Source organism: Mesoplodon bidens (genome assembly GCF_964165515.1).
Source record: "Mesoplodon bidens genome assembly, chromosome: 3".
NCBI classification, from domain to species: domain Eukaryota; kingdom Metazoa; phylum Chordata; class Mammalia; order Artiodactyla; family Ziphiidae; genus Mesoplodon; species Mesoplodon bidens.
The window spans coordinates 147,094,521-147,238,699 of NC_138178.1; the positions used below are offsets into that span (position 1 = coordinate 147,094,521).

Below are 144,179 nucleotides of genomic sequence, written 5' to 3' on the forward strand. Positions count from 1 at the left end.
CCAGATTTTCTGAGACTCTTTCAATTAGGTACTCCATTCTGATTAAGATAAACCAAGTGGCTTTCAATTATTTGTAACCAAAGGGGCGTGACTCAGAGAAGTTAAGTAACGTACCAAATTCCACACAGCCCCAGAAGAATGAAGCTGGACCTTCAAAGCCCATGCATTTCCATAACTGCCAAACCACTCGGGCTGTGTCTTCTCCCAGAGGCTGGCAGGGCAGCTGTAGGGCATTCTCTACCAGGTCACATTCTCCTTGTCCCTCCTTTCACACCCAGTACATTGTCCCAAGGAAAACTGAGGTCACAATAACCTCCAGGGCAGCCTCAAATGAGAAAAGAAGTTAGTTCATGATAAGAATGTATAGCAAGTAGAAAAGAGCAGCACCGTATTGTGGGTAGGGAGGAGACATCATGGGGTAATTCATGTTTTTACCAAGTCTCAGGTCTTTGGGGGGAGCAGGTGAACTGTTTCCTTCCCTCCATCAGACCCAACTAGGCAGAGGGCTAGGGTGAGGAGGGGAGAGCCCAGGAAGGAGTATGGGGACAGTCTCTGGAGAGGGGACTTTGTCCATGAGGCCTCCAAGCCCAAATCCCCCATGAAGAGAACTGCATTCAGACTTGTCCCCAAATACGCAATCAAGCCAGGTGAAGCCCAAAGAAAAGTGAGCCAAAGGCTTCTCCGGGCAGATCCATTAGAGGTAGCCGCTCCCTCGGAGCCACTTGAAGTCTGCAGCTCCTGGAGCTCTGTTTATTGACTCTCTTTATTTCTCTAATTTGTCAAGTACTGTCTGCAAGCATGTGCTTGCCTCCTAAGTGCTCAGCTTCTATCCTGCCTCCCAGGCTTCTCCAATTTGATTAGTGCACACTGCACTCCATCTTTTGAGTCATTAATGAAAACACTGATGAATATCAGACATAAGTCAGATCCCTGGGAGGCCTCTCCTTGGCTGCCATGTCTTCTTGACTTGCTAACAACCCGGCAGGGATGACCCCTCTTTTCAGACAGCCTTTGCCTGTTGTTCAAGAGTTTTTGCCCTCTATTTTCATTTATCCATTTTTCCCATCACTCATTCGTTAATTGTGCTAGGGCTAGAGACTTCCCACAATTTCTGGAAAATGCAAATTCATGGAAAATGCTTAACAAATACTAGTTATTACTACTATGAAGTGCTGTGGGGACACAAAGATGCACAGGACAGACCCCAGCCCTCAGTAATGAGAATGAGGATAAGAATAACAGCTGCCACCCTCCAGTGCTAGGCTAAGTATTACACAGATATTATCGAGCCTGTGCTGGACATTATCCACCCTAGGGGGGCAGCTGTTGGTAAGGATTAAGAGTAAGGATTCTAATCTTTTTTTTTTTTTTGCGGTACGTCGTTCTCTCACTGCTGTGGCCTCTCCCGTTGTGGAGCACAGGCTCCGGACGCGCAGGCTCAGCGGCCATGGCTCATGGGCCCAGCCGCTCCACGGCATGTGGGATCTTCCCGGACTGGGGCACGAACCTGCATCGGCAGGCGGACTCTCAACCACTGCACCACCAGGGAAGCCCAAGGATTCTAATCTTATAATAGCCTATAATGGAAAAGAATCTGAAAAAGAATGTGTATATATATATAACACACACACATATATATTTATATATCTTTGAATCACTTTGCTATATATTTGAAACTAACACAATGTTGTAAATCAACTCTACTTCAGTAAAAAATAAAAGTAATAAAGAAAAGAGTAAGGATTCTAAAGTCAAACTTTTTATTCTGGCTCTTCCAGTTACTGGCTTAAACCTTCTTTATCTTAGATTCTTCTTCTGTAAACTTACTAAATCGGGTTGTTATAAAGGATTTAAATTATTAAGTAAGATAATACAGAAAAGGTGCTTAGAGAACAGCGAGCACATAATAAGCATTCAGTAAATGCTAGCTATTATTATTATTTCATGCCATACAACAACCTGATATGAACTACTATTATCTGGGTTTTACCAACAAGAAAACTGAAGGTTAGAGAGAGTAAATTGCCCAAAGTCCTACAGCCAATAACAGAACTAGGATCCAAGTTTGATGCCAAATCCCATTTGCTTAATTATTATAACCTAGAAAGGACAAAGACATGCATAAATAACTATTCAACAAGATAGAAAAGCAGATGAGACTGTAAGGCTCAGAATACTGTCATGACACAAATAGATTCTCAATAAATACTACCAAGTCATGATGATGATGATACAATAATAAGTGCCATACTAAAGTTTTAAAAGAAAGTGTTTTAGGGTGTCAGAGGAAAGAGAGGTCATTTCTGAACAAGGAAATAGTTGGGGACCTTGAGGGAGGAGGTGCCATTTGAGCAGGACTTAGCATATGGATAGGAATTGGACACAGTGAGAAAAGAGAAAATGATCCCCCACGTAGAGGACACTGCATGAGCAGAGGCAAGAAGTGGGGAACATGTTGGGTGTGTTTGAAAAAAAGAATAGCAAGAAGTTCTCTTTAGATAGTATGTGGTGTATGCAAGGAAATAGTTGGGAATGAGCTAGAAAGGAAAACACACACACACACACACACACACACACACACTACCACACCAGTGGCCTCATTAAATAAATGAGGCCTTGAACAAAAAATTAGCCAAAGCAGAGATTCGCACATTCCAAGAGTCTCCTGGAACTCATACTGGGGAAGGAACCATAGTAGGGATTTGGGAAGGAGGAATGGGATTTCTTTGATATTCGGGCACGAGTAATTTCCAGAACTCCTGTACAACAGAGCTTAAGTTTGAGGTGGAGCCTGGGCAGGGCTGACATGCAGCCAACACATGTGCCTAAATATGGGTCCTTAAAACATCAATGTGCTTTGAACCTCGAGGACATCATGCCAAGTGAAATCAGCCAGTCACAAGAGGACAAATACTGTATGATTCCGCACTTATGGAGTATCTAAAGTCATCCAAATCATAGACGTAGAAACTAGAAAGGTGTTACCAGGGGCTGGGGAGAGGCAGGAGGGGGGAATTCGTGTTTAGTGGGTATAGAGTTTCAGGTTCACAAGATGAAACTGTTCCAGAGATCTGTTGTACAACAATGTAAATATACTTAACACTACTGGACTGTACTTTAAAAATGGCTAAGATGGTACATTTAATATTAGGTGTTTTTGACAATAAAGAAAAAAAACGTGAATACCACCTCCCTCAAAATAGTGTTTCCCTTTCAGATGGTAAATGGCACCGCCTTGAGCCTCCTTCCCCTGGATCCCTGGACCTCCCTGACATCCTGCTATAAAAGGATTCCTGTCTGGCACTATTTTGAAATCACCCCTGGGGCTAGGGGACTTGGCTCAAAGATGCTTTTGCACTGTATTTTTCTTAAGACGGAAAAACACAACCATTATATTGATGAATGGGGGAGGTGGGCAAGGCTGCTGCTGAAGAGTGTGGAAAAAGCAAACAGACTCAACCACTATACTCTGGCCCCGGATTTTCCTGAGGCGGGATCCCTGCAAAAGCGAGTAAGCACTGCCTGGAACTCTCTTCCTGCTGAGTCACCAGGGCGGTAACCACACCCAGCCATGCCACTGTGTTCTTTAGGAGTCTGAAGGTACGTTCCTTCCTGAGCCCAGGATGGTCACAAGGACCGTATCAGGACATGAGGCATCGCCACCTCGCTGGGCGCACACCCTGACTGTTCAGCTTGAGGTCACCTGGTTTTCCTGATGCTCCCAGCATCAGATACCTCTGACCCCTCCATGAGCTTGGAAATGCTGTGGAAGGTGTCACAAAGAAACAGTGCGAAAGAGTTTGTTCTTGGCAGCTCTGCCGCCGTCATTTCTCTTCCTAATGAACCAGTGGAAAGCTGGATCTGTCGGCACATCACAGCTCCTTGCCCGGCTCCCGGATCATCCTCTGCCAGGCAGGACAGGAGGGGAGGGGAGGTGAAAGCTTAAGGCCCTGCTCTCACCTCTGCTCTAACTTCCTCCTCCTGTCCCGAGCAACAGCCTCTCTCAGTCCTGCATTTCAATCTGATTCCTCCGACTTCCCACAGGCACCTCCCGCCAACCCCCAGTCCTTCACAAAAAGAGAACCAAGAACAGGGAGGAAGGGATCCTGAGACAGAGTCCCTGACTGGCCAGGGTCCGAGGGGTGATGCCGGAGGTCAGATGTGAGCGGTGCTCCAGGATGGACGGTGCCCCCAAGCCCTGCCTTCCGGGGCCTGTGCGTGCCACATGCTGCTCGTCACTTGGGAAGCAGTAGGAAGAAGCCTAGACCTCCAACATCTGCCCTCCTGCTGGGTGACGATATTCTTTCTTTAATAAAAGTCAAGGCCTTCCAGTCCTCCCATAGAGAAAACTTAGAAGACACATAGAAGACCTTATCATTCACCCTCAGCTATGGCTGCTCTCAGGGCTTTTCCAAGGGGTCTCCCCTGGGAGGGGAAAGGAGAGCCCATGAATGGCATTGAGGACCCGAACAAGGGAGAAAGGGCGCAGGAAATGGAGGGGAGGCAGTTGTGACAATTAAAATGGTCTTTATTACAGTATGGAGGCTCCTCAAAAACCTAAAAATAGAACTACCAGATGACCCTGCAATTTCACTCCTGGGTATAACTTAAAAAACAAAACAAAACATGAGAAACACTAATTTGAAAAGATACATGCACTGCAATTTCATAGCAGCATTATCTACACTTGCCAAGATATAGAAGCAACTTAAGTGTCCATCAACAGATGAATGAATAAACAGATGTGGTGCACATACACAATGGAATATTACTCAGCCATAGAAAAGAATGAAATTTCGCCATTTGCAGCAACATGGATGGACTTAGAGAACATGATGCTAAGTGAAATAATGTAAACAGAGAAAGACAAATACTGTATGATATTACTTATATGTGGAATCTAAAAGATACAACAACTAGTGAATATAACAAAAAAGAAGCAGGCTCACAAGTATAGAGAACAAACTAGTGGTTGGCGGGGGACTGCAATATAGGGGTGGGGCTATGGGAGGTACAAACTATTAGGTGTAGGATAGGCTCAAGGATGTATTGTGCAGCACAGGGAATATAGCCAATATTTTGTAATAACTGTAAATGGAACGTAACCTTTAAAAATTGTATAGAAATTAAAAAAAAATTTTTTTAAGAAATAACAGAAAAAAAAGGTCTTTTTTGGCACATGAGTCCTCCTTACGCAGTGCCTCCTGCCTGCCTGTCTCCAGCAGCTTCCTAGGGAAGCATACGTGTTTTCCATTTTGGCCATCCCTCCCCCTGCAGTGGCACACACTCTCTGTTCCCCAGCCCACTGCTGGCCTGACACTCCAGTGAGTACTGGAATGACGTCATCCCTGCCCGTGCAGAACCCACTTTTCATTCCCTACCTCAGCTCCGCTTCTCTACAGCAGTCTCCACGTCTCAAGCCAACGGTGCTGATTTGGGGATTTGGCTCAGCCTTTCCTGGGCATCACCAATGTTGGCTTGGCCACTCAGATGGCAGCAGACACTGATCTGCCCCCCGCATAGCCTGGTCACCCCATCGTGGCTCGTGATTCAGCTTGTCATGGCTGGAAGGCAGCCTTTTCTACACACAGAAGAACTCTTGTTGAGCTATGGTGCTTCGATTCATATTTATACAGATAACAACACCTAATTTTTCTAGAACTTCTCAAGTGCCAGGCACTATCCAAAGTGTTTACATGTATTATTCATGTAATCCTTACAACTCCGCAAGTTCTATACTATTGTAAGCCCCGGTTTATGGACTAAGGAAACTGGTGCATAAACATTTGCTAATATACCCAGAGCTGCATGTAAGGAATAGAGCCTGGATTCCAACCCAAGCTATTAAACTCCAGAGTGCCCGCATTTTCCAAAACATCATGCCGTGAGGCCACCGAAGGTACGGAGGACTGGTACCCAATTCTTTCCTCCAAACAGGTGGCGATGCGGTGGATGGAGAAGCGTATGAGGAGGTAGATACCTGAAAGAGGGAGGGGAAACAGCGCAGAAAGGGGATTGGAGCCAAAGGCCAAAGATTCGGGATTTGCTTTCCTGTTCCCCAAGACCTGGCTCCCATGGCAGATGGTAAGCTGTGGGATGGGAGTGAGGAGAAGAGGAAATTAAGGACCTGGAAAGAGAGTAAATGAGCAGAGGGGGCCTAGAGGCGAGGAACACAGGCAGACTTACCTGAGAGAAGTGGTGATATGGATACAGCACATCCGGGAAGCATGATGGGAAGAGGGGCTGGGGAACCAGTGCTGACCCCTCTGTCGAGGTCGTTGATCCCGGGCAGAGCCAGGCAGTCGCTGACTTTAGCTGTAAACCATGAAAGCAATCAGTTTATCACTAGAGCCCTCTTATTGACCAAATGTTTCCAAAGGCATGAGACACCAGTGACCTCAAAACGGGTCTCGGGGAAAGGAGGGCCAGGGATGCAGAGATGGAGACCAAACACTAACACTTCTGCCAGCAGGGCTCAGGGCCTGCCTGGCAATCCTGGTTCCCTGGCCCTGAAGCAGGCTGCAGGCTGCCAGGCCAGGCTGGGGCCTAGGAAAGGGAGGAGGCCACTCCCCAATGCCCTTGGGATACCTTGTCAATGGGCTAGCGTCCTTTGGAAAACACTCCAGAAAAAAACAGCAGAAGTGAGAGGATTTCCTTCCTCCTCTGACCTGTCAGAAATTCCCTTAGGGCCATTCCGGGAGCCACGGGTCTGTCTTTATAACAATCCTAGACACTGGTCAAACTTTTCAATCCACCCTGCAAACAGGAAATGGAGAAGGAAGCGAGATGGAAAAGACACATCAGAGTCTGTCACTGTTGCTGGTTCTTGTCACGGGGGATAAAGCTGAGGAAACACAGATTTTTCCGAGTTGTACTTGATGGGGGTGGAAGCTGAGACCCACAGCCTAGAACTGGGGGTCAGGGAGAAACAGAGCAGACCTTTACAGAAAGGGGATAGTAAGAAAGAATGAGAGTACCAGAGGCGGATGGGGGAGGGGCTGCAGGGAAAAGAGGGAAAAGGGATGGATGGGAAAGGAAAGATGGGAAGAGGAGGAGGAAGGGGAGGGAGGGGGGAGGGGACGGGGTGGGGCGTGGAGAGGAGAGGAGAGATGGAATCCTCATGGACTAGCCTGTCTTTACTTCTCGCTGCCTCTCCCAGCTGCTATATGCTCTCAGTCAGCAAGTTCTCGCCACCGACGCTTAAATTCTCTTCACTTTATCGGCCCCGCTGCCCAACCGTCCAGATCCTTCCTGCCCCTCACCTGGACCTTGTCAGTGGTTTCCATTAGTCTCTTAGTCTCAGTTTCTCCCATCTCCAGCTCATCTTTCCACCCCTCTAGGCTTACCTTCCTAAACTAATTTTTTCATGACTTTCTTATCCTACCATCTCATTTTTTTCATAACCCCCTCTTCAACTTTCACCACCGAATTTGGTGTAATGTAAAGAACATGGGATGTTTGTAGAACAGACCTCAGGGGTTGTCAGTCTCAGCGCTATTGACGTTTGGGACCCCATCATTCTTTACTGTGGGGGTCGGTCTTGTGCATTGTTGAACATTTAGTGCATTCCTATTACCCCGTAGCACAGCCCTATCTCCCCACCTCCAACTTGCTACAACCAAAAATTTCTCCAGGGGCTTCCCTGGTGGCGCAGTGGTTGGGAGTCCGCCTGCCGATGCAGGGGACGTGGGTTCGTGCCCCGGTCCGGGAGGACCCCACATGCCGCGGGGTGGCTGGGCCCGTGAGCCATGGCCACTGAGCCTGCGCGTCCAGAGCCTGTGCTACACAACGGGAGAGGACACAACAGTGAGAGGCCCGCGAACCCAAAAAAGAAAAAAAAAAAATTTCTCCAGGCATTGCCAAGCGTCTTCTGGGGGACAGAATTGCCCCCAGTTAAGAAACACTGAGCTAGATCCAAATCCTGACTCTGTTACCTACTAACGAGATTCCCTTGATGATGTGATGGATGGAGAAGCATATGAAGAGACGTAACTTATTTGAACCTTTAGTTTCCCTGACATTAACACAGGGCTGATAATAGCTTCCTTACTGAGCCACCGTGAGAATTAAATACTTCTAACACATAACATATATGTAAACCTAACACAATGCCTAGTACACGATAAGCACTCAGCAAATATTTGTTTCTTTCCCTAAACTCCATTCTCTCATCCAAAAGACTTTAGCAGTATCATTGTATACAGTCCAAACCAGAGGTCACCAACATTTAGCCCCATCCTGCATGTATCAGTTAGCCATTTGTCTGTTATTGTAAGGTACAAACAACAGTAGATTAAACAACATAGGAGCTTCTCTCTCCAATTACAGTCTAAGCGAGATCTGTCCAGGCCTGATACAGCAGCCACGTGTTGTCTGCATCCAGGCTCTGTCTATCTCGTTCCTGCCCTCTTCAACATCTCATGGTTTAAGACAGCTGTTCCAGTGCCCAGCAGCACATGTCCACTTCCAACCAGGGATGAGGAAAGAAGCGTGAAAGGGGAGGGTGCACTTCTTATTTTAGACAAGTTTACAATTGGGAGGTTGGCTGCATCACTTCTTCCGCTCACATTTTATTGACCAGAACCCAGTCACATGACCACACCTAACAGCAAAGGACATGTCTGGCCAGAGAGCCAAGTGCTCAGCTAAAGCTTCTATTAGCATGGATGAAAGAAGAGATCTTGGGAGGACCTGTGGCTGTCAGTGTCTGTGGATAGCCCCATCTTCCACAGTTCTACTGGAGGAGCCACATCTTCGGCCAGCCTGCACTACAGACTATCTCCCTCAACACCTCCCACTTTCTCCTCTCCACCCCTTTGCTAGCCTTGTCCCCCAACGGGGGCTTGCCTTCCCTTTTGCCCTGCCAACCCCAATCCTGTACATGCTTCGAGGCTGAGCTCAATCGCACCTACTCCTTTATTATTTCTTTTTTTTTTGGCCGTGCTGTGTGGCATGTGGGATCTTAGTTTCCCTGACCAGGGATCCATCCCATGCCCCCTGTGTTGGGAGTGTGGAGCCTTAACCACTGGACCACCAGGGAAGTCCCCCACCTCCTCCTTTAAACGTCCCCCAGATGTCCCCCACCCAGAGCAAGGGCTTGCTTCTCTAACCTCCAAAAGGGTTTATTACCAGCCTGATGACCCAAATCTGAGTCATACTGGCTAGAAGGGCCAGTTGCCAATCTCTGTGCTTCTTCCCTTCCTAAAAGACTTCTAAGTTCTCTGAGAGACTTAGCCCATGGTGTTTGCTTTTTCAAATCCCCACGTAAAGCATTGTATTAATTTGCTAGAGCTGCTACAGATTGGGTGGCTTAAACAACAGAAATCTATTTTCTTACAGTTCTGGAGGTTAGATGTTGGAGGTGAAGGCGTAGGAAGGGCTGGTTTCTTCTGGAGGCCTCTCTCTTTGGCTTGTAGATGGCCATCTTCTTGTCTTCACATGGTCTTCTCTCTGTGCCTGTCTGAGTCTTACTCTCCTCTTCTTATAAGGACATCAGTCCTGTTGGTAGAACCCACAGATACGACCTCATTTTACCTTAGTTACCCCCATAAAGTCCCTATCTCCAACTACAGTCATATTCTGGTACTAGGGGTTAGGGGTCTAACATATCGTTTTGGGGGGACACAATTCAGCCCATAACAACCATACTGTATTTGCTCAGGAAATATTTCTTATCTATCTGATTAAAAGACACAGAAGGAGAAAGAATAATCACGCTGTTAACTAACTCCTGTGCCCAGGACCTCTCAGTAATGTTCAACGTGTTTACTTCTCTTGCCTCCTCTTAGAACTCAATATTCTTTGGCTTCTATGACTCCACTCTCTCCTAGGTCTCCTTCTTCTCAAGCCACTCCTTCTTCATCTCCTTTGTGAACTCTTCTACCTCTATCATCCTCTAAAAAGTCAGTGTTTGCTGCTGTTCTTTCTCCTAACCCTAAGCTCTTTCCATGGTGATCTCATGTACTCCATTGCTGCAGGCATCTTCTGCATCCTGATGGTTCTCAGATCCATAGCTTCCACCAAGACCTCTTCTGAACAACTCATTTAAAACACTGTTGCAGAAAAAAAAAATGGGGCACAAGAGGATGGTCAAGTCCCTGGGTCTCGAGTGAGTCCCTGGGATGGGCTGCTAAGTGAGGGTCCTTGGCTTCCAGCAGGAAATAATTCAAGAGCGAGCCATAGTAAAGTGAAAGCAGGTTTATTTAGTGAGATACACACTCCATAGACAGGGTGTGGGCCCTTGCAGAAGGTGGGAGCAGAAGGCTGGAGCTGCAGTCCCAGGGCATGGGGTCATCTGGGAATGTGAGAGCAGTGGAGGTGTGGGGTGGTTAGTTTTTACGGGTTTAGTAATTTCATAGGCTAATGAGTGGGAGGAATATTCTAATTATCTTGGAGAAGGGGCGGGGATTTCCAGGAATTGGGGCACCACTCACCTTTTGGCCTTTTATGGTTGGCCTTGGAACTGTCACGGCGCTGGTGGATATGTCATTTAGCACGCTAATGTATTATAACGTGCGTATAATGAGGCTCAAGCTCTACTAGAAGTAGAGTCTTCTGCCATCTTGGGCCTAGTAGGTGCTAACCTGTTTTTGTCGTATCCTATTCTTTTTTTTTTTTTTTTTTTTGGTACGCGGGCCTCTCACTGCTGTGGCCTCTCCCGTTGCGGAGCACAGGCTCTGGACGCGCAGGCTCAGCGGCCATGGCTCACGGGCCCAGCCGCTCCGTGGCATATGGGATCCTCCCGGACCGGGGCACGAACCCGCATCCCCTGCATTGGCAGGCGGACTCTCAACCACTGCGCCACCAGGGAAGCCCTGTCGTATCCTATTCTTAATGGTTGTGTCATTATTTTAATGGTTGTGCCTTGCCTCCTTCCTTCCAGTCTCAGTACCAAGCTCTGTTTGGCCATCCTGCTGGTGCCATCACCTCAATATGCCCCAAACTGGATTATTTATTAATTCCTTCTATCTTCTCCATCATGACACACTATCTTCCCCAACACACACACACACACACACACACACATTCTTCCTTCTCCAAAGATCCTTATCTCAGTGAACTGTATCACCATCTCCCCAGGACTAAACCCTCCCTCAAGTTTTACCTTCTTAATACTTCTTTTCATTGCCTCTTCTACCAGTTCACTTTAGGCCACTGTCATCGCTCACTTAGATTACTGAAAGCAGCCTTCTTTCCAATCTCCCTGCCTTTAATCCACTCTCTCCTCTTCAACCAGAGCAATTTTTCGGAAACATAAATACAATGATATCACTCCCCTGATTAAGACCTTTTAGGAACTTACCACTGGCCTTAGACAAAATTCCAAATTTGTTAGTCTGGCAAAAGAATTCTTCATGCTGTGAGCGCTTTTCTATTCAGCTTCATCTCTCACCCATCCCCCTTGATACTATTATGTTACTTTACTTTATCACATTACATTATCATATTACATTACTTACAATTTCTCAAAGAGGTCTATACTCTCCTTCAGCCTCCAGCTTTTATACACGTTTTTCACTCTGCCTGGACTCTTTTTCTTTTTTTTTCTTCTCCTGGTCCATTCTTATTGATATTTCAGGTCTCAGTTCAAGATACTACTTCCTCCAAGAAGCCTGATCATCATTTGAGAATCAGTTTGTCTGCAAACCCCTTCCCAGGAACCAACCACCTCCCCCGAACTTCACACACATTAACACCCTCCCCGGCAGATTTCATTTCCTGACCGCTGAGCTCCTCCTGTCCTTGGCTCATGTCTTTGTTAAAGCATTTATCGCACTGTAATTTGCACTCCTGTCTCCCCTTCTGGTATGCAAGCTCCTTGAGGACGGAGGCTGTGCGGGACTTCTGCGCTAGAAATCTGTTTGTCCTTCCAGATCCCCACTCTGCTCTTCTCTGCCCTGCTGTGAACCCCAAGAGGCTGACTCATACCAACTACATCAACAGAGTTCAGCCAGTGGAGAGAAGTGAAGGAGGTCAAGGTTTTCACCCCACCAGCAAGATAAGTCCTTCAACCTAAGGTCACACACAGTTCCTGCCAGGTGGCCCTCTCCACGTGACTCTCTCTTTGGATTCTGGGAATGTTCTCTCCGTTTACCCCTTCAGCCCAGGGCTGATAACATCATCTTGATATTACTAGCTCCAGGGTACTACACTACTGCCTTGTTTTTCTACACTCTATCCACCTTTGAAAAGTCTCTTTAGTAAGTCTCCTCAAATGACTAATTACCCAATTTAAGTTTGCCAGGAATTGACTAGTTTCCTCTTTGAATCCCTTGCAAATAATCTAGGACATAAAAGTTGAATGAATGAATGATGAGTAAGTGAATGACTCAGTGAGGAGAACAACCCAAGCCATTGGCTAGCTCAGCTTAATCAACCTCCATATCACCTCCATTTCACAAGGAGGGGGAAAAATCCCAGTTTAGAACTTAGGACTAAAGTGAGACAGTTTTAGGGTTGGCAAATAAGGGGATCCCGGGGGCTCTTTTGGCAGGACGTGTGGTGGGGACTCGGAAAGGGGCTGTTGGGCAGATGAGCTTTTACAAGCAGTGCCCAAGCCCTTCTGCAGAGCTTCCAGAGGGCTGGGCATATCTCCCCCGTGAGCCCACAAGGGAAGTCCATTTCCTGCAGTGATGTTGTCCCAGGCAGTGACTATGGGTGGGAAGGGCTCTCAAGCCTTCCTTTTATTTCTCTTGGTCTCACCCCTAGAGAAGTGCTTAGAAAATCACTAGATATGTTGCTTCCTCCACCCTCCCCCTCAAATCCAGCAGCCAGAAATTCAAGCTCTAGAGGTGTGGGAGGGGAAAGGCCAGCAATTGTCAAAACAGGATAGACTGTATTATTGAGGAGAGTGGGGTTATGGCCACAGCCTGGGGGCAGGATCTTCCGTCATGATTCATACACCCCACAACCCGGTGGTGTCCTCCCACGGTCCTGAGGGCTGTTTTGAGCTGGGAGAGACCTCAGTGCTCATCAAACCAGTAGAACCTGGGGCCCAGGAAGGGGACGTGATTACCCAAGATCACACAGTAAGAACAAACCTACCATCTCTCTGCTACATTTACCACGATGCCTCCCGAGGACAGGGCATGCTTCCAAGATGTCAGGTTTCAGTGGGAAGGACAGGTTCACAACAGAAGAGGGGGCAGACGGGCCACAAGCTTCTTATGCTCTGTGACTTGGAGAAGGGAATTAGCCCTGGCCAAGCCACGGCTACACAGCAGGCCCCGTGCACGATGCTGTCATGGTTAAGAGTGCTGGCTCTGGGCTCAAACAAATATGGACCTGAATTGTGTGTGACCCTGGATAGATGACAACTTCTCTGAGCCTCAGGTTCCTCTTCTGTAAAATGAAGATAAAAGGAATACCTCATAGGATTTGGGTGAGGATGAAACAAAATAATCCCCATTAAGCACATTTGAAAGCTGACACTGAATAAGCAAGCACGAAATATATGTTGGCTGTTATTTTTATCTCCAGCAGTTGTCTTATTTAATTCTCATACCATCCTTTAAGAGAGGGAGGACAGGGCTTCCCTGGTGGCGCAGTGGTTGAGAGTCCGCCTGCCGATGCAGGGGACACGGGTTCGTGCCCTGGTCCGGGAAGATCCCACATGCCGCGGAGCGGCTGGGCCCATGAGCCATGGCCGCTGAGCCTGCGCGTCCAGAGCCTGTGCTCCGAAGCAGGAGAGGCCACAGCAGTGAGAGGCCCGCTTACCGCAAAAAAAGAGAGGGAGGACATAGGCTCAAAAGGTAAGTGACTTGCTCAAATTTATGTATCCATTTGTATTTGTTAAGTTCCTACCAATAGCCAGGCAGACACTGGGGTTGGAGCAGTGAACAAAGCTGACGAAAATCCCTGCCCTCGTGGAGCTTACGTTGTAGTTGGGGAAGACAGACAATAAATAAGAAATATAGGTGAATTGTACAATATGCCAGAGGTTGATAAGTGCTGTGGAGAAACAAAGCAAGGAAGAAGATGGAGTGAGGGCGTGGCGGACTGCAATTTTAGAGAGCGGCCGTGAAAGGCCTCCACCCGATCACATTGAGCAAAGGCTTGAAGGAGGCAGGGGTGTAGGCATGTGGATCTCTGGAGGAAGAGCATTCCAGAGAAAGGAAAGCACACATGCAAAGGGCCTGAGTCAGGCACCAAGGATTAGAGGCATAACCTGGAGGCTAATGCCCTGAAACAGCATTAGAAAAGTGTTGTCAGTTATGATGCTGGAAGCTGGGGTTTGAACCCAGAACTGATTCCCAAACCCAGGCCACAAACACACTCTGCCTTGCTCGGCCCCCCGTCACAGCCTCCCTAGATAATTAGCTGGTGTGATTGTGAGGGCGGGGTGTTAATTCTGTTCTTTGTGTGGTTCAAAGTCAGATACCAGGAATGGGGTGAAGAATTCCACTTCCAAGTAAGTGTAATGTCTCTATCTTTAGAACCAAAAACGGGAATATAAATTTCGGTAAGTACATGAACTTATAAAGACAGAATATTTGAAATCAGGGCATCCAAGACATCCAGGACATGGTCACCGTAAACAAACAAAAATGCTTTTCAATCCCAAAGATCCTCAGCTATTTCTCCTTTATCCACCCCTAATAAAGAGCATATGAGAAACTCCTCCTTCACTGGCCCGGGGAAGGGGAAACTGGGTCTCGTTCAAATTCTCTATCTGCTGTGGTAGCAACAAGGTCCAAAGAGGCAGCATGAAGGAGGGGTGGCTGGGAGGCTCAGAGACCCCGTCCTGACTTCTGGTCACTCTCAGGACCTTCTGTGTGCCTTCCTTTTCGTCCTCTAGGAAGAGGCCCTCCACCTGCCCCCACCCACCCACATTTCTGAGCGCATTGCTAGGAAGGATCGAAGAGAACCTCTTGAAAGGTTCCCACTCCAGATTATTGCCAGGTAAACACACGGTGTACTTATGATGTAATGGGCCTGTGCAGGCAGAGCTGAACAGAGGAAATTGCTCACTTTGGGGAGGGGCAGGAACTCTTCCAGGCCATTACGGTCCACTAAGTACGTTGCCTTTGCCAAGGTGAAATGGTTCCCTCATGACTTGAAAAGTGAACTATCGTCTACCATTTCATAAAGCATTTAAGTTACCTGGGCCATGACCTTCCTCTTCTCTCTCCATGAAACATCTGCAGCAGGGCTGCCATACTTCTGGTCAAAAGACTGGGAGAACAGCAGTATTTCAAGAGGGTGGGAGTGCATGCGGAAGGAGGTTGGGCAGGGAGCAGGATGGAGAAGAGACAGCCTAGAGCTATGGGAGGAGCCTCAGGGTTATACCAGAGAGGACCCTGGGCCCAGGTTCTGGTCCTGGGCATTTGCTGATACCACCCATCACCTGAGCCACCTTCAGGAAGTCCACAACTCTGGCCTCAGATTTCTCATATATAAAGTGAGAAGGTAATTGCCAAGTTCATATTCAGCTCTAAAATGCTGTGATGATAATCAGAAGAAGAAATTGCATGGGAGCGTTTGTAATGGCTGGGATGTCATGGTTGGGCTGAGATGCTCCATCTTTGTTTCCGATCCACAAACCCCTCAACTGAATGCTACTGCCGCAGAGCAGACTGAGACCGAGATGGGGTTTTCATCCGGGCGCCAAAACGAAACACGTGAAGGGAGCTGGTCATTTTTACGTGGAGCTTGGAGGCCCAGAGGAAAATTGTACAAATAGGAGAGGGACACACACACACTCAGCCCCTGAAATTTTAATATCAGAAGATCATAAGCTGTATCAACAACCTGGTATCCCAGTTGGTGCCAACTAAGCCCGCTCGCTTAATTACATGCCGAGAGTACTACAATTTAAAATTCTGGCAACCGTGTTCTATGCAATTAAAAACAAACAGGCCTTCCTTGCACCCCAGGAATTTGTTAGTTTGCTCCTGCTGTTCTCCCACATCCCTGGTAACACAATGCTTTTCACCAAACATCCTCACTCCCCTGTTCCCCTAATGCCTGTCCATCGTTGTCTGACTTCACACAAGGGGCCCATGGTCAGCTATGATTTATTGCCATGAACAATAGCTTTGCTTACTCCCAGCCCCAGCTGCCAGGTCACTGTGCTTCCATTTTTCCCCATTAAGGAACAAGATTCCTGGACTGAGTTGAGGATGCCGAGTGGATTTTGCATCATCACTGGCTTTGAAAGTGAGAATTGAGCATCCAGCCTCAGTAAGCCTCCATTCATTAATCAGCTCTGCTTTTTCTGCCTTTCCAGGTTTTTGAGCAGAAGTCTTGAGTGCCTAAGAGATGCTCTCCATCGGCCAGAATCACAGGGGACAGAGAGCCCTGAGCCCAGCATGCACACTTCCAGGGATCATCCCAACCAAATGTTAACGCCAACTACATATTCTCGCGAGAGCTAGGAACCAGAAGCTATTGGGCCGGGCGTGAAGTTTAACATCTCCCCAACCTCCCACCCCTTCCTGCCCCAACAAATACTGACACTTCACCAGGGAGCAAAGGAGGCCCCATGGGGTATGCTTAGGGATGGAATCTCCACATCAAATCCATCAGCAAGACCTGGGTGTTCTCCTTTTCTTCACCTCCGGTGCCACAGCCCCAGTCCAGGCCTTCCTGGGTGTTGGGCAGACAACTGTAACAGCCTCCGTTGACAGCTGTGACTTTCTCTGTTACTCTAGTTAATCCACCCTCCACTCCACAGCCTGGAGCTTTTCAAAATTCAAAGTAGATGATGTCACCCATGACTAAAGACAATAATTTCTTTGTACTTAGAGTAAAATCCAAACTCTTTTACTATGGCCTCAAAGACCCCCCAATGCAATCCTCTCTTGAGAGACTCGTCATCTTTCGGGTCTCAGCTTAAATCAGTGGTTCTCAATCAGGAACAATTTTGGTCCCAAGGGACATCTGGCAATGTCTGGAGTCTTTTTTATTTTTTTTTTGGTTCTTACAAATGGGGGTGGAGGGTCCTCCTCCTGGCATCTCGTGGGCAGAGGCCAGGGATGCTGCCAAACATTCTACAATGTGCAGGATAGTCACCAAAACAAAGAAATGCCTGGCCTGAAATGTCAATGGTGCCGAAGTTGAGAAATCTTGGCTTAAATTCATTTTCTCAGAGATGCCTTCCCTGACCGTCTTTATCTCAAGTTGGTTCCCACCCCGTTGTCCTTCACATCACTAACCACAATCTGTCAGTATGTTTTTGTTGTTGTTTAACTACTTGTATTGTTGTTTACATACTTGTATGCTCCACCAGGTTAGAGACCAAGTATGTCTTGTTCAGCTCTTTTGCCTCAGCACCTATCACTTAGTAGATGCTCAATAAATTTTTGTGGGAAGAAGAAGGACAGGAAGGAAGGGAAGAAGGAAAAGAGAAAAGGCAGCCAAGATTGCACAGCATCCCCTCCTATTATTTTTGAGCCTCTTGCAGTGTCACGCCCACCTTCATCTTTACGTGGAAAATCTTCCGCTCAACTTGGCCAATTGCACGGATGGTTTTACTAGAGAATAAGCTTCCTGAACTTTGAACCGTTTAAAAAAGTCTGTGCTGGGGCTTCCCTGGTGGCGCAGTGGTTGAGAGTCCGCCTGCCGATGCAGGGGACACGGGTTCGTGCCCCGGTCCGGGAAGATCCCACATGCCGCGGAGCGGCTGGGCCCGTAGGCCATGGCTGCTGAGCCTGCAACGGGAGAGGCCACAACAGTGAGAGGCCCACGTACAGCAAAAAAAAAAAAAAAAGTCTGTGCTGGGTGGTGTGGCATGAAGATATCTAGATTTCTTCAGTATTGACTTGGTTTCTTCATAAGATGTTACGGAAAACCCGAATGAACATTTTGGCCAACCCAATATGAGTGGAAGGCCCATGTAAACCCCCAGCCTAGAGGGGAGGGGTGGGCGATACCACACTGCATCCATTTCTCTAGCAGCTGGTAAACCCATTTTGAGGGCCAGCCCCCAGTTCAGGCTCTAGTTCCTTTTCTTTGGGACCCTTAAAAGAGCATTGCCAATAAGCACTTCACCTTCGGAAGAGCATTCTGTCCTTTGTCAGCTATTTCAGACTGTCCTTGAAGGAAAAATAAATTTGGCTTCAAGTTTTCCCAACGCCCATTTACAATTCCTCACACAAAGCCCAGCCATTTACACTATTTTGTCCTCTAGAGGCCAGCTAACTCTCTCAAAGATGACCTTCTCTCCACCTCCACCGCAACGACTCCCAACCCGGTCACCTCTCCGCCCACTCAGGGCCACCAAGGACCTGTGGGAAGGAGCTGCCAGCTCGCAGGTTCCTACAATGCGCTCCTTACTGGAATGAATCTGCCTACATTTCACTCTTAAACCCCAGAGATTAATGTTATCTTATTAACAACACAAAATGGAAAAGACGGAGCTCTTTCAGTTTAATCTGCTTAGTTTCCAAGGCTGCACAGAGCTTCTCCAGGGAATGCACTTGGCTTTTGTTAGAGGAAGTAAAAAAAAAAAAAAAGTCCAACATATTATTTGGCATAAATCTGCCTATTTAATTTATATTGTGAAAACCCACTGATTAAATCCTGGGCCTGTTACTTTCTTCCTACGGAGTCTACAAATATCATTGCTATTAGGACGTCTCATACCATAAAATTCCCTACTGCAAATCCCACGTTTATTCACACACGCGCGCACGCACACACACACACACACACAATCTGCTCTTTATTTTCATCAGCGCCATCTGGTGGTCTCTCAAATCCTCTAGGACTTTTAAAAATTATTGAAGCCCCCAAAGAGTGCCTGTGTATATATGTGCTTTCTATCTATCGTATTTGAAAATAAAACCAAGAAAAAAATTTTTTAATTATTGATTCAGGGCTTCCCTGGTGGCACAGTGGTTGAGAGTCCACCTGCCGATGCAGGGCACACGGGTTCGTGCCCCGGTCCAGGAAAATCCCACATGCTGCGGAGCGGCTGGGCCCTTGAGCCGTGGCCGCTGAGCCTGCGCGTCCAGAGCCTGTGCTCCACAACGGGAGAGGCCACAACAGTGAGAGGCCCGTATACCGCAAAATATATATATATATATTGATTCATTTCAAAATAACAATAAGAAACTTGTTAAATTTTAAACATAAGGTAACTTAATGAAAAATAACTATATTTTAAAAAAAATTCTATGAAAAGAGAGTCATTATTTTACGTTTTCGCACATCCCTCTAATGTCTGGCTTAATAAAAGGCAGCCAAACTCTCCTATCTGCTTCAGCATTCAGTCTGTTTCAACATCTTGTTTTGGTTGAAACATAGGAATAAAACCTGGCCTCACACAGATATGTAGTTGGAAAAGAGAGGCATATTTTAATAGTCTTTTCAGATAATTGTGGGTATTCTTCTTTGATACTATACCAAAACTCAACAAGTTGTAGTTTCTTAAAGATTAGTTGGAATGTAGAATCTGAAACCATATCCATGATCTTTTTATACTATGCTGCATTAGAATCCATTTAGTCTATCCTGGGCTTTGAGTGGATTTTTGTTTTGTTTGTTTGTTTTGGCTGCACCCTGCAGCACGTGGGATTTTCCCTGACCAGGGAAAGAACCCACGCCCCCTGCAGTTGAAGCACAGAGTCTTAACCACTGGACTACCAGGGAAGTCCCTGAGTGGATTTTTGAATGCTTGATTTTGTAGCTTCATTCGCTGTATTATGGAAAATATTGGTTCACTGAGTTATGCAGAACTTCTAGATGTTGACACGTTTCATTATATGACATAAAAAAATCACAGTCATTAATATTGCTACCAATCTCATCAGAAAAACCTTTTAAGTATCAGCAGGCTGTCAAGCACATGACAGACTCAAGTTTTCCAAAATCCTAATTTTTACTTGAAAGCTTAAATTTTATCATTGGGGAACAAATACTGTCAGTTGTTTTCCTTGAAGTAACAGTCTCACTTCATTCATTTTCGAGAAAATATCCACCAAATACTCAAGCCCGAATAACCATAGTTGGCTTGACAATCATTCTCTTGAGTAAAAATGGCGACCTATGAACAAAGAAAGCAGCCAGTGCAGCAAGCAACTCAATCATGTGTGCTTTCCCTCGAGAAAACCTCTACAGGCAGCAGAGGTGCTTTATGTGAACTTCACATTTTATCACACAGAACCTTCAAAAGATGACCTCATGAGTCAGGATGTCATTAACTTGGTAATATTTACTGTTTTATCAAGGATGTTCTTAAGGGGAACTGGCACCTCCTCCGTTACTGTAAGCACGTGGTGGGGGAGAATACAGGGAGTTCTGTGCAGTTTGGTGTCACTGCCATGGCAGGTGCTAAGGTGCCAGGAGTTTTACCTATCACTGTTTTTGTACTCCCGGTGCAGATATCAACACAGCAAAAAGACAATTCTTTAATATTGTTGGGAAAATGGTTTTGATCTCGCAGACCCCGGGACGTCTTTGGGCCACACTTTGAAAACCATGGCTCTATGGGCTGTGGGATGAAGGAGGGAGGGGCCGTTATATTCTGTCATTAACATCGTTTGCTCAGAGATGGTGTCAGCAGGAAGATCCCCATGCCCAGAACCCACCTCCTAAACCCCACATCACATGTTATTCCCATTGCCCGCAGCCTTTTCAGATTCCCTATAGAAAGTCTCCTTAGAGATACATTTTTTCCTCACTCCTGGGCAGCCTAAATAGCACAGGTGGGAACCCAGCTGGAAGCATCACCAACCCCCCCCCACCCCCCCACCCCGTTTATCACCTAACCTAACACAGTGATAAAGAAAAGAGGACAAGAACAAAGTACCCTATGAGGCGAGGAATGCAAGATAAGCAGTCTAGCAGAGGCTAAAAATCCCCTTTACATGGGTTGCTTGCAATCTTGGAATCTCAGTTACCTTCACCACCCAGTGCCTATTCCAGCCTTACTCATCTTTCAGGTCTCAATTTAGACATCACTTCCCACCTCTCCTCTCTCCCTCTCCCCACCCCATTTCTCCCTCCCCCCCCTTCTCTCTCTATATATGTATATATACATATATACTTACAGAGAGAGAGAGAGAGAAACAGTATATTCTCATAGCGCCTCATTTGTCTGTAGCTTACCTGATTTTCCCCACTAGATGGTAAACTCCCAAAAGGGAGAAGTCATTCACTCTTGGGGTTTAAAACACAGAGGGGACGTGTTTAACACATTTTTCTTTAGTGGATGCCTTTAGATGGGGCTTGCCTCTCATGTGCCACAGTTCCCCCAGCCCCGCCCCCGACTGCATCTTTTTGTCATAAGAATGCATCATTCGTTGACCTGCCTGAGCCCCCAGCCCCCCACCTCCTGCATCCCAGACCAGAGTAGGCCCTCAATAAGCATTTATCAGAGGGATGATTTTTTTCTTTTCAGGTTGGGTAAAGCACAGAACAAGATGGGCGTCAGTATTTCTTTAGCGACCGCTGCCCCCTCACTAGCCATGACCCTCAAGACTGGACTATCTTTACCTGCAGGAGTCCTGATGCCCAAAGCTCAGCCTCTCTGTACACCTGTGCCAAACTAAATCTAAGAGACAGAGTTTTGGCCAAAGTAGAAAAGGGTAGCTTTCCTGCTTTGCCAGGCAAAGGGGAACACAGCAGAATCCTGCCTTGAAAAACTGTGTCCCAACCCAGGAGGATTTGATGAGAGGTTTTATAGCAACAGTTCAAGGGTGGGGTTGCTGACAAGATTAGGGTGTGTGCAGGGCCTCAGGTGGTCTTCTCCTAATCTTGATGAGCTTCTCTCTCCCATTAATCTTGCCTCAGGTGGTTTCTTGGCTGCTCCTCCCTTGTTTAGCAAATGTTCAAATGTGCTCTTTGGAACTCAGGAAAGATCATGGAGGCTGAAGTCTTGCCTACAAGAAACGGGACAAAAAGGCCTCCATGCCTGGGAGCCCCACAGGGCCCCACTCGGTTTCACTCCCATTGTAAACTTCTTCAGTGCATCCTGGCATATTTGGTCTCACCAGGGAGACTGAACTTCTAGGGGCAGAATCCAGCCTCTCTTTCTCTGGCCCAATTCTCCACTGCCTCTCCCCTCCCCAACCCAAATGTGACCACTTAATTTGTTAACCACTTAAGTTACAGTCAGCTTCGACACCTGGGTAGATAGCAGAGAGTCTTCTTGAAACAGGAGGGAAGGGGGCAGGGTACAACTTTTAAAAGAATGACATAGCCATAGGACATGACAAAAACTGGTCAGAACCAACTAAGTCCAAGATGGCGGAAGATTTGACTTCCAGTAGACCTTGAGCCCTCATTATACACTCATTGTAACACATCAGCATATGCTAAATGACACACCCACAGGCACCCTGACAGCTCTGAGGCTAACAATAAAAGGCCAAAAAGTGGGCAGTGGCCCAATTCCTGGAAATCCCCACCCCTTCTCCAAAATAGTTGGAATAATCCTCCCACTTGTTAGCCTATGAAATTACCCAGCCCATAAAAACTAACCACCCCATATTTCAGGGCCACTCGCCTTCTAAGATAGCCCACTGTCTGTGGAATGTGTTTCTCCCTCGACCGCTCTCACTTTCCGAGATGACCCCATACCTTGAGGCTGCTCTTGCCTTTTGAGACAGACCGCATTCTGTCTATGGAATGTGGCTCTCTCTAACTAAATCCACTTCTTACCTATCACTTTGTCTCTCACTGAATTCTTTCTGCGATGAGACATCAAGAACCTGAGCTTCACTGAGTCCTGAGACCAGGTGTGTGATCTCAGATGACTACGAGTTCAAGTCCCAGTCTGGGTTTCAGCTGGGTTCAAGTCCCATCTGAGTTGTGCAGTTTCATGCTCATGAAGAAGAGAATGCTCTCCAAGCAGGAGGCCTCTGATCCTTTAAGATCAAGTCTTACAGAAAACAGAAAGGGGTACAGTCTTATGTGTGGGGAAGGGCTGGGGGCAGGGAAAGTGTGGTAGGAGTTTGGGAAGGTAGGTTAGGAGCAGATCGTGAAGTGAAGGCCGTGCTAAAGAATGTGGATCTTCTACAGACGTTGGGGTGTAACATGATCAGACCTGTTCGCTAGGGCTGATCTTTTGTCCCAACCCTCCCCCTTTCCCTCTTATCACAAGGAAGTCTCCAGCGCCTGCCACTGAGACTGCACAAGAGGCCCTGCTGGTTGGGTGGTTGCTGTGTGACCAGCGCCTGAGAGGAGGGGCAGGGCAGACGCCCACCCTTCACCACCACCACCCAATGCCCCTATGCCAAAACATGTTCTCCAACTCAAGCTGGTTAGACTCGATCGGTGGGGACCGGAGGGCTCAGAAGATTAGTACATCCCAGCCTTGAATGAAGCACATTCCATAGTCAAGTAAACAGGGTGTGGTGTACCTTGGTCCAGCCCAGCTCCTTTCATGGAGGGGTGTGTCCATGTGTCAAAACCTAAGAGCACATTGCAGGCCCGTCCAGGACCTGACATTCCTAACCAGCTATGCCCTCTAGGAGACCTGCATGTACCTTCTCTCTTAGAACTTTCTCTGTTCATGTATTCTCACCAGGTTCTGCTTGCATTGTGCAGGTGGCTCCCCTCTCTCAGTTGGGAGGAAGAGATGAGGAAGGGAGTGAGGAAGAGATTCCATTAGGACCAGGAAGCTGGTCCTGGCCCTGGCCCCAATTCTACTTTTCAAGAGCAGGGCTTCTGTAGTTACCTTGCTGTATTGCTTGGGGCAGGGGGGCAGCCTCGAAGCAAATGACCTCTGGAACACCTGCAGAGAAACCTGAGATCACGAAGAAGTACCCTCAAACTACTGTATTCACCGCTGTTTTGCTGACTGTAAAAGTAACATATATTCATTGAAGAAAAAAAAAGGCCTTAAAAGTTCTGAAAGTAAAGAACCTTTTTAGATTATCCATGATACCTCTCCATAAAGATATCAGTAACTGACTATGTTTCCATCTTTTTCTTATGCCTATCAAGTGGATATTTTTTTAAAAGATAGAAAGGAAAGGAAATATATTTTCTGTATATAATTGGGATCAAGTTATTTTTGAAGTTTTTGGTATCCTGCCTTTTAACTTTTGAACACTACCTTATTTCCTTAACTATTCTTGAACAATCTAATTTTAATGGCTACGTAACCTCACATATGGTTGAATAATAAAATCAGAGATAGGAATTGAGGGTGAGGTATCGCCTGGGGCCACTTTCACACAAGGAAGAGACAGGCGTGTGCTGCTTGCTATGAGAGGAAGCCATCTCAAGCCTCTGTGCTCCTCCTTCCCTTAAGACTCAACTCAGGTGTCACCGCCTCCATGAGGTCTGTGAAGCCCCAGCTCAGGCTGACGCCAATCCATGGTGTTCCTGTAGCACCATCATAGCACTGACCACATTAAACAGATTTCTGTACATTTCAATCTCTTCCAGCAGACCATAACGTCTTGGAGAACTGGGCTGTATTTGAACAAGCTGTAAATCTGCACCTGGCACATAGAAGATATTCAATAAATGCCTTGCAGAGAGGCAAAGTTTAAGCAATCCCGTTGCTAGGCATTTAGACTGTTTAAAATTTGTAATTAAAAACATGCTCTCATTGGGACTTCCCTGGTGGCGCAGTGGTTAAGAATCCGCCTGCCAATGCAGGGGATATGGGTTCATGCCCCAGTCTGGGAAGATCCCACATGCCGCGGAGCGGCTTGGCCTGTGAGCCATGGTTGCTGAGCCTAAACTGCACATCCGGAGCCTGTGCTCCGCAACGAGAGAGGCCACAACAGTGAGAGGCCCGTGTACCACAAAAACAAACAAATAAACAAACAAAAAACATGCTGTCATTGGGACTTCCCTGGTGGCACAGTGGTTAAGAATCCACCTGCCAATGCAGGGGATACAGGTTCGATCCCTGGTCCGGGAAGATCCCACATGCCATGGAGCAACTAAGCCCGTGCACCTCAACTACTGAGCCTGCGCTCTAGAGCCCGTGAGCCACAACTACTGAGCCTGTGTGCCACAACTACTGAAGCCTGTGTGCCTAGAGCCCGTGCTCCGCAACGAGAGAAGCCACCACAATGAGAAGTCCCCACACTGCAATGAAGAGTAGCCCCCACTCATCGCAACTAGAGAAAGCCCAGCAACAAAGACCCAATGCAGCCAAAAATAAATAAATAAATAAATAAATAAAGTTTTTTAAAAAATGCTCTCATGTTCTCAGATCCCATGTTGACTGAGGAAGAGGGTAGAAGCAGACCCCCCACATCTTGTTTGGGTCATTTGCAGTCACTAGAACCCTCCTGTAAAAAATGTTGAGATGACTCGTAAACAAGTCTTTGTCTGCATCTGACTCATTCTTTGATATGAGTGCAGAGGCTAGAATCAGACAAACCTCAGCTTCACTGTTTGAGAGTTCTGTGGCCTTGGCCCTGTTACTTGACTCCAATCTTCATTTTTCTCAGTATAAAATGGAGAGAATAATGGGATCTACTCTTAGGATGTTGAGATGTTGTATATGAGATAATGCAGGTCAAGTCTTAGCGTAAGGCTTGGCGCGTTGTAGCTAGTTGTTATTACTAAATGAAATTTCTGGGTCCACGTTATAGAGTTAATGCCACATGGTCAAACTGCTTTGCAGAGACATGGAGCAATTTATATACATACTCCTCTCATGGCATCTTCTCAAGCAAGGAGTTAGGTCAATTTTTCATCTTTGCCCAATCAGCCTGACAAAGGTTATGTAGCCCTGGTCACTCCTACTTTGAAGTCTAGCACAAGGTCAACTTTCCCCTCACAGTCTTAGCACCCAGCACCCACCACAGTCACTGTCCATGGGTAGCAGAGGAAGGGGCTAAGAGGGATGCAGTGAGTGAAGGCCACAGTATTAAAGCATGAACGGGTCAATATAGAAATTCAGAAGCCACTTTTCCACATGCAGCTGAATAATGAAACAGTGGACTAAAGTGCCAAAGAATGCCCCCAAACAAGATTCTTCTGTTTTCACCCTCATCCCCACCCAAAGCACAATCACGGAAAGTGAGAGCACAAAGGCTGATTTGTGATCAGCCTGCTCCAGAAGAGACCCAGAGAGATTAAGTGGTTTGCCCAAGGTCACAGAGCTGGCAAGTGCCATTAAGAGTTATCAAGACCGCAAGGAACCCATGACTCACAGCTGGCAAACCTTGTCCACAAGTGTAAAAGTCCATTGGTGTTTGTCCTCTTAGCCACATTCACAGCTTCACCAGGAATGTCGGGGTGGACAGTGATAGGAGGTGAGAGACAGCACGTACTTGCTAGAAGCTCTGAAAGCCAAAATTCACGACCTGGGCGAAAGGCAGTTATGGGAAGAAAATGAACTGCCTGGGCAGGCAGTGATCAGTGCTATGCTTCAGAAAGGCCCCTGTGGTCCAGCTGGGGGCTCTAGGACCTTCAGGGAGGTTCCTCAGCCACCTCCTTTTTCCTGCACCATATCTGCCCCTCTCTCCAGTTATTTTACCCCTACATATGGAAATTCTCGAGAAACAGCCAGTTACTTGGACATCTTGTATAATTACAAAGAAAAGAGGGGAAAAGGACAAGTTTACAAAGCACCACAGCAAACCAGAAGTCATTATTGTAATCGTTTTATTCAAGTCTGTGTGTGCTCTAGTGGTGAGACCAGGCTGAGATCAGCATCACACTGGAATACGATAAGAGGTTTAGCCATCGAACCAAGCCTGCTTGGCATCCCTAGTTAACAATTTACAGTACCTTGGAAAAAAAAAAAAAGCCAAAGAAAAGAACCTGATAAGTTTCCTTCAGGACTTTTCTATTTTTAAATATTGTTGACAAATTACAATAACTTAAATCCCAAAGCAAAATGGGAATTCAAGGACACGGGGTCATCACACATGGACAAGACACTGGAGCAGAGAAGGCTTAAGATGAAAACTAGGAGCTACATACTGAGGAACAAAACTAACGTGTATGTGAACTTCCACTTTACTAGACTGAAGGCTCTAAGGGGGAGGAAAATCCCAAAGAAAGGTTTTCTGTGAATTAAATAAAACCCATCTCCAGCTCCTTTCCTTAACCCTCTAGAAGATACAGATACAGTCTCAGACTAAATCTCCGTTTGAGTGTGTGAACATGCGTGTCAGATTGTGTGTGAGCTGAGCGTGTGTGTGTTTATCATGGGTAGTTAGAGGAGAAAGTTGACAGGTTCATCACCTCCCTTCTTTGCTGCAACTGGGTATCAAGAGCATGTGGCTCAATACAATAAAAAGACAAAAGCCTGATTTCAAGTTCCCAAGAGGAGCTACAGTAAGGCTTCCAAACTCCAGAGGCCGGGAGGGATGTGGGTTGAAGCTGTGCTAAAGGGCGGTAATGGGGCAACTGTGGGCTGGAAACAGAGGCGAGAGGCCCATAGGCCTTCAGTGGTCCTGGGAGAAGAGCTACAGGAGGGACACGTTCAACCCTCGCCCCCGTGGAACAGGTCCCTGAACAATCGTGGAGAGGAAATGATGGGCGAGGAAGCATCAGGAGCAGAGAGGAGGTCGGCTGAGCTCCAGGGAGATTGCAGGTCCTGCTGGGTGTCTCCAGTCACCAAGGGAGGTGATGGCTTAGCCACAGGACAACTCCTCCCTGGACAAAGAGCTACCTCAGAGCCTCAGTGGACCTAAGCTAGGCTGATTTTATCCCAGAGCTTCTAAACAGTGTCCTAAAATGTGCTCAGAGGAAAATAAGAGATGGCTTTGGAGCCAAACAGGTCAGCAACACTGCTTCCTAGCCATGTGACCTTGGGCATGTTTCACAACCATCTGAGCCTCAGTTTCCACATCCTTAGATGGAGGTAATATCCCCCACCCCACTCTCCCAGGATTATTTTGAGTCCAAAAAAAAAAAAATAAGAAAGAAAAGAATATAAACCTTTAGGACAGCACCTCTCACCTAGAAGAAATATAATGGTTTCATATAATTTATTGTTAGTCCCCATACCCAGACCAGGATGAACCCATGCCTCATTCTGACAGTGATGAAGAAAAAAGCCATAGCCAGTGTGGCTTCTGGAACTGGAGGGAAAGACAAATGATGAGAGTAAAATAAAGATGACAGAGAATAATAATGGTATCGAAAAGGATCCCAAGGGAGGTGATATGACGGCTGAAGGTCATTGTAGGCCAGGCACAGTGCTAGGCAGGCAAGGGAGTAAAAACACCTCTGTCCTTTCTGGAACTGGGAGAGAGAATGATTTATTCACTTCTCTGCAAGTTCAAAGATGTCCCAAAGAGGTTTCAAAGGAGACTCTGAAGAATCCTCTCCACTGTAATCCCTTCCCTTTCCCTTAAAACACATACACACCTCTAAGTGGCCTCAGGGTTTGAGAGAGGCTGAAAGGAAGCTAGGGGACATCCAGGAAGAGTCATCTCAGTCACAGGTCCAAGGCTGAAAACTGCCCTAGGTATTTCACTGCTGTTAAGTCAACACATTCCTATTCAAACGCAAACACTTCCAGAGAGCTACCAACCGACTCAGGACTGAAGGGAAGGGCAACCAGGAAAGACCTAACCCTACCTCACAGTTCTGCCTGAGCTTGTTCAGAGGAAGAACAGGTAGGCCTGAGACTAGGATAAGGTGAGGCACTCGCCTTGGAGACAGAATTTAAGGGGTCACCAAAAACAGAACAAAACAAAACTCAGTTATCCAGATGAATCATATTTCAATGCAATACTTTTAAAAATTAAAGTTAATGAAAAGTGCATGATGAACACAATATCAAAATTTTAAATAAAGTTAGGATCTGTCAAAGCAAATAACTGGGTGTGAAGGATTTCAGGAATGTAGGCAACACATTACGGTCTTGGACTACAGGGAGTGTAGAGCAAGACCACCATATCCATGGAGCCATCACTGACCAGGACCCCTCTTGATAAATCAGTCTGACCTCTGGGTTCAGATTTCCTGAATGTCTCCCTCACACATCCCAACAGGAAAGGCCTATCTCTGAACCTCTGAAATTGTACTCTGGTGTCTGTCCTGAGATACCTATCTAGCTGCCAGGTTCACGCCTGCCAATCAGGCTAGTAAAATTAGGCTGTAGGTGTTTGCAGGGAGGGTGGGTCAGACCAGTCAGGAAGACTGGGTCAGGGAAAAGGCAAGTCTGTTTCCAAGAGAAACAAAGAGAGGAGTAGAAAAACTCATGCCTCTGCTAACCAGCTGGGCCCCGAGGCTCTTCTCTGTAACTAGCTGTGGTCATGAGCGAAAGACCCAAAGGAGGGCCATGGGCAGGGTATGCAGGGAACCACACAACCAGTAAGAATCAGGAAGAACCAGTCCTACTGGCTCCAGATCAAGGAGCAGCCCAACCTTCGGAAGAACAAATCAGGGCTCCCTGAAACGGACAAGGGACGGGGTGAGGCCTGTCAATACTGTATCAGGGCAAATGGAAAATAATCTAAGTGAATGAGAGGCTCACCTGGCCCGTATAGCCAACCAGAAGCCCAGGGCCGGGTCAGGCTAATTAGACACCTAAGCCCCGTTAATTAGCCTTAATCAGCTAGGACTCCAGTTTCTGCCTCCTGCCCTTCCAAAGCCAGTGCCTGGGGTGGCGGGCACCCAAGAGGCAAGGCCAGGGCAAAGCCAGAGACTGAGGGCTCCCTGGAAGTAGCACTGGGTTTCCCCTTCTGATGTGGATTTTTATTCATCTGAATTCCTGATCTAAGAAAACAATGATCTGTCTGAACAAAGAGAGACATTTGGGAATGTGTTCCTCACAATAGCTGGAGCTTGAAAAGAAGTCATCTCAGGCCTGAAGCCAAGGAGAAGAGGCAGGTGGTCTAGTTGGTCAAACCACACGAAATTGCCAATATTTGACTGTTTTTGACTTCCAACCGCGCGCACGCACACACACACACACACACTGTTCTCCACAAAAGGAAGCAACCCAGCAAGGGGAGGCTTACCAGTGCTACACCAGGAGCCCCAGGACCACAGATTTTCAAGCTAGAAAGGCTTCGTGCTTCATCATCCTCAGTTCACAGCTGGGCTCAGAGGTCCAGAGTGGGGAGAGACATTTGCGACATCACACAACTCGCAGGCGGGTAGCTCCGATCACCAGATTCCTGCCGCTCGTGCTGCCACGTTCACTTACAAGGCACTGTGAGCTGCTCTCTTCCTGACCCCGGTCTACAGTCTCTGGCAGAGTCCTCAGGAAAAGCCTGCCGCTACAGAAGCGGCAGCACCTGCTCCTTCCCCGAAATTCTTCAGGAGACAATAAATAGCGTTTCTGGCCTGCCCGACCCACACCTGAGTCAAAGGCACAGGCTAAAAGAAACACATGCAGAAAAGGTCAAGGTTCTGCATTCACAAAGGGGCCTGCCGCAGGGACATTTCAACCGTGCGGTGTACCACTCAGAGCCACCCAGCCCTCAGTACCCGCTGCTCTGTGCTTTGTGAAAATCGAGCTGGATTAGGAATGCTCAGGGGGGGCTCTTTCCCTGTGGGGGAGGGAAGGAGCCTCCAAAGGGAGGCTGTGGAGCAAGACTGTTGATACCACTTCAGGCCTAGATGCCCTTGGGGTGTCTTATGGCGTCCCTGAGCAACTGTGGTCTGAGGGAAAAGGGGCCTTGTGAGGAAGCCCACACCATGACCCATGTCCCAAGGGCCAGCAGACCCTTTCCCAAGGATTCCTTCCGGAACCGGCCTGATTCCAGCCTCTAAACACATCAGACTTTGGGAATGACTCCAAGAAACAAGAGACCCCGAATCATCATTTGGATGTTGCCTCCAGCTCCCCGTCTCCCATCGCCCCCTCTGTAAGACTCTAATGGTAGGACCATCAGCCTGACAAATTAGGTGGGGGAATTAGGAGGGATGCTTGTAAACACCAGGGGCCACGTGATGCAGTAGAAGAGCATGTGCCTGACCACGGTCTCCATTAGTCATGCTAAGCCAACCCCAACTCATTCCTCTTCCAGAAGCCAGAGGAAGTAGGCAAGTCCCCTAGAGGCAAAGGCGGTAAGAATTGCACTGTCAACTTCAGCAGTTTGTCCCATCTGCTGGCAGGGAGCCACGGGCTTCACGGACCTGCTCTGATGCACACTCTCTTGCCCTTGTGAGGGAAGCAGGTGATGGCTGCTTTCACAGGAAGGAAATTTGAGAGGGACTAAGAGACAAGCCCAAGGTCAGACAGCAAAAGCAGAACGGAGAACAGAGCCAATCTGTTCAGGTCTCAGAGTCTGGTGCCTGACTCAGCAATCAGTCCAAGCTGCTTTTTAACTTCTCTTCACTTGAATCTTCATCTTTAAGCATTTTCCCTTCTCTACCAGTAAGTATAACAAATGTAGACGGCAAATAATGTAATTTTGTAAAGGTCAGGAGGAAAGGTTAGCACAATTCTGAGTCATCCAAATGCAAGGTACCACCACCACCACCATCATCATCATCATCTTCACTACCAGACCTCCAGATACTAAGATGAGAAGAGCATCTGTCAAAGCCTCTTAGACATAACATATGAAAATAACTGGGACATCTACTCAGCCCCTGGCAGTGGCCTGGATCCCCAAGGACAGAGGACAGTCCTGTGCAAAATCAGTGGAGGGAACTGAAGGAGTCAAGGGGCAGAGAGCGGTATTTGTTTCCCATCACCATCTTCCATGTAGCAGCACCTGCCAAGAGGGGTGGGAAAGTGTCTGAGGAAAGGGAAGGGGGGTCAGCTACTGCTGCTGCAGGGGTTTGATCCCCCGCTCCCAGGCCTGCCCCTGCCCATGACCATGGAGACAAGGGAAGCTGAGTGGACAGAAAGCAACCCAAACCTATTACTATACAGGATCCTTATCCCACCTGAGCCTTGCCCCACAGAGAGAGAGAGTGTGGCAGGCAGGGGCCCCTCGGAGACCTGGTTTGGAGGAGCTGAGAGCCAGTAAGTCCTCCATCTTCATGGAAGTCCACAGAAGCAACTTCAGAATAACCCCACTTCTGCCTCTTGCGGGTATAATCGCTCCCTTAGCAGACACCCAGGCTTCCCTGTCTTCCCCTGGATGGATGAGGAAGAACTGGGTTCAACCTCTTACTCAGCGGCAGTGAGCCATCAGTCTACTCCACACCAGTTACACTACACTTCCAAGACAGACAGCTGCAATCCAACAAAATGACAAAAAGCAGAAAATGAGCAAAGGAAGACTCCCTGTCTCCTTCCACAGAGCACTGTCCAGAGCGCCAGCATGGTCTGGACTACACTGTAGGCTGCACCCACCAGGGGACCATTTAGTGGGGCTAAGGGTTTAGAGATGTGTTAGTGGCTTAGGGCCTGGGGCCCTGGAGAGTCCTGGGAAAGGGCACAGAACAGGCCATCTGTGTCCCTCTCCCCATCAGCAATGAAGGGGAGTCACGTGGTTGGCTGGAACTGCTGACGGGATTCACACTTCCCCCCTCCTAGCCGAGGAGTGGGGCATGGGGGCAAAAATAATCTCTTACGTACTGTCTTCGCTGAACAAAGAGACGGAGAGAGATGAGATGCCATACCAGAACCCTGGACAACAAAACCAACAGTGCCTCCCCGCCCAAGACTACACGGGGCCCTTGAACCAAAGTGTCTGCCAGTGGGCTCGTAAAACAACAACTTGAAAGCCAAGGTCTCCCCTTTTGTCATCCCCAGGGCAGGACATCTATCGTAGTTACAGAGCAAGCAATGGCCAAATCCACCACTCGTGCCCGGATGGCTGCTCTCCTGTCCTGGCATCCAGGCAGCAAACGCAAGGAACCTGCAGGTGGCCCTCCAACACCTGCAGAGAAATAGTGCAGGATAGAAGACAGTGGAGTGATGTGTAGAGTCTTGAGGCGGGAGGAGCATGACCTAAGGACTCTACATCCTGTTCAAGCTGTTATTCCCACGCAAAGACAACTGTTCACACTTGCTGCAGGAGCCTGAGGGTGAGGAACGGTGGAGATACACGTGAGAAGGCTCCAGAAAGAAGCTCAACATTCAAGTTAAGGAAACAAATACCAGAAAAGTCGGGGTTGGCCTCTGTTGTCCTTCCTACCCAGCTCATGGTCCAGAGCCCAGCAGGAGGGGCTACCTGTGCACAGAGACAAGAGGACTTGGTTGGTCTCCAGTGTTCGGGACTTGAAGGTTACTGTACATCAGGGGCTCACTGAGCACCTTACAGACATCATCACTCACCACATCCATTCACACAAGGAACTAAAAAGCGCTCCGTTTTAGTTCAAGGGCATCAGAGAGCAATGATGGATGAGAAGGAATCCCCACAGTTCCAACTCCCAAGGGTCCAGGACCCACCCCCATATGCTATTCTGGTGCAGTGCAGAGATATCTCCCCACCAAACACATAACCTGAAGTCCACTAATTCCAGGGATTGGAAGAAAGATCAAGGGAAGGGAAGAACACATACAGATCAGATGACCAAACGGACAAACACAAGAACTTTGTCTCTGGTTTCAGAACTGTCACCAGTGAGTCTCCCTGGAAACTATTCCTGGGATGAGAGTGTGTTTGTATCAGAACCTGGTCTGACCACATTTGGACCCCAGGTAGGAGATGGGTGCCGTCAACAGGTGCTTCTTTCTGCCCTTGAGTGTTTACAAAAGGAATGAGGACAGACTCCGTTACCCTCTTTACTGCAACTCAACTGTATTTCCTAACTCCCTCCCCTCCCCACCCCACCCCGGTCTCACAGAGGCAGGTCCCTACCACTGGGAGGCTCAAATGAATAAGTGGGGCGCCTGGAAGTGCAGTAGGTGGTGCTAGCTCCATCAATTCCTGTGCCCGACTTTGCCTTCAGTCCTCCGGCCGGCACCGAAGGGCTCAGGGCACAGAAAAGCTCACATCTCACACCAAGCGAGATTCTGATTCATGAGTGTCAGGGAAGAATGTGGAAGAGGTGCAAAATCAATCACAGAACATCCAATACTGGTGTTTGGAAAGGCTGAACTCAGGGCTAACACAGGGAGCCCAGGAGGGCACACCCAGGGGGCTGAGGAGAGGGGGGGGCAGCAGACAGATTCGGCTGAGGGACTCTGCAGGGTCACCTTGAAGGCAAGGAAGACTGTGGAGGGTGGAGGACATGCGCGCACCCCTCCCTGCCCTACACAGCCACGGCCCCTCCAGTGGACCTGGGGAGAAGGGCCCTGCAGGGCACGAAGCCCTCTCAAGGGGCCCTGCTTCCATCCCTTCCATCTTCAAAGTGCATTATCAGTGCAAGAAGTAGGGTGGGAGCTCAGGGGGTCCAATTCTGAGACAGGGCTGTGCCAGCCGGCTCCCCCCGTCTCCTGCTTCCCCCTTGCCCGCCCCCAACCCTTTTCGTGCTAAGACCAGAACTCTTGCTGGATCTCGTAAGGGGCAGGCCTGTGTGTGTTCAGGGCGGCTCTGCACAGCGGCACGGTGCCGTCCTGACTCTGGCCCTCCGCGTCCAGGTCCAGAAGCGTCCGCTCGGCGGGTGGCAGCGGCCCCGCCTGGAAGGGGAGCAGGGCCGGCAGCCCAGGACGCTCCTCCACGGTGCTGCTGCTGCTTGCCAAGCAGGAGTCCAGGTTGCTGGGCGTCTCCGTGCTGGAACTGTTGGCTGGGGAGGCGCTACGGGCGTGGCTGGGAGACACGAACCACCAAGGGTCCAGTCGCTGCCGGTTGGCAGAAGGGCGCGGCCGAGGCAGAAACTCCAGGGTCTTGGGTCTCTCCAAGGCAGAGTCCTGCTGTGTGTTCCAGCGCCTTGGGGTCGGGGGAAAGACCACATTGGGGTCAGGGAGACGGGGGAATTCACCTGGGTCTCGGCTGGGGCTGGGGGTTTTCAACATTCCTGGTCAAAGAGACAAAGGGAGAGGCGTTCGATAATGGCACCACACTTCTGGGCCACACACGCTGCTTCCTCCCCACCTCGCCATGTTCCTGTCCACTCGGAATAACGTGAATTACGAGCGCCTACTATTTTTCATGCGGTGTGCTGGCAGGCACTGGGGATGTAACAGTGAACTACAAGGCCACGGTCCGTGTACCTGATAATGATGGGACACACGGGACTCGGATCTGCCATGAAACAACTTGAGGAAATGTCTGTACACTTGCAGTTCATCCATTTAATAAACGTGTGACAAGAACAAAGCTAGGTGTCAGAAATCTAAAGACGAGTCATCTAGGGGTCTCTTTCCCCAGAGAGGCCACCTATCTGATTGTAACCAAAAAATCTAAGCAGGGGAAGGGCAAGCTGAATGGTCAAGTACTATTGTCGCTCACACTCAAATCTGAGAGGGTATTGCCATGTTCTCTTCTCCTACGGGATCCGACGTGGTTTCTAGGTCAGACTGAGGTCTTCTAGGGCACAAGGGACAGGGTGGGGAAGGCCCAGGGTGACCGTTAACGTCAGGGTGTGTCGGACGTCAGACGGAGAAGGTGAGCGCGTGCGCCGGCACAGCAATTCACCTGGACACATCTCCGCATCTGAGAGATGGGATGAGTGACTAAGGGATGAGTGATGGAGGGCGTGATGCCCGGGCGGAAGCTCGCCTTCTGAGAGTGTCTGGACTCACGCTGTAACCAGAGGCAAGAGCCCAGCTGCGCGGCCGAAAATACCCTCCTGCGTGCAGGGCAGGATTGCTCTCAGTAACTGAAGCCTCCTCTTCAGGGAACAAACAGAGCTGGACTCCTGCCCTTGTCCTGAAAGCACCGCGCCGCACACTCCCAGACCCAGGGCCTGAGCATCCCACCGGGAGTCCTGACGGGATTCTTCCCAGAACCTGCCTGTCTGCTCTCCCTCCTCAGGGAAGACCCCGAGGCACAGGACGGAGAGAAGTCGGCCACCTCCCGCGGCCCAGAGTGGCCTGTCTTGACTGGCTGAGCCAGAGGAGAAACGGCGCTGACCCCGATATCTCCACTCCTGGGGGAAGCCCGAAGGCGGGCAAGAGGAAGGACGGGGAGGACAGGCCTCACCTGCTCCAGGGCTGGGGCTCAGCCCGTTGCTGGAGGGGCTCCTGCTGGCTCGAGGGGCCGCCGGCTTGAGGGCCCCATCGGAAGGAGTCCGCCGGTGAGCGCTGGGCTCAGCGCGGGGGGCCGTGAGGGTGACGTGGGTGGGGGTCAGGGACTGCCGCGGGTCTCGCTTGAAGCGCTCCACTCGGACGTTGACCAGGGGATTGCGGGTGCAGGGGCTCAGGGGCGGGGCCTCCCCGGGGCTGACGGGCATCTCGTACACCACGATCTCATCACTGTCAGAACGCAGCAGGGAGCGCGTGGAGTTGCACTCGGAGATGGAGGAGAGCGAGAGCAGCGTGAGGGAGGCAGAGGGGTCTCCTAGCAACAGCACGGGCTCCTCCTTCTTGAAGAGCTTCCGGGATGGGGGGCTGGTGCTCCGACGGGGACGGCTGGCTCTCTGGAAAAGGCCCTCGCGCCTCTTCTTCTCCTCCCGGGCTGGCGGCTCGGGCTCCTCCGGGGGGAGCAGCTGGCACTTGCCAGCTTCCAGCAAGTCACAGCCGAGGCCCGTGGCCGCCAAGACGGCCCCACAGCCGAGCAGAGCCACCTCACAGCGGCGGTGGTGGGGGCCGCCCCGCTTGAGGCTGTTGGTTGGCGTCAGCTGAGGGGTACTGGTGGCCGAGTTGACTGGGGTGGGCTCCTCGTGGACGCCGTCGCTAGGGGGGCCGTCCCCATCCTCTCCACGAGGGAATGGGATACAGAGGTAGGACTGGTTGGGTGACGGCTGTGGACGACTCTCCCCACTCCGTGGACCTTCGCTGTCCTCGTCCTCTGCGGAGATGAGAGGAGTGGAGGGGGAACAGAAAATGGGAACGGAGCGGCAAGAGTAAGAACCTGGTCCTCCTCCCCAGGCCCAGGCCCCCGGGCTAGTGCCAGGGATGCAGACGTTGAACAGTCTGAGGTGCAGGACAAAGAACCAACAGGACTTCATGCCTCCACACTCAACTGTGACCAACGTGGGGAAATCACTCTCCACTCCACAGCCTGTTTTCCTATATGCAGAAAAGACAATCTGCTAATTTGCTCCTTCTGTCGTAGGGACCCTCAACACAAGAAGTGCGGTATGAGTTTCCTAGAACAGACAGATCCCTAATTATTTTACAACTTGAAACTGGAAGGGACCTTGGATTTCTAGAATAATGGCCTACAGACTTGTCTTAAGACTAGCGTCCTGCAGGACATCCCTGGTGGCCCAGTGGTTACGACTCTGTGCTCCCAAGGCAGGGGACCCAGGTTCGATCCCTGTTCAGGGAACTAGATCCCACACGCATGCTGCAACTAAGAGTTTGCATGCCCCAACTAAGGAGCCCACGAGCCACAACTAAGGAGCCCACCGGCCACAACTAAGGAGCCGGCAAGCCGCAACTAAGGAGCACGCCTGCTGCAACTAAGAGCTGGTGCAACCAAAATTTAAAAAAAGAAAAAGACTGGGCTTCCCTGGTGGCACAGTGGTTGAGAGTCCACCTGCCGATGCAGGGGACATGGGTTCGTGCCCCGGTCCAGGAAGATCCCACATACCGCAGAGCGGCTGGGCCCGTGAGCCACGGCTGCTGAGCCTGCGTGTCCAGAGCCTGTGCTCCGCAACGGGAGAGGCCATAACAGTGAGAGGCCCACGTACTGCAAAAAAAAGAAAAAAAAAAAGAAAAAAAAAGAAAAAGACTAGTCTCCTGCAAAGGATTAGAACCCCCTGCATGGGTAAAGGCCCATCTGCTCTATGGACTGACTTATTATGATCTTGGGATTCTAGAGAGAAGAGTACTTTCTGAGAGAGCCTGGAGAAGGCCCTACCCATTCAGCAATCACAGGGCAACACTGGAAAAGCTTCCTTGGAGGAACACTGTGGTGTCTTCTATCACCATCTCCCATTCTGTGGACTCCCCACATTAAAATACACAGAAATAGACCCAGGAGAGGAAACTGCCTGATTCCAGGCCTCCCCCTTCTTCACTGCCCGAAGGAGACTACAACTGGCCCCTTGGGATAGGAAGCCAACGGCAGGTTCCATGGCAGCAGTCGTGATTCGCGAAGACTCAATGGAATGGGAGTGGAGCAAACTGAGAAGGAACAAGCGGGGCGTGGCGGGGGGGGGGGCCAGGAGTTGAGGAAAAGAGGAAACACCCCCATGAAGCAGTACTAGGGGTCCTTAAAGAGTCCGAGAAGCTTGGCCAAGAATTCCCTGAGGCAACAGGAGGAGAGTCGAGACAAAGGCAGTACTTACCCATCTCCATAAGGCTGGTGAACCCTGGCAGGGCTGGACTATTCCTCGGCCCCTTCCCCAGGTTGGGGGCACTGGACGACCACTGTTTGTATCCATCTACCAGGGACTTGAGGCTGAATGAGAGGAAGTGAGGAAACTGTGAGAACTGGTTACTTCCTTTACCCTCAGCTCCCTGTCTGCTTGATTACAGCAAAGCCCAAGAGCCTCGGGGTATAGGCAACAAGACTTACTGAGCCCACCCGCTTCATTAGCAAAAGTGCACATGCTCTAGGGGATGAAAAGCAGAGACATAACCCACCCCTCACATGCTGCTATGGAGCTGTGGGAAGACCTGCTGGGCAGGCTGGCAAGAGGACAGCAAGAATAAGGACTGCCCGGCACTGGCCAGAGTCTTGCCGAAGCCCGACTTAAGGGAGAGGCAATCACTCCGCAGGCGCTGACTACAACACACTGGTGACATTAGAAAAACTGCAGTGCTGAGATCTGCAATGCAAGGCAAGCACCGGGCAATTGAGCTAGCAGAGATGGGCCAGGCCAGGCCACTCCACTCACACCCTTTCTCAATTTCTCCTTCCAAGCTTATGGCATGCTTAGGCAACTTTCAAAGCCATCCATGTTTCAAAAACAAAAATCAACCAACAAGGCTGCACCAACCCAGTGCACTTTGGGACAGACCTATGTGGGCAGTACATAATGCTGGACTCGAACCCTCGGTTTGTCTGGGAATGGAGAGGAAAATGACAGGAGCTTGCTTTCAAAACCCTGTCATCAGCTCACAGTGGCAAGCCAGTAACTCCAAGGTCACTGACTGGGTACCCCGCCAACTCTCTTATAGGATAGGGGCATCAAAGGCCCAGAAGCACTGGTCTTTCCCCTAAAGAACAGTAAAGAAGGAGGACTGAGGAATCTGTGGGCTATGACTGCCTTGGAGATACCAGTATATAACCAGGGATGGCTCTCATTTTAGGGCTACAGAGAGCCATTCAACTAAAGCCCACTCTTCCCAGCCCATCCTGAGGGAGGGAGAAGGACCAACTTTTTCCCTGACTGCAGACCTCTGCTTCAAGTGCTACCACAAATACCACTGAATTAAAGTACCTCCCAGCCACCAGTGGTTTCAACCAAAAGACACAGCCAGAGAGAAGCGTGCTGCCCAACCCACAGCCTGAGACTTCTCACTGGAAGTCTTATAACATCACCTCCAGCTCTGGGTCCAAGGAATCCAGATCAGCAGAGTCAAAGCCAGTGCTGACGACCAAAGGATAAACAGCCATGGACTGTCTCCCTAAAACTAAGGATGCTGGGAGAATCCCAACAACAGGAGTGGTCAGGGGAGCAAGGAAACGTCAAGTCAGACCAACACAGGAACTTTCCCAAGGTGCACGATGGTACCGCTTCCAAAAAAAAAAGGAAGTCAGCATGGCCCTGGCAATAATGAGGCTTGATTCTGCAGGGTGCACTGTGAGGACAAGGAAACGGAGGGAGGGTTATTACCAGTACATGTGATGAGAGGGTGAAGATTAGACTCACCCCAAGTGGAAATGTGGAGATTCTGATGGGGTACTTAAACCATTAGCTTTCTCACGTCTCTGAGGGGATCTTCAATGAATAAAGAGAATCAGTAGCAGGCAACAGTGGGTACATGCAGCTCAGCCTCTCCCACATGAGAACCCTCAAGGCTGGGCTCCAGCCATGTAGCCAGCTGCCCTCCCCTTGTCTGGTCAGCAAAGTCCCACACCATGAAGGAATCTTAACAAGATGACCATGCCGGAACTACCACAGGCCCAGGACCTCCCAATCTGTGGGACAAACATCTCTGGGTGGCCACAGCTTAATTACAGGGGGCTTGTGAATCCAGAGATCCCCGCTGTCTACAGACAGTGCATATGTATCCTACAGATATGTACTATTTTTTTAAAGGATGGAGATGCAAATTCACTTAACATTACTGAATTCAATACAGCTTTTTGTCATTACATATTTTCTTCAGTCAACAGGGACTAACATTCGAAATAGTATCATATAGAGGCTCTCAAAATTTTCTGACATGGAAGAGGTCTTTTCTTGAGACTGGGTGGATTTTCCTTATTTCTTCAATAGGAACTGAGAATCATGAAAAATTAAGTCACATATTTTGAACTGCTTCAAAAGTGTTGAGGGCACATCTATGTAAGTTAATGTAAGAAAATTCCAAAGTTAATGTTTTGTGTAATGTGAAATGCAGTTAATTTACTAGCAAGACAAAAAATACCTTTATATGAAGCAGAACCAGAGAAACTATTGGGATCCATACCCAACCTGGTAAAGCCTATCTGGAAACACACTAATGTCAGAAATACCAAGGGACTCAGGGTGACGGAGTTCCTCAGGCCCAGCTCAACCCTACTTCTAGCCAAGGCTCAAAGGACAAACTGAGGAGTGCTTGTACCTACAGAACTTAGTATAGCAGAGCAACCTGCAATCCCCAGAGGACTCAATCACTGACTTCTTATACAGCTTAGGCAGTCTGCCCTACATATCTAAATATTCTGTTCTAAGGTAGCTAGTGATTTCCAAAGCCTGGCTTCAAAGAGTCCATCCTTCATGAACCAACCTGTTATTTTCACCTTCAGCACAGATCTGACACGGGAAAGTAGATTCTGGACATGAAATCGTAGTATTCAGAGAAATACCAAGGCTTGTTACAGGTCCAGGGCCCCTCTAAGTCTAATAGTCAACCTTAGAAGCTCTTTGAAAAGCCACTAAAAAGGATGAAGGGGGCTACTGCTTATCCTCCCACTTGGAAAAGTCAAGAAATATGGCTCTAGATTCTAACACAAGAATAAGAAGTATATCCCATGACATGCATTCTTCGAGTATGAAGGAGAATTGCGTGAGAAGCACGGACGAATCATGAGAGCAAGTATTTACATATGCTTACTACGAGCCAGCCCATCTTCTAGGGACTTCCCAAATAGGAGCTTATTCATGATCAACTCCATGAGATGGGTATGGAGAGAATCCCCATTTGATAGATGAGAAAACATAAGGTCCCACAGCTGGGCATGGAGGAGCCGGGATTCACACCCCGGCAGCCTGGGCTCAGCATTCATTCTCTTCAGTACTACACTACAAGCAACTGGTCTGTGAAGGACCAGGACCCCAGGGTCACAAGCCCACAGCGAGAACACAAGCACATCCAAGGCACCAGGGTGTGCCATGTGCTTTGCCTAGAGGGGGCACTCGTACACCGTAGGCGTGGCTAGTGGGTGGGGTCATAAGGACGTGCTAGTGGCCCTGGAGTCACCTCCAACTGCACCTCCAGGGCTGGGTTATTCTGCCTGCCCCTGCTGCAGGCTGAGCCTCCATTCAAGGGCCGTGTCACCTCTGTCCTTCCTTCTCTCTCCTCTGGGCAGACGTTTTAAGGGGAAGAGCCAGGTGTAAATAGAATACTCAGGCTGAACTCCCACACGTCGTGAATGCTTGGGCTACTTGCTCCTCTGAACAGGAGGCCTCCAGGGCTGGGCAAACTATAACTCATGGGCTAAATCCTGCCCATCCCTTGTTTTTGTACAGTTTTGCTGGAGCACAGCCATGCTCGTTCATTGACATAGTGTCCATGGTCTGTGGCTGCTTCCGTACTACCACAGTGGGGCTGAGTAGTTACTACAGAGACCACGTGGCCCACAAAGCCTAAAATACTTACTATCCAGCCCTTTATGGAAAAAGTATGCCAACTCCTGTCCTAGGAGCTTCCAGGGAACAAGGAGATTGGAAAACCCTACTGTAAAGATCAAGAAGCTTGTCATTTCTCTGAACGCGGCGAAACACGCAACAGAGAAAAAGGTATGCCACATCATATTTTTAAAGGATTTCCCATCCTCTGGCCCTTACCCTTCGTCTCCTGAGGCGAACTCCTTCTGACCAAGTGTACCTGGCCCCCACGTCCGTCCCTTCTTCTTGGGGGCCCTCTTCTCCTCCTCTTCCCCCTCCTCCTTGGGGACGACACAGCTCCGGCCCCAGGTTTTGCTGCTTTCGCCTGGTGTCACTGTGAATAACAAAGGTCGAATGGGAGCTGGAAAGCAGAGAGGTCCCCCCAAACTAGCCTCTCCCCCACCAGACACGCACACTCACATAATTGGAGCTGCGGGGGATAGTCAGACCTTGTCAAAAACTCTGTGCCCGAGTGGAGCCTGCCAGGCAAGTAAAGGAGTTCCCAGCCACCACTCACTCAGTGCTTTCAAAGTACCAAACGTGAGAAAACCTCCCAGATTCTCCAAGCCCAGCATAAAGTGGGCAGAGCTCCAAGCAGACCTGACTTCGGGAACATGTTTTGTTGCCGGGGGCTGGCTTGGGGGGCGAGGTGGCGGGTGAGGAAGTAGGTGAGAGATAAGGGGTAAGGAAGATGTAGAAGTGAAGACATTTTGGTAAGAAAGTGCTGGAAAGGAAGAAAGTGAGGAATTCAACACTGTGGAGAAGGAAGTCAGGGGTAGGAGAGGGGGAAGGAACAGGCCTGGAGAAATGTAACAGATAGGAAAGGAGGCGCCTTCTTCTGACCCTGATACCTTAGAGCAAGGGTTGAAAGCCAAATGCTTCAGAGACTGGCCTTATATCATAAATGAATGGAGTGACCCAGTTACCAGAAAACAGGGAGTTGAGGGGACTGAGGCGAAATACAGAGCATACGCAAAAAAGAATCCATTGATTTGATTTGATTTTTCAAGGAAAGCCAGAAATCCAGGTCTTGGGGGGTTTTTTGATGAAATCTCTCTATCTTTAAATTAGGGCATACACACACTTTACATATATGCATATATGTGTGTTTGTGCAAGTTCTTTTTAATAAACACCATCATAAAAGAAAATTGGTTCAGATTCGGCCTATCACAAAGTAGCTGGCAAGTTTACCTTGGAACCTACACTTTGACAAAGCCCTTTCCTGGGAAGCATGGAAAAGAAAAACCATGATGCCCCAAACATGGCAGCGAGTGCACAAGGTCCCCAGGCCGGGGTACCTTCATCGCATCCCAGATTGCTCTGTAATTCACTAAAGAGCCTGCTGATACCCACAAACCCCTTTGCTGGTATCTGACTAAGAGTGAAAGGGTCAAGGTCATGGAGAGACGAGGTGGGGGGTAAGGGTCTGCGTACACATGTGCATGTATATACATATTGTGGAGGAGAGGTGGCAGAGTTATGGACGGAGCCAGCCTGGACCAGTTGGTGGCTGGACAGAGCAGGGGACAGGTGCCCCTGGTGTGTTCTGGCCCCAACTAAATTTGGGAAACAGCCTCACACTGGATGGCTCGCAGGCGAGGAATGATGGTGGGGCTTGCAGGAGGACTAGAGCGGCTGTTGATGAGACTCTTCCTTTTATCCATGGTGGGCGAGGCCTGTACCGTGAACTTGTGCTGGAAATCTGCTTGGGGAAAGACAAACAGATGCGTGTGCATTAGAATTTTCCCATTATCAAATTCCTATGAGCTACAAGGATATATACTGCAACACAGGGAATACAGCCAATATCTTATAGTAACTATAAATGGAGTATAACCTTTAAAAACTGTGAGTCACTATGTTGTACACCTGAAACTTGTGTAATATTGTACATCAACTATACCTCAGTTAAAAAAAAATTCCTATGAGAGAACTGACACTTCCTGGCAGGCTTGAGGGACAGGCCCTATTTCCTGAGAAGCTCCTTTTCACCTGGAAAATGTTCTCTTTCAGAACCATTTCTTTTTCCCATAGGGACGTGGCAAGATGGACGTATGAAGGAAACTTCATTACCCAAGTGAACTTCATTATATGGTTTTCATAAAGCCATCTATATAATGTACATATGTCTATATAATGTATATAGGTGTAGCAAGTACATGCTTAGAATAGTTTTTAAAAATACCATGAGACCTTGTCGATTATTCTAGGAAATCTAACTTAAAATTCTCCATCTCATACAGTCTATCCGTACATGCCTCCTTTTCTCAGGGACCAAAGCAGGGAGACTGATGCTCCTTGCTAAGTGCGGGGTAACAGGACTAACCCACAGAACCTGGGGAAGTGAGAGAGATGCGGTTAATGGTCCAAATTCTGACGTATTCCAAAGGCATTTACAGCGTACATGAGGAATGTAAAATGTACATTCTCTGAGTTTCTGAGCTTCTCCCCATCTATCAAAAGGCTATGAAAAAGATCTGCATGTTTGCACCTAGGTCTCCCCTCTAGACTGTGACCTCCCTGTAGGTGAGCTCCATGCCTTTTCTATCTGCTTCCTTAGCACACAGCAAGATGCTGGCACATGCCAGATGCTCCAGAGGTGCTTAAAGACTCTGTGTTGCCTGAAAAGAAAAAAATGTGCAACGACACATTCACTGAATTTCACTAGATGGATTCTCTTGTCTGTACCTAAGCCACCATCCCTGTGCTTAAAATCAACCACTACTACTCCTATTATGCCATTTCCCCTTGGTTCCTTATACGTCTAATAAGCTTGCTTCCTGGGGCCTTACAGACTCAGAATACAATGAACTTTATTTACATAACACACACTTGAGTACTTACCTCCCTCCGTGGGTACGTTACGCCCCCGCAGAGATTCTAATTCATAGTTTCATATTTCTTTGCATTTTCCCAAGGCTGTACCTACTGCAAATGTACCTTTGTTCAGCTAATGTGTTTCTGAAAGGTTATGTGTAAATCAAATTCTTAAACGTTCATCCTAATCTCAACTGCACACAGAGAGCTAATTATTTACAGAAACCCTGAGATGAGTTATTTTGTAGACTCCCAGGCACATACACACATACCCTGGGATTTTTTTCCCCCAGTGACATATTCCTTCTCCAGGTTTGCCTAAAGTGAGATGTGCCTGTGTGCACGGCCATGCTTCTAGCAGCCTGGACTGAGCCTGCCTGCCAGGCCTGTCACACTCACGGCCTTCCCCTCATATTCTGTGTGTAGTCTCACTACAAAATCCCCCTGGAAGGCAGAAGCTTTCCAGCAGGCCAGGCTTTCCACGGAATAGAATGGACCTTCCTAAACCGGCTCCGTGATGAGCCCTGGGGTCTCACGTTTCTGAGCTCAGTCCCTGGTTCCCACAGAACCCCTGCCACACCAGCCCCTCGGTCCACTCCCACGTCCCCCAGGTCCCCGGCCACCAACCGGAAGGGAGGCTGATGCGGTTTCCGTCCTTGAGCTTCAGTCGGTTCCTCCTGAACTTGCCCTTGCGTTTCTTGACCCGGGGCTTCTCCTGGCACAGCTGGTGGATGATGATGTGGAGCTCCCGCTGCAGGATGTCGATCTCCCGCTCAGCCAGTTCCCGCTCCCGGCGCCGCAGCAGCTCCTCCTGGTTTTTCTGCTGGAGTGCGGCCCGCGTCAGCTCCTCCTCCCAGGTGTGCAGCTCCTGCCAGGCAGGTAGAACCATGGCGGGGGGGTGGGGGTGGGGGTGGCAAGTGGTCCGTGCAGAGGGGGGGCTCGCCCCTGGGGGGCCAATGCTCACAACAGCCTGGACAGCTCTCCTCTGACGCCCACGCTTCAGTCCCCGGCGGAGGTAGGGGCTCAAGAGCTGGCTGGAAAATGAACACCTGACCACCGCAAATGGAGGCAAGGCAGGCTCCGAAGGGCCGTCCTGAGGATACGGCTAGAGGAGCCACAGGCCAAGCCCTGGAGACGGGGCCTGATAGTTCCCTGTGCCCCTTGATTGACTGATTAAAGTTACCCGTGACCAGGAAAAACGACGGAGTTTGGGTAGAAAATATAATCGTATACTCAAATTGTACAGATTTGGTTCTATTTTGATTTTTTTTTCTGTTACATAAAGGAAAGTTTTTTTAAAACCAGAGCCAACTTAATGTGATCTAGCTTAAAATGTGTGTGCTGTAAATGAATCACCCTCCAGGCGTCGCCTAACATTCAAATGAAAATAAATATATTTCCAGGGTGGCTGTTCAAAAGGTTCGTGAGGCGCGTCATCTAAATCTTTGTTCACTTGGTGAGTGAATCCACTGAGCGTGTGGTTTAAACTTGCACCTTATCTTAAAGGACAACCATTTGCTTTGGAAGGATGGGGACAGCACAGCAAAGAGAAGAGGGAACATTTCCTGAAGTCTTTACCAGGCACTTTCTCTAGAAGGTGGGCAGAACCTCTTCCCTCCCTCCCCTTTTTCCTCCTGCATGAATTTACAAAGGAACTCACCGTGGAATTCCTGGAAAGACGTGGGGGCTTATGGTATCAGGAAATAGGAGAGAGCCCAGGAAGGAGAACAAAGCATGCGTATAAAATTTTTTTTTTTTTTTTGCTGTACGCGGGCCTCTCACTGTTGTGGCCTCTCCCACTGCGTGGCACAGTCTCCGGACGTGCATGCTCAGCGGCCATGGCTCACGGGCCCAGCCACTCTGCGGCATGTGGGATCCTCCCAGACCGGGGCACAAACCCGTGTCCCCTGCATCGGCAGGCGGACTCTCAACCACCGCGCCACCAGGGAAGCCCGCGTATAAAATTTAAACACGTGGACTCTAAACTGTTAACACTGGTTACCACAGGCCTAGGATTGAAGTGGAGTGTGGAGGCAGAGGACTAAAACTTAAGAAGCTTCATGTCAACAACCTGAGAGAACCATGTCTAAAAAGGGAGAAATTTTCTTCAATAAAGCAGCCAGAGCAACACTTCTGTGGTTGAAATTCAAAATTCTCAATGAAATGCTCCCCTATAAGAAGTCATTCTGGACTAGAACAAAATATAGAAATGGAACCCAGGGCTAGAAAAAAGTATGTGAACACATATCGGGGAAGCAGAGCAGCAGGCAGAGGGCAGAAGAGAAAACAGAAACAAAATGGGAATAAAATATTCTGATGAAAGGAGTCTTCCATTCAACTTGCCTTCTATTCTCAAGAGTGTATGAAAATGACCATAAAAATGATGGAAAGGAGAAAAATGAGAAGAGGATGAGCACCTTGAAAGCTGTCTGGTACGTGGTAGGTCCTCAGTAGTTGCTGATTAACTGTTGAGTTGATGAGTGAATGAGAGAAAGAAGGAGAGAGAAGACAATTTTATAAATGCAGGTCCTTCTTTATGGGAACATGGATTCATCACAGTGCCTGAGAAATGAGCTTGAACATTTGAACTTCTCCTTCTTTGATGAAATAAGCCCCAAATAAGCCCCAAAGATTAACTGTTGTGTGCCCTCCACATCCTTGGCTTCCCGGTCCCACTGCTTTGTTTTCACAATCAGAACAAAAACACATAGAAGATTCAGAAAAATTATTCCTGGTTGGTTATTTTGCTGCTAAATGGGAAAGCTGAAAATTAGTTCGAGCTAATCTCAGCCTTCCTAAGTCCTCTCTCCTGCATGCTCTTGTCTAAGGGATGACTTGGGTTTAAGCTCCTTCCTTTAAGGGAACTTGAACCCCAGCCCAGAGACCAATCCATCCTCACATAAACAGAAGCAGTAGTAGGTTGAGCCAACCTGAAGAGTGAATCATATGGGAAAACAGGGCATTTATGGAGTACTCAACTATGGCACCATATACCTGGAAACCCTCCAGCATGGTAAATCCCCTTCTTGCGAAACACCTATTTGGGTATCAACTCCATAGTATGCAAATCACATCTTCCACATACAATGATTTAAGAGGAATCTCTCCAGAGAGAAAGCTCATGATCCATTTCACCCTCACTTGCCCAACTCCAAGCCTTATAAATGGAGAGGTATCACAGCATGGGTGTTAAAAGCAAGGATTCTGGAACAAAGTGGCTGATTTGTGGCCTTGAGCAAGTTAAAATGGGCATCACATGTTACATGGAGTTAATAGCACCAATATCGCAGGACTGTATTACATAAGGCAATTATTACCTTATTATGCAAGATTATGTAAGAATTCATATAAATTACTCATAACAGAGCATGGCGAATAGCACATACTCTACAAATGTTAGCTATTACGAGAATTGGTTTGACTTTTTCTAGTAACTACTTCCTGACAAAATCCAACTTTCATTTTTCTTATTGGCTGGTACCCTTATAATTTCATCAATCAAAAGAAATAACCACGGAACTATATTCAATATACTGTGATAAACCATAATGGAAAAGAATATGAAAAAGAATACATATATATATATATATATATATATATATAATATATAACTGAGTCACTTTGCTGTATAGCAGTAATTAACACAACATTGTAATTCAACTATACTTCAATAAAAAATAAATTTATAAAAAGAAAAAGAAGGGCTTCCCTGGGGCGCAGTGGTTGAGAGTCCGCCTGCCGATGCAGGGGACACGGGTTCTTGCCCCGGTCCGGGAAGATTCCACATGCCGCAGAGTGGCTGGGCCCGTGAGCCATGGCCGCTGAGCCTGCGCGTCCGGAGCCTGTGCTCCGCAACGGGAGAGGTCACAGCAGTGAGAAGCCCGCGTACCGCAAAAAAAAAAAAAAAAAAAAAAAAGAAGAAGAAATAACCAGGAGTCAGTGATTCAGCAATCTCAAAAAAGGCCAGGAACTCTGGGGTTCTTCTAGTTGGAACAGAACTAGTAATTGGAACAGTCTCTTTTAATCATTCTGCTCAATGGTCAGTACAGATCCACCCCTCTCTCCCCCTGGGTCCCTAAAGAATTGTCATAAGCTCACTGCATCCCCCTGCAGAATGCTCCTTGACTTGCCAAACAGTACAAGGATTGCTATGTTGCATCAAAAGAGTTATATCTTCAAATCAGCTCCAGAAATGATTTTTAAGTCCTTTGTTTAGGGAAACGATGATATTGGAAAGAAAATGGTTTTGGAATCAGAAGACCCCAGTTCAAGATTCTGCCTCCTCACTTACTAGCTGTGTGACTTTAGACAGACACTGACCCTCAGCTCTGAGATGAAAAAGTTAATAACACCTGCCCTACATGCTGGCAGCAGGGGCCATAAGACTCCTGGATAGAATGGGTGAAGAGGTCTCATCAGACCTTTCAAGTGAAAGAACTGGGAAGCCATAAAGATCATTTTAGATTCTACTATTATTATACTGCTTCCCAAATTTCCACAGAGGGGAGTGAGAAGGGAAAGAAGAAATTAACCAAGGCTATCCATGGACATCCCTCGTGCCCCTAGCCACTGGCCCCACAGGATAAACAACATAACTACTTTGATTAGCTTCCTCTGTGTGACGCTGACTGATAGCTAGAGACTACGGGCATAGAGAGGGCCATTTAAGGAATGGTTTCCAAAACAAAAAGGCAGATCTCTAATGGGCTATGGGTCTCTGAACGCCTCAGTTGGTTCAGCCTTTGAGGCCTTTTCATAAAAACATGGAAAATGCCAAACAATTTCAGACTCATGGTATTTTTAGCCCATATGCTGTTTCTGATTCTGATCCCCAAAGACACTGGCAGGATGTTCTGATAATTGCTCTCAGTATTGAAGTATCCCTACACCCAGTTAAACCCCTTCTACAAGTCCACTGCAGAACAAAGAAAGCTTTCTAGAACGCTCTCGTATTTCCAGCCGGCGGGGTGAGACACCCTGCTGGTACTTGCCCAGTGGTGCTCCTCCTCCAGTTTGGACAATGAAGTAGATACTCTGCAAGGAGAGCTTTGGATTCATGACTCCCCCCACTTATTCCTGCCACATCCCAAAAAGAAAGAAAAATTCTCGATCGTTTCAGGTCACATCTGAGGCCTGGAGAACTCTCCATGTAAAGCCAGGAAGGAAAAAGCTGCTCTGTTGCCACAAACCAAGCAGGAACGTGGTCGTGTCAGAATCGGTCCAGAGGCCCCAGTGGAGAAGATCCACTAATTCAATGCATGCCTTTTGCTTCTCTTTCTTACCTTTTCTTTGGCCCTGAGTTGGTCAAACATCTCCTGAATCTCATGTTTCCAGTCATCCTGCAGGCAGTGGAAGGAGTCCTTGGGCATTTCAAAGAAACCAGACTCCTCTATGGTAGTTAGCTGGTCCAGGATATTCGTGAAAGATGGTCGTGAATGGGGGTCAGGATTCCAGCAATCTGCATGGGGCACATGAGTCAGCAGGAAGCATTAGCGGACAGAGGCAAATGTAAGATTTAGGATATTACGTGACGTCATTTGACAGAAAACCACCTCTCATTTCTCCTTCCAGAAATAGAGACTGGGACTTAGGGAACCCCAAACAGGGCTCAGGAAGTAAAGCAATCTGCCCAGCATCACAATCATCAGCAGTGAAGCTGGAAACACAATGCAGCAGCTCTGCACCCATTCCATTCTGACTATTGATTTCACATAAGTAAGGCAAGTCCAAAGCGTTTTCTTGCATGAACTACAGCTACCACAGTTTATCAAGTTACTACACGATTCCAGTCCTGACAATGGGTAACTACACCTTGGGCCCCAATTTCCCATAAATAAATGAGCTACCCTTCCCCAACTCAACGTGCTGATGAGAAGGCAAGGATGAAAACCACGGGAGTCAGGAAGAGTGAATTCTATCTACTCTCAGCTGAGCCACTAACCAATGGAGTGACCGCCTATCCATTTAACCTCTCTCAGCTTAGGATTTCTCACCGACAAAATCACAGGGTTTGCCTAGATGAATTTTAGAATTCCTTTCTTCATAGATCTTCATTTCTACATGTAAGACACTCAGAGGTCTTGAGATAAAAGCTGCTATACCTTCTTACTTTGGATTAAATAATAATATTCTGAAGCACTGGATAGCAGCCCTCAGTTTCTAGGCTACGTTCTACAGTCACTAGATGGACAGAAGGGACATCGGTGACACCAGTGTAGCAGGGTGCTGACATCATCTTGAAGTAGCTCTTCCAACCATCCTCAGGATTCCTCCTTGACTGACTCATACTTCACCTCCTCTTTCAGTTACTGATCCTGCAGAACTGGCCACAGTCTATCAAGTGCCGATAGAAAAATAAACGGTCTCCAGTTTTGTTCCAGCCAGGGGTCACTCACCTTCCATGAGTTTGGCAAAAGGTTCCGGGCACGTAGAAGGAATGGGAAGGGCAAGCTTGTTCATGGCCACTCCATAAGCGACTGCTAAGCCATCGATTCCTCGGAAGGGCACCTCACCGGTCAGGAGCTCCCAAAGCAGCACCCCATAGCTAAGGAGAGGAAGAAGACAGAAGCCGCACCATGAACCATAGGTGCAACTTCATGCAAATATCTCGCGAGGCTTTGATAAGCATCCCACATCCTCTCTGAAATGTAGGGAGACTAACAAAACAGAAGTACTGCTATAATATAAAAGGGAGACCATAAAGCCTACTGGCTATAAGCGAAAACTCTGGAGTCAAGCACACTTGGTCTTGTTTCTCAAATTCCTCATGTGTGAAGTGCAAATAACACAAGCAGTCTGACAAGGCTGTCATGAAATGAAATGCACTGCTCTAGTGTTTTAATCAGTGCTCAAGGGCCACATCTATTTTGTGGTTGCTATTGTGAATGTAATAAACTGGGAGAAGAGGCATGCTTCTGGGAATACATTTTTTCCTGCTTTAAGAAAACTTCAGCTTAAGTCACAGATACATTATTTTTTATTGTTTTTTATTTTATTGAAGTATAGTTGACTTACAATGCTGTGTTTAATTTCTGCTGTATAGCAAAATGATTCACTTATACATATATATATATATTCTTTTTCATATTCTTTTCCATTATGGTTTATCACAGGATATTGAATATAGTTCCCTGTGCTATACAGTAGGACCTTGTTGTTTATCCATCCTATATACTACAATAGTTTGCATCTGCTAATCCCAAACTCCCAATCCTTCCCTCCCTCACCCCCTCCCCCTTGGCAACCACAAGTCTGTTCTCTATGTCTATGAGTCTGTTTTTGTTTCGTTGATATGTTCATTTGTGTTGTATTTTAGTTTCCACATATAAGTGATATCATATGGTATTTGTCTTTCTGACTTACTTCACTTAGTATGATAATCTCTAGGTCCATCCAAGTTGCTGCAAATGGCATTATTTCATTCTCTTTAATGGCTGAGTAACATTCCATTGTGTGTATATATATATATATATATCTTCTTAAACCAATCGTCTGTTGATGGTCACATGGGTTGTTTCCATGTCTTGGCTATTGTAAACAGTGCTGCTATGAACATAGGGGTGCATGTATCTTTTCGAATTATAATTTTGTATGGATATATGCCCAGAAGTGGGATCGCTGGATCATATAGCAACAGATACATTTTTTTTAGCTTTATAAAAGCAGAGAGATGACCACCCGAAACAAACATATTTTGCTCCTGTGAAAGATTTCTTTCAGTGCCCACTAGGTTGAACAGATTCCTGCCCCCGTCAGCGTGAGTGCATCCTTAACAGTCACCTCTGTCTAACTCAAAGGGGAAAGTTTCACAAGGGTGGACTGCATCGGTAGAGCAGCGCAGCGCATCAGCTGTGTGGGCTTCGAGTTCTTTCCCTACCTTTCAAGTCCACATGAAGAATTTCTTTTCACACGTTCTGTGAGTTAGGGAATGGGGAGCACAAAGCTTATGGAATAATTTTTCTATGAATTCACAATCAGAACCAGGCAAACTCATGTAGTGTTTAATCCTTCCAGGAATAAGTCAGGACCAGAAACCATAAGGCCATGAACAGTTGGAAGAGGGCCTCTCCTTATATTTTCAACACAAAGCTCAATTTTTTGGTAATACTCATCAGTAGTTTACAACCAACAAGAAGACATATTTATTTAAAAAAAATAATAATAAACCCAGCAACTATTCGATCATGGTACCTTGTATGTGCAGCATGCTAAGACGTTTACAAATATGATCTTGAAATCCCTACAAAAAACCTGCAAGATAAGTATTATCATCATTTTGCAGATGAGGAAAGCAAGTTTTAGACAGGGTTAGCAGCATATATTAAGGGCATATGTGGAGTAAGTCACAGTGGACCTGGACCAATTCTCAATTCTTTCTCCCTAGAATGCCCTTCCACCACTTCTCTGCTTGGTAAACTCTACTAATCATCTTTCAAGATATGATTCAAATGCACCACCCTTTATTCATTCATTTTAAACATCTACTAAATATTTACTATGCATCAAACTCAATGCCAAGAACTGGGACACAGGATAAAAAAACACAGATCTTATCCACAAAGAGACTAGCAAGAGGAATAGAAAAAGCATCAATGAGAATATGGAAAGAGGAGTCACAACAGAGATACTATGACAGCACAAAGGAGGGTCACCTACACCAGACCAGGACGGAGGCAGGAGGAAGCTGAATCCTGAGTGAAACTTGGCTAATTGAGGGAGGAGCCAGGGCTCCAGAGACAGGGATCAGAGAGCACAACAGCATGGGCTTGCCCTCCAAGGATCCCATGGCCTGGCCTGGCATGGCTCCAAAGGAGAGCAATGGGCCCACCAGTGTGCCCGGGCATCCCGGGGGTCTCTACAGAGGGATCCTCAGAGTAGACTGGCCAGTGTCCTTGGACAATGGCTTTCCCCGAGCAGCGCAAATACTATCATTTTCTTTACGTATTTTGACAGGAAAAAAAAAAAAAAAAGCTTAGTAGACTGGTAGTTGCAGGTCTTGTCTTGTCCTGACAAGAAGGTGGATCTTAGTCTGAGGCTGATGGGAACACCTGGACACTTTAGGAAGCCTCCTGACACCCCAGCATGTTACTCAGCCCTTGTTTGCGCTGTCAGGTATTCTAGTTGTTTGTTTACCAGCCTGTGGGCTCCTAAAGGGCAGGGACAGTAGTTCCTAATCTTTGCATTCTCAGGGTCTTGCCCAGGCTCTGGGATGCCTAGGCCCTCACATAATGAATGAATTGGTGGGTGGGTGTAAGAGTGAGTGTGTAGTCAGATGGTCCTTCAGGCTGCACTGGGTGCCCCGAGTAAGCCCCAAATATCAAGAACTGCACTAGGATACTTCCTGCCAAACCTTTCATGTGACTTATCCAGACAGCAGTCATGCTGGGCAGTGTCCACCAAGTGACCTCTACGAGCTCTCAGCGCTGCTAACTAGATTCCCGCTTAGAGAGACTCCCATCTTCAGTTGCCTGCTCTCGGCATTACTGCCCACTTCCACCCTGAGGAACAAAAACTCAAGGTTCCCGAAACCCCTTTCTTCCATCCAGGCAAAGACAATCGATGTCTCAAGCCTAACTACCTGGAAAGACAGGGTGTTTTCGAAGATCCAAACACGTGTCCTGTTTGTGTCCTGGCGTTTCCTCTGTGGTGGTGTTTACACTGAGCTCTACTCTGTGGAGATGTCTCAGGCCACCTGGAAGGGAAAGGAGCCAGGGACCCTCCCCTCCCAGCTTCCACAAGGGCAACTCTGCTCTCACCTGGCTTGGGCCTTTGTTCATGGGCATTCCATTCCATTTGAAGGGCTCTACAACTAGGAAGAGTGGGAGAAGTGCTGCTCAAGAAAGACTTAGACAGACTTGAGTCGAATGCCTGCTTTACCACTTACAGCCGTGGGACCTTAAGAAAACAAGTTCACCTCTCCAAACCTGTTTCCTCACCTGTGTAACAGAGACAGCAATCCCTACCTCATAGAAGAGCTGCAAGGAAAGAATAACAATAACTACCCAGCATCCTGAAACCGCCATCTATGGCTCGTAAACACCATGTGCTTCCCTCTCGGAAAGGCCTGAAATGAGAAAGTGGCTGGGGAGAGCCGTGCCGAGGGGTGCCAGCATTCAGGGAAGGCGGCTTTCTGGGGATGACTAAACCAGTCAAAGTGTTCCTCTGCCAGTGTTCCTCTGTATTTTTATAACAGAAGGTGGGTGATGTAAATGAAGGCTTGGTGCTCCTCTGGCAGGAACAGAGTCCAAAAAGGGGACTGGAGAAACACACATTAGATGGATCTGAGCCTCATGGAGAGGTGGACAGTAGAAGTCCACATGATTTACCTGTTTAGCCTACTTTCTTGCCCTCCCAGGGTTAAGAGAAGGTCAAGAGGTCTGTTCAAGACTGTTTACAAGCAGCCCCGAAGTACCAACTCAGCTAGAACTCTGCCTCGGAGTCCCTTCCCCCCAGAGAAGTGCCAGATCCCACAGTGCTGCCAATGACTTCCCAAGAGTCATAGCCTAAACCCAAACCCTCAGAAATGCACCGTGTCAATAATTAGCCACCTCCAGAGGTGCAGTAATCTTTTCCACTGTTTGATAATATCGGATGTGGGAGAGGGCTGTTTTATTTTTTTTCAAAATGAAGAAAAGCCCTAGAGTGAATAGCAACCCTTCCCAATCGAAGGTGCAGCAATTCTGTACCTGTGCTGGGCCAGGGCTGTTTTTCTTATTAACCTGGGTGGACTTTAAGAGTGTCAACTCAGGGACCCACCCTCCAAAAGGAGAGGGTGTCCCTTGAATGGGCTCCTGCACTTGGTCATCAGCTGTGAGCCCACATCCCAGGAACCAAGCTGACTGTTTAATAATCTTTGGCAAAGACAACTGAACTACCATACGTGAAAGTACTTTGTAAACTGTAAGGTAACACACAATTTACTATCCTTGCTGTTAACCGGACCCTCATTCAAAATGACAACGTATTTACTAACTTACGTATAAATGTATATGTTAGTATATTTATTGACATAATAAATACTTATTAACATGGCAATATGTTCATGCTCTGTTACATTCAAAAAGCAGCTTACAAAACAGAATGATCCCATTTTAAGGGATGGGTGGGTGATCACAGGAACAGGAATAAACACACCAAAATGTCAACACAGATTATCTTTAGAAGTGCGTTGTGGGTGATTTTTTCTTTTCTTTCCTTTTCTTTTTCTTTTTTTTGTTTATCCATATTTTCTAATTTTTTTCTATAGTGAACATGTTTTCCTTCCATAATTTAAAAAACATAAAATGATTAATTAACAAAATGCCTCCACCTCATCCTACACACGACAGGCAGAGAGTCACCGTGGGATGATGGCCTCTGGCTGTCACCAGTGCCCTCCCTGCACAATACAACCAAAGGGAAAAACTGCTCTTCTTGAGGGGGGTCTGGGCCATTCTTATCCTACGCTCCACCACAGCACAGAGGAGGCCTAGACAACTATACTCGAAGAACAGTGAGACAAACTCAGCTGGCCCTGGGCACCCACCAACTGCAGAGGCCCAAGGCCCCGCATGAGCTCCAGGAGGGGAGTTGGAGGGAAGGGGGTTGGATTCAGGCTCAGCCCCATACCTGACACTATACCCTTACCTTACACACTCAAGGCCCGTAAGGTAGAAACAAGATAGAAGTAAAATGATACATGGAAGACACCAAGCTTGTTTTGCAGAATACCAGGGAAACCACAGATATGCAAACAACCTGCTGACAGCCCCTTCAGGCACACTAAGGGACTAGGACAACCAATAGTGAACTTTGATAGTGAACTTTAGACGTCACAGGCTGAAAGTCCACCCCATGTAACATAGGAAACCCCCGTGAATTTGCACATGCAACCCATGAAGAGGCATGAAGAACAGTTGAGCCTGGGCAGAGAACTCCAGAAATGTACAAATTACTTTCCACCGACCATTTCCCAGCCCAGCCCCCGCCTCTTATTCCCTACTTCCATGATAAACATCCCACTCAACAGCCGATCAACTGGGGAGACATATCTGAGCATTGCCTCCTGCCTCCTTGCTTGGCCACCCTGCAATAAATCCTTTTTCTCTCTGCAAAAGACTGTTGTCTCAGTGTTTGGTCTTTCCACGGTACAGCAGGAAGCAAGTCCACTTGCTTGGTCATAACAGAGTAAGTATGTATTCAACAAACATTTCTTGGAGGAATAAATGCATTACAAGTCAGTCTGGGAACCAGCTTTGTCCCGAGTTCCTAGACATGCTTTGGCCCTCTTGGGACAGGCTGCTGGGTCCCAGGCACGGTGGGCCAATCACCCTGGAAGAGGGTGCCCAAAGCACAGGATTAAGAGTGTATAGATGGTGACATGGCTACAAGCACAGAGTTTCAAAAGACACATATCTAGTTCAAATCACAGCTTTACCTCTACCACCTGGGTGAACCTAGGCAACTGATTTCAATCATCTAAGCCTTGCTTACCTCATCTGTAAAATGGAAATAATAATAGCTACTTTTGGAGTCATCTCCAAATTAAAGACAAGCTTCTTGCCATGGATAAGCTCTCTTTCTCCTTTTCTGTGGGATATAATTATTCTGAAGTCACTTTCACTCAGATGTAACCATTCAGAAAAGAATAACATGCTGAGGGATGCTGAAAGGACCTGAGTTCCTGAATGATCTCAAGGTGCAAAGCTGCCCCACCAGCGTAGACAGGCTGGACTACTCTTGAAAAAGAAGTACATTTCAACCATCAGTAGGTCTCTTTGCAATAGCAGCTTAGCTTAATTAATACATTAACTAATCTCATTAGCCTACAGTCAAGCAATGAAAGTGTAGGTTGAAGCATATGAAATTGCTGCTTTTGTGGGCGAAAAACAGTTGAATATCAGGATACAGCTCAACCTAATGAGATCTAGTCAGATATTCTAAGGAAAGGAAAACTCTTTTCTTCACAATAGGTACTTCACCCATAATTAATGTGTAATGAAATAAGATTCAATATACAGAAGCTATAAAACATTGAAAGAAATTAAAGAAGGTCTAAATAAATAGGAAGATATCCCATGTTCATGGATTGAAAGACAATATTATTTAGATGGCAATACTCCCCAAAGTGATCTACAGACTTAACATAATCCCTATCAAAATTCTAGCTGCCTACTTTTCAGAAACTGAAAAATGACCCTAAAATTCGTAGGGAAATTGAAGAGATTCGGAATAGCCAAAATAATCTTGAAAAAGAAGAAAGTTGGAAGACTCACACTTCCTAATTTGAAAACTTAGTACAAAGCTACAGTTCTTAAAACAGGTGGCACTGGCATAATGGGAGACACATAGATCAATGGAGTAGAATTGAGAGTCCAAAAATAAACTCTTTCATTTGTGGTGAACTGCTTCTTGACAGGGATGCCAAGACAATTCAATGAGGAAAGAAACAGTCTTTTAAACAAATGGTGCTAGGACACCTAGATAGCCACATGTAAAAGAATGAAGTTGGACTCCTACCTCACACCACATACAGGTCAAAATGGAACAAGACGGAACAATATGGACCCATATGTAAGAGGTAAAATTACAAACTCTTAGAAGAAAACATACGCATAAAACTTCATGACTTCATTTCTTAGATATGACACCAAAAGCACAAGCAATCAAAGAAAAAACTGATAAACCGAACATCGTCAAAATTAAAAATGCTTGTGTTTCAAAGGATACCATCAAGAAAGTAAAAAGAAAACCCACAGAGTGGGAGAAATTATTTGCAAATCATGTATCTGGTAAGGGACTTGTATCTGGAATATATAAAGAACCCTTTCAACATAAAAATGGAAGGACATATAACCCAATTTTAAAATTGGCAAAGGATTTGAACAGATATTTATTCATATAAGATATACAAATGGCCAATAAGCACATGGAAAGATGCTCGATGTCATTAGGGAAATACAAATCAAAACCACAGTGAGATACCACTTCACATCCACTAGGATGGTTATAATAAAAAATAACAAGTGTTGAGAGGATGTGGAGAAATTGGAACCCTCATGCGTTGCTAATGGTAATGGCAGTGGTAAAAAAAACTGTCTGGCAGTTCCTGAAAAAGTTAAATATAGAATTACCATATGAATCAGAAAATTTCACTCCTAGGTGTATATCCAAGAGAACTGAAAACATATGTTCACACAAAAGCATGTAAACAAATGTCCATAGCAGCATCATTTACATTAGACAAAAAGTGAAACAACCCAAATGTCCATCAACTAAAGAACAGACAAACAAATTGTGGTATACCCATATGATGGAATATGATTCAGCTATTAAAAGAATGAAGTTCTGAAAAACATATATGAGCCCTGAAAACATTATGCAAATGAAAAAAGCCAGTCACAGAAGATCACATACTGTATGATTCCATTTATATGAAATGTCCAGAAGAGGCAAATCCATAGTGACAGAAAGTAAATTAGTGGTTGCCAGGGTGTAGGGGTAGGGGTAGGGGGTATTAGGGAATGACTACTAATAGGTATTGAGGGTTTTTCTGAGTGATAAAAAATATTCTGGAAATAGTCAGTGGTTGTCATGGGTTGAATGGTGGCCCTGAAAAGATATGTCCATGTCCTAATACCCAGAATCCTTATTTGGAACAGAATCTGCCCCAGAGTCTCTGGAGAGAGTATGGCCCTGCTGATACCGATGTCAGACTTCTGGCCTCTAGACTGTAAATTTGTATTGCTTTAGGCCACCAGGTTTGTGGTAATTTGTTACAGCAGCCTTAGGAAACCAATAACAATGATGATCAGTGTAAAACATTGTAAATTTACTAAAAACCACTGGCTTATACATTTTAAAAAGTGCACTTTACAGTATGTGAGTAATATCTCAATAAAGCTGTTATTTAAAATAAACACACACACAAGCTCACTTTACAACACACTGAGAAGCAACAACTTCATGGATGAAATGAGATGATAATCTACAGCCCTTTCTTTTGCATACCAAGGTGATGCTACTCTCTTCACAGTCATGAGGATGCTTACTCTGTAGATGCTCCTCCTCCCATCAGTGGGAAAAAGATTTTTAGATCCATGTCCTTGTGACCTCTTGGGCTGACATGAACTAAGGGGAGCGGTTGGTCTAATCTTTGACTCTGCAGTTGTGGGTGCACGCTTGAGCCCTATCTTTTCCCATTTCTATATCAATGCTCAACAGGCAAGACAGCCGTGACTAAAAGCTTAACTGGAGAACTGGAAAGGATAATTTCCAGCCCACCCAGAAAAAAGAGAGAGCACAAACACTACTCATCAGCTGAAGGGCTTATAGTGAGAACAAGTGCAACAGTAACAGCCACTGTTGCTAAGGAAGCCAGGGTGACTGTGGGGAAGGTCTCCAGGAGTGTCTGGGTACCCTCACCACCCTGGAGGTCAGTACACACTGCCCCTAGAATCTCCTGGTCCTTCCTAGGGAGCAATCACCAACACAAAGGGGCCTACATGGAGGTGGTACTTGCCCCATAGCACTGGGGGGTATTTCTGGCAGATGAAGGTGTTAGAAACTGTCCTTTGGCAATGTGGGATTTAGTGTAGATTGCTCTGAAGGGGTCACCTAGACCTACCTGGGGTGCCTGGGATTCTATGCAACCTCAATTCTCCAAGTCCTGAAGCATCTGTGCAGCCAAAATAGATCTGGGGAGCGCTGACCCTGCACCTCTGGACCTTACCTCCACACGTCGCTGCCTTTGGAAAACATGGAGGCACGAATGACTTCAGGTGCCATCCAGGCATATGTCCCTGCTGCGCTCATCTTGGTGGTTCGGTGCCATTCCCGAGCCAGGCCAAAATCGGTGATCTTCAGAACCTTTTTGCTCAGGTCTCCATTCTCCACCTTCTGGAGGATCAGTACTGGGCAAGGAAAGGAATACAGAAGAAACCAGAGTCTGCGTTAATCACAGGGAAACCACACAATACAGAGTCCTCCTGCCCTCCTCTTGTCCTCTCCTGCAGGCTTCATCATGTGGCTACCATGGGTGGATGGTGGGAGCCACCATCTCTAAACACCTAGGATGCATCTATTTGAGTGCCAAGTATTTTACAGGCATTATCTTCAACCCTCACGACAACCTTATGAGGTACATACTATTGCCATCGCTGCTCTACATACAGATGAGGAAACTGAGATACAGCACCACTAAATAAATTTTCCAAGGCCACTCAGCTAATAAGCCAGGACTGAAACCCTGGCAGCCTGGCTGGAGAGCCTTCCCTGTTGCCATGACACCATACGGCCCACTCACACCCTACGAAAGGAGAGCTGTGGGGTCACAGCCTACCCTTCTGAGGAGAGGCTACCCGGCCTTCCTGACTTCCAGGCCACCGCTGGGCTTTAAGCACTCTCACAGCACCAGGAGTGGAGGTGCACACTGGGCTTTTAAGGTTTCCGACAGTGTCTCAACAGTTTCCATGAACCTCTCCACGTTACTTTATTTAAAGTCTTAAGAAAGCATGTCTTAGTTTCAGGTGTACAACACTGTTAACCAACTATACTCCAATATAAAATAAAAATTAAAGAAAAAACAGCATGTCATTTGGGCAGAGATTTTCCCTTAATCCAGGAACTCACCAGCACCCACTGGGAAGTGGCTGACAGGTTGGAGGTCAGAGGACACACACGCTGATGCTCACCCACATGACGGCTCCAGCAAGAAGCATGCCCTTGTGGGAGCCAATCTCCCCCAAAAGAGCAAAAACGCCCACTGACTCAAGCGCTGTAAGCAAAGGCCAGGAACTCTGCCTGAGTCGGCAGCTAGCGAGCTCCTGGGATATGAGGAAGCCGAGCCTCCATTTCCACAGGTGGGACGGTTCCAAGGGCCCTGGGTCAGCACCACCTCTGTGGGCCAGACGCTGAGCCACCAGGAGTTCAGAGCTCTGTACACAGGATTTCAGGGAAGGAAGGAAGATTCTCTCTGCCTTTCAAGTCTAAATGGGGAGAGTGGGGTAAGGGGGAGGGATTTTAGGGCAAGAGCTGCAGGGAGTCCCTTAAGTCACACGACCGTACTTTTCTCTTCCTGCCCCCACAAACCCCGCCCCGGCACATGTCCACTGAAGTGTTACATAATGAAAGGACGTGGGCCAAAGATCTCTACGTCCTACATGCTTCCCAGAAAATCAGCAGTAAAGAGGGATTACAAGCAGCTATAGGGCTGGAAGCATAAAAGAAGTCAGTGCCAGCCACTCCCTAGATCTAATGGACTAAGTCTCCCTTCTCCACACCCTCTCCCCTGCTCCCCTGACACACCCCGCCCACTCCAAGCTTCCAGCATCATGATGGGTCCAAGCCTCTAAAAGCTTGGGCAGATGAAAACAAACAAACAAAAAAAACAACTTCCTACATCTCATCTAATCACAAAAATCTTTCCAGATTCTTCTGTGCCTCTCTCCCCTTCTCTGCGAGTAGACAGATAACAGACTGACATGCATTCAGACTGCTGGGGAAGGGGCACCACAGAAACCCACCATGCCCTCTGCAGTGGCGGCAACCAGCTGCTGAGCATTTCCCTGAGTCGCCCTTAAACCGAGGATTCAGAGAGAGCCCTTCCCCTTACAGATCTAATGGGGTTCAGTCCTGTCACCCGAGGCCTCCAGGTGGCTGGGACAGGGTGAGGTAGGAGGAGGGTAACGGTTTCACGATGCTGTATGGGTCCAGCTGAGCTTTCTCAGAGCCTCTGCGGGAAAGGGAAGGCAGAGAGGTTTAGATTCTGCAACAGGAAATTGGTTTTTACAAATGGGATGGCATGCTGAAGATGATTTTTAAAATACATCAGTCTGTCTGATGGCTTAAGAGGGATGGCCGAAAGATGAAGACGGGGCAAAAACCAGCCCAGGGGCAGTCTGTCTAAACTGGAATGCATTTAGACAGTGCACGTCCAGCCCAGTTCCACCTAATCTCCATGACTCTCTGATGCCTTACATCCAGCTGACCACAAACATTTATCCCATCTGAGTTAGAAAGCCCTGGCCTAGGGGTCCTGCCCCCAGCAAAGGAGAGCGGGCTATAATCCTGGCAGCTAGTAATTCTAGCAGATGGTTACAGCCAATGATTCTCAAGAACAGTGTCCTGAAATACTGATATCTACCAAGTACGCATTACTATGAACAATTAAAGCAACAAAGTTTGTGAAAGCTTTACTGTATTTTTTTTTGAGATTTAAAAAATTGAGATGAAATTCACATAACATGAAATTAACCATTTTAAAGTGAACAATTCAGTAGCATTTAGTACATTCACAACGTCGTACAACCATCCCCTCTACCTAGTGCCAAAACATTTTCATCACACCCAAAAAGGAAATTCCATACCCATTAAGCATTATTCCCCATTCTCCCCTCTTCCCAGCCTCTGGCAACCACCAACCTGCTTCCTATCTCTATCGATTTACCTATTCTGTATATCTCATATAAATGGAATCACACAGTATGTGACACATCTGGTTATTTCACTTGGCATCATGTTTCCAAGGTGCATCCACATTGTTGCTCACACCAGCACTTTACTCCTTTTTCTGACTGCATAATATTCACTCATATGTATATACCACTATTTGTTTCTCCTTCTGTCCATTGACAGACATTTGGGTTGTTTCCATCTGTTGATTGCTGTGAATCTGCTATGAACATGTGTACACGTATACTTGTTTGAGTACCTGTTTTCAATTCTTTAGGAGTGGAATTACTAGTTTATATGGTAATTCTATGTTGAACTTTTTGAGGAATCACCAAACTATTTTCCACAGCAGCTGAACCATTTTACATTTCCATTAGCAATGTATGAAGGTTCCGATTTCTCCACATCCTCACCATACTTGTCATTTTCCTTTTTCTTTTTCTTATTATAGCCATTCTAGTGGATGTGAAGTGGTATCTCACTGTGGTTTTGATTTGCATTTCCCTAATGACTAACGACGTTGAGCATCTTTTCATGTGCTTTTTGGCCATTTGTATGTCTTCTTTGAAGAAATGTCTGTTGTTTTGTTGTTGAGTTATGAGTTCTTCATGAGTTCTTTATATACGTTGGATATTAGATCCTTATCAAATATGTGATTTGCAAATATTTTTCCCTCTCTGTAGGCTGTCTTTTTACTTACTTGATAATGTCCTTTGATGTACAGAAGTTTTTAATTTAGATGAAGTCCATTTTATCTATTTCTCCTTTTGTTGCTCATACAGTACTTTTGATGTAAGACCAAAGAGCTGTCAAATTCAAGTTCAAGAAGATTTGCCCCTATGTTTTCTTCTAAGAGTATTATGGTTTCAGTTCTTATATTTAGGTTGTTGATCCATTCTTCGTTAATTTTTGTATATCATATGAGGTAGGGGTCCAACGCCATCTTTTTGCATGTGGATATCCACTTTTCCCAGTACTGTTTGTTAAAGGGGAAAGCTTTACTTTTTAAAACAGAGTGGAGCATAGTTCTCTCCAAACATGTTTTCCTGGGTAGGAGAGAAAGGTTATATTCACAGCAGCTTACTTATCTGTACCACTGCTGTGAGCCTATTCCAAGCTTCTACCGCTGACAAACAGCTGCAGCAGTAACCAACTACTGTGCTTTACTTCTTGGAAAACTTAAGGGTGTTTTATCAAAATCTGGTGAAGTCCATGAAAGTGTATTGTGTAAACCTCCCCTTTCATGCGGGGCAGTGGAACAAACGTTGAAAACTAACAAATCCAAGTCAAGAGGGGCCCAGCCAGGATAAGAGAAAGAGGGAGAAAAAGATGCATTTGAACTAAAATCCTAGTGATTAACCAGATATAGGGGGGGCTTGATGGAGAAGGGAGACATCTCCCGCCTTTCAGACATGGATGACAAGTAGAATGGTAGTGCCCCTGACTGAGAAGTTGAAAGACAAAGCTCATTTGAGGAAACCAAGTTCAGTCTGGGGCATAATGGATTTAGGGTGACAGTAACAACAGTCAGTGCAGAACAGAAGAAAGAAAGAAAGAAAAAAAAAAAGAGCAGACAATCTAAATCCCAGGCTTGACATTTTCTATGCAACCCTGGGTAAGTTTCATAGACTCTACATCTCTATTCCTGCTTCTATAAAATGGGTATAAAGATTAAAGGCAATACAGTAATAAAGCACCTAGCAGAATGCCTGACACATAATTAGGAACTCAGGACATTATAGCTATCATTACTACTATTACAACTAAGTGTCTCATACATAAGTGGAAACCATGGGACTCCAAGTTCAAGGTACTGAGAACCCTGGTAGGAAGCCTGGCAGGTCCTGACACATAATAACCATGTAATAAATTTTTACTGTATAAATAAATGGAATGGTTGATTAAATAATAATGATAGCTACCCATTATTGCTCATTTACTATGTACAGGCATACCTCATTTTATTGTGTTTCACAGATATTGCATTTTTTACAAATTGAAGGTTTGTGAGAACCCTGCACTGAGCAAGTTTATTGGTGCCATTTTTCCAACAGCATTTGCTCACTTCCTGTCTCTGTGTCACATGTGGTAATTCTCACAATATTTCAAACTTTTCCATTATTATTACATCTGTTATGGTGATCAGTGATCTTTGATCTTACTGTTGTAATTGTTTTGGGGAATCACAAACCATGCCCACATAAGATGGCAAACTTAATCGGTAAATGCTGTGTGTGTCCTGACTGCTCCACCAACTGGCTGTTGCCCCATCTCTCTTCCTCTCCTCGGGCCTCCTTATTCCCTGAGACACAACAATACTGCAATTAGGCCATGTAATAACCCTACTATGGTTTCTAAGTGTTCAGGTGAAACTCTCACTTTAAATCAAAAACTAGAAATGATTAAGCTTAGTGAGGAAGGCATGTCAAAAGCCAAAAAAGGCCAAAAGCTAGGCCTCTTGTATCAGTGAGTCAAGTTCTGAATGTAAAGGGAAAGCCCTTGAAGGAAATTAAAAGTGCTACTCCAGTGAACACACAAATGATAAGAAAGCAAAACAGCTTTAGTGCCAACATGGAGAAAGGTTTAGTGCTCTGGATAGAATATCAAACCAGCCACAACATTCCCTTAAGCCAAAGCCTAAATCAGAGCAAGACCCTGACTCTCTATGAAGGCTGAGAGAGGTTAGGAAGCTGCAGAAGAAAAGTCTGGAGCCAGCAGAGGTTGGTTCAAGAGGTTTAAGGAAAGAAGCCGTCTCCATAACATAAAAGTGCAAGGTGAAGCAGCAAGTGCTGCTGTAGAAGCTGCAGCAAGTTATCCAGAGATCTAGCTAAGATCATTAATGAAGGTGGCTCCACTGAACAACAGATTTTCAATGTAGGTGAGACGGCATTCTACTGGAAGAAGATGCTACCTAGTACTTTCATAACTAGAGAGGAGAAGTCAATACCTGACTTCAAAGCTTCAAAGGACAGGCTGATTCTCTTATTAGGGGCTAATGCAGCTGGTGACTTTAAGCTGAAGCCAATGCTCATTTACCATTCCCAAAATCCTAGGGCCCTTAAGAATTATGCTAAATTTACTCTGCCTGTGTTCTCTAAATGGAACAACAAAGCCTGGATGACAGCACATCTGTTTATAACATGGTTTACTGATCACTTTAAGCTCACTGTTGAGACCTACTGCTCAGAAGAAGACTCCTTTCAAAATATTACTGCTCACTGACAATACATGTGGCCACCCAAGAGCTCTGATGGAGGTGGACAATAAGATTCTTGTTGTTTTCATGCCTGCTAACACAACATCCATTCTGCACCCCATGGATCAAGGTGCAACTTCGCCTTTCAAGCCTTAAAACTATTTAAGAAATACATTTCTTAAGGCTAGAGCTGCCATAGTGATTTCTCTGATGGATCTGAGCAAAGTCAACTAAAAACCTTCTGGGAAGGATTCAACATTCTAGATGCCATTAAGAACATTCATGATGTTCAAAATATCAACATTAACAGGAATTTGGAAGAAGTTGGTTCCAACCCTCATGGATGACTTTGAGGGGTTCAAGACTCGAATGGAAGAAGTAACTGCAGATGTGATGGAAACAGCAACTAGAATTAGAAGTGGAGCCTGAAGATGGGACTGAATTGCTGCAATCTCATGATAAAACTTTAACGAATGAGGTGTTGCTTCTTAATGGATGAGCAAAGAAAGTGATTTCTCTAGACGGAATCTACTCCTGGTAAGATCATTGAAATGACAAAGGTAGAATATTACATAAAACTTAGTTGATAAAGCAGCTGCAGGGTTTGAGAGGACTGACTCCAACATCAAAAGAAGTTCTGGGCTTCCCTGGTGGCGCAGTGGTTGAGAGTCCGCCTGCCGATGCAGGGGACACGGGTTCGTGCCCCGGTCCGGGAAGATCCCACATGCTGTGGAGTGGCTAGGCCCGTGAGCCATGGCCACTGAGCCTGCACGTCCAGAGCCTGTGCTCCGCAACGGGAGAGGCCACAACAGTGAGAGGCCCGCGTACCACAAAAAAAAAAAAAAAGAAGTTCTACTGTGGGTAAAAGGCTATCAAAAAGCATTGTATGCTACAGAGAAATCACTTGTCTAGAGATGAGAAATAAGAGTCAATCAATGCAGTAGACTTCACTGCCTTATTTTAAGAAATGGCCACCCTGATCAGCCAGCAGCCTTCAACACTGAGGCAAGACCCTCCACCAGCAAAAAGATATGACTCACTGAAGGCTCAGATGATGGTTAACATTGTTTTAGCAATAAAGTATTTTTAATTAAGATATGCACAGTTTTTTGTGGACATAATAGACTACACTCAATAGACCACAGCATAGTGTAAACATAACTTTTATATGCACTGGGAAACCAAAAAATTCATGTGACTTGCTTTATTGCAATACTCACTTCATTATGGTGGTCTAGAACAGAGCCTGCAATATGTCCAAGGAATATGCCTGTAGTGGCTTGATGCTCTTTACATGATGTATGTAAAGAGCCTGACAACCATCACCTTAGTTAATCCTTAAACCAACCCTATGAAGTAGGCATAATTATTTTCCCTATTTTACTCACGCTGAAACAGACACAGAAAGGTTAAGTCAGTTGTCCACAGTTAGGGAGGGTTGGAGATGGAGTCCAAAGCCAGATCTCTGTTCACATGCTGTGCCATCCGGACGACAGAAAGCAATCCTATGAGTCTTTAAGGCCTGGCTCCATTTCCACCTGATCCCTAACACTATCATTAATCAACTAGTCTTCACTGCTCTCCTTGTTCGTGAAGGACTCCTTCAGCACCCCAAACCAGGACCATACAATTTAACACTATATGCTTCTTTTAATTATTCCCAACTGCTGCGTGTACGTGTCTCATCGTTTCCTCTAGAATGTGATAGAATATGACTCCTAGACGGCAGAAACCCCATTCTCTTTCTTTTTTTTTTTTTTTGCGGTACGCGGGCCTCTCACTATTGTGGCCTCTCCCGTTGTGGAGCACAGGCTCTGGATGCGCAGGCTCAGCGGCCATGGCTCACGGGCCCAGCCGCTCCGCGGCATGTGGGATCTTCCCGGACCGGGGCATGAACCCGCGTCCCCTGCATCGGCAGGCGGACTCTCAACCACTGTGCCACCAGGGAAGCCCCCCATTCTCTTTCTTCTGGAACTCATAACCATCCCCCTCCAGGAACCAAGCAGAGGACCAGGGTCTCTGAAAGAAATGACCCTTCACTGGTTACTCATTTCACTGAAGTCGTCACTGTGCATCTTCTCAGACTATCCACTTCCCCTTCTATTGTTGCCGGGACTGGGGGTGGGGGGGCATCCCTCCAGCGTTATCTAACCCTGAAGCGCTAAGGGGAGCTGGGTGGGTACCAGGCAAGACAAGGAGACTGGAGAAAGAGGGCTACCTCAGCCAGGGTTACTAGTGACTACACATTCTGCTGGTGTCAGGCGGCGTGGGGGGACACAAGGACAGATAAGCTAGAGATTTTTGTCCTTAAGGGCCCTATACATGCTATATGGAAAGATACACGACAAAACTGAGTATCACGTTAAGATAACATGTGCTTCAATGAAGGGCCCACTTTTTTTTACTAGAAGCAGTAAGATAATCACAGTTTTCCAAACCTCAGTAACACAAGGACACTATTTCCAGATCAGGCCACCACCTATATACCATTTACTTAGTATTTTTCTTTAAACTGACTTTTTTTTTTTTTTTTTGCGGTACGCGGGCCTCTCACTGTTGTGGCCTCTCCCGTTGCGGAACACAGGCTCCAGACGCACAGGCCCAGCGGCCATGGCTCACGGGCCCAGCCGCTCCACGGCACGCGGGATCCTCCCAGACCGGGGCACGAACCCGCGTCCCCCGCATCAGCAGGTGGACTCCCACCCACTGCGCCACCAGGGAAGCCCTAAATTGACTTTTAAAAAATTATGAAAAGAAGAAATTTTATATCATTATTATAAATGGAAAAAACAAATATCCTCCTAATGTCAGGTAACCTGTACAAATAAAACGAGAACCAAAATAAACGTTATTAAGTTTCAGTAGATCCTGCTACAAGTCAAAGTTCTGAGCCTAAGGCCAGCTGCCTCTGTTAGAAAGAAAAGATTACAAGGGTTAGAGAGGAATAAAGACAAACCAGCAACGAAATGAATCTTGATGCTCCATGAATATAGAGAGGGTGAATGACTTTCTATGGAATTCGATGTTATCTAACACAGACCACCTAAAAGGACCTCAAGGCCACCCCCTGCTAGGACAACAGAGGGAGAAATGAGTCAGGCAGGGGTGGCCACAAAGGGCTTTGTGAGTCTGACCTAATATCATTTAGCTGGAGGCCAGGCTCTCAAAACCTGGCATAAATGAGGAGACTCCCAGATGTCCTAATGGCAAATTTAGCTTTGGTTGATGATTTATCATTTTGAGATTTATTATTAATTATTCATCTCCATTAGCACAAAGGGCTCTGATTTGCTAAATGCTCACCTTGGCACCAAGGTTCCCACATCCCCAGGCCTTCATTTGGCCCAAATGATTCAACATCATCTCTCCCAGATTAAGCAATAGGTCTAACTCTGTTTTGAGGGCTGTGTCTTGCTTGGTTTAGCCTTTTTTTTTTTTAAGTTCACTGTCAAAGGTATATACACATAAAAGAGTGTATAAAAAACACATGATTGGGCTTCCCTGGTGGCGCAGTGGTTGGGAGTCCGCCTGCCGATGCAGGGGACGTGGGTTCGTGCCCCAGTCCAGGAAGATCCCACATGCCGTGGAGTGGCTAGGCCCATGAGCCATGGCTGCTGAGCCTGTGTGTCCGGAGCCTGTGCTCTGCAACGGGAGAGGCCACAGCAGTGAGAGGCCCGCGTACCGCAAAAAAAAAAAAAAAAAAAAAACACCACATGATTTAAAGAAAATAAGATGAAAACCCATATGACTCCATCCAGTCCCTTAGAAGCTCCACACATTCCTCTCCATCACATCCCTTCCCTCTCCCCAGACGTCTCACAATCTTGACTTCTGTTATTTATCCCTTTACCTCACTTTGTCATCTTACCACCTATGTATACATCCATAAATGAAGATATTGCTTAGTTTTGTAAAAGGGAGTGACAAGCACAAATGTAGCTCTGTATACTAGTTTCCTAGGGCTGCCTAACCAATTAACACAAATGTGGTGGCTTAAAACAACTGAAATCTACTGTCTCTCAGATCTGAAGGCAAGAATTCTAGTCTAAAATCAAGGCGTCGGCCATGGCCATGCTACCTCCAAAGGCTGCAGGGAGAATCCTCCCTTGCCTCTTCCAGCTCCTGGTGGCTTCCAGCAATTCTTGGTGTTCCTCAGCTTAGGGCAGCATAACTCCAGTCTCTTCACTGGCCATCTGCCCTCTGTGTCTGTCTCTGTTCTTCACATGGCATTCCCATCACTATGTGTCTGTATCCAAATTTCCCTCTTCTTATAAAAACATCAGGCACTGGACGAGGTCCAGTCCTTTTCCAGTAGGACCTCATCTTCACTTGATTACAAAGATCCTATTTCCAAATCAGGTCACATTCACAGGTTAGAACATCATGTCTTTTTCAGGGGGACACAATTCTACCTACAACACAGTAAAAATATTGCCTTTGCTAGATGAAGGCTCTCAAGGAAATAAGCTAAACACAGCGTCTGGCCATGGTCCCAGGGAGCTGACTAGAGCCCTTTCTGGGAAAGTCAGTAAGCAAGATCATATATGAGTAGTAGAAAAACTGCACAGATGACCACAGTCGGGACATTTGGCAGCAGGGAACTGCGGGGAGAGATGCAGATACTGGACATCCATCAGAAATTTGGTTGGGGAGGGGGCTCTCTGTATTTTCTGTTTCTAAATTCACTCGGGTTCTTGGGGTTGGCCAAAGAAAACACTTCTGTCTATCCAGCCAACAGGACAAAGAGCTTCATCAGCACATGAGCAAGACAGCCAAATACAGAGAAGAATCCTGACCAGACTCCCCAGGTAGTCATTCCTCAGGTTAAATTGACGGAACACCAGCAACAGGTGAGTTGGTGATGAGCGTCCTGAGTCACACTACCGGATCTAAACTGCCCCCCTCTATGTCCGATGCACAGCTGCTCTCCTGGGATCTCCTTTCCTCAGGGGTTTCCCTTCATCTATCTCCCACGTCCTGTACCCCACTTTCTCTTTCTGCTGCTTTCTTCTCTTACTTTGGTGATATGCATTCTCCAACAGCTCTTTAGAAAGAACGCATGCAAGGTACATTTTTTTTTGTTAGAAAATGTTTACATTCCATCCCCATACTTGGCATAAAAATGATTGGAGATTTTCCTTCATCATTTTGAAGGCATCGTGCATCAATTTCTTGCTTCCAACATTGCAGTTAAGGAGCCCCGAGCCATTTTGCTTTCTGATGCTCTGTATGTGACATGTCTTTTTCTTTTGGGAAATTTTTAGTCTCTTCTTAATCCCCAGTGTTCTGAAATATCAAAGGAATAGGGATGCGCCTTGGGTGGGGACTTCGTGAGTACTTTCAAATCTGAACACTCATGCTCTTCAGTTACAGGGAATTTTCTTGAAGTATCTTACTGTTACTTTCCTCCCCTATATTTCTGTTTTCTCTCTCTCTAGAACCTCTATTATTTAGGTATTAGTCTTTCTTTACTGGTCCTCCAGTTTTCTTTTCTCCTCTATTTTTCATCATTTTTTTCTTTTTGATCTTCTTTCTGAGATGTCATCACTTTGTCTTCTAACCCTTCTGTTGGGTTTCTTCTCATTTCCCCTATCATGACTGTAATTTCTAATGGACCTCATTTTTGTTCCCTGAATTTTTTTTTCAGTTGAGTGGCAAGAACACATGTAGCTGTGCAATGCCTGTTTTTGTAATAAGGGCACAATATCCTTTCTTTTACCTGAACATATTACTAAATGGTTCTTTTTTTATTTCTTTGTTTCTCCCAGTACAGTTTGTCTCAGCTGCTTTTTCTATTTGTGCTTTGGTCTCTAATGCACTTTTGCTCAGAGTTACTGATTGTCTGTTCATGATCAAGAACCAAATTGGGCTTATGCTTTAAAAAGGAAGTCCTTATGTTTCAAAGGTACATACTGAAATATTTACCCCAAAAAATATAATATTGCAGATGTCCTTCAAAATAATCAAGGGTGGAAATGAGTGGGGTGACTGAAGAGACAAGATTACCCATGAGTTGGTCATTATGGAAACTGCCTGAGTACATGGGGGTTCATTATGCTGTTTCTCCTTCCTTGTGTGTGTGTTTTCCATAATAATAAGTTCGGACGGGGGTTGGGGGCAAGGAGCGAGGGATCAAAAGCTAACTAGAGGGCCTCCCTGGTGGTGCAGTGGTTGAGAGTCCGCCTGCCGATGCAGGGGATACGGGTTCGTGCCCCGGTCTGGGAGGATCCCATATGCCGCGGAGCGGCTGGGCCCGTGAGCCATGGCCTCTGGGCCTGCGCGTCCGGAGCCTGTGCTCCGCAACGGGAGAGGCCACAACAGTGAGAGGCCCGCATACCGCAAAAAGAAAAAAAAAAAAAAAAAAAAAAAAAAAAAGCTAACTAGAACCTCTAAGCACATAGGCGGAATCTGTCAACTTCGAGCTTCCCTGGAGGGAGAGCCAGGGAAGCCTAGACAAGAATACCTGCGGTCATTCTGTTGAGCTGGTCAAGCACTCTTCCAGCTGCAGGAAAATAAAGGTCTGGCTGCCAGTGTGCTGGGAATCAAGTTGGGGGAGGGCCAAGGTGGTCGCAGGCTTCAGCATGTAAACAGTTATCTCATCACTCCATTTTTAAAATAAAGTCCCCATACCCATACCCTGTGCCTGCGTCCCCCAGTCCAGAAACCGTCTTCCTCTTCCAAAAGGAAAGGCAGTCAGGTGGCTGCACGGAGTGGAGGAGGGATGCATTTCCTATCATTGTTACCTGACCCTTTGTATTTTAGCTCCCCCTTCACTCCAGTTCTGGAGGTACCTGGCGCTGCCAGTTCCTAGACTTTTAGGGATTCTGTGATATAAATTCATTCTTTGCTTTCCTCACTGTCAGGTTAAAATTATCTTTCTCAAACGTCCTAAGTTAGTTACGGCTCATCTACCTGTTTTCCAGCTTCTAAAACTTCGCTACTGTTGTCTACTCTGCTCTTGGCCTTGTGAGTTCCTGTAGTTCTAGCTGGGTTTTAGGAGAGAGCACAAGCAGAGGTAGCATTTGTATGTGTTCAGCCTGCCATCCCAGCCCAGATCCTGCCTTTGCTTTCGTTTGTTTGCTGGGGTAGGGAGAAGGAGACTGATGTAGTCTGTATCCAAAGGTATCCTGCAGGGGCTTCCAGCTTTCTTTGGCTTGGTTCTTCTATCTCTCCCACCTGGAGAAATCTGTCCTCTTGCTCGCTCCTGTCAAAGCTCAGAGTTCAACCACCAGATGTACGTCATAGCATCCTCTCCCACCTTAACCAGAACAACCTCTGAGCTTCAACAAGGCAGAAAGGAAAAAGCAACAGATGAAGACTCAGAATGCCTGGGTCTGGCTTCAGCACTGTGCGATCTTCACCAGGCCCCCGTGCCCCCATCTCTGACATTCTCAGAGTCTATAATTCCCTGAAAGCTGTGTTGGTCTCTCCTGGGGTCAGCCAAGCTCCACCACCCACCTGAGCTGAAGGACAGCTACACTCAAGGGTGAAGAGGAGTTAGGCCAAATGATTCTACCCCAGAGAAAAGCTCCACTCACCAGACACAGCCAGGCCTTGGGGTGCCTGAGTCAGCACTGGAGACGCTTGCTTCCTGCAGCCCATTGTCTGCAGTGGAGGCGGGAAGAAGACCTTGGGCTCCAGCCCCACCCAGCAGCCCAGGGTACCAACAGGCCAGCAGTAAGCACACAGCAGGCCCTCTGTGGTGCTGAATCAGCCAGAGCCACATAGAAGAGCCTCACTCATGGGGCACGAGCATGCAGCCAGAGCACGGCCAACATCCAAGCTCCAGCCTCTCCTGTGCCCTGGCCCTCAGCCCACTGTCCCTCCAGGCAAGACCAAGAGAGGCCAGACAGACTTGCTTGCCCAGGCAAATGATTCACCGCCTAGACTTCTCAACTCTGCGTCTCAGCAGAGGGGTGGTGCTGCCATGCCGGCAGCCGCTGAGGACCCAGCCGCTTTCAGCACTGTCAGCAGAGCTGCGCTAAGCCAGCATAGAAAACCGTGCTTCCCAACAAACATTTGGGCACAGGCAGCCAGAAATCCCTGTCGGAAGAACTACGGAACGGTGGGGAGAACCGTGTGCTTGGGGATTTAGGTTCCACCCCCTCTTGGTAAAGAAGAGGAAACCAAAGTTAGTGGATGTGTGCGATGCACTCCTGGCAAAGCCAGAGAACATTCGGTACAATGGGTGACCTTGTCCTATGACCCAGAGCCAGGGCAAAGCTGAACTGTAATGACCTCCCTTTCTGGGCCTGTAACCTGAAGAGGCATAATAGGCGCTCAATAAATACGTGTCCTGAATGAATGAATACAAACCATCCGCAAAGGTTTCTAATTAAGTCAGTTAAGGAGGTAGTATTTGTATGTGTTCAGCCTGCCATCCCAGCCCAGATCCTGCCTTTGCCAAATACCTGTTTGAGGGCTGACTACGCTGGCTTCACCAAAGAAGCTATGGCAATGATTCCTAATCTTTTAAAATATGTCCGGTCAGCTTACAAAATGTTATTATGATGGCAGATGTACTTTCAGTGTGTGTTGATTAAGAAAAAAACAATAACCAGAGCTCACGTTAGGGGGGAGGCCTCCGTGTGTGCTGCAGCTGAGCTAAGTTATTTAAATGCATAATCTTTTTTTTTTAATTAATTAATTTATTTTTTGGCTGCATTGGGTCTTCATTGCTGTGCACGGGCTTTCTCTAGTTGGGGCAAGCGGGGGCTACTCTTCGTTGCGGTGCACGGGCTTCTCATTGCAGTGGCTTCTCTTTGTTGCGGAGCACGGGCTCCAGGTGCACGGGCTTCAGTAGTTGTGGCACGCGGGCTCAGTAGTTGTGGGGCACGGGCCTAGTTGCTCCGCAGCATGTGGGATCTTCCTGGACCAGGGCTTGAACCCGTGTCCCCTGTACTGGCAGGCGGATTCTTAACCACTGCGCCACCAGGGAAATCCTACGTGCATAATCTTATTTAATTCTCTCAACCATTCGGGAAGCCACTTCAGATGTGGAGTGAAATTCAGAGAGGCTGGTCCACAGGTGCAAGAGGCAGGGTCAGGACACAAGCCAGGTCTGGATGAAATCACAATGAGAGCCCAGGACCGCCATGCTGTATTTAAACACCCCGATGAAAAGTGCTTTTAAATGAATTTGTATTTTATCAACACAACAGCACCTACACACCTTTGAAAAACAGAAATAGGAATATTGACACTTTCTACAATGCATTTAGATTCAAAGGCACCTAGCAGTAGCCCCCTCCCCAGGGGTCTGCAGCCCACCACTGGGAACTGCTGACCACCGTGCTGCCACTGGAAGACCGTTCTGCAAAAACAACAGCTGGTAACTGTCCCTGAGGGAAGGATCCACCTGTCTGCCATCATCTCGCATCCAAGCAGGTGTCCCAAAGGCTCTGCCTCCAGAGGAGTGGCTGGGAGGGCATCTCCAAGGAAGGGTTAAAAGAGAAGAACAGAGTCAGCAGCATTTGTGAGAAAGAGAAAACAAAGTGAAAACACAGCAGAAACGAACTGCTACTTTAGCAATCCTGGCAACGTATCATGAAAGGACTAACAAGGGATTAATGATAGGAAAAGAGCCTAAAATCTGTGACCTAGACTGCCAGTCGCCCTGCAGCGGTTACTCTCCCCTCCTCCCATAGTAATAGAACCCTCCATTTCAAGATGGGCACCTGGCCACGGAAAACATTAACATTTCCCAGGCTCCTTGTCCCAAGGTACAGCCAAGTGACTAAAAAGTATCATGTGGCTGCTTTCTGCAACCTGTCTTGAAAGACATCAGCTCAGGGCCTTTGGCCCTTCTTTTCACCCCTTCCTCCACTGTGCTGCCCAGAACATGAATGTGACAGCTGGAGCTACCATCTTGGACCAGGAGGAGAAGATCCTGCCCAAAAGCTGGCAGAGCTATGGATGGGAAGGAGTGTAGGGCTCGTGGAACAGAGATGCCATGCCAACCATGGACTGCTCCCCGTCCAACTTTTACAGACAAGAGAAAAACTTCTTATTTCAGCCACTGTTACTTTGGGTGCCTGTTTCTCAGAGCTAACCTAATCTAACTAATACAAAGTTCAATTCCACGACTACAAAATCTCTTTATAGCAAAACAGAAGTAGACATATTAAAATGGAAAATCTAAACCAAAAGCAATATTCCAGGCAATAAAATCTCCATAAGATATAGCCAAAGATTTGGACGGCCTCTCCAAGCTGCTATAAAATGATTCAACTTGAAACGTGTTTCAGCTGCGTATTTTTTTTTAAGTAGAATGTCATGTTCTATATTAAGTGTTTACTTAAATCCTTCCCCCCCAGAAGCCCACATGTATAGAGGGCCCATATGCATTGTGTTAAGTACAGAGTGTTCAAATATAAATTAAACCAGTACCTTCCCTCAAGAAGATCACTAGCCAAGAGGGAGATTCAGGGAGTAAGAAAAGCTAGAGCAGGAGGCCTTTATTTTTTATTATGAGCCTTGTGATATAATTTGGCTTGTTAAACTAGATAATGTACGTGCATTACTTTAAAAATACGTGTAAAAGAGATGTAGTAGGCAATTTAATAATATACATGACTATATTATAATAAAGTATTATTATACCAAAATACGTAATTTGATCATACTACTTTTTGTTAAGAATATGCTATCTATCACACAGAAAAACACCCGAAGGATATATACCTAAACGCTATCAGTAGTTATCTCTGGGTACTGGGATTTGGGGTGACAAGTTATTATTATTTTTTAATGTTCATCTATATTGTTGAAATCGTCTAAAATACACATGCATTTTTTTTGTTAAAATTTTTAAAAATTATGTCATTTAATAATAACAATAGCTACCATTTCTTCCTGCTATATCCCAGGTATAATACTAGGAACTTCACATACATCACCGCATGCAGTCTTCATCGCAACTCTGCAAGGGGGGTAACATCCCCATTTTATAAATGGGAAAGCTGGGCTCAAAGGTTAAGTAACCTTTCCACATCTAGGCAGAGAGAGAGGCAGGAGGTGACTCCTGCCCGTGCTCCTTCCCCTATACCTTGCTGCCCCCTCCCCTCGGGGGTCCCAGGGTTTAATAGTTTCATCTCTACAATACCTTGCACCTCCACAGTGCTGGTCTCTCCTATGCCACGGTGTATGAACCACATCTGCATTTGATGTGCCTTGGGGGGGGGCTCAGATCATAAATTAATTGGGCAGGCTGCTCACCTAATCCCATGTCCTGTATGGACAGAGCCACTGCTAAGAGTGTTTTTCTCTGTCAAGTTTATGGCTAATTCTCACTGGGAGGGACAAGGAGGGATAACTGTGTTCAGAGCTGAAGAAAACTGGCAGAGAGGGCTTCCCTGGTGGCGCAGTGGTTGAGAGTCCGCCTGCCGATGCAGGGGACGTGGGTTCGTGCCCCGGTCCGGGAAGATCCCACATGCCGCGGAGTGGCTGGGCCCGTGAGCCATGGCCGCTGAGCCTGAGCATCCGGAGCCTGTGCTCCACAGCGGGAGAGGCCACAACAGTGAGAGCCCCACGTACCAAAAAAAAAAAAAAAAAAAAAAACCTGGCAAAGAAGCCCCGGAAGCTAGGAGTCAAACCTAATTCTACTTCTGAGTCCACTGTCCTTTCCACTAGAACCCTGAGGGTCTCTAAAACCAAACCGTTTGAGTACTGCTCTAGATCCTTATAAGGAAGGGAACCAGCCCCTTTACATTTAAATGGGAGTGCTTTAGAAGTGAAGACTGTAAATACCTGAGGAGCTAGAAGACACTCAAACTAGGACAGCTTTGGCAAGGGGCAGTGGCAAAAGCTTGCTGGGGGAGCAGCCTCTCACCAGCATTAATTCAGGGCACAGGTGTGCTAAAAGCACTACAGCTGAGACAGTATATTAGCTTGAGGGTTGGGCGAAAGGTACTGACGGCAGGCAGGACAAGTAACCCTCCTGCACCACCATTTTAGATGTTTTGAGTTTTGCTTTGGGTCATACAGGCTGACCCTGCAAACTAAACACCACTGATCATCTTTAAGTCACAGCCCTCTAGATGGCATAGCTAGGCAAACCATCAGTAAGGTCAGTGGGAGAGCTGGGGAGTGAAAACTTAAATGTTCAAAAGTGTGAGAATAAGAGAACTCATAAAGCAGAGAAATCCTAGGATCCTGAAGTTCCGCTACCAACACTGGGCCTTCATCCTCGAGACAGGTGTGTATCTGGTGCTAAGCAGTAGCAGGTGGGCCCAACACAGTTGTTCAGTGGAGCCCAAAACAAAATGTTCTCAATCCAGAATCTCCACTTCGATTTACAGAATCCTCCCCCATCAGCCCTTCAGCCACTAGGCTGTAAAGACTATGAAACACCCAAGACTGACCCATCTCTAACTTTCCACCCACCTCTAGGGCCCCTGGTGCTTGGCGTAGTGTGTATCTAACTATCCCTTTCACAGGGCAATCTTCAGTTCCTGCCCCCACCCATACCAAGCCACCATCTGCATCTCTTTTTCCTTTTCTAAAACGTGTGCCTTACCCAGTGATTCACCTCCCGAACAGCAGAAAGGCCCTCCACAGAGTGGTAAGAAAGACTGAGTCTCATATATCAGAAAGGCAAAGAATAAGCATCAACTCTGCAACTCTGGACCTGGGTTCCACTGCCCACTAACAGGGAAACATTACTCATTGCTCATTCATCCCAGAAAGGACCATTCTTCATATTCAAAAATGGGGGAAAAGGTTATTTCAGAGAGGGAGATTCTCCTTGCTCCACCACAGTCCAGGGGTCAGAAAGTCTCCCCTATAAGACCAGCCTGGAGCTATTAAAAATGGCCAAGGTTGGGCTTCCCTGGTGGCGCAGCGGTTGAGAGTCTGCCTGCCGATGCAGGGGACACGGGTTCGTGCCCCGGTCCGGGAAGATCCCACATGCCGTGGAGCGGCTAGGCCCGTGAGCCATGGCCGCTGAGCCTGTGCGTCCGGAGCCTGTGCTCCGCAACGGGAGAGGCCACAACAGTGAGAGGCCCGCGTACCGCAAGAAAACAAACAAAAAAATGGCCAAGGTACACTGGATGGAATTCTGAAGCAACCCCTCACCAGAGGGTCACATGCCCCAGCAAGTCAACTCTTGAGATGCTGGGCTTTGTCCACAGACCTCAGGGCCCCACCCTGAGTAACTGGAGCATCCACCTCCTTTCTGGGAAGGAGGCACCACCACCATGGGTGGAAAGGGATTTGAGGTTAACTAAAGCCTCTAAAATACAACCAACATCCAGGATCACACCCAGAACTGGGAGAGCATCCGGGTTGTTACTCCAAGGGATCAAACGGGATCAAACGTTAGTTCCTGCGTGAGAATCCACTGACTTTGGCCAGTAGAAGATACCACCTGCTTTGGTTACTGGAAAAAGTCAGCAGACACCCAGATAGGCAAAAGGGGGAGGAACAGAGAGAGGGATGAAGAGATGATCTTATAAAGGAAAATAGGATGGCACTTCCCTCATTCTCACGTTTCTACGCCCATTCATTCTGGCCACAAGGCTACACCTGTAACCACTACCATCATCATTGCTAGTATTTATGGGGCACTTCCTACATGCCGGGCACTGTGCTAAGCATTTTACATGCACTATCTCATTTTAAAAACTCAGGAGATGGGTAGTGTTTTCATCTCTATTTACAGATGAAGAAGCAAGTTGTGGCTGAATCAAGTGAGGATCTGCCTCAAAGTCACACAGCCAGGAAGTGGCAAAGCTGAGATGACTGGCTTCAAGCTGCCACGCGCTTACCGATGATCTGATTCTGCCCGATCTTATTTGAGCACCTACTGTTGAGGACTCTGGAAATAACAAAGGAAGAATCTCCTCCGAAGATGGTCACAAAATACACATGTGCTCTTGGAGCTCTAAAGAAGGGTCAGGGCTTCGTCCAAGGGAGAGCATCAGAAGGCCACTCTCGGTAGGTGGAATGATGTAATTCCAATCCAAAGAGGGAAAAAACCTTGACGCCTTGGAGAAATAGGAAGGAGTCCCTTGTAGCTGGAGCAGAACCTTCATGAGGGGGAAAAGGAAAAGATGGAGCTGGAGCACTGGGCTGGGGCAGGAGTGAAAGACGCAGGCCACACGGAGGAGCTGGGATCTACTCTGGAGTCACAGGCAGTTTTTGTTTGTTTGTTTGTTTGTTTTTGCAGTACGCGGGCCTCTCACTGTTGTGGCCTCTCCCGTTGCGGAGCACAGGCTCCGGACGCGCAGGCTCAGCGGCCATGGCTCACGGGCCCAGCCGCTTCGCGGCATGTGGGATCTTCCCGGACCGGGGCACGAACCCGTGTCCCCTGCATCGGCAGGCGGACTCTCAACCACTGCGCCACCAGGGAAGCCCCCACAGGCAGTTTTTAAGCAGGGAAGTAGTGTGATCAGATTTGTGTTTTAGCAACACAAGGTTGCAGTGAGACAGATGGAACTAAAAAAGCAAGAGGCTGGCTGCAAGGACACAATAAGTAACGTATTACAGCTGTCCAGGACACGTGGTGAAGAATGAACTAGATACTACTGGGGATGGGGATGGGGATGATGGGAGAAGAGGCAGAGTCATTAATTACATGTACGGGGAGAAGGAACGGCTGGCTAGTCACAGGAAAACCCTCTGGCTTTGCACGGCACACGGGAAGCTACGAGCATCCAGTGAGTACAGGGGCTTTTAGGGGCCCTATTCCCCTATAGCTGCACCAACATCCTCCCACCCACCCTTCCCTTCCAACAGGGGCCAAAGCTGCCCATCCCCCTCCAGCCTCTCCACAACCATGGAGGAACACGGCTCCTTTGCTTCCAGTTGTAGCCACCAACTCACACATCACTAACTGCCACTGTCTGGACCACGTGCAGCTCCACGGTCCTGGCATGCTGAGACCAGACGTTATTTGCCAGAGCAGCTCCGTCCTGCACTGATCTGGCACAATGGGCCAGCCCCAGATGCCAGGGCCCCGTGCTTCACAGTGTCGACCACAGGTGTGCAGCTGAGAGCTCGGGGAACGGCCCGGGCTAAGAATCAGGCCAGAGGGGACGGATTTGATAGATGAGCTTCCCAGGGCCTGCTAGGGTGTTACTCTGGAGAACCAGTCCTCAGACAGGCACCCGCGCCTTAAGCACAGTTCCGACAGGCTGGATAGTTACCACGACTGCGATACGGGGGCAGTATCACAGTACCCCAGGAGTGTCCAGGCTTCCGGGCCACGCCCGACTCTGGCTGGCTGTGTTGTGACTATGTGCCATGGGGAATAAGGAAAAATCATGGGCACATGTGCGGACCAGCGCTTGAGAAACAGCTCAGAGCACCAGCCTTCTTCAGAATGTGCCCACATGTGTGCTTGGCACACAATTCAACAGCAAGAGAGGTGGATTTCTGCTGCCTTTTTGAGCTGAAGGATAGAAGGGGACATGGTAGGGAACTACTCTATTTAGAGACCGACAATGGCTGGTCTCAAGCAGGCACAGCAGTTCATCAGGCTGTTTCAAGCTATTTTTCAGTGACCCCTTGACCAGCCCCAGCTTTCCACAGGAACTTCCTCTTCATCTCTTCTTTGGATGCTCTACCCACTTCCCACCTCGCTCACGCTGCTGAGGAAAAGTCTTCTTATAGCCAAGCTTCCTGTGATTAAAACAGAAAAGCTGGTGCCACCTTGCTGGCCAGAGCCCCCAGCGTGTGTTTGCCGGACACCTTGCTATTGGCAGCATCCTAAAATATGACTATTTCAAAAGACGTCCGTCCACTTGGGCACCTATAGCCATTGCCATCTTGTGCAAATTAAGCCCAGATAACACAGCTGGGACTGCAGCCCTGAGCTCGTCCAGACACAGATGGCACCAGCAGGAGACAGAAAGCCAAAGGCAGAGACCCCCTGCAGCCACTTTCCTTATTAAAAAAACATCTCCGACACCCGCCTGCCCTGAATACTCCCACCATCCTGGCTCAAAGCGACTGAGGACAGATGCCAGATCCCTGTCAGGCCTCGGACGCACCCAGCTACAAACTAGATACAAATAATCACAGAAGAATCAGCACCTCAGACCGTTGATGACTTTGTCAACAAAGAGTCACTCTTCTTTCTTGGCACGTGGGTGTGGGGTGCTGCTACATCACCGGCTCCCCAGAACCCTGTATCCCCAGCTCTGCCACCAGAGTTCCCGGGCAGGCACAGGAGGTTGACTTTCCAAATGGCACAACATCTCCCATCTTATATGCTTCCTCCACTGGGACCCTGACACCCCTCCCACTGAAAGGTGGGTCTACTTCGCCTCTGGGTGAATCTGGGTGGGCCTGAGACTCACTTTAACTGCCAGGATGCAGAGGAAGTGACACTGTGGGACTTCCAAGCCAGGCCAGAAAAAATGACGCAGCTTGTTCACCAGATCACCTGTGCTTGAAGCCTTGAGCCACCACGTAAGTAGTCCGAGAGCCCTGAGACAGCCACGCTCAGGGAGGAGTGACACATGGGCAACCCCACCAGCCATCCTAGCCTTCAAGTCCTCCCAGCCCAGGCACCAGACATGTACACAAACAAGCCTTTCAGAGGATTCCTGTCTCCATCTGTGGCCTCACCCAGAGCCTTCACATCTTCCCAGCTGAGGCTCCAGACGCTGAGAAGCAGGAACAAGCCATTCATTCCTACTGAGCCTTTTCCAAATTCCTGACGCCAAATCCCCACGAGCATAATGAAATGGCTCTTGTTTGGGGTGGTTTGTTCCAAGGCAATAGGAATGGAAACAGTTGGTGACATACTTGTGAGATACTTCTCATATCTGCTGCCACCAAAAAAGCAGCTGCTCTTGAAAATAGAATTTTAAGAAAAGGAAAAGCTCCCTTTTATTGAGCATTTACTTTGTGCCAGGCCTTGTGCTAAGGGCTTACGTGCATAAGTTCACTTAATGCTCATTACAGTGCTATGAGTTAAAGCTAGGATTATCCCCATTTGACAGAAGAAGAAATGGGCTCAGAGGTTGAGGACCTTGCCCAAAGCCAGGTCTGCCTGACTCAGAGGCCCTAACACTGTACCACACTCTGCTCTTCAGTCACATAGAGACAGGAGCCGTATCTACAGGGAAGGCTCAACTACTTGGGAGCCTGGCTTTCCTGTTCAGTAGCCCAGGTCTGGGAATTCCCTAAAGAACCCGAGTGACAGGGACACAGTGTCGACAAACACTTGGCCTTGTCTGAGCTGGGACAGGCCCCTTCCCTGGAAAGTTACTGCTGTGGCCCACCACCCTATTACTAGTTCCCCCTGAATCCCACTCCTTCTCGTAACTCCTCCATCAAGGCCTTCCAGAGAATTCTGACTGCTGCAGACACCATCTCATATTCCCTTGGCACACTATTCCACACTGCTTCATACTGTTCTGGTTGTTTGGGTGTGTTTACACAGTATGGCTCCTGAGGGTTGGGAAGAACATGGTGGAAGAGACATCTATATAGGCCTATGATAGAGTGACCTGTCATATTGCCTACGGCATCTTTATAACAGCAGACACATCCATTTCTCACAAGGATCTATTGGGTTGAGAATCATCACCCAGGCACAGTGCAAACACTCCAGGCTCTGTGACCTGCACTTCACCCAGGGCATCAAAGGGGAGAAAGGATTTTTTTTTTTTTTTGCGGTACACGGGCCTCTCCCTGTTGTGGCCTCTCCCGCTGCAGAGCACAGGCTCCGGACGCGCAGGCTCAGCGGCCATGGCTCACAGGCCCAGCCGCTCCGCGGCATGTGGGATCTTCCAGGATGCATCGGCAGGAGGACTCTCAACCACTGCGCCACCAGGGAAGCCCAGGAGAAAGGATTTGAGGGCGGAGGAGGAAGCAGCACGCCCACCGCAGACACCCATCACCATCACCTTGCAAGCAAGGAATCCCCAAGCACAAAGCCTCAACACAGTGGAAGTTGCCACTTTGAACCACAAGCCCTTCATCGTCCTGGAAGGCTAAGAAATGCAGATTAAAGTTTCCTGTGAGTCATCCCTCAACCTCTCTGCCTAAGAGTAGGGAGTGACCAACCTCCAGGCCTCCGCAGGTCAGACTATCTTTGTTCTGACTCACCGTCTTCCTCTCTATGCTATGGATGTCCTTCCTAGTACCTTCCTTCCACCCCCGTGCCCACTGCGCCTGGTGAGACAAGGTAGGTGCCTGCACCTTTCCAGCCTACCTCCAAAGAGTACTCTAGAAATCCCACTCCCTGTGGGATGGAGTTGAGGATCTTACTATGGCTGAGAAAACTCAAGAACACACAGATTCTCAAGGTGGTACAGCTCAAGTTTCCCGGGGAAAGGCGGTCTGTTCCTTCCATCCCTGCTACCTGGGAAGGTGCACATATTGGGCACAGCCAGAAACTGCTGGGAATAAGCTCAAGTGCCTTATGTGCTGTACTTAAGGGACGTCCTTCCTTTTTCCTGAGCGGGGACATTCTTACTCTTCCCAGAAGGTCATTATGGTTGACCTTCTCATCTCAGCTGTTCCTCCTATATACTACATATCAAATCGAGCACCAGAAAGCTTGTGAGGGGCCTAAAACTGACCAGATTCATGATCCATCCAACCTAGAGCAATGCATATAAAGCCAGACTCACATGTTAGAATCACAGGGCAGAGATGTGTTCATTGCAGGGAGGATCCTAAAGTAAATCTAACTTAGGTGGATGTGACCTATTTTGTCAGGCACCGGAGGGCTCACAGCACACTTCTTAAATCCTTCTTTTTTCTCCCACTCATTGCCCTTACACAAACAAGCTCACAAATTTCCGGCTTAGAATTCCTTTTTAAAAAGCGTTTCTGGGCTTCCCTGGTGGCGCAGTGGTTGAGAGTCCGCCTGCCGATGCAGGGGACACGGGTTCGTGCCCTGGTCTGGGAAGATCCCACATGCCGCGGAGCGGCTGGGCCCGTGAGTCATGGCCGCTGAGCCTGTGCGTCCGGAGCCTGTGCTCCACGGCGGGAGAGGCCGCAATGGTAAGAGGCCCGCGTACCACACACACAAAAAAATGTGTTTCTGTCGGGCCGAATGTGTAGGATTCTAGTCCTTGTCTCCTCTCCTTTCCTCCCATCACAAAAGCTCAAAGGTAGTAGTAGCAACAGAGTCAAAATTCTCTTTGTGAGGCAGGCAGGAAAAGGGAACAGCTGGGAAGCTTTGCTCATAAGAGTTTGGGTGCTGTTCCCCCAACAAGCAATCCAAATCAGAGAACTAAGGAATGAATGGTGAAAAGTCAAATTTCATTTTCATAGCGTTCATCTAAAAATATAAGTGGGCACCACAAAACATGCCTAGCGGTCCGTCCTCCTTGGGGCATGGAATTGCCACACTGGTCCAACACGGTCCATTTGGTTACAAACTCAGCAGGAAGCAATGCCCCCAGGAAGGCCTGCTCACCTCCCAGAGGACACGGAGCTAAGAGTCAGGGCATCTGAAAAACCACGAAGGTCTCTGCCATTAACAAATGTGTCCAAACCCTTTCTGAATGTTTACATTACTCTTCCGGTTAGAAATTTTTAAATCCCATAAACCAGCATCTGTGAATTTATCTGAACTCTATACATACGTCCCTTGTTTAACCAAAAACAAAACCACAACACAAACACAGGCAAAAACAAGAGTCAATGAAGCAGAAACTTCTGTTATGGCCCGACTTTTGCACAGCTGTACGTAAGCATAATTTTGGTTCAGGGCCAACACTAACAAGAAGCAAAGCTGAGGCAGGCTACAGAATGACAGCTGAGTTCATGTTGTGCTTCTGGGGGTGGGGGGGGCGGTAAGGAGAAATGAGAAACTAGCTCTCAGCTCCTGTACATTTTAGGACCTCAGGTCTAGAGGTGTCAGAGGCCCCTGAGCTGGAACAGTGAAGGATCCCCTCCCTGCAATTCTAGACGCGGGGATGATCTGCCCGACAAATGCCCAGGGTTCAAGTTCAGGCACCACCATTCTCTAGCTCTATTCTTGCGTAAGGGAGTAAACCTCTCTGAACCCCATTTTCCTCTACTGTAAAATGGGGGTTATCACCATCTCTGCCTGGAGTACCTTAGATACTGTTCCAAACAAAATTCTATAGCACCAAATACAAAATGTGATTATTCTTCATCTTATCTCTAAGAATACTGGGGAGGGCCATTTATTGCTTCACCATGAATAATAAGCTAAGGGGAAAAAATCAGATAATGCCACATTACACTAATAATCTTAAATCAACTGAGAGAAGTTTTATGGGAAAAATTTAAGTTGATTTTCCATTACCATCCATGGGACTTGATGGGGCATCCTTCCTTGTCACTAGCTGCTATGCACATGGGACAGACAAATAATTTAATCCAAATATTAGAAAGGGTAGGTCTCCTATCGGGGAGGGGGGAGCGGGGAGAGAAGAACCTCCAGTAGCAGGGAGATTGTTACTGATCCACCCCCAGGACTCTTATCCCTAAGCTCAGGTAGCCAGGAGTTGACTGCTTAAGGTACAAAAATATTTTTCAATCTGATTAAAAAATGGGCAGAGGACCTGAATAGAAATTTTTCCCAAGAAGATATACAGATGCCAACAGGCACAGGAAAAGGTGTTCACCATCACTAATATCAGGGAATTGCAAATTAACACCACAATGAGATATGACCTCACACCTATTAGAATGGCTATTATCAAAAAGACAAGAAACAAATGTTGGTGAGGATGTGGAGAAAAGGGAACCCTTGGGCACTGTTGGTGGGAATGTACATCAGTGCACCCACTATGGAAAACAGTATGGAGGCGCCTCAAAAAATTAAAAAATAGAACTACCATATGATCCAGCAATTCCAATTCTGGGTATATATCCAAAGGAGATGAAATCACTATCTAGAAGAGATATCTCCACTCCCATGTTCATTATAGTGTTACTCACAATAGGCAAGATACATAAAAAACTAAATGTCCATCTACAGACGAACGCACAAAGAAGATGAGGTGTGTATGTATACACATACACACATACACACACACACACACAATGGAATATTATTCAGCCATAAAAAAAGGAAAGCCTGCCATGTGTGACACCATGGATAAACCTTGAGGGCATTACACTAAATGAAATAAATCAGAGAAAGACAAATACTGTATGATCTCACTTACATGTGGAATCTTAAAAGGCCAAAGTCATAGAAACAGAGAGTAGAAAGGTGGTTGCCAGGGGCTGAGACATGGGAGAAATGAGGAGAAGGGTACAAACTTCCAGTTACAAGATGAATAAGTTCTGGGGATGTAATGTACAGTATGGTGACTCTAGTTAACAGCACTGTATTATATACTTGAAAGTTGCTAGGAGAATAAATCTTTTTTTTTTTTTTTGCGGTACGCAGGCCTCTCACTGTTGTGGCCTCTCCCATTGCGGAGCACAGGCTCCGGACGCGCAGGCTCAGCGGCCGTGGCTCACGGGCCCAGCCGCTCCGCGGCATGTAGGATCCTCCCGGACCGGGGCACAAACCCATGCCCCCTGCATCGGCAGGCAGACTCTCAACCACTGCACCACCAGGGAAACCCAAGGAGAATAAATCTTAAACGTTCTCACCATACAAAAACATGGTAGTTATGAGAGGTGATGGACGTGTTAACTACCCCTCCTGTGGTGATCATTTCGCAGTATATATGTGTGACATCACATTGTGCACCTTAAATGTACACAATGTTATATGTCAATTATATCTCAGTAAAGCTGAGGAAAAAAAAGAAGCAAAATGTTTCTACTGGTTTTTTTTTTTTCCGGAAAATTCAACTACCTGGAAGAGCAGTGAATCCTGTTATCCTCCTACATAACACAGTGAAGAAAATGACCAAGTTCATGATGGCAAGCAGGAAAGACACAGACTTCACCCCTCAGCTTTGACCTCTGGGCCCTGTAAGTCAGTCCTGCCTGATTCCTCAGATGGTGTCTAGAGCCTCATGCCACCACTGTCTACCATACTGTGGACTGGCTGGAAAGCCAGGCAGAGTAACTGGCCATTGTCAGGGTCTGGGGGTGGCTGAGAGAAAGAACACAGTCACGAGACTCAGGGATGGGTAGACAGACGCAGCCTTCAGAGGTGGGCGATTCCAGAGGCAAACAGTAGGCTTCTGACTTTCCCAGCAACTCCAAGGAACCCCTTCCTTAGGGTCCCAAGATCCTGAAAAGTTTATGAAATTAATATATAAAAGCCAGGGCTGGACAGGAGCAAAGGCAGCTCACTCAATAAAGGAGTTTGAGTCCATCCAGAAAGGAACTACGGACAGAAAAGGCAAGAAGATTTCATAGCAAAATTGGAATTTCTGCCAAACATCTGGACTGCCATATGCCAGTCCTGTATTAGGCAGGATTCGAGGGATGGGGGAGGTAGGGAGCAGGGAAAGGTGGAAGAAGGAAAAACAACACCTCTGCTGTCAAGAATCCTAGTGGGGGGGGAGGGGTAAATTAGGAGGTTGGGATTAACATATATGCACTACTATATATAAAACAGATAACCAACAAGGACCTAATGTATAGCACAGGGAACTATACTCAATATTTTGTAATAACCTATAAGGGAAAAGAATCTACAAAAGAATATATATATGTGTATATTCTGTATACCTGTAACTAACCATGATATTGTAAATCAACTATACTTCAATAAAATTTTAAAAAGGAAAAAAAATAAATTCTTCAAGCTCAAGGCTTAAGATATATATACTTTACTATATGTAAATGTTATGCTTTAATAAAAAATTAAAACACTAAGAAAGAAACACACACACAAAAAAAGAATTCTATCGGGATTCTTGTTTTCATGAAAAAAAAATTGTTAAAGGAGACCAAAAAACCCCTTAATTTCCTTTGCTTCTAAAAAATAAATTTAGGGTAGGAAGGAGACTCACTTTTCTTTATATTTCAACTGTACTATTTTGACCATGTGTATGCAATGCATTTTGTATTGTAAAAATCTATAGTGCAGGGGAATTCCCTGGCAGTCCAGTGGTCAGGACTCTGCACTTTCACTGCCGAGGAACTAAGATCCCACAAGCCGCGCAGAGTGGCCAAAAAAAAGCTCACCGCAAAAAAAAAACATCTATAGTGCAATTGGAGAAAATACGACTAAAATATTGAAAATGCAAGTATAAGACAAATTATACTCAAAAGTACAAGATCACAAATTGTGGATCTAAATACTGAGGGAATAAATATAGCTGCTGGAATTACAATACTACTGATTGCTAGATATATGGACAACTTACTGTGTGCCAGGCACTGCTAAGAGCTGCACCTAGATGATTTGATTTAATCCTTACTTCTACCCTGTAAAATGAGAGAGGTGGGATTATGATCATTCCCATTTCACTTTTACAGAAACTAAGCAAGTACATCCTTTTCTGAAGGTCCCAGCTAGCAACAGAGCCAGGACTCAAACCCAGTGTCACCCAGAGCTCATGTGGGTTCATCTCCAGCAGAAAACGGGGTTTACATCTCAAGTGTGGGCTCTAAAGGAGGAGAGTTTGGGCATTGTTTGGAGCTTTGGGGGACACTGGGAGGCAAGGGGGTTCATGCATGGGAAAAGGCACAGGGCTGGAATCTGTGATGATCAAAACCACAAACATTTCTTGAGAACCTTTTAAGGGCTGGGCACACCCAGATTTGGAAATAAAGCCACAATACAGAGAAGGAAAAGAGACAATCACGCTCCATTCTCCTTCCAAAAAAAGACAATAATACTCAAAATAAAATCTCTGAATATTCCAGAGTCTTAAAAGAGACTGTGCCACAAGAATGCTAAGTTGATTTGGGGAACCCAGGAGGGGGATATGAGAAAGGGCATTCTCTTTGACCCTGGCAGCAGACAAGGGAGCGACAGGAATATACTGCCTTCCTCCTGGGGCAAAAGCATTTTAATTATCAGCTGAGAGGCCAGCAGAGCCATAAAACTGGCCAGCTGTCCCACGCAATCAGGCCAAAGGCCATAACAAGACGAGGCAGCATTTCTCAGGAGGCCGAGCACTGCGAGTTAAGGCTGGGTCCAGAGAGAGCAAGAGGCACAGGCCTTTCCCACAAGAGGCCCATGCACAGTAGTAAGGAGCCGCAGGGGATCGATGCCTTTCTGTGGCTTCCGCTGAAACAAACCTGCCCATCCATAAAACTACCCCTGGCTGACCCAGGAGAAGGCAGCTCAGGGCTGCCTAAAATCCCCATACTACTTTATAAAGGGAAGCCCAACTATACCCTGTGTACACCTAAAATAACAAGGGATAGAAAGAGGGGGAAAAGGGGCGGCCCCTTCACTGAATGTGGTTCCTGGGTGATACCTGCTAGACATCATTTCATGCCATCTTAAAACAGCACTGCTCTCTTCTGTCTTCTCCACATTTTACAGATGAGAATCCTGGTGCTCCAAGAGGCGTGCCCCATGTCAGGGACTCAAGAAGTAGTTTAAATCCCAGTCTCTGACTGCCAAGCCGGTGTTCCTTCATCAGACCACAGTGGCTTAAGACCACAGCTTAAGGGGGAAATGCTTCCTTCTCAAATCAAAACCTCCAAGTTTCCCACAGAGAGCAAAAATCCCAGGGAAGTTAGAAGAGAAGGGCACATGTGATCTACAGCTTTAATGCCTCGTTTCTGTGTCTCATGGCCACGTCTAGTGCACTGCTCAGGCACAGCCTCCTGCTATTCTGTGGGTGAGTGGGCACAGAGGCACACGATTAAAACCATCTGAAATAGCCTTATGTTGATTCAGAGAACTGAGTGGGAAAGCAGCAGCAGGGCTCTGAGACGCCAGGATGCCCCTCACTTAGCTCCAAGGACAGAAGTGGCATTTGACTAACTGCGCCCTGCTTCCAGGATGAAGGCTGTCCTTGGTGTATTGTGAGTCCCCGTCATGATTCATGTGACCGGAGTATCTTGTCTCGCCAAGGCCATCTGTCACGCCCCGGGGAGCAAAGGGGGAAGGGAGCACCTGTGGGCTCCTGTCAGCTGTTACCCCGCTGAATCGCTTGGCGAAGACTCCCCATCAGAAGCTTTGGCCCCTGCAGTGAAGCCAGGAAGCGGGGAGCCTGGGTGTGCTGTAGCCTGACACACGGACTCAGATAGACCGTGTGGTCATCATGCACTCCCAACACACACATTCACACTTCAGGTCACGTCATGTCAGTCCTGGGAGGGAAGGACTTCAGGGACCGTCTCGTCCAAACCTCTCATTTCATAGATGAGGAACCTGAGGCCCAGAGAGATCACCAGGTGTGCCTGGGAGCACCCAGCCAGTGCCCTGCCCCCATGCTCTTCTTACCCAGATGCCCAATTAAAAAGTTCTCCTTCCTTCATAACCTTCTCTGAGTCTTAGATGAATAAAAACTGTAACCCTCTTCCCCCAAAATGAGCCTACACACATTTTGTACAGATCCTTGCTTAATAAGAGGAGTATGTGTGGTTCAACAGGAAGCCGATGGGGGTCCTGACAGGGACTCCAAGGTGAAGAGATGGGTGATTTGGGGAAGAAGTTACATTTTTCTCTTGCCTCAACCAGACCGTTGTCCCCACTCTGTGTTCCAGTCTCCCCATCCATAAGTGACCCTGAGCTACCTCACGGGAATGAGGGAAAGCACCAAGTCAGGAATGGAAAATTTTCCAAGAGCCGTGGATGAAAGGAGACACAGGCAGGCTCTTGTCTCCTTTGAGATCCCGAAGCACAGATCTTGACCCTGAGCGATGACAGTGCCAAAGGCCACCTGCGAAAAGGGGAGATCGCTACTCAGCTGGTACCAAATTTGCTTGGGGAGGACTGTGGGGAAGGGAAGACATAATGATTTACCTGACTTTCAATCGTGGCTCAAATTAGAGGAAACAGAGGTAACGGGGAAGAGGCTAAAGAATCATGTGGACATCAGAGCCCGTACACCTTGCAAAGCCCTTCCTGCCCTGAACCCAACCCCTCACTGTGGCTGTTTTTCCCAAGCTCAAGGCTCAATCCCGGTCCAGAAGTGCCTACCAAGATCCTTCACACAACACAATCCTTTGCTCCAACTCCAACACAGGCTTTCTAGGTGTCTAAATGCTGCCCAGGGCCCCAAGCTTCTCCCTGCCCCTGAGTAAGCTGCAGAGAAGTCCCCAGAGTCACCAGAGGAAGGAAAGGTAGGCAGCTTCCCCAAGCAAGCTGGGGAGAATGAGGGCAAATGTTCCATGAAGAGGGCAGTTACCCTCATGAATCCTTAGAAGGGGTCCCTCAGCCCCGCAAACTTTGGGAAAGGGCTGAGGCAAGAGAATCCAGGGGGATTGTCCAGGGCACCATCGCCTCCTGGAGAGCCAAACTCACACTAGGAATTTGTGTGCTGGTTTTAGGTCCTCCTCCGTGACCCCACGGGGAACTCCTCGAGGGCAGGCACCGTGTCTGGTTTTGCTTCCTGTTATAGTCCCAACAGCAAGCGCTCAAAATGACACACAAATGAGAACCATCTCGGCACAGGAGACAGCCACGGCCAAGTGAAAGGGGGAAAGCAAGGCTCCCAGGCAAAGTTAAAGAAGGGAGAGGTGCAATGAAGCCTGCAGGTCAGACCTCCTGGCCTCGCCAGCTTCTCCTGCTGAGTCACCTGACTGGTTATTTGCCTCATTTCAGCTTTATTCACTTATGTATTTATTTTGACGTGCAGAACGTGTCTCTGTACTCATGGAAAATGCTACCCGTCAACTGAACACAATACTTTGGGACATGCCTGGTACCTGTTGGCCAACCTTAGGTATAGCCTCCCATAACCAAAGGAGAAATCTAATTCATTGAGTGAGTGCTTGTACACTTTTGCCAGGAAAAACTCTCAAAACATGTCTGACATCCTCCAACTCTCTGTGCAAGGGAACTTGTAGCAAAGAACCACAAAGAGCAGAAATGGGGAGAGAGACTTGGCAGTGCCTGAGCCAGGTACTGTTGGAAGTATCTCATTTGGGGATGCGTTCATGAGGCACAGAAAAAGTCATTTATGCACCTTTCGAAAAGAACTGGGAATTGGGTGCTCTGGCTGATACTTTGCTGCCTGCCAGATCTACCCTGGGAACGTCGTATAGTTTATCTCATTCTCCTACAGGAAAATAACAGCTACTCCTTCTTCTTGTCTAGGTAAGTCCTTTCTGCCATATGGCTCCTTGCCAGGATGCCTGTGCCTTAGCGGCTGCATCCCTCAGGCAGAAATAGGTTCCACCTCAGTGTACAGGAGAGAGGACGCTAGGGCGTGGATTCAGTGGGTCACAGAGCTCCACAAGCCTCACAGCAGGCAAACCCTCAGCCTGGAGAAATTCTGCACAGGAAACGCAGTCAGGGGCTGTGGCCAGTATGCGGTCAGGGGGCACTCCAGGGCTTAGAACGTGATAGCCAGCCCGACGCCAAGGGCGAGATGGACGCTCTGTCCTCCTCACACTTTAAGAAAGCAGGTCTTCCGCTTCCTTGGGAACTTTGAGAGAAGGCTGGAGAAAGGCACAGAGCACATGTGAGCACAGAACTGGGTGGCAGGGGGGTGCTCCCAGGCATCCAGTTGCCAGAGGATCAGCCAACTCAACAATTCAACAAAACGGGAATGGATGGGGTGAGGAGAACCGCAGGGGATTCACAGCTGGGGACAAAAGGAGAGCTGAGGCTGGAGGGGACAGACAGGCAGTGGACCCAGGTGACGGGGGGAGTGGCCTGCTCCTGCAGCACCTGGCAGCCTGCACCTGGCCACAGGGGAGACATTGGCCAGTGAGAGTTATTCGGGCCTGGCATCCAGGAAGGGTGTGGGGAAAGAAGAGGGCAGGGGCGTTAGAGGTTGGAAACGAATGCCCTGTAAAAGATGCCACACTTGGCACCTGAAACAGGTTGACAGTAGGAAGGATCAAGGGCCTGGAGATTATGAGGATGAAGAGCAACGTCCATGTGAGTGAGGCACGAGGGATGTCCTCCAACAAGACAAGGGGAATCTTCACCCTTCGAGATCCTGCAAGGAGACCAATTCAAGTGATACTTTCTTCACTCGTTCATTCATTCATTCACGTGCCTGGAAGCTAAAGACACAAAATCCATTTGGAGATGTAGCGGATGCTCCCGACAGCAGAGCCAACAAAGAGAGGAGGCCAGGGGATACGACAGGGCAGCGGGCTGCAGGCCAGCACGGTGTTCCGATCTGTCCTTCAATGGCCTGTGCTGGGCATAGCCTGCACTCACTTCACCATCACGCCCACCACGCCCTACAGCGTTACACCAGCTGCTTCCCAGACTATGCGCCCTGAATGGAAGGCATCTCAGCTTGCAACCACTGGACTAGCGGCTCTGGTCCCTTGTCCCCCTAGTAATTCTTCTACATACTATCCGGTCATCTAGATTTAGCACCAAATGACTACTTAGCATTGACTCCAGTGACAGGCCAGTGGGAAGGAGAAGTGGCCAGGTTTGAGTTGAGCACAGGAAAGTGAGTAGGGTTTGGATAGGCAGAGAGACGCGGCGAAGGTACTCCTGAAAGCAAGGTTATTCCCATAGCAACATAAGTGTGATGAGGGCTGTGTACTTGGGAAGTAGTACACAGTATATTCCAGGGGAAGGAGGAAACCAGCTTGGCTTAAGGGGAAAATGCCTTCAGAGGAAGACAAGGGCGATAAGGCAGCAAAGACCCATGAGAAGTTTACGTTGACATTTGAAAAGAGGAAGGCAGGGATGGCTAGTCCCAAACCAAATACAGTTCACAGCTCACCTCTGCTCTTTCGGCTATGAAATTAAGAATGAGTTCATTAGGGCTTCCCTGGTGGCGTGGTGGTTGAGAATCTGCCTGCCAATGCAGGGGACACAGGTTCGGGCCCTGGTCTGGGAAGATCCCACATGCCACAGAGCAACTAAGCCCGGGAGCCACAACTACTGAGCCTGCGCATCTGGAGCTTGTGCTCCACAACAAGAGAGGCCGTGACAGTGAGAGGCCCGCGCACTGCGATAAAGAGTGGCCCCCGCTCGCCACAAGTAGAGAAAGCCCTTGCACAGAAACGAAGCCCCAACACAGCCGAAAATAAATAAATAATCAATTAATTAATTTTTAAAAAAAGAGAGAATGAGTTCATCACACGTCAATGAAATGTGGACGGACGCTCCCTGTGCGCAGAGGAATATTATTCCTAATTATATAAAACTAAAGCACTACAGGGTCGCGCAAAATAAACAGGGGGGCAGTGAAACACCCTAGCTGCCCCACTGCACAGTGCCAGCAGCAGTGCAGCCATGAGGAGTCAGACCTGGGCCCAACAGCTGGTCTTAGGACTGGCAGTGAGAGCCTAGAGGACTGGCTGCCCACTCTGAGCCTCCACTTCCTCATTTGTAAAACAAAGACATTCACAGTCTTTACTCTGCAGGGCTGCTGTGAGAATTAGACGAGAAGCCACATAAAATGCTTAAGACAGTGCCTGACCTAAAGAGAGCACTCAGTAAGCATTAGTTGCTTCCTGTTGTTATTATTATATAGGGGTTTGGTGGTGGTTATTATTATTGCTATTATTACTATTATTATTATTTAGGGCTTTGGTTATGATGATGATGATGATTATACAGGGGTTTGGTTTAGTTAATATACTGTATCTAAATAGTGGAATAATGTAAAACCTTTAAATATCTTGTGGTAGAAGACCATTTATTTAATAAGAAAGTGGTCACAATACACCAAGCAGTCGGGGGCAGTGGGGAGGGGAGAAAGCATACTACAAGCAATGGACTTAAAAGGGTCTCCTGTGTAAGATTTAGGGGTGAAAACAAATATGCATAAATGCCAAAAAAAAGGAAAAACATACATTGTGTTTAGCTCTATGTTCTTCTGTGCTTTCTAAGGGGAGGAAAGAAGTTATTTAATAATAAAATAGAAGTAATAACACTACCTTCACTTGGAGTAAGGCTTTTCATTTTCCAAAGCTTTTTCACATATCTCATTTTTATACTAATTTTATTTTTAATGGCCCCTATTAAACTGCTATTCTGCCAAATGCCCTTAAACCAAAATCCTGAAATCCACTTATCTACCCCCAAAAGGACAATCTTTCCACTAAAAGACCATCTTTCACTAACACTTTGCTAACAATCAAGTAGCTGGTTTTCCCCAATGTGAGGAGCAAAGACACATAAATCCACTTTTATAGCCAGGGCTTTAGTGAGTAGTTTCATGAAGAGATGTTTAAGTCAATGATGCACTGTAAGAAAGTAGTAGAAACCATCAGTTAAATCAGGGGTCTGAGCCACACATCCCAGGGCCTGGCTAACCCTGCTCGTTTGGCTCTAAGATGCTAAATATCTAGGATAACACATCCTCCCAATGCATGTCCCCAGATTCCGTGGTAAGACTGTCAGCTGCTTCCCCACCAGCCATGTTCTCTCTCTTCCTTGGTAACAGACCTTGATTATTAGCTAGGCTCCACACCACCCAGAATAAAATCCTCCATCTCCCAGTGGCCCCTGCGCTAGCCATGACTGTGGGACTCCATTCTGGCCATTGAATACATGCAGATGTGTTGTGCTGGACTTCTGGGAAGTTAATGGGAGTCAACTCAGCCACAGGAGCAGCTTTTTTCTGTGCTTCTGCTTTTCCTGCTCCTTCAGGCTTGTGACTTGGACCAAATAACTGGCATTTCACCAGCCACCTTGGACCATATGACAGCCCCAAGATGCAAGCCATGTACTGGGGTGATGGAGAGAAAAACAGGAGCCTAGGTCCCTAGTGACATGTGGAGATGCTCTAAAACCCCATCCCGGCCTTCTTTTCAAAGACAAATGAATGGATACCTTGTTTTAGCCACTGTTATTTTGCTTTTTTTTTTTTAGGTTATGTGCGTCAAACCTGAACTTACTACAGATGATATATGAATGAAGGATATTATATGCTATACACATCTGGCAAACAGCACATGACTTTTTAAAGTGGGTCATCAGGATAATGAAGCATTTTAATAAATCACTTTTTTACTGAACCTTTTATAACAGCTAGATGTTTGTCACCAACTACTTTCTTTTCCCACAAAGACAGCCCCCCTATATACTTTACTCTTTTCTCTAGTGGTTCAAAGTCAACTAACACATGTAATTCATAAAATTCTGCCCTCACATGACTGTGATCAAAATCCAACTCTCTGGAGCCCCTGATAAAAACCAAGAGAACCTGGCCAGTATCCCCAGGTCTGCAAAACACAAAGAAGTTATGACACTCAAACTGGAGGCAAACAAGCGGCATAACATTTCTAAAATGATTTTCAAGTCATGCACACACAGCAATGGAGTAAGAGCAATGGTGTCATCAGGGCTCATATTGGATAAATTCAACCCCAGGCAACACCCATCCACAGACAAATGTCAAGGAGCCACCCCAACACACATGTGAGGTTTATAGCAGGCATTAACATCAGCACCACCCATGCAGCCCAGGGCGCTATGGACATTTCAGGGCCTCAGCTGTCTTGATGAGGTCCTTTAAAATACTGCCCTATGTGGGCTTCCCTGGTGGCGCAGTGGTTGAGAGTCTGCCTGCCGATGCAGGGGACGTGGGTTCATGCCCCGGTCCGGGAAGATCCCATATGCTGCGGAGCGGCTGGGCCCGTGAGCCATGGCCACTGGGCCTGCGTGTCCGGAGCCTGTGCTCCGCAACAGGAGAGGCCACAACAGTGAAAGGCCCGCATACCGCAAAAAAAAAAAAAAAATTAAAATTAAATAAAATAAAATACTGCCCTATGTGTAAGTCCAACTCCTGCCACCATACACTGTACCTAAAGGTCCCCCTCAGCAATCCTAAGACCCACGTACAAAGAAGGACCAGGGCTTTGTCTCCAGGGTGACAGAATGACATTCAGGTCCCTTGTTGTCTGCCGCAAACAGCATAACCTTGGCAAGGTAGCTTTTCCTTCACAAGAGCCTAGACTTCTAAACACAAGTCACAAAAGGTAAAACCTTGTACTTACATCTTGAAATTACACCCAGATTTAAAACTTCGTAGAGGAAATTATTAACGTTTACCATCATCCTAGCCCAAGTTTTTAAATGGGCTCAATTACATAAGGTTAGTGCGCTTGGCCTTATCTCCTAGATAAGGATGGAAGAAAACATTTTAAAATTCAGCTTCTAGATCACATTTTCTAGCAACACATCTGCTTATGCTTACCCCATCATCCAAAGCAATCTCTAGGTAGAAATTATTTTGAAAAGGGGGTCACCAAAAGTTTTAACTTATTTAATACATTTATAGAACAGAATTTTGCAGGAGGGATGAGAATAATCATACAGTAAAGAGATAGAATATGGCAGAAGGAAAAGAGAAACCAGATTTTATTTTATGCAACTTAAATCCTTCACGTGCATTATGTCTAAAATACATATCTAATGCTCCATACTCTCACAAGGATGAATTTTGCTTTTATATAGGGGGAAGATGGTGCAGGCAGAAGAGGTAAGGGTAATAAATGCTATTTTAAAGTAAACCAGAAAGTATACTTGTGTATATATAGGCCATATATGCTTTTTATTTTTATTTTATTTTACTTTATTTTCTGGCCACACCACAAGGCATGTGGTACCTTAGTTCCCTGACCAGGGCTCGAACCCGTGCCCCCTGCAGGGGAAGGAAGCATGGAGTCCTAACAACTAGACCGCCAGGGTAGTCCCCACATATGCTTTTTAAATGTCTGGAAAAATATGCCAAATGTAATGCTTATACTACTGGGAGGAAAACATTACGGGTGATATTTCTCTTCTTTTTGTTTATCTACACTTTCTAATTTTTGTACAACAAAAACACTTACTACCTATGTAATTTAAAACGTATTTTTTAAAGTTAACAGATTCACAATAGCATCAACAGAAAAATAAGCCACATCTGGAACAGCTCGCGACAGAACAAAGCCTGAAGGATTTCTGGGCTTAAAGCTGAAGGATGCAGACAGTGACGTTCCTGGGGCCCCAAAGTCCTAACGCCCTCCTCTCTGGACAGGATGCTCCACGTGATTTTAAGCATATGCCATTTAGCAAACTGTATCCTCTCTACCATGCAGTTTAGGCAAGGGAAAGTCTAAATTACCACAGAAGAGAAGCATACTCCCAGCGCCTGCTGATTCAGCCAAGGAAAGAGACTGAAGTTTCTACCAACTCACCATTTAATTACGTGTAACACTTGCTTTATAACCCAGTTTATGGGTCCTAGATGTTTAATAAAGTTACTTCTCAGTTCCCTGCTATTAAGCACTGGGTAGTTATGACAGATAATTAATACCACCCCAAGGCTACCAGGAGGGCTGTAGTGCTACCAGCCAGGTCGCGCTCTCCAAGTTGAAATGGCCACCTGAATGGGCCACACAGCTTGAACAACACGCCTCTTCTTCCTTATACCCCTTCTCTGGTGGGGACCTCAGGTTGGGGAGTTAGGTAGAAATGCAAACAGGTGGTATTGGTTTGCTTTACCTGTTGTTCCACTGAAGAGGAAAACCCCTTTTGAGATCACAGGCACCCCTTCCTCAAGTGGAAAAATAAATCTCTATGTTTTGTTTGCACAGTACATCAGAATTACATACTGCCAACCACGCCTGCTAATAAGAGCTCAGAATTATCCCAAACCCCTCCGGTGCCTCATTCTTCTCCTCCTAAACCAATTTTTCCTGGCATTCATCCCACCCCCTACATTTCAAGTCAATGTAGACTGGCTTTAAGCAAAGCGTTTCACTGCCCACTAAGATCCCTGACGAATCCACTCCAACCGAAGCCATGGACTGAGTCTGAAAGTGCTTGGAAGCCCTCCAGCCTCATCTCTCCATACTCACTGTTGCTGGATTTAAGGTCGCGGTGGATGATGGGGACAATTGCCTCATCGTGTAAGTAGTTCATCCCTCTGGCAATCTGCACGGCCCAGTTCACCAGGATGTCTGGGGGAATCCTTTTCCCAGATAACACTCTATTCAAAGGCCCTCCACGAGCAAACTCCATGACCAAGCAGAGGTTGGGTTCCTTCAGACACACCCCCCTAAGGGCAATGATGTTGGGATGCTTCAGCATGGCGAAGAGCTTGGCCTCCTGGCGAACATTCTCTATGGTCTGGCTGATGTCCTCGTCCGGGTCGTGGCGAGCTGCTTTCACGGCGACCTCATCCCCTATCCAGAAAGCACGGTAGACCTTCCCAAAGCCCCCGATGCCAATAATCTCTTCCAGGGTTAGCTCCGCAAAATCAATCTCTAACACTGAAAAAGAAAAGACAAAAAGAAGCGAGTCAAAAAAATGTGAAAAACACCATTTCATCACCCATTTACCTGGGTGGGTAAACACAGCAAGTTGTCTGTGCACTTAGATTTTCTGTCTTCTCACTATAAACTCCCTAAAGACAGGAAACGTGATTAACTTTTTTTCTGTTACGTTACCCTTAGTGACTAGCACAGAGTAGGCATTCAATAAATATTCATGAAATAACGTCCACTTGGGAATTCACGCAGAATCTTGTACCGAGATCAACCGTTCTGACTAAAAGGAAAATTGGGGGAGATCATTTTTATGGGACTTATTTACATGTTACTGTGCACATACTAGGTAGTGAGAAGCATAAAATCCAGTGCCACGGCAGACACACAACAACCAAACCACTTTAGTAGCAGTATGATCCAAAGACGAGGAAAATCACTAATTCCCACCGCAGGGCAGGGATTAAGGGCGAGTGGGGAAGGGATTCTGAAGGAAGGAAACATTTGAAAGGGGCCCTAAAGAATGAGTGGGAGGGATCTCATCAGGCAATGAAGATCAGGGTGGAGAAGGACAATCCGGGTAGAGGGAAGGTCATGAGCAAGAACCGTGGGGCATTCACAATGCCAAGACATGGAAACAACCTAAATGTCCATCAACAGATGAATGGATAAAGAAGATATGATACATATACACACTACTATATATAAAATAGATAACTAATTAGGACCTACTGTACAGCACAGGGAACTCTTCTCAGTACTCTGTAATGACCTACATGGGAAAAGAATCTAAAAAAGAGTGGATATATGTATACGTGTAACTGATTCACTCTGCTGTACAGCAGAAACAAACACAACATTGTAAATCAACTATACTCCAAGAAAAATTTTTTTTAAAAGCATTTAGTTGAAAAAAAAAAAAGATGTGATATATATACACAATGGAATACTACTCAGCCATAAAAAATGAAATAATGCCATTTACAGCAACAAGGATGGACCTAGAGATTATCACCGTATGTGAAGTAAGTCAGACAGAGAAAGACAAATACCATATGATGTCACTTATATGTGGAATCTAAAATACGACACAAATGAACTTATCTATGAAACAAAGACACTCACAGACACAGAGAACAGACTTGTGGTTGCCAAGCAGAGGGTGGGGGAGGGAAGGATTGGGAGTTTGGGATTAGCAGATGCAAACTAGTATATATAGGATGGATAAACAACAAGGTCCTACTACATAGCACAGGGAACTATATTCAATATCCTGTGATAAACCATAATGGAAAAGAATATGAAAAAGAACATATATGTATAACTTAGTCAGTGTGTTGTACAGCAGACATTAAACACAACATTGTAAATCAACTATACTTCAATAAAAAGAAAAAAGAACATAGGCCACGAGAGTATACGGCCTATCAGGAACTTCAGGGAGTCCAGGGCAGCTGGATTATAAGCATTAGGGTAGATGAGGCTCAAAGCCTTGCTGGGGTCAGCCAGGTCATGAAATGTCGTTAAAGCTACTCTGAGGGGCTTAAACTTCACACTGTAAATGGTAGGAGTCATGCATCTTTAAGAAGGAGAGTGTTGTCACTCTTGTGACTTAGAAAGGAAACCAACTCTGGCAGCCATGTGGAATATAACAGCAAATGGAGGCCACTGCAGTAACCCAGGAGCACAAGCACAAGGGTCTGAACCTCAGCAGCCATGATGACAGGAGGAAAAAGTAAGGAGGAAATTGGGAGATCTTCAAAACTTGGTTCTACCACGACCTGGTGACTAAGATGCTCGAGTAAGGAGTCTCCTAGGCAACATCTTACCCCAGCAGTCACCTGGGCCACAGGTCCACCCCTGAGATTTCCAGTATCACAACCAACCACTCATTCCCCATTCTCCAGAGTTTGAATCTACGGTACTTGATTCTATCTTTAGCTCTGCTTAGAAAGGCTTCCATGGATAGGTAATAATAACCACCAGTGATTATAAATCTTGGGCTAGATATGGTGCTGCTATATGAGCAAAGTGCTATTTCATGTTTCTCTCATCAAAACCCTATTCTCTGTCTTCTAAGTCTCTTTCTTTGTCTTTACCTAGCTGACTCATAGGCATCCCTCAGGTCTCAGCTTAACCATCAATCTAATAGGGGAACTTTTCCTAACCCCCCGACTAAATGAGGTCAGGCCCGAGTCAAGCACTTCCATAGCAGTCTCTATTTGGCAAGACGCAACAAGGTTATAATTACTTGTTCAACGTCTATCATCCTGCTAGACTGCGAGATGCACAAGGGTGGGTCCTGTCTGCCTTGCTCACCACTGTCCTTATCGTGCCAAATATTCAGCTGGTGACCGATAGACAGGGAAGTAAAATGAGGGAAAAAAATCTATCTCAGTATGAAATAAACCAAACTCAGATCTGGGGGGAAGAAACTGAATTGGACCTCCTGAAACAAATACAGAGAATAGTCACACTTTGCTAAAAAACTAAGAACACAAAGATATATTTCTGAACTCTTGGCAAGACCAAAAGAGGAACTGCCCACCACTGACTGTTCTCTTCCATTCTTAGCCAGCTCCATGATGACTTCATTCTCCATTCAGATGCTGGTGGTGCTCAAAACTCTGTTTTTGCTTAGTTACAGCACTTCTATCCTATCTAGGGCTAATATTCATTTGTATTTTGTAATGCACCCAGCAGTCTGCACAAAGGAAACTCTTAGGAAAAGTTAGTTGGACTGCCTTTAGGTATACAAGTTATCACCTCATCTAGCACTCTTTCTGAAGAATAAATGGTGTGGCAGGTCCTGCAGACTAGCAATCAACATCCTTTCTACAATCCTCCAGCATACCTTTCAGTACTACACAGGTCAGAAAGCTAAAACACTACATTTCCAGACTCCTTGACAGAATGCTGGTTAGCCAATGAGATGCACAAGATTCAGAAGGCAGAAGTGAGATGGAGACCATCTCCTTGCTGCTTCTTCTGGCAAGCATGGCTGTGGAGAAGTGGGGTTTTTCCTGCAATAGCAAGTCAATGTCCAGTTAGTTCTGTGGATGTGGAAAGGAATGCTGCAAGGGCAAGCAGTCACCTAATCGGACAGCAACTACGACAGGGTGTTTGAGAAGTCAACAGCTTCAGTGGCAACTCCTGATTCTGTACCTTCTCAGTTAGAGAAGCAGCAGCTTGCCTGGTGGGCCAGGTCTGCAATGTTCTGGGAGTTGGTCCTCTAGGTCCAGCTGAGAGCCCCTTCTCCCCAGCCTTCCAAAAAATCTATAAGCAACTAACTTCTTGTGCTAAATCATTTTCTGCTTTAAATAGCTTGAGTGTTTCTGGGTCCTAAAATGAATCCTGACTGATTACTAATTCTTGCCTTATCTCATCTATATGAATGAGAAAAATATGCCAATGTCAAAGAGAGATTAGAAACCCTCTTGGAGAAAACTGTAAGTTATTCTAGGAGTCCCCATGGTCATAGATGGAAGAAACACTCGTTTTTTCTGCCAGATTTTTCACTGATGAAAAGATATGTGCCTTTTTAATAAATGTGCATTTACATACCTTATTTCCTCAACTGAATATCTGAATTCTCCTTAAGGGAATTAACTGTTGTATTTTCTCTTGTACCCACCCTCTTCTTTCCTCTGGTCTGAAGCATAGCTGTGAACACACAGGAGGTGTTAGATATTTATTTAAACATATGAGGATTTAAAAGATGTGATTCTGAACCAGGGTGCTGAAAGGACAGCTCCTCCAATGGTATTTCACAGTAGATAGAAAACCTCTGTGGGGAAGGCGAAGCAATGATCTCTCTCTGGGTAGAACATAAACTCTCAGGTTCTTGCTGTTTCGTAGAGGAAATATTATGACCAGCCTTCAGGAAAAGTATAGAACAGAGCTTACAAGCAGACAGAAGACAAAACAGTGGGGGATGTGGGGAGGGTCCTATCTTTTCCCTTCCCTGCTAAGAAGTCCCTTTGGATAGAAACTAGACCTTCACTGGAGCTGCGAGGATGTGGGACTCTCCTCCCTTTCCCTGCCCCAGTCAAGACCTGGTTGTAAGTAAGAATCAGGTCAAGTCTCATACAGCACATTTTTCAGTTTCTGTGGAAGAATATTTCCAGGAATATCAGGAACAAAACCTTATCTCTTTCAGTCTTGGAGTCAAGATGTTATTCCCTCTCAATTATATCCTTGGAAACTAAATATACAGGCACATTCTGGTGAGTTTGGGGCAAGTGAATGGTACATACCTCACTCATTTAAAAATCTTAAGTACATCTGAAAATACATCCTTATATTGCTAGTGAAGGCAAGAAAAAGAAATGTAAATTAGTAATATCCTTAATTTATACCCTGCTTGAAAACAGACACAACTCTCCTGTAAGAGAAGCTTTTTTTTCATACCTAGGGTTATATATCTCTGAAGATGATACATTTGGAACTTTACATTTTCCATCTTTCACTAAAATAAAGATGAGCAAGCTCCTGGGTTATTTATACTTGTCAGCCCCGTGGAGAGCTAAACTCTAATACCTACATTGGAGAGGATAAAAGCACTCTATAAATGTTAGATGATTTATAATATCACTCTTATATGCTTTCTTTGTCACAAGATTTAGTAATTTCCCCCTCTTCTGTTTCGATTAAAGTTTGAAACAGAAGTTTCACCTTGAAAAGCAGTATTTGAAAGTAAAGCTGAACATTATTACTTTACTTTGTGTCTTCTATTCACAATCTAATATCAAAATTCATGTCCCAGAGAGGAAGTTGAAAAAAGTAACTGGGGAAAAGTTGTCAGAGGCTCAATTTCATTCTAAGTCTTTGGAGACCAGGTCAACAATCACCTTTATTTTCTGAGTGACACTAACTGAGCCAGTGGACACAGCATACAGACCAGAGGCCTTTTATCAGATCACCAACTTCCTTGAGCAAAGCCCTGCACTGAAATTATATATTTACATCACCAATTTCCCTCACGTGTGACTTCTAAGTACCTCCTCATCTTCTCATTTCTTTATCCCCTGGTATTTAACACAGTATCTCTCTTTCACTAGGCACTCTAATGGGTTTTTGACTAGAATTAAATTTTCTGAATTATCAAAAATTAATTCCAGTCAAGATCAGAATTTAGTGTAGTTAAATAAAATAACGTACCAAGACCTTCAAATGCTGTTGTTCAAGTCAATTCTTTCAATAAGTACAAGGTGCTTCCTAATTTCTCATCATCTGAGTTTTAGATATCAGAATCTACTCTCTCCAAGGTAACTTTTGTTACAGTCTGGGTGAAGTCCTGGGCACCCAATGGAGAAGAAGCTTCTAAAGTGGCACAGTGTAGACCTGCCTGGCTTTCTGTGCATGGGTTCTTCCCACCTAAGTCACATTCGCTCCTGACTGCTCTCACAGCAGCGAGCACAAGATATTAAAGAAACTCAGCTCCTGTTCATGAACCTCACAGAGCTCTTCTACTCTGGTATTAGCTGTCTCTGAAAAAAAAAAAAAATCACCAAACCTCACCCACAAAGACCATCAAAATCTGACACGTTTAAAACTACACTGTTTTCTAACGTGCCAGGCCAACATCTCTTCCGGTATGTGACCAAGTTCATCTTCAACACTATTTGAGACATTATCTGCTAGGACCCTTAGCCTTGATCTTTCCAGCACTAACGCCCAAAAGGTGTAACACCTGGAAACAATTTAAAGTAATTTGTCACCTGCAGGTATTATAAAGATTAACTGTAGAAGGAGGAAGTTTTAAACTGAATAAGAGGGAGAGAGAAACAAAGGAAATTAAACATTTGAACATCAATTTGACAGTCAAAACACCAATAAAAAAAAAGGACAGTAGAAAAACAAGAGGTTATGATTTTGATATTAATAAATGGTATTTAATAAACATCTTAAGATATAATTGTTCAGGTGAAAATAAGTTACAGGACCAGAAAAATAACTGTTACAAATAAAATTTTAAAATTAAATGTTTAAAGTTGGCCCTTGGTAATGATTTTTTTAAATCAGCTAAGAGACAAAGTATACAAAATATGGAATAAATAATGATATAAGGGAATTAACAACACTTTTTTAACAGGAAAGAAATTACGGAAACCCTCAAATACAAAATAGTGTAAACTGCACCGGGAGATATTTACATCTTTCTTCTAAAACCACCTAGCATCACTGATTAAAGGATTCTAATGGCAATTTAACTCCCTTGAAAAAACAAAGAAAATTTCATTTCAGGGTGTGGAAAAGGGGAGCTCCTGGGAAACTGGTGAAAACCAGGACCCTAGAAGAAAGGCCCTGGGAGGACCCCTGGGCATGGTCCCCCTGAGATTTGGCAAATACCAAATATAGGCAAGGATCTAGGGTGAGAAGAAATGAGAAAATACATTGTCTGGGTGTCAAGGACTTTTCCCTTGCTAATCATTTCTTCACTCATCACCTGCCGCCGCGACACACACACACACACACACACACACACACACACACACACACACACACACACACACACACACTCTTTGGTGAGACTCCTCAAGGGACCACTTTTGAAATACAAGATTAGGATCCAAGAAATCAACACGGTATTTCAAAGATACTTCAGCCTGGAGTTCACATAGGCTTCCCGGACTTGTGAGCCAGCCCAGCCCTGCGGGAGACACCCCCGTCTCCTTTAAAGCAAATGCCTTTCAGGGGCGGGGACGGGCGGTAGAAGAGGTCAGGAAGGTCCCTGATTTGGGGACTAATGTTATGACAGAAACCACCAGCTTGCCTAAAATCCTTCCAGACTGGGGGGGGGCGGGGAGGTTGGAGACAGGAAGATTCTCCTGCTGGGGCTTCAAGATGTGGAATCAGGAGCTGCTGCTGAGGCGGTCGCGTGAAGGTGAAGAAGCCCAAGCGCCCGAGGCTCCAGGCGAGGCCTGCGGCATGTCTATCTTACTGATTGCACCCGCCAAAGCCCCTGCAGCCCGAGCGCGCGCACACACACCCACCCCCAGGTCAATCATTGCCCACCCAAGCTTAACCCTCGAGGAGGGCTCGCCTCCCCCTGCGACCACCCCAAGGCCTCCATCATACCCCCCCTTGCTCCCCGCCAGGCTCCCGGGCCCCGCCTTCGCCTTACACTGAATGGGCGGGTAGCAACTGGGGTCTTCGCCTCCGGGCTGGCAGCGGCTGGAGAAGGCGCTGCGCGGGGTCACGTAGTTGCTGGGGAAGATGCCCACCCGCTGGTTCAGCTGCCCGGTCCACCAGCCCTCGTCGCCGGACACCTGCGAGTCCTTGGACAGCACCTCCACCACGTCGCCCAGTCGCAGGGTCAGCTCGTCCTCGCCCGCCGCCTCGTACTCGAACACGGCCGTCCAGTAGGGCAGCGGCGCGTCGGAGCCCAGCTCCCTGGGGACCGCCGCCGCCGCCTCCTCCTCCTCTTCCTCCTCCTCCTCGGCCCCGGCCCCCGCTCCATCCTCCCCCGGCGGGGCTGCAGCGGCGGCGCTCGCCAGGCAGCCGAGAAGCGCTCTGGAGGGCTCCATGGAGCGGCCGATCCATAGGGTGCGGGGCTGCTGCCGCCCGCAGGAGCCGCCGCCGCCTATTGTTCATGCGGCTCCGCAGAGCTGGGGGGAACCCCCTCCCCCGACGGCGGCCGCAGGTAGGGGCCGGGCTGGCGGGGCGGGGAGAATCAGCTCGCTAGGGCTGGGGCTGGGGCTGGCTCAGCGCGGCTACAAGTGCGCGGAGCGCGTAGTGCTCACCGCAGCATGGGGGCGCGGCGGGCCGGAGCCCCCGCCTTCGCGCTCGCCCCCTGGGGCGGCCTGGCCACCTCCGCCGCGGGTACCTGCTCGCGCAGCTGGTGCCCGGTGCCGCCAGCCGGCCGCCGCTCACCGCTCGGCGCCGCGCCCCGCCCCCTGCGCCGTCCGCACGCCTAGGACCACCTGACGCGGACCTGGCTCCGCCCCAGCCCTGCGGACCCTAGGAGGCGGGGCTTCACGGCGCCCGGGCCCGCCCCCGCACCATCCTGCCTTCCCATTGGCCGCCGCTGACCGGTCCGCAGGTTCCTCCAGCCGCGGTTGGGGCTGCCCCGCCAGCCGCCCGCCCCGCCCCTCTCCACCCCCTGCGCCTACGTCGCCCTCCCCCCCCACACCCCGCCCCAATGTGCGGGCTCTCTCATTCTCAAACCCCAGGTTGACCCATTTCTCTCTCCCATTGGACCCCCGCGTCTCCAACCATTGGTCAGAGGTACCTGTCCGTTTCCTGGGAGAGTTCAACACCGCCCGTCAGGAAGAGGCTGCGGTCTCATTGGGCGCCTGAGGAAGGATGGGTGGATACTCAAAGGTAAAGCCGAGCCCTCATTCAGACCAAAAAGGGTGAAGGAGACCGTTCCCTTTGTTTGCCGCTGAGAGGTAGGGATTCCACTGGGCAGCACCTGTGTTCTTCATCCTAAAGTGAGCTTTTGAGAGTGAGCAGAGGAGAAGCGAGGTGGGTTGCGGCCACCGGGAGAGCTCTTTCTTCTCCAGCGACTTCTTACCTTTGGATTTTCCCTTCTCTTGGAGCTGCCTCTGCCCTGGTCCTACCAGGTGGATCAGCTTCCACTCCAGTCCGACTGAATTGCACCCCGACTCCTTCCGTAACCTTTCATCTAGTAAGACCTTCAGGCCCACTGGAATGTTCTTTAGAACTCTTAAAACTACAGTTCTCGCCTCTGTGAAGACTGCATACAGCTCGCCCTTTCCGAGGTTCCTGTAAGAAGATATTCCAATACCGTTGATTTTAGAATTCAGACGAAAGACCACTTTACTGGAGCGCAAACTGAGGGTGGGAAAGCTGTCGGTGAAGTGGGCTTGGTCTCTCTGAAGAGGCTCAGTTTCTCTACAAATCTTGGATATTTTTTGCCTGGGGGAATTGCACCTTGGATCACAGTGACCTTAACAGAAATCAGATTAAGAACCAAAGCTGAATATACATTCAAAACGATACTGCAGTTCATGAGCAAGGCTGAGTTTTCCTACATCCTTTCGTTATCCTCCACTTCTCAAACATAAAGAAAGAAAGAAAGAAAGAAAGCCCCTAATATTTCTTCTGTGCTTTAATCCTTTCATGGCAATATAGATTTCCAGTGAAATGGTTCTCTGACATTTCAAAACAAGCCCATGCTGAGAGATCTAGCCTGATCTCTACTAAACTTTTCTCCTAACATGGTAGGAATAGATCCGATTTATTTGGCATTCACTGAGTGTTTTTTGTCTAATTATAGTTTGGGGGTAATTGTTAGACACACTGAAGACAGTGGGGCAATTTGGAAAGATAACAAGGGCTGGCATCTCCAGCTTTGCTGCCACCAGCTGCAAGATCTTGGGCAAGTACTCAACGGACTGCTCAGCCTCAAAGTGAGGGGGTGGACTGGAAGATCTATGATCTTGTAGGCCTACATTCTGTGGTTTGTACATGAGTATGGCTACACTCATGTGTCCCACATGAACGTCCCACCCATTTCAGGCCTTGAAGAAGTTAAGGTAGAGTGCCATACCAAAGGTCAACTGCAGTAGGTCTTGAGAAAGAATTTCTGAGTAAATGCCCTAAAAGAGTGTTCAGATTCTTATTGTGCATAGGATCAGTGAACTGGAAAAGATATGGATGAGTCTGAGTAAACTCCCTAAATTTTGTTCAAAATAAAACTATGGCACTCCCAAGCAGAAGAGAGCAAGTAAGGAGGGGATAGAGGTATTTCATGTTTTAAAAAAGACCATAAGAAGAAAGGTTTTCTTGATAAAAATTTAATTTGGAGGAAGAAGGAATTTTCCAAAATGATGTAGACACATGGAGAGAAACAAACAGAAAAAAAAAAAAACACTAAAAAGATATAGAGAAAAATTGTCAGTGGTGATCTCTTTCAAGTGGTAGGATTATGAGTAATTGGGCAATTTTTATTGTCATTTTGCTTATTGATAATTTTGTATGTTTTACTATACAGTTTTGATCTCGACTTCTTCCCCACCCAGAAGAGAAGAAGAAAAAAAAATCCTTGATCCCTCTCAGTAGGAAAAGTCTAATTACCCACATAACTTAAATCTTTCATGAAGTGTCATTCATCAAACATTTCAAGAAGTCCTTCAGTAAATATTTGTTGAATGGATAAGTGCTAGGAATTCAAATGAGGGAATATCCTTCAGGCTAAAGCTGTCTAGCAGAAGTTGTCTAGCCAGGTTTCAGGGAAGAGGCAGAACTAAAGCCAGTCCTGGAGGTGGATGTAGGGGAACAGGGAGGAACCTGCATTCAGGATTGGAGGGTGAACATGGACCCACCACAGAGGTGGGGAAGCCTGGGTAAGCCCAGGGATACAGTAAAAGGATGAGAAAGAACTCTGAAAAGATAGGTTGAGACCAGATTTGTCGAGGGCCTTGGAATTACTTGTTTCAGACAAGCAAATATTTAATTGACTATTTGTAATTATTTAATGTCTAGCTTGTTCACCATGAGGGCAGCAACCCTCTGGTTCTCCACAGTTGTTCCAGCACCTAGAGGGCTCCTGGCACATAATTGGTTCTCAGTACATATTTGTGACTGAATGACTGACTTGAATACCAGGCTGAGGAAAAAAAGCCTGTGTTTGGTTTAGCAGATAAAAGTTTAGCCCTGAAAGCTTTTGAGTAGGGCTGGGAGGTGATCAAATGTTACCATCTCTGAGGATGAGAATAGATGAGGAATGGATGAGGAGGTGCTTAAGTCGGGCATCCAAAGTTGTATACAGCTTGATTAGTGGAGAATAGGAAGCGTGGAAATGGAAATTAAAGCAGTGGATAGAAATCACAGAAATACCAGCTTGAGAAGAGGTAAGAGAGCAAAAAGGGAGTGATGGAAAATAAACTTTACTAAATAAAAAAAGGGCAGATTGCAAAAGACTTTGAAAGGCAAGTAGAATTACCAAGATTTCACCACTATTAAGCAAGGGGTGACAAATGTCACCCGAAAAAGAATCATTTTCTCTACCACACTGAAAGGTATAGCATAAGGCAGGGAGAAAATAATAGCAATTGGTGATGCGGCTTGGCAATGGACTTATGTCAGCAGATCATGCTTTCTCCTGGCTCTGTCCTTTGAAATCCATGTGACTTGGGGCAGGGTACCTGTTTGAACCTCAGTTTCCTTATTTTTAAAGAGATGTAAAAATAGAACCTGATTTTTATAGAGGTTTGTAGGATTAAATGAGACAAGTCTTACAAAAGCTCTTAGCATGCTGCCTGGCACCTACTAGATATTCAGCGTATTTATTTTCTTCTTTACCCATCACACTCAGAAACACTCAAGGGAAGTAATTAGTTAATTGCACCCTAGGAAACTGCAGAGGCTTTTTGACTGGGAGTTAAACCAGGGTTTTTCCCTTAAAAAAAGAGAAAAAAAAAAAAGAAGGAAAAGGGAGAAAGAAGGAGGGAGGGAGGGAGGGAGAAAAAAACAAACAGGCATCATAGACTGATGATTAAAGTTTGGGGCCTTGGCTTTTAACTGAACCGGAATCCATACTCACTGTTTGCAATTAAGCAAGTTAATCCCCTGGTCCCCCTCAGCTCCCTCATCTGGAAGTTGGGGATAATAACTATCTCACTGGGCTCCTAGAATGATTAAATGACAGGATGTATATTATGTGCTTAGCACAGAGTCTGTCAAGTAGTAGTAGTTATTGTTATTATTTGAGCCTAAAGCATGATTTGGTAAATGAATATCACTCTCTCCTCAGGTCTTCTGGGAAGTATTTTAAATAAGTACTTTGGTGCTAAAATCCCTCAGATGCTCAGCTTTTCCAAGAGTCAGCCCGCCCCTCTCACCTCTCACAGTACATCTGGAGAGGAGCCCTAGCTCCTGATTCATAAACCCCATGTGCAGTAATATGACATTCAGTAAATGTTTTGGGACAATGTGTGGTAGGGCTGATAGGACAGAAGTTGGAGCCAAACACTCAGGTCCAAATCATTGTCAATGTCACTGTCATTGTCACTGTGGACAAGGCACCTCATTCCTCTGAGTCTCCATTTCGTTTGTTATAGAATGAGGCTGTTTTGTTTTTTGTTTTTTTTGTGGTACACTGGCCTCTCACTGTTGTGGCCTCTCCCGTTTCGGAGCACAGGCTCCGGACGCGCAGGCTCAGCGGCCATGGCTCATTAGCCCAGCTGCTCCACGGCCTGTGGGATCTTCCCGGACTGGGGCACGAACCTCTGTCCTCTGCATCGGCAGGCGGACTCTCAACCACTGCGCCACCAGGGAAGCCCTAGAATGAGGCTGTTTTGAGGATTAGATGAAGTCAGGAGGACTCCCTGCAGTACCTAATACATAATAGGTGCTCAATAAATTGTAAATGTTCTTATCACAATCGATAGTATTTTAATTCCTGTCTTCTGAGAGTTAATGGGGCTTGAAACAACGAAATGGTAAGAAATCTTCCCTCCTTTCTTCTCCCTCGCATCTCCTACAAAAACCTCAGTTCAGAAAACAACTGTACCATGGCAGCTCTTTGTTTTGTTTTTTTTTTTAAGATTTTTTTTGATATGGACCATTTTTAAAGTCTTTATTGAATTTGTTACAATATTGCTTCAGTTTTGTGTTTTGGTTTTTTGGTCACGAGGCATGTGGGATCTTAGCTCCCCAACCAGGCCTCGAACCCACACCCCCTGCATTGGAAGGTGAAGTCTTAACCACCAGACCACCAGGAAAGTCCCATGGCAACTGCTTAGAATGTGTCATCTCTGGAGACCAAGTTGCATTTTAACAGTGATCAGTCTTTTAATCAAGGAATAAAGATCAAACGTAATTTCTGCTTCTTTCAGCCTGGTTGCAGAGCTAGCCCCGTGGGACGGCTCTCTATGAAGTTACACCTCTTACGACCATGCTGGGTCTGCAAGGATTTCATTTAAGCCTTTTAGTCAGGGACCCCCAAATAGGTCCAATCAAAAGAGAATTAAAGGGAAGTTTATCCATACAATTGGGGTTTTTGAAGAACATGTAGTGACTGGGAAAATGATCACATAAAGTGGAAAGGAGAAAAAGATAGAAAACTATCTGTTGTCATCTTAAAAAAATTTTAATGTAAATTGGATAAATCAAGAAAAAGAACTGTATATGTAATACATTTCTAATTTTATGGAATGTATATTTGCATTAATACTGTTGAAAGAAATGTATCAAAATGTAAACTGGGCTCCCCTGGTGGTGCAGTGCTTAAGAATACACCTACCAATGCAGAGGACACGGGTTCAAGCCCTGGCCCAGGAAGACCCCACATGCCACGGAGCAACTAAGCCCATGCACCACAACTATCAAGCCTGTGCTCTAGAGCCCGTGAGCCACAACTACTGAAGCCCGCATGCCTAGAACCCGTGCTCCACAGCAAGAGAAGATCCCCACATGCCACATAGCCACTAAGCCTGTGCTCCACAACTACTGAGCCTTTGCTCTAGAGCCCGTGAGCCACAGCTGCTGAGCCTGCACGCCACAGCTACTAAACCCCACACACCTAGAGTCCGTGCTCCACAAGAGAAGCCACCGCAATGAGAAGCCCGTGAACTGCAAAGAAGAGTAGCCCCCGCTTGCCGCAACTAGACAAAACCCGCGAGCAGCAACAAAGACCCAACTCAGCCAAAAATAAATAAATGAATAAATAAATTTTTTTTAAATGTGAATAATTATCTCCAGTCTAGATGATTATCTCCAGTCTAGGAGTGATATTTTTTCTTTGTCCTGTACTATTCAGTATTTTCTACCATTAAAATGTACTGATTTTTGGGCTTCCCTGGTGGCGCAGTGGTTGAGAGTCCGCCTGCCGATGGAGGAGACACAGGTTCATGCCACGGAGCGGCTGGGCCCATGAGCCATGGCCTCTGAGCCTGCGCGTCCGGAGCCTGTGCTCCGCAATGGGAGAGGCCACAACAGTGAGAGGCCCGCGTACCGCAAAAAAAAAAAGTACTGATTTTCTAATCAGAAAAGTATGTTATTATTAATGACCATTATGAAAAATTTTAAGGATGTGGAAATGTGCATGGTATAACAATAAATGAAAAAGTAGTGAAAAAAATCCTTCATACAATACGATTACAAATGTGTGTGGGTGCGCGCGTGTGTCTGTGTGCATCAAGGGTAGTACCCAAAATCTCATTATTAGTTATTTCTGAGCTGAGTGGCGGAGTATGGGTAATTTGTATTGCCTTCGTTTTACTTTTATTTTCCATATAGCTAAAATAACCATGCAATACTATTATAATTAGAATAATGAACCACAAATTTTTTTTTTGGTAATAATGAAATAGATTTCAAGCTGAAAGCATTATTGCTAGCTAGAGAGATGGTAGAGGAGGGAAAAAAGATAGACCCCGAGGATGACAATAATGATAATATTAATAACAATATGGATAATGACTCCTATGAATTGAGGGCACACTGCGAATGCCATCACAGTTTACAATCTTTTTTATTTTTCAGAGTCTTTAATGACTCGTCCAAGCAAACAAAAATTCCTGGAATATAAACAGTCCATTGCTTGCCTATCTTTTCCTCCTCCTGGAGGGAACATTCTTGGTTATATGCAGACAGACATGTGGCTAGGTACTTTTAGAACTATTCAGTAATTTAGCTTAGCTGTGGTCTTACTCACCTAACACAGGCATAGACTTCTTTTATTCTTCAGCTTTTCAAATCTCTGTCTTTAAGTCATGTTGGTGACCAAGACTTAATTGAAACTTCAGCTCACTGTTTCGCTTTTGAGATTAATGCCTCCTTATCAGAAAAAAAAATCAATTTAAAGATTTTTGTTATTTCTTATTTAAATAAACCAGTAAGATCTGATGAATGAGCAACTCTCACAGTTGTTCATGAAAAATAGATTTTATGAGAGCAGGAGCTGTGTAGTTACGGACGTGGCACAGCAAGGCCCTCTTAGAGACCATGGTGGACAACCTCGCCACCGTGTGGTATTGAGGAGTATGGCGGCCATATTTCTCTTTTTTAATGACATTTTTTTTTCTAGTTTTACACTTGATTTTTAAATAAATTTATTTATTTTAAATTTTTGGCTGCGTTGGGTCTTCGTTGCTGTGCGTGGGCTTTCTCTAGTTGCAGAGAGCGGGGGCTACTCTTCGCTAAGGTGCACAGGCTTCTCATTGTGGTGTCTTCTCTTGTTGCAGAACATGGGCTCTAGGCACACGGGCTTCAGTAGTTGTGGCACGCAGGCTCAGTAGTTGTGGCTCACGGGCTCTAGAGCGCAGGCTCAATAGTTGTGGCGCTCAGGCTTAGTTGCTCCATGGCATGTGGGATCTTCCCAGACCAGGGCTTGAACCCGTGTCCCCTGCATTGGCAGGCGGATTCTTAACCACTGTGCCACCAGGGAAGTCCCTAGTTTTACACTTTAGGTGTGAAAGTAACCTTTGTGATCACTGGGTGGAGCCTCTTCAATTGTTGTGGAAACCAAAACCTAGACCATGGATATCACTGGGGCTTGAATGGAAATCTTCAGACCCTCTTCTGACCCTTTCTTGCCACACAATTGCTTCTAATTCTTCAAGTTCACTCAGAGACTAGCTGCATGTCATTAGCGCCATCTAATGCAATAACTCAATTTTACATCCAAGGAAGCCCAAGCCTAGAGAGGACAAATTACTTGCTAAATGGTCCACAGCTAATTCTGTGTCCCTTGTTTTTTATTCCATTCATTCATTTACTCACCAAACATTTACGCATGTGTCTAGTATGTGACAGGCACTATTCAAGGCACTAGAGATACAATAGTGAACAAAAATAGACAAAAGGCCCTTCATAAATCACATCTAATAGGAGAGACAGACAAATAGAATAAGCAAGTAAAATACACAATATAATATTACAGAGGGATCAGTGTTAAGAAGGGGAAAAAGGCAGTGGAGGGAGAGAGTGGAAGATGAAATATCAGAAGAGGTTATATTTCAGAAGTTATATTTATATTTTATAATATTTCAAAAGTCACCTTGCTAAGGTGACTTTTGAAATAAAGATCTGAAGAAATTGAGGAAGCCAACCATACAGATATGGGGGAAGAGCATTCAGGCAGAGGAAACAGCAGTGCAAAGGCCCTGAGGCAGGATCGTACCTGTGTATTGAAGAAAAGAGCAAGGAGGCCAACCTAATGGGTATGAGAGTTCCAGGGTAGCAAGAAGTAGGAGAGGCAATGGGGTGCCAGATCATGGGGTACTTTCCAGTCAAAGGAGGACTTTGGCTTTTACTTTTGTGAACAAAGAAGAACAAAAAGCATTACTCATCACCCAGTTCTACAAGGGTGAAGTCGCAACCCACTGGGGTCTCCCACTCACGGTGTGCCCTGAGAGGAATTCAGAATGCAAAACAAGATGAGGCACTCTGTGCTCAGGATAAATGGGCCGCTGGATAGTAGACACATGTCTGAGGAAGAATTTCAATGACCCCAGATTCTTGCATCTTCCATACATAGAAAAGCACTAAAAGTGCTTTTAAAAAGCACTAAAGTCATTAACTTGAGATGTCTGTTCTTTGTGACCAGCAACGCTCCTCTACCAAGATGCATGCTTGACTGCATGTGTTCCCTAGCCCCCAAAATTTGTATGTAAACTGACTCCCTAATTTGGAGCAGTTCCTCAGAGCTCAGTGGCTGTCTCCTGGGCTACAGTCCTTAGTAAGTCCCCGAATAAAACTGAAACTCAACAACTCTTATGTTGTGTGTTTTTAAGTTGACACTTTGAATGAGATGGGAGCCATTGAAGAGGGGACTTGCGTGGTCCGACTTTAACAGGAACACTCAGGCCACTAGGTGCACAATGGGCTGCAGAAACAAGGGCAGGGGCATGAGATGAGGAGGCTCTTCAATAATCCTGGCAACAGATAACAGCAGCTTAGGCGATGGGGGTGACCAGGAGTGTGGTGAAGGGTGGTCAGAATTGTAAACTATATTTTGAGGGTAGAGCAGCTAGCTTTGCTGGTGGATTGGAAGAGGTGGGAAAGAAAGAGGATTCAAGGATGACACCAAGGTTTATGGCCTGAGCAACTGAAAGCATAGCATTGCCATTAATGGAAAACAGAGAGCATCTCAGCAGCTCACTGTTAGGCATGCTCAGTGTGAGATCACCGCCCCACCCCCAAGGGAGATGTCCGGTGGGCAGCTGATTATGTAGGTCTGGAGTTCAGCCAAGAACTGTTAAGTAGTAACAGTCCCGTCCAGAAAACGTGAACTCCATAAAGTGGCTAAGGGCACCATAGAAAACATTCAAGCCCAAGTGGTAAAATACTTCCTATTTTAGCATGGAGCTTTCCAGATTTCTATCCCCCAAAATTTGTTTTTTATTTTCATTGAATGAAAGATTCTTTAAATTCTATAGTGCTTTACACTTTTCAAAAGTTTTGCACACATGATTTCATATAATCTCATAATAACCCCTTTTTCCCCCACCCCTAGATTCCCCCTCCCACCCCCACTGGTAACCAATAGTTTGTTCTCTATATCTGTGAGTCTGCTTCTTTTTTGTTTTATTCACTAGTTTGTTGTATTTTATTTACTCTTTATTTTTACTTTTGTGGGGGCTGCATTGGGTCTTCATTGCTGTGTGCGGCCTTTCTCTAGTTGCGGCGAGCGGGGGCTACTCTTCGTTGCGGTGCACGGGCTTCTCATTGCGGTGGCTTCTCTCACTGTGGAGCACGGGCTCCAGGCACCCGGGCTTCAGTAGTTGCAGAACACAGTCTCAGCAGCTGCGGTGAGCACGGGCTCTAGAGCGCAGGCTCAGTAGTGTGGCACAAGGGTTTAGTTGTTCCGCGGCATGTGGGATCTTCCCGGACCAGGGCTCGAACCCATGTCCCCTGCACTGGCAGGCGGATTCTTAACCACTGCACCACCAGGGAAGTCCCATTTGTTGTATTTTTTAGATTACACATATAAGTGATATCATACAGTATGTGTCTTTCTATGTCTGACTTATCCAAAGAAACATTTTAAACGGCTCTACCTTGCAGAGTTGAAGGCTGTTCACCTTTTGCTCACAGACGTGACATGAGTCTCGCGACACTGGTCAGGTCTCTGGGATGACGTTTGCGTGTTTTCTGGGTTACAGAATGGAGCCCCGCGTGGGCCAGTGGGAGCCCCAGAGGGCGGCCTGTCAGGCCAGTGGAATGTCAGGGAAGTGATCTTGTGCTTCCTGTTGAACTAAAGGTGGCTTGATCCCCATTTGAAGACTTCCCTTCTTTGTTTCTTTGGATTGTGTTGATGCCCAGGTAAGGTGCAATTGCTTACAGCAGTGTGATCTGTCTCTTTATTATTTTATTACTTGCCCTTAACCCACCCCCTACTCCACCCTCCCATAGCTTTATACGTGATGGAATTCACATTCTTTCTTTTGCATCTTGTCGTCTCTTGGGGACAACAGCAAGGGATGGCAGAGTGACTGAGAGCTTATTGAGTACCAGGCAATAGGTTAGGAGTTGATCCACATGCCCTCATTTGGCATACAAGGACAATGCCACTGACCTACCAACTAGGCCACCACTTGTAACAACAACCAACGTTGAAACAGCATTTTCAGTTCCAAAAACTCTTTTACATATAGGTGCACCGATTAGGAGTATAGCTTCTAGAACCAGACTGTCTGTGTTTGAATCCCAGTTCTGTTATGACTGGCTGTGTGTTCTAGGACAATTTACTAAATGTGTCTGTTAAACCTCAGTTTCTTCATCTGCACAATGGGGATTTAAAAAATCGTACCTACCTACCTCCTAAAGTGCTCTTCTATAGCTTTATTGCAGCATAATTGATACACAAAGAACTGCACATACTTAATGTTTTAAATTTGATAAGTTTGGATGTATGTAAACACCCACAATCTGAAGTGGTTTTAAGGATTGAGGTAATGCACGGGCAGCTCTAAGAACTGTGCCTGCAGTCTAGTGAGCCCTCAATAAAGGCAGATGGGATTATGTTACCTCTTTGGGCCCTCAAAAAAAAATTCCTATAAAGCAGGTATTCTTTTTAACTGACTTTGCTAATAAGGAAACTGAGGCTCAGGGAAGCTATTTAATGTGATAACTCAGTAATAAGTAGCAGAAGCCCTAGACCCAGTCACGGGTAACAGCCTTCGATCCCCAAACTTTTCCTAGTTGGAATGCATTTCCTCCAGAGGGTTGGTTTTTGTGTTAACTTGCTCACCAAGTCTTCTGGTGTCCGCTGGCTTTGTGAAAGAACACACTGAGATTGGAGGAGAATAACAGCAAAAATAACCTTTCTTGGATACATCAGTGTGTCAGGCCGGTGTCCAGCACTTCTCATGCCTTTCACATTTCATCTTCACCAAAAAACTATGCGCTGGGTACTTTTAATAACCCCTTTGTATATAAACTGGGGCCCAGAGCCATTAAATTACAGGAGTGGTGTGAGTTGGGGCAGAATCCAAGATCCACCCGTTTATGCACAGGAAGACTTTCTGGGAAGGCTTTTAGATCCGGGCTGGGGGAGGCAGATTGACTCCCGTCCCCTATGCTAACCTGTCCCCAGGCCAAGCTGTGACAGCCAAACAGTGACACCTAGGGCAGCCCCACCCACCCTTCAAGCTCAGAGGCTATGCAGGCTCTCAGTTCTCCCAGCCCAGGGCCAGGCTGAACCCCTCCACTTGAGACGCATTGTAGCCTCCAGTTCAGAGAATCCCTGGTCCAGAGGGTGTCTCCAGGCGTGGAGGATGGACTGAAGATGTCTGTTTGGGGCCAAGGAGAGCACAGAGGAAGTCTGAGATTTGGACTCAATCCCACGCCCTGTCACCATCCCCATCACAGGCCTCACCCACCCTCCTGGGTCAGGGTTGGCAGTCTGCGTTTATTCCTTGCCTCTTGGCATTTAGATTCCCTTGCTCCTCTTCTGGGCCTCCAGCACGTCATAAGTAGAATTTCTCATGGGTATATGGGACAATTTCCCCACTCAGACGTGAGGCTAGGTGTGGGAGAATAGAAACCTATGGGGGCTTGGCCTGAGCTTAGGTTTTAATGTGAGCAACCTGGTGTTTCTCTCTCTCGATCCTTCCTTCCCCTCCCTCCCTTCCCTCCTTCCTTTCTTCTTCCCCCCACTCTTTCCTTCTTTCCATCCTTCCTTCTTTTTACAGAGAGGGGCAGAACCATACAGCTTGAGCAAGCTCCGAGGATCTCCCTATTCCCACCAGAGGCAGCCTGCTTCCTATCCTGGGCAAGCTGGGTTCGGAACAGGCACTTTGCACACTTCAGGTGTCTTTGGTGTGGGGCGCGGATGTGGCCGGGTGTGACTGTTCTCACCCTAAGTTAAGCCACTGATCGTAACTATATGTCCGAGTGCCTATTAATAACCGCAGGCAGCCCACTTGTCGCCTGTCACTCCAGCTGCTCCAACAGTGACCCACTCTCTGCCCTCCTCCCTTGTGAGCTACAGCTGGGTCTACAGATGCCACCTGCTCCACATTCCCCTCTCTCACGTGCCGCGTCCTCCGTCCCCGTGTTGCTCTCTTCTGGGGCCATGACACCAGGTCACTAACATGGGAAGTGAGAAGGAAAGGAAAGAGAGAAATAAAAGAATAACAACTGATTCTGATAAACCCTCCAACCCTTAACATTCTACACCCGGGTTCCTTCCAGGCATTGACGATGAAAATAGCGCCCCTGGGTCTCAGAGTTCCCAAGGCCTGTGGTTTGGATAAGGAGCCTTTCCACTGGGTAGGCTTGCTACAGATGCTGAACCCACTAACAGCCGAGGAAATTTATCTTCTTGTTGGTGAAGCCTTCAGCCCTCCCATTCTGTTTGTTTCTTCCCTGACTCAGCTTCTCTCCTTTTTTATAAACTGCTACCAAGGAAGGACTTGAAATTTGAAGTATAAATAAATAATGCCTCAACTATTACCTGAAATGAAGATTTGAAACTTAAAAGGGACCCAAGAAGAGGAGCATCTCAATAGAGAACAAGAGCTCTAGGAGAGTCGGTTCTGGGTTCTATGTCCCCAGTTACTGACTGGAGCATCTCTCATGCACATTCGCATCGTCAATACCACCAACCCATTCCTACCTTGGAGCAGAGGATGGCACCAGATCGTCCTCAAGATCTCTTCTACCTCTGAAGAAACGGAGATGAACAGAGGAATGGATGCCACCAGCAAGCTGGGAAAAAGGAATCTTAAGAGCCTGTGATTTCAAAGAGCCTTCTGGTTGGGACCCCTGAAATCAGATGGCCAAGTGTGGCCTATACAGCATAAATATTATGGCTTTGACAGTAGTGATATCAGCCTCAGGCCCTTTTGTAATTCCATCTCTTCAAAATCATCCTTCACTACTTCCTGCAAACATAACTTCCTTTGCCTAGTGGACTCCTACCTATCCTTGAAGACCAAGCTCCAAAGCCCCACACTCTGGGAACACTTTCCTGACTATCCTGAAGACACACAGGAGGTTTCCTCTCTGGGTCACACAGGACTGACCTGCACTCAGAGCCCTCGCCACTTTGCACTGCCATGTCCTCCCCTCCCTTGACCATCAGATCTTTGAGGAAAGAGACTTGGCCTTCATCTTTGCCTGGAACGTTCCTGGTTGTCCTACTTTGAATGGAGAGAGATAAGAGTGGTTATATAATGATCTACTGTCATAAAGGCTTTCCCCTACATTTTCTCATTTAGCCTTCACACAGCCCTGGTGACATGACTTGCCCAGGTCATTTAGTAAATAGTAGAAGATTTCACCCAGTTTGGGGACCATCAACCCCAGCTTGTAGGTGTCCCTGAAAGCCTCCTGTCATGTAGGAGAAAACTTCCCCAAAGTCAGTATTCCCCTCACCTTCCTTCCCCTCTCTCTCCCATCAAGTTCAAATGTCAGACGGTTAAGATAGCCGAAAGGGTTTTTTTTTTTTGGCCGGGCTGAGTGGCTTGCGGGATCTTAGTTCCTGGACAAGGGACCGAACCCATGCCCCCTGCAGTGGAAGCATGGAGTCTTAACCACTGGACCACCAGGAAATTCCCTAGCTGAAAGTTTTGATAACCTGCCTTCTTTCCCTGCTTTTCTACCTCCTCTGGCAAAGACCCTACCTGAAGAGCAGAAACTATTCTCCCGGAGGCCACCAGACTTCAGGCCTCTAACGTCAGAACCCGGGCCCTCTGCCTTAAAGCATGATCTTTCTGAGTTGTTGCAGACCCCATCTCTAAGATGGCCACCTAGCGTAAGCCACGATAAAATTGGGGGCTCTTGAGGGCTTCTCTGTAATTGCTAAGAATCATCCACTGGATAGAGAGGAATGATATATATTCTATATTCATCATCACAATTCATCAGGTTCTCTTCCTTCTAGCTGTGTGTCCTATAGCAAGCTATTCAGTACTCTGGACCTCAGTCTTGTCATCTGTGAGAATAGGAATTTAACTTAATCAATACAAATTAGATGCCACCGCGTACAGAGCCCAGGCTAGGTGGTAGGGCTATAGATCAACAGAATATGGTCTCTGCCCTCAATAAATTAAAGTCAAATGGGAGAGACAGGAATTAAAAAGCAGAACCCACAGCAGAGTGAGATAAAGTAAATATGGAAGAAAGGCTATTAATACCTGATTTGCCAACCTGATTTGGCAGTTGGACCAAGAATCAAATGAGGTCATGGATATCAAGTATTCTTAAAGCACTGTAAATGTAAGCAAATATGTTATTTGTCTTCTGTAGGAGACACCAGATGCATTGTCTGCTCAGATCTCTCCTTTTCCAAGAACTGCTCCTATACCCAAATCCACATCATAATGGTGATGCCCTCCCCCCCCCTCCAAGCGCCACTTTGGCCATTTTGGTTGACTGAGCCAGACGCAGACCCCTGGCCCAAGCTGGGCCACATAGCCTCCGTGCTCTAGGTTTGGAGTGGGAATGAAGGTAACTCAGACTCAGTCACCCTGGGCTCTTGATTAGAGCAGATACAAATCCTGGAGGCACAGACAGCTATTTTCTGACAAGGTGGACTGAAAAATTAAAGAATGCCAAACTGCCACATCTGAATGGAAAAGTGGAGCAGATTTAGAGAGGAGACAAGACAAGGGGCAGAGTCTACCTGGCATTCAGGCCTTAGTTCAGGTCTGTCCCTGGCTGCCAGAAATGGCATCCCAGTAAGGACCATCTTTTGCTAAACATAGCTCTGATGGCCTTCAATCCCTTGCAACTAAAAGATTTGTCACGAAGCAGTTTCTAAACAAATTCAATTCAGGCTAATGTAGGACAGAAGTCCCTCCCTAGCCCATGTAAGAGCTGTGCCATTCTTTCATTCATTCAGTCAGTCAATTAGTCAATGAATATTATTGAATGCCAACTATTTACAAGATTCATAAGAAGTAGAAGAGAAGTTGGCTGTATCTTCTATGATATAAACCAGGCACTGGGTGTCAGCCTTCAGGCCAGCCAGCTCTCAGAGCTCCTGAAATTCCCCAGTTGTGCCCTGGAGCACTTTGGTGGCACCTGATTATGCTGTCACTTGCAGTTATTCCTGAGAGGCTCTGGAGCCTTGGACACCATGACATTTGTCTGCGCATCACCCCTCCCCTTCTGGTAGCAGCCACTAGACCCTACTCTTACCCCCACACACATACACACATACTTTTGGGGAGCTGCCCTACCCCATTCCATGGTCTTTTGGTGAAGCTGTTCATCACAGGACTCCTCCCCTGATCACGGTGTGGACACAGGACCTAAGTGGGCAATCAGAATCTCTTCCTGGGGAATCTGAATTTTAAGTTGAGACAAATACAGAGAGTCATCTTATAGCAGCACCCCATAAAACAGACTCCCCCCGGTGCCCTGCTGAGAGCAGGGCAGCCCACTCCCTGGACTCAGTTGTTCCTTTAAAGCTATAGCCACTCCAGCATCCATCACTCAAAAAATAAATATCTTCTGAACTAAATTGGCCAATCAGTTACTTGTAATCTAAGAGTCCTGAACTGTCTCCTTTTCAGATCAATGCTCATGGATGAATGAAGAAAAGAGAAGGAAAGTAGAAGAAAGAGGAAAGTTGCTTCAGGTTCCCTACCCAAGCCTACAGCCCAAGCCTCAATTCTATTTTTAAGACCCTTTACTGAGCCTATATTTATCATGAGGTTTGTTTTAAATTTATTTATGGAAATCTACACAAGTAATTTGGCTGAAGGCTGGAGCTTATTTCAGGAAAACAAGTCTTTCATTTCTCCAAAGCCCCTGTTAGCTCCTCCCGCACCTGTTCTCTCTTCTGTCAAGCCACCTATGGCTAATCTCCAGAGCAAAAAGAACCAGGATCCAGATTCCAAAGCAGGATGTAAGTGATGCTCAGAGAAACAGGTGTGTGATTTTTGTCATAAATTGTCTTAATATAATCTTTCCAGTCAACACAGAGGCCTCGTGAAAATGCATTTCTTATCTCACAAAGGTTGCCTCCCAAAGTAAGACTCATAGAATCCCCCCAAATAAACCATAAATCCAAGCCCCTCATTTTACAAATGAGGAAACTAAGGTGCAGGGCAAGTAGCTTGCACACTCGAAAAACATGGAGCTAACCAACAGCAGATCCAGGACCAGAATTCAGGTCCTTTTGCCACTAGGTCGTAGTTTTTCCACTATTTCATGCCTCCTCTCACACTACAACTCACTTTCTTTAAATATAAGAATTTCCTTAATCTGTATATATATAAATATTCCATCGGGCGATAAATACTTGACAGAGAATTTGTATACAAAAACCCTAAAGTATGTGCCTCCACTAGTATTCAAGATCCATACTTTATGCAAATTGTCAGTATGGATATAGAATTCAATTGCACAGTTTAATGTACATTCAACTCTTAACTAAATACAATGTAAACAAAGCTACCTGGTGCTCAGTTATTATTTTTTTTCACTCCCCAAAGTGAATGGTAGCATTAGAACCAACGAAAGAAAAATGACAAGGAATTTGATTTGGGCAAGACGTGTTTAAGGGGATGCTCAGAGGTGGTGAGTTCTCCATCACAAGAGGTCAAGCAGAGGTCAGACAATCATTTTTCAGGGATGTTGGAGAACGCTGGTTCTCCAACTCTTTCATAAGCACCAGAATCATCCCAAGAGCTTGTTAAACAGAGATTGCTGGGACACCCCCCCCCCCCACCGAGTTTCTGATTCAGGGATTCTGGGATGGGGCTTGAAGCTGTGCATTTCTAACCAGTGCCCAGGTCATGTGATGCTGCTGGTCCAGGACCACACTTTAAGAACCACTGTGGTGGTTAGGATGAGACATTTCACTCCAGCTAAGGCAAACAAAGCTAGGTCACATTTCTATTCAATGTCTTATCAGACAGCTTGGGTTCAGTGTTGCCATATGAAACTGGGCTTCTTTCCTGCCTGGGGCTACCTTTGGTGATAGTCGAAATCCTGCACATACCTCTGTGCTCACCTTGAAGCTGGGACAAAGAAAGCCTCCTTGAGGCTGACAGACACCTAATGTTGCTCGTAGTGTAGGATAGGCGGCCAGAGACACAGTGTCAAAGCTCGCACCTGGACATGACCGTCCTCTGAAATCAGTACCATGGGCACTGGAACACACTGTTGATGGTCATGACGAAGCACCAGTCCTTACTTGTTCCAAGTGCCTCTCAGAGGGAGAGCCAGAGAATCTGCCACTGCTGCCCATGGGACCACAGTTGAAAAAAAGGACATTTTGCTCAGCCCTGTGATCCTTGCCTACACCTGTGAGAGGACACAGCCAACACTTACTGATCTTTCACTCCATGTGAAGTATTGCTATAAGCAAGTAACACGTAGCTCTTATTTAATCCTTTTGACAACACTATAAGGTAGTAATTGGTAGAATTGGGGTTTGCACCCAGGTACTTCAGCTCTACACCCCGCACTCTTTTTTTTAATTGAAGTATAGTTGATTTATAATGTTGTGCTAATTTCTGCTATACAGCAAAGTGATTCAGTTATACATATACATACATTCTTTTTCATATTCTTTTCCATTATGGTTTATCACAGGATATTGAATATAGTTCCCTATGCTATACAGTAGGACTTTGTTGTTTATCCTTTCTGTTTATACTAGTTTGCATCTGCTAATCCCAAACTCCCACTCCATCCTCCCCCAATCCCTGAAACCACAAATCTGTTCTCTATGTCCACAAGTCTGTTTCTGTTTCATAGATAAGTTCATTTGTATCATATTTTAGATTCCATATATAAGTGATATCATATGGTATTTGCCTTTCTCTTTCTGACTTACCTCACTTAGTATGATAATTTCTAGCTCCATCCATGTTGCTGCAAATGGCATTATTTCATTCTTTTTTATGGCTGAGTAATATATCTATATATTGATATAGATAGATAGATAGATCGATACCACATATTCTTTATCCATTCATCTGTTGATGGCCATTTAGGTTGCTTTCATGTCTTGGCTATTGTGAATAGTGCTGCTATGAACATAGGGGTGCATGTATCTTTTCAAATTATAGTTTTGTTCAAATATATGACCAGGAGTGGGGTTGCTGGATCATATGGCAACCCTATTTTTAGCTTTTTGAGGAACTGCCGCACTGTTTTCCACAGTGGCTATACCAATGTACATTCCCATCAACAGTATAAGAGGGTTCCCTTTTCTCCACACCCTCTCCAGCATTTGTTATTTGTAGACTTGTTAATGATGACAGGTGTGATGTGGTATCTCATTGTAGTTTTGATTTACGTTTCTCTAGTAATTATCAATGTTGAACATCTTTTCATGTGCCTGTTGGCTGTCTGTATGTCTTCTTTGGAGAAATGTCTATTTAGTTCTTCTGCCTATTTTTCTGTTGGGTTGTTTGGTTTTTTGTTGTTGAGTTGTATGAGCTGTTTGTATATTTAGGAATTTAAGCCCTTGTTGGTCTCATTGTTTGCAAACATTTCCTCCCATTCCATAGGTTGTCTTTTCGTTTTGTTTATGGTTTCCTTTGCTGTGCAAAAGCTTGTAAATTTGATTAGGTCCCATTTGTTTATTTTTGCTTTTATTTCTATTGCCTTGGGAGACTGACCTGAGAAAACATTGGTATGATTCATGTCAGATAATTTTTTGCCTATGTTCTCTTCTGGGAGTTTTATGTACACCCCACACTCTTAATCAGAGATAAAATTGTCAGTGTAAGGAATAGAGAAAGAGCTTGTCATTCCTCACACTGTTACACTAGGCCAGAGTTTTAGCTCCTGGTTGTTATAACGGTCTTCCCTCACCTCTAAAGACCTGGGCTCCTGAAGTTTCATCTGTGTGTTTCACACATGCACACAGTTATTGATTCCAAAGCTCACTCAAAGTACTAGGTGACTAGGTCAGGAAGGGTTTCCAGCCTTAGACACATTCTGCCCACAACAGCCTTTCTAATCTAATCATCTCAGTACTAGTGTTGAGCCCAAATGGCCATTCTAGGCTCACCCTTGCCATTGATTTAATTTACCTTTTGGGGAGCCTTGGTGTCACTTCCTGCCTGCTGACCTTAGCTGGGACCGTCTCAGGCATTGGAAGTGTTGAATAATATTAAATTGTAAAGAGATGTAGTCTGAGTATGAAATCCCTTTCATTCAGGTAGACTCCTTGGCCCCGATGCATATTTATCCAACCTCTTCCCAACAGTCAACCACACACAAGGCATCAGACCAAACCCTAGCCACAAAGCTTGCCATATTTGCTGCTTCCTTCCTCCAGGACAATGGGCCACCACTGGCTCTATCTTTGCATAATTAAAGGGCCAACTCAGACAATTCTTGCAAAACAGGATTTGCCCCAAGGTCCTTTGTAGTACCCATCCTAGACTTTAGCAGGTGCCTCTTTGAATAGGCAGCTTCTCTCTCTAATGAAATAACTAAACTTTTACCTTCCATAGGCCCTTCTATCCAAGCATTGGCAGTTTAATAGTGTCATCATTCAACATATATTGAGCACCTATTATATGTAGGGCACAGTGCCAAGAGCAAAAGATAGAAATAAGATAAAAAGCCTTCCTAAAGGTAAAGGATAAAAGCTGTACAAGGCTGCAACATCCCCAGGTCTCCTGCCCCAAAGATGCCAGGAAGGGCGTGGGGAGGGGAGAAGGAAGGGAGCAGTGGTAAACAAGAGGGAAGAGACAGTAATCAGTGGTCCAAAGACTGTCCGCTAGTAAAACCAGAACAGGCTGACATTAAGTCTATTTAAGAACAGCCTCAACAAAGAAAACTTATTAGCCAACACTATCAAAATAGACCCACTTTCTTTTTTTTTTTTTTTTTTGCGGTACGCAGGCCTCTCACCGCTGCGGCCTCTCCCGCCGCGGAGCACAGGCTCCGGACGCGCAGGCCCAGCGGCCATGGCTCACGGGCCCAGCCACCCCACGGCACGCGGGATCCTCCCGGACCGGGGCACGAACCCCCGCCCCCTGCATCGGCAGGCGGACCCTCAACCACTGCACCACCACGGAAGCCCAAGATTCACTTTCTAAATATGTAGCTAAACTTTTCACTTCCCCACAACTGCATATAGAAACATCTCACAAGAATAACTTTTTACAACACACCCTCTGCCATACATGATGCCGTTCCCATCTGAATAGCAAAATAATTGAGGTGCAGATGGTAAGTGACTTGCCTGCTATTGTGATGCAAGGCAGTGAAAACACTAGAAACTGGTTCTAAGGAGCTTCCTGGGCACTGCCTTAGATTTCACCAAGGGTCCTTAGATAAGCATTGCAGTTACCTATGACTGCATACCAAATAACCTATCACCCCCAAACTGAGCCACTTACACAATAACCATCTTTTGCTCATGATTCTGCATTGGGACTGGGCTTACGAGGGCAGTTCTGCCAGTCGTGCCTGGGGTCTCTCGCGCGTTTGCAGTCATCTGGTTAACTTAACTAACGCAGGCTGATCTGAGATGACCTCACTTATAGGACCAGGGCCTTGGTGCTAGCTGCTCCTCTCCAGTTGATGTCATTCAATTGTCTCCTGCAGGCTACATGGCTGCAGAAGCACGCCAAGAGGGCTAGGGTGGAACTGCAAGATCTCTGAGGCCTAGGTTCTCCAACTTGTGCAGTGCCACTTTTCCAACATCTCATCGGTCAAGAAGCAAGTCACAAGACCAGTCCAAATTCAAGAAGTAGGGAAATAGACTCCACCTTCTGATGGCAGGAGCTGCAAAGTATTATGGCCATGCTTTTCACAATGAGAGATAGCTAGGCCTCATTTTTACCAGGCTACACACATTGGCTGTTATTGTCACAGCTGGGACCCAACCAGCATCCACAAGCCCCTGCTACCTATGGGGATGGTTGCAAGAAACATCTTCTACATTGGAATTTGAGAACTTCGGGACTTTGCTTTAGCCCCTGGATGATGCCTGAACTCCTGGGATATCATCACATATATGTGCTGAAATTATAAATGAAGTTGCAGACCAGCCATCATGGAGTAGACATGTTAGTGGTAATTGCTGCCATCAATGCACAGGTACATAGAGCAGACATCATACATTCATAATCACATCATCACATGATTTCTCAGGTGACAGCCTCGCATCCCCAGACATGGCATATCACTTCTTCAAAGACAAGTTAATACAGAGCAAACTAATTTTCTTCAGATTTCACAATATGTTTTAGAAGAAAATACTTTGCTAGACCTGATTATTGTTTTTCTTTATAAGCAGGCCTCTCAATATTTGGTAGAACACAAGAAATGCCTCGCTCAGGCAAGGAGATGGAGTGAGGAAGGAGCCAGAATTGGCTCTGTACAAGAGACCTAAGAGAGGCCAACCTTGCTACAAATGGATTAAACTTGTCCGAGTGAGGGCTAATGAAATCTAAAACTTTTACAGCTTCATTGAGGTATAATTGACACAGTAAACTGCATATATTTAAAGTAGACGATACGGTAATGAAACCATTACCTACAAAACCATGGACACAATCAAGATAATGAACATACTCACCAAGCCCATAAATTTTCTCATGCCACTTTATAATCCCTTCCTCCTGTCCCTCTCTGCTTTACCCATCCCCAGGCCATCACTAATCTGCTTTCTGTTGCTAATGATGACTTTGCATTTCTAAATGCAAATAGGAATACCTAGTATACACTCTTTTTTTGCCTGGCTTCTTTCACTCTGCATGATTATTTTAAGTTTTATCCACAGTATTGAGTAAAGCAATAGTTTATTTCTTTTAATTGATGGGTAGTATACCATTATATGGCTACACCATAATTAGTTTGTTTATTCCGCTGTTGATGGACATTTGGGTTGTGCTATGTACTGAAGTATGTCCCACCAAAATTGAAGCACTAACCTCCAATGTTACTGTATTTGGAAATAGGGTCTTTAAGAGATAATTAAGGTAAACTAGGTCATAAGGGTGGGGCTCTGATGGGATTCAATTAGTGTTCTTAGAAGAAGAAACACCAGAAAGCTCTCTCTCTCTCTCTCCAAGCATAATCAGAGGAAAGGACAAAGCAGCCATCTGCAAACAAGGAAGAGAGCCCTCAACAGAAACAGAACCCTGCTGGAATCTTGATTGTGGACTTTCTGGCCTCCAGAATTGTGAGAAAATGAACTTCTGTTGTTTAAGTCATGCAGTTTGTGGCATTTTGTTACAGCACCCTGAGTAGACCAATACAGATTGTTTACAATTTGGGGCCATTCCAAATTAAGCTGCTATGAACACTTGTGTCCAAGTGCTTGTGTGGACACATGCTTTTGTTTCTCTTGGGTAACTAAATAGAAGTGAAATGGCTGGGTCATATGGTCCATGCATATTTACCTTTTTAAAAAACTGCCCACACTATTTTCCAAACTGGCTGTACCATTTTACATCCCACCAGCAGTGTATGGAATTTCCAGCTGCTTTACATTCTTGCCAATACTTAGTATGATCAATCATTTTAATTTAAAAAAATTTAATTTTAAAACAACTTAATTTTGGATAGAAATTTATTATTCACCATTCTAGTGAATATATGGTGGTATCTCATTGTGGGTTTAATTTGCATCTCCCTAATGGCTAATGATGTTTATCATCTTTCCATGTACTTGTCATTCCTGTATCTTCTTCTTTTTTCTTTCTTTTCTTTTTTTTTTTTTTTGTGGTACGCGGGGCCTCTCACTATTGTGGCCTCTCCCGTTGCGGAGCACAGGCTCCAGATGCGCAGGCTCAGCGGCCATGGCTCACGGGCCCAGCTGCTCTGCGGCATGTGAGATCTTCCCAGACCGGGGCACGAACCCATGTCCCCTGCATCGGCAGGCGGACTCTCAACCCCTGTGCCACCAGGGAAGCCCTCCTGTATCTTCTTTAATGAAGTATCTGTTCCAATATTTTTGCTCTTTTAGTATTGATTGAGAGCTAATTAAATGTAAATTTGAATAAGCATAAGCATAGAAAATTAGACCCAGAATCTTACTGGCTGTCCAGTTTGGGCAAGCCTGGGAATGGGGACCAGAACATGCAGGAAGAGTGTGTGGGCTTTGAAAACTTGGAGGAGGGTGGTCAGGGCTGAACGGAGAGTGGGTGGTAGGTCTGAAGATAAGTTCTGCCAGCTTCACAATTTTGTCTAAGTTTGGTCTTGAGCCCTGCCTAACAGTTTTCTCACCATTGACACTTAATTCCAGCCCCCGGATGCTTTGAGAGCCCCAATTTCATGACACTTTCTGTGGGAATTTATTTTAGGAATGCACCATATGTCACTCCTGCCTGAAGAAGCTTGCCAAGTTTGTCGGCAAAGACAGAGACACCCACAAGAAGTATCTAGATAAGATTTGGCCCAGAGTCCTGTCTGGAAGTAGAGTTGAGAACAAAGTAGTATCTAAAACACATCCACTAAAGCGAAGACCTAGGAAAGGAGGAATGAAAAGAAAGGACCGAGGGATGATAGGAGTGAGAAAGTATCATACACTTGGTGCTGTGATCAAGGACTCTGTGCTCACCATGGATAACTCCTTGCCAGAAAGAGACAAGTGGGAGAGAATCCAGGAGAGAGCAGAATAAATGATGAAGGATCAGAGAAGCTGATTTATGAAGCCAACTTAATAGAGCTCACTGAAGCTAGTTCATGTGACAAAATGCGACTGAAGCTGATTTTCCATCAGAGTCTGAAAGAAAATGGAAATGCTCTTTAAAAAGATTAGGAAAATAGCAAATGTAAGAGTCAGCTTGTCTAGCAAGCCCATTAAGTAAAGTGAAAATAACTTTTGCATTAAGCAGACCAATTCTTCTTTTTTTTAACATCTTTATCAGAGTAAAATTGCTTTACAATGTTGTGTTAGCTTCTAATATATAACAAAGTGCATCAGCTATATGTATACATATATCCCCATATCCCCTCCCTCTTGCACCTCCCTCCCACCCTCCCTATTCCACCCCTCTAGGTGGTCACAAACCACTGAGCTGATCTCCCTGTGCGATGCAGCTGCTTCCCACTAGCTATCTATTTTACATTTGGTAGTGTATATATGTCAATGCTACTTTTTCACTTCATCCCAGCTTACCCTTCCCCCTCCCCGTGTCCTCAAGTCCATACTCTACATCTGCGTCTTTATTCCTGTCCTAAGCAGACCAATTCTTGATCTGAACATGCCCTCTCCATGTTCTGACGAGCCACTCATTGGCATTCTCTTATTCTCTTCAATCTTTCTCCTCATTCTGTCCTTCTTTCTTTTTGTCTGGTGAATGTCATAATTATACAAAAATCTTCAGCTCTGGGAGTCCTTATTTCTTCACCTTTTAAAGGAATCTTCCTTCTTGGCCCCCATCCATAGGTCTGCCCATCCGTGGCCATATCTGTATTCCTTTGGCTCCATGTAGTTGGTGTAGGCTGAGATTTACCCCACCCCTTCCCTTATAGACCAACTCCTCTTGAATTAGGACTTTCTTCAAGCCAGGAGCTCAGGAAAAGATAATAAATGATCCTTAATTCCACCATCCCAAGTAATACAATCACCCACAGCATTTTGGAACACTTCCTTCTAATCACTTTTATCCTGTATTGAAATAGCTCTGGTAAAATTACATCATCTCAGATTGGAACCAAGACGGAGAAGTAGAAGGACATGCTCTCACTCCCTTTTGTGAGAGCACAAGGATCACAACTATCTGCTGGACAATCATTGACAAGAGGACACTGGAACTCACCAAAAAAGATACCCCACATCCAAGGACAAAGGAGAAGCCACAGTGAGACACTATGAGGGGCCCAATCACAGTAAAATCAAGTCCCATAACTGCCGGGTGGGTGACTCACAGACTGGAGAACACTTATGCTACAGAAGTTCACCCACTGGAGTGAAGGTTCTGAGCCCCACATCAGGCTTCTCAACCTGGGGGACCGGCAACGGAAGGAGGAATTCCTAGAGAATCAGACTTTGAAGGCTAGTGGGATTTGATTGCAGGACTTTGACAGAACTGGTGGAAACAGAGACTCCACTTTTGGAGGGCACACACAAAGTGCTGTGTGCATCAGGACCCAGGGGAAGGAACAGTGACCCAAGGGGAGACTGAACCAGACCTACCTGCTAGTGTTGGAGGGTCTCCTACAGAGACAGGTGGTGGCTGTGACTCACCGTGGGGACAAGGACACTGGCAGCAGAAGTTGTGAGAAGTACTCCTTGGCGTGAGCCCTCCCAGAGTCCACCATTAGCCCCACCAAAGAGCACAGGTAGGCTCCAGTGTTGGGTTGCCTCAAGCCAAACAACCAAGAGGGAGGGAACCCAGTCCCACCCATCAGCAGTCAAGCAGATTAAAGTTTTACTGAGCTCCGCCCACCAGAGCAACAGTCAGCTCTACCCAATACCAGTCCCTCCCATCAGGAAACTTGCATAAGCCTCTTAGATAGCCTCATCCACCAGAGGGCAGACAGCAGAAGCAAGAAGAACTAGAATCCTGCAGCCTGTGGAACAAAAACCACATTCACAGAGAGATAGACAAGATGAAAAGGCAGAGGGCTATGTACCAGATGAAGGAACAAGATAAAACCCCAGAAAAACAATTAAATGAAGTGGAGATAGGCAACCTTCCAGAAAAAGAATTCAGAATAATGATAGTGAAGATGATCCAGGACCTTGGAAAAAGAATGGAGGCAAAGACCGAGAAGATGTAAGAACTGTTTAAAAAGACCTAGAAGAATTAAAGAACAAACAAACACAGATGAACAATAAAATAACTGAAATGAAAAGTACACTAGAAGGAATTAATAGCAGAATAACTGGGCAGAAGAACGGATAAGTGACCTGGAAGACAGAATGGTGGAATTCACTGCTGAGGAACAAAATAAAGAAAAAAGAATGAAAAGAAATGAAGACAGCCTAAAAGACCTCTGGGGCAACATTAAACACAACAACATTCGCATTATAGGGGTCCCAGAAGGAGAAGAGAGTGAGAAAGGACCACAGAAAATATTTGAAGAGGTTATACTCAAAACCTTCCCTAACATGCAAAAGGAAATAGCCACCCAAGTCCAGGAAGCGCAGCGAGTCCCATAAAGGATAAACCCAAGGAGAAACATGCCAAGACACATAGTAATCAAATTGGCAAAAATTAAAGACAAAGACAAATTATTAAAAGCAGCAAGGGAAAAACAACAAATAACATAGAAGGAAACTCCCATAAGGTTAACAGCTGATTTCTCAGCAGAAACTCTACAAGCCAGAAGGGAGTGGCATGATATACTTAAAGGGTTGAAACGGAAGAAACTACAAACAAGATTACTCTACCCAGTAAGGATCTCATTCAGATTCCATGGAGAAATCAAAAGCTTTACAGACAAGCAAAAGCTAAGAGAATTCAGCACCACCAAACCAGCTCTACAACAAATGCTAAAGGAACTTCTCTAAGTGGGAAACACAAGAGAAGAAAAGGACCTACAAAAGCAAACCCAAAACAATTAAGAAAATGGTCATAGGAATAGGCATATCGATAATTACCCTAAACGTGAATGGATTAAATGCTCCATCCAACAGACACAGGCTTCCTGAATGGATACAAAAACAAGACCCATATATATGCTGTCTACAAGAGACCCACTTCAGTCCTAGGGACACATTCAGACAGAAAGCGAGGGGATGGAAAAACATATTCCATGCAAATGGAAGTCAAATGAAAGCTGGAGTAGCAATACTCAGATAAAATAGACTTTAAAATAAAGAATGTTACAAGAGACAAGGAAGGACACTACATAATGATCAAGGGATCAATCCAAGAAGAAGATATAACAATTATAAATATATGTGCACCCAACATAGGAGCACCTCAATACATAAGGCAACTGCTGACAGCTATAAAAGAGGAAATAGACAGTAACACAATAATAGTGGGGGACTTTAACACCTCACTTACACCAATGGACAGATCATCCAAAATGAAAATAAATAAGGAAACAGAAGCTTTAAATGACACAATAGACAAGATAGATTTAATTGATATTTATAGGACATTCCATCCAAAAACAGCAGATTACACTTTCTTCTCAAGTGCGCACAGAACATTCTCCAGGATAGATCACATCTTGGCTCACAAATCAAGCCTCAGTAAATTGAAGAAAATTGAAAGCATATCAAGCATCTTTTCTGACCACAACGCTATGAGATTAGAAATGAATTACAGGGAAAAAAACATAAAAAACACAAACACATGGAGGCTAAACAATACGGTACTAAATAACCAAGACATCACTGAAGAAAACAAAGAGGAAATCAAAAAATACCTAGAGACAAATGACAATGAAAATACGATGATCCAAAACCTATGGGATGCAGCAAAAGCAGTTCTAAGAAGGAAGTTAATAGCTATACAAGCCTAGCTCAAGAAACAAGAAAAATCTCAAATAAACAATCTAACCTTACACCTAAAGGAACTAGAGAAAGAAGAACAAACAAAACCCAAAGTTAGAAGAAGGAAAGAAATCATAAAAATCAGAGCAGAAAAAAATGAAATAGAAACAAAGAAAACGATGGCAAAGATCAATAAAACTAAAAGCTCGTTCTTTGAGAAGATAAACAAAATTGATAAGCTATTAGGCAGACTCATCAAGAAAAAGAGGGAGAGGACTCAAATCAATAGAAATAGAAATGGAAAAGGAGAGGTTACAACAGACATCGCAGAAATACAAAGCATCCTAAGAGATTACTACAAGCAACTGTATGCCAATAAAATGGACAACCTGGAAGAAATGGACAAATTTTTAGAAAGGTATAACCTCCCAAGACTGAACCAGGAAGAAATAGGTAATATGAACAGACAAGTCACAAGTAATGAAATTGAAACTGTGATTAAAAATCTTCCAAACAAACAAAATCTGGTCCAGGACCAGATTGCTTCACAGGTGAATGCTATGAAACATTTAGAGAAGAGCTAACACCCATCCTTCTCAAACTCTTCCAAAAAATTGCGGTGGAAGGAGCACTCCCAAACTCATTTTATGAGGCCACCATCACCCTGATACCAAAACCAGACAAAGATACTACAAAAAAAGAAAATTACAGACCAATATCACTGATGAATATATATGCAAAAATCCTCAACAAAATACTAGCAAGCAGAATCCAACAACACCTTAAAAGGTTCACACAACATGACTAAGTGGGATTTATCCCAGGGATGCAAAGATTCTTCAATATATGCAAATCAATCAATGTGATACACTATATTAACAAACTGAAGAATAAAAACTATATGATCATCTCAGTAGATGCAGAAAAAGCTTTTGACAAAATTCAACACCCATTTATGATAAAAACTCTCCAGAAAGTGGGCATAGAGGGAACCTACCTCAACATAATAAAGGCCATATATGACAAACCCACAGCAAACATCATTCTCAATGGTGAAAAACTGAAAACATTTCCTCTAAGATCAGGAAGAAGACAAGGATGTCCACTCTCACCACTATTATTCAACATAGTTTGGAGGTCCTAGCCACAGCAATCAGAGAAGAAAAAGAAATAAAAGGAATACAAATTGGAAAAGAAGAAGTAAAACTGTCACTGCTTGCAGATGACATGATACTATACACAGAGAACCCTAAAGAAGCCACCGGAAAACTACTAGAGCTAATCAATGAATTTGATAAAGTTGCAGGATACAAAATTAACGCACAGAAATCTCTTGCATTCCTATACACTAACAATGAAAGATCAGAAAGAGAAATTAAGGAAACAATCCCATTTACCAGTGCAACAAAAAGAATAAAATACCTAGGAATAAACGTACCTAGGGAGACAAAAGACCTGTATGGAGAAAAGTATAAGTCACTGATGAAAGAAATTAAAGATGACACAAACAGATGGAGAGATATACCTACCATATTCTTGGATTGGAAGAATCAATATTGTGAAAATGACTATACTACCCAAAGCAATCTACAGATTCGATGCAATCCCTGTTAAATTACCAATGGCAGCTTTTGCAGTACTAGAACAAAAAATCTTAAAATTTGTATGGAGACACAAAAGACCCCAAATAACCAAAGCAGTCTTGAGGGAAAAACCAGAGTTGGAGGAATCAGACTCCCTGACTTCAGACTATACTACAAAGCTACAGTAATCAAGACAATATGGTAATGGCACAAAAACAGAAACATAGATCCAAGGAACAGGATAGAAATCCCAGAGGTAAACCCACGCACCTATGGTCAACTAATCTATGACAAAGGAGACAAGGATATACAATGGAGAAAAGACAGTCTCTTCAATAAATGGTGCTGGGAAAACTGGGCTGCTACATGTGAAAGAATGAAATTAGAACACTCCCTAACACCATACACAAAAATAAACTCAAAATGGATTAGAGACCTAAATGTAAGACCGGACACTATAAAACTCTTAGAGGAAAACATAGGAAGAACACTCTTTAACATAAATCACAGCAAGATCTTTTTTGATCCACCTCCTAGAGTAATGGAAATAAAAACAAAAATAAACAAATGGGACCTAATGAAACTTCAAAGCTTTTGCACAGCAAAGGAAACCATAAACAAGACGAAAAGGCAACCCTCTGAATGGGAGAAAATATGTGCAAACGAATCAACGGACAAAGGATTAATCTCCAAAATATATAAACAGCTCATGCAGCTCAATATTTAAAAAAACAAACAACCCAATCTAAAAATGAGCAGAAGACCTAAATAGACATTTCTCCAAATAAGACATACAGATGGCCAAGAAGCACATGAAAAGCACTGCTCAACATCACTAATTATTAGAGAAATGCACATCAAAACTACAATGAGGTATCACCTCACGCCAGTTAGAATGGGCATCATCAGAAAATCTACAAACAACAAATTCTGGAGAGGATGTGGAGAAAAGGGAACCCTCTTGCAGTGTTGTTGGGAATGTAAATTGATACAGCCACTATGGAGAACAGTATGGAGGTTCCTTAAAAAACTAATAATAGAATTACCATATGATCCAGCAATCCCACTACTGTGCATATACCCAGAGAAAACCATAATTCAAAAAGACACATGCAGGGCTTCCCTGGTGGCACAGTGGTTGAGAGTCCGCCTGCCAATGCATGGGACACGGGTTCGTGCCCCGGTCCGGGAAGATCCCACATGCCGCGGAGCGGCTGGGCCTGTGAGCCATGGCCACTGAGCCTGCATGTCTGTAGCCTGTGTTCCGCAATGGGAGAGATCACAGCAGTGAGAGGCCTGCGTACTGCAAAAAAAAAAAAAAAAAAAAAAAAAGACACAGGCACACCAATGTTCATTGCAGCACTATTTACAATAGCCAGGTCATGGAAGCAACCTAAATGCCCATGGACAGATGAATGGATAAAGAAGTCACGGTACATATATACAATGGAATATTACTCAGCCATAAAAAGGAACGAAATTGGGTCATTTGTTGAGACGTGGATGGATCTAAAGACTGTCATACAGAGTGAAGTAAGTCAGAAAGAGAAAAACAAATATCGTATATTAATGCATATATGTGGAACCTAGAAAAAATGGTACAGATGAACCAGTTTGCAGAACAGAAATTGGGACACTAATGTAGAGAACAAACGTATGGACACCAAGCTGGGAAAACGGCAGGGTGGTGGTGTGATGAATTCGGCGATTGGGATTGACATGTATACAGTGATGTGTAAAAAAATTGATGACTAATAAGAACCTGCTGTATAAAATAAATATATATATATATATATTATTCAAGTCATCCAAAAAGAAAAATTACATCATCTAGGTGTGTAGTACTATGTTAGAGATAATAGTTCCCACATCATTAAATATCGCTAGTGATGTAGCTAGCATTAAAAATTCTAACAATGTGATCATAGGCTTCCTCAATGAAGAATCCAACCTGGGATATAAATTCACTGAGATTATGATATGCTCGGGTAGGAGATTTTGCAAGCAAATGAGGCAACAGCTTTTGGAGGCATTTTCAAAAGATAGTACAAAAGGCCACTGGTGAGAAAGAACACATATTGCAACCCTCTTTGAATCCTGTGTATTAAAATTTTTAAATTAAAATGGATCTTATGTCAACATAATCAACAATAAAATTGTCTTCTTTCCATTTAACCGCCTCTCCCTCACAACTAAAAGATTTGCTAGCTGGTCTTTATTTTGCAAATAGAACCTGTTACCAATTCCAAAGGGACCTAACAACTTTAGTAAAAAGGGAGTAATCCCATCATCATCAACGTGCTTTGTCAGGTGTCCTCTTACATGAGGTACTCTACAGGAATTACACAAAGACATTTTCTTAATAGCTTACAATATAAGCTATAACATAATAACAACTAGTAATTACTACTTATTAAGTGCCTATTATATACCACATGGTTCTAAATGCATTAGTCTCAACACATCTGTTAGGTAGTGGTGTATGATGTAGAATTTGACTGGTCTTGGTCCCTGATTCCTAGAAGGAAGACTCTAAATCCTCTGAATTTCCTGAGTGATAGGAGTGTCCTTGTTATTCATAATGGACCTTTGGAGCACACCTGAGTTTATGCTAATCAAGTGACTCAGGAAGGGGACTGTTCACGACAGAAAGACCAACCACGTGATGAGAGGGTTTGGGGCTTTGAGCCATGTGATACCAGCCTGACCTACTGGGAAAGGGTGGGAGGGGTCTGGAGACTGAGCTCAATCGTGTGGCCAATAATTCCATCAATCCTGCCTATGTAATCAACTTCAATAAAAAAACTCTGAAAAAAAAAAAAAATGAAAGGGCTTCCCTGGTGGCGCAGTGGTTAAGAGTCCGCCTGCCGATTCAGGGGACACGGGTTCGTGCCCCAGTCCAGGAAGATCCCACATGCCGCGGAGCGGCTGGGCCCGTGAGCCATGGCCGCTGAGCCTGCGCGTCCGGAGCCCGTGCTCCGCAACAGGAGAGGCCACAACAGTGAGAGGCCCGCGTACCGCAAAAACAAAACAAAACAAAAAACTCTGAAGCTCAGTGAGCTTCCTGGTTGGTGATACACACCAGTGTGCCGAGAGGGTGATGCATCCTGAGGATATAGAAGCTTTTCCTTTGGGACTCTCCCAGATCCACTCTACGTGTTTCTTCACTTGGCTAATCCTGACTTTTATGCTTTAAAACAAGATTGTATTCATAAGTATTGTGCTTTCCTGAGTTCTGTGAGTTGTTCTAGTGAATTATCAAATCTGAGGGGGGTAGTGGGGTCTCCCAAATTTGTAGCTAGTTGGTGAGAAGAGCAGGTATCCTGGGATCCCCAGAGTTTGTGGCTGATAACTGAAGTGGGAGGAGTTTTATAGAGGACTGTGACTTCAACCTGTGAAATTTATCCTAATTCCAGGTAGTCAGTGTCAGAATTACACTGCAGGTACAGATGTTTCCACCATTCTAGGGTGAGATGGGACGTCTGGGTTTGTCTGATAGATTTGCTATCAGATTCTCTGTCACTTGGAACAAAAAATATTTATTTTATCTACAATAATTTGCCTATGAATATTTGCTTGGTCATTTGAGGAGTAGTGGTAAAGAGTAGTGCTGACTCTGGCTGAAGAAGAATTCCTCTCCAATCGCTGTCAAAGTGTTGTGCTGGAATGGGACTCAGGCTTATGATGCTCAAAAGCTCAGACCCTTGAGAATAAAAAGTAGCAGCTTACCAAATTAAGAAAAAGAGCAAGAGATCTGAACAGAAACTTCACCAAAGAAGGTATGTTGAGCACATAGTAAGGTGCTCAACATGATTAGTCATTGGGGAAATGCAAACTAAAACTGTAATATACACACTAGAATGGCTTAATAATAAGTACTCAGAACTAGGAGAGAATCAAGTGTTAACAAGCATGTGGAGCAGCTAGAACTCCCATATTTTGCTGGTGGGAATGCAAATGAATACCGCCACTTTGGAAAACAGTTTTATCAGTTTCTTATAAAGTTGAACATATATTTACCACATGACCCAGCAATTCTACTCCTAAGTATTTACCCTGTGGAATAAGAATCTACATTTACACACACAAAGCTGTACACAAATATTTACAGTGGCTTTATTCACATTCACCAAATATTAAAAAAATCCAAAATGTCCCTCAACAGTTAAATGGTGCTAACCTAAAACAATAAAACAGCCAGTTATTTTACTAGCAAAACACTTTTATTTGGGAATAGCAAAGAATTGCAATTCGGGACATGCAACTATGGTGAACCAAATGCAAGCCCAGAAAAACAAAAGAGAGGAAACTCTTTTATAGAGGAGAAGGGGAAGTTGGGAGGAGCTGTTTTAAACAAAAAGTTCATTGGAGCAAACTGGGAGGTTGAAGTATAGTGACTTTTCATTGGTTGAGTTGTGACAGTCTCTCATTGGCTGAGCTGTTTCCAGGCGAGGAGGAAATCTTTCTTCTTCCTGCTGGCAGCGGTAAAGCAGTGTCACTTCCTGCTGGAGATGTAAAGTACATCTCTTACTGTTGGGATGTGCACCAACCTCAAGTGGTAAGTACATGAGCACTTCCCTTTCTGGCCTCCTGACAACATTTTTGTGAGGTTTCCCTTTATTAATTTTCACAATAGATAAATAAACTGGTACATCTATACAATGCAATACTCCTCAAGAATAGAAAAAGGAACTGTGATACTGTGATTTGCAATAAGAAGTATGTATTAGGCCTTGTCCAGTTCCTGACACAGAGCCCCTAAAACCCTTGGAATTTCCAATAATGAGAGTGATAAAGTTATCTTCTGTTATGTTAATGAGGTGACTTTTGGACTCACCAAAGGATGGGAGCTGGTTACCAGTGGAGTCAACCACGTGATTAGACACTTGGAACTTTCAGACCTCCCCAGCCCACCCTCTCCTCCAGGGTGGAGAGAAGGGCTAGAGATTGAATTCTATCACCAATGGCCAAAAATTTAATCAATCAAGGGACTTCCTTGGTGGTCCAGTGGTTAAGAATCTGTCTTCCAATGCAGGGGACGTGGGTTTGAGGGACAACTAAGCCCACACACCACAACAGAGAAGCCCACGTACCGCAGTGAAGTGAAGACCCAGTGCAGACCAAAAAATAAAATAAAAAATTAATCCACCACGCTTATGTAATGACACAAAAAAAACAGGGTGCAGAGAGCTTCTGTGTTGATGAAATTGTGCAGATTGGAGGAGAGTGTCTTGCTCAGAGAGCATAGAAGCTCCTTGCCCCTTCTCACATACCTTGCTCTATGCATCTCTTCCATCTGGTTGTTCCTGAATTACACCCTTTTATAACAAACTGATAATCTAGTGAGTAAAATGTTTCCCTGAGTTCTATGAGCCACTCTTGCAAATTCATTGAACCCACAGAGGGGGGTGTGAGAACCTCTGATTTTTAGCCAGTCAGTCAGAAGCATAGGTAAAAACCTGGACTTGCAACTGGTATCTGAAGTGGGGGGCAGTCTTGTGAGACTGAGCCCTTAATCTGTGGGATCTGATCGTATGTCTGGGTGGATAGTGACAGAATTGAGCTGAACTGTAGGACCAGCTGGTGGCAGAAAATTGCTCAGTGGTGTGTTAAAAAAAATACACACATTGGAATTGGTACCAAAATTGTAGGAACAAACTACTGATATATACAACAATGTGGGTGAAACTCAAATGCTTTATGCTAAGTGAAAGAAGAGTCAAAAAGCTACGTACAATATGATTCCATTGATATGACATTCTTGCAAAGGCAAAATTATAAGGGAAGATACACGATCAGCAGTTGCCTGGGGCTGGAGTGGAGGAAACAGTTGACTATAAAGAGATACGGAAGAATTTGGGGGGGGTGATGGAACTTGACTGTGATGGTGGTTACTTACATGACTATATACTTTGGTCAAAATTCACAGAACCACACAGTATAGGATAAATTTTACCGTAAATAAATTTTAAATCTTCTTAAATATAATGGGGGGAGGAAATTCCCTGGCCGTCCAGTGGTTAGGACTCCGAGCTTCCACTGCTGGGGGCACGGGTTTGATCCCTGATTGGGGAACTAAGATCCTGCATGCTGTGTGGTGCAGCCAAAAAAAAAATAATAATAATGGGAAAGTACTGGTTTATGAAACCCTATACTGTCATTTGTCCTCCTTGGCAATAAATGCTAGTTAACATCAGGGGGGAATAAAAGGTGTAAGGACTTGCAAGACAAAAATGCCATGATTAATGTCTCAAAGTATAAAAATTGTCACCAGAGTCATCATGAGTTGTCCATCCTGATTGTCCTCTCCTGCTTTAGCTCCCACTTATTCATGTACGCTGACCTCAGAACCACTTGAAGTAGCCTTGTCTATGCCACCACCCATCATGAGAAAGCCAAATCAGTGCTGTGGATGCTCTCTTGGGGTCCTCCCAATGCCTCTTACTATGATGATATCAGAGTGAATGAGAATTTCATGCAGAAGC

At 46.0% G+C, this 144,179-nt stretch overlaps 1 protein-coding gene across 2 annotated transcripts; it reads right to left on the minus strand.

Annotated features, from left to right (window-relative positions):
- Positions 1 to 34,204: 34,204 nt before the first annotated feature.
- MAP3K9 (mitogen-activated protein kinase kinase kinase 9) lies at positions 34,205 to 107,894 on the minus strand (the record flags this gene model as incomplete). Of its 2 annotated transcripts, XM_081229989.1 has the most annotated exons (12): positions 34,205 to 34,689; positions 35,817 to 36,623; positions 38,071 to 38,183; positions 39,601 to 39,669; positions 41,944 to 42,097; positions 43,345 to 43,467; positions 45,210 to 45,450; positions 49,865 to 50,040; positions 50,978 to 51,126; positions 60,292 to 60,472; positions 99,958 to 100,371; positions 107,492 to 107,894. In XM_081229989.1, the coding sequence occupies 12 exons, from the start codon at positions 107,892 to 107,894 to the stop codon at positions 34,205 to 34,207; spliced, it is 3,315 nt and encodes a 1,104-aa protein (XP_081086115.1). The 2 variants fall into 2 exon arrangements, with proteins under 2 accessions (XP_081086115.1, XP_081086116.1); XM_081229990.1 differs by lacking the exon at positions 39,601 to 39,669.
- Between the last annotated feature and the right edge of the window lie 36,285 nt (positions 107,895 to 144,179).